The sequence below is a fragment of the Diceros bicornis genome, chromosome 1 (genome assembly GCF_020826845.1).
Source record: "Diceros bicornis minor isolate mBicDic1 chromosome 1, mDicBic1.mat.cur, whole genome shotgun sequence".
Lineage (NCBI taxonomy): Eukaryota > Metazoa > Chordata > Mammalia > Perissodactyla > Rhinocerotidae > Diceros > Diceros bicornis.
Genome location: NC_080740.1, coordinates 89,126,460 through 89,269,696, shown reverse-complemented (window position 1 = coordinate 89,269,696; position 143,237 = coordinate 89,126,460). Strand labels below are relative to the sequence as shown.

The window sequence follows — 143,237 nt, the reverse complement described above, 5'->3', positions numbered from 1 at the left end:
CAAGTGCCCTCTCCAAAAGGTCCGGCAGAGTTCAGAGAGCAGGTGGAGCTCTAGGCCCAGCTCATCCTCTCTGTCCTTCGGCAAACACTGACAGAGAGCCTTGAGGGTCTGGTCTGGCTCTTCCTAGCAGGGGTTGATGCCTCCTTCTGGAAGGTGAGCTTCTGAGCATCCTTGGGGAAGGAGTGTGGTGTGGGCAGGTGGGCCTGGTCCAATGACCTCTCCACTGCTTATTTCCTGGCTGGCCTCTGAAAATCGTCAGCCTCTCTGAGCTTCAGATCTCCAGCAAGCTGGGGATGGTAATGCCTCCCTTGCAGGGCTGTTGTAAAAATCAAATGAGAGAAGCCTTAAGGTGCTCCGGCAGAGACGTGTGGGAATGGAACTTCGCCTCCATGATGTTGGTGTCTGCACCGGCCTCTCCTGCGCTTTGCCTGACCTGGTGAGGTGAGGCCAGTTCCCCAGACTGGCTGTGGATTGCGGGCCAATCGTGGGGCGGGGAGATGATGTAGTGCGAGGGGCCCAATCAGGTGTCTGGGGGTGCATTCTGCCCCAGTGGCTGGCTTCCTCTCCCAGACCTCATTGTCCCCACCTGCCAGATGGGGAAGGCGTCCCCATGGCTGTGAATCAGTGTCTCTAGGAACAGAAAATGCCTCACACCTGTGGGTTTGCTGGGCTGCTTTGCTCAGGCACTGGGAGCTTCAGAATGTGCATAGGACAAAAATCGCCTGAGCGTGCAGAGGCAGGGTGAATACCTGAGGCGAGGGATTTAGAAGAGGAAGAAGCTACTGGGTTATCTAGGTCACTGAGGCTCAGAGTGGGGCAGGGCCTCACCCAAGGCCACACAGCAAGACAGTGACTGAGCTAGAACTGCAACCCATGGTTAAGGAATCTCCTAGTTGGAAGACACTGAGATCATTTGGTCCAACTTCCTATTCAAGAGTCCCTGCTTACACACTTCCAGGGATGAGGAGCTCACTACCTTACACGGCAGCTGATTCGTTTTGTAATAGCTCTGGTCCTTAGACATTTCTCTTTCATACTGAGCTAAAAATCCTTTTCCAATCACTCTACCCTCTGTCCTCAGGATCCACATGCATTGCATCCACAGGTAGACGCTTGACAGCAGAGAGCACAAGCCCTGAGTCCTCTCCACTTTTACAGTTCTCTGTTCTAACAAGACAGACCCTCACCCTCTTAGTTGGTGAAGGAACCAACACACCTTCCCAGCACTCAGATCCAGATTTCCAAAGAATAAATCATGAAAACACCAGAGGCTGGCTCAACGAGGATGTTCAATAACTGTAATAACAATTAGGTATTTTTATTAGTGAAGACAAAATTGACTCAGAAGTAAAGGGAATTTTAAAGGCTTTTTCAATTTGTGCTTTTCATATGAGGCAGTTAATCTAAAAGCAAATAAAAGCATCCAAGTGCCAGAAAAATTATGCTGTGAAATGTATTTTTTGGAGGGTAAGTCTGGCTCTACTAAATTATCAGAGAATTGTGCCTAAAATAGACTCTACTGACTGTGAACTCCTTGGGGCAGAGTCTGGGTCTTTCTATCACTCATGGCAGCCGGAGCTGACCAGGGCAACGGGAGGCCAATGGCGACAAGAATGAATAGTTTCAGTCAGTTGTTATTTTGAACGTGGGAAAGGTCAAGTGCATCTCCCTGCTCATTCATCTCTTGGACCTCAGAGATGTGTTGAGGAGGACTGGATATAAGACTATGATATAGATGCCAAATACTGGAAGGTATGGTGGCCACTCTGGATAGCCCCAGGCTGCTGTGGAAAGGAGATCAAGAGGATAACTGGTGGTTTTGCATTCCAAGCATCCATCTCCCTTTCTTTTAACAAACACCTCAATTTCCTTTGGGAGAACTGCTCCTCTCCCAATCTCCTTCCATATGGTTTAGGTGGGGCTGAGCCCCCAGCCTAGGGCTCCAGTAGAGGGCACATGACCAGGGTTTGACGAGTCAGTGCATTCCATTCCTCTGGCTACAGTGATCCGTTCAGGGATGGGAATGTGACCCAAGGAAGTCAATGAGACTTAGTACTGGAACTTTTGCTGGAGCTATTGGGAAGCCTCCATTTGTGGCAGGTTGCTGAGCTAGCGGGATCTAAGTCTGCAGGGACCACCCGGAGAAGAAAAACCAACATCAAGGAAAGCAGAGCAAGACATGGAGAGAAACTGAGACCTGCTCTCATCATTTGAGCTGCTGGATCCAGCTGTGGTGGAAACCAATCATCCCTTGAGCTTCTCATCACATACGCCAATAAATTCCTCCTTTTGCTAAAGTCACTATGTGTTGAGTTTCTTTCACTTGCAACTGAAGGTATGTTGACCAGCACGGTAGTGCAAGAAGTAAACTTCCTCTCCAGTTCTGAGGGAGATAGCTGATAGAGAGCCCTCCTTCTCCAAGCTTCCCTGGGGACCTGGGCTGGCCTGGACATTGGACGATACTCTCTCCCACCCTGGGCAGAGTAGAGGGGCATGGAGAGTCCAACAAGCAGGGTGCCATCCTGGGAGATTCCTTCCTCTCTCTCGTCCCCACATCCAGTCAGCCACCAAATTCAATCAACTCTCCATACAACCTCTCCAGCCCGGTCAGGGCCCCTCCGATTTTTGCACGGACTGTTACTCCTGCTTTGGAACGTTTGATTCCTGTTTTGTCCTTGTGAATCTTTTTTCTGCAGAGAGATCTCTCTTAAAAGCTAGTCTGACGACGGACACTCTTGTGCCATGGCTCACCATGGCCAATGCCTGGAGTCCATTCCCATTGGCAATGGCATTCCAGACCTTTCACCATCTGACCTAGACTAAACTTTCCTTTTGTCTATCCCCTTGCATTCAGACAACCTAGAGTCCTCCTTAAAATGCTCTCATGTGGTACTGTCTTTCCCTCTGTCGCACTATCTGAAATTGCCTTTTCTCAGCAGGCTCTGCATAAAGGTCCGTCTTCTGTGAGGCCTCTCCATGCTTCTCTCCCCACCCTGTTAGCCCCAGCCTCCCCTGGGCTCCTGCAGCACGCTGGCACATCCCTCTATTACAGTCCCCAAACTATCCAGTGTCCTAGTCTGTCTTCATGTCCGGATCTCCCTCAAGGCTAGGAGCTCCTTGAGGGCAGGGCCACGCCCCATCCCTGAGTCCTCAGCACCCAGCTCACGCCTGGCACAGGGAGGTGACTCACAAACCTCTGAAACATTGCATCATGCCCAAGGAATTGCTTAGTGCTCCAGCCCAGTTGCCAAATTCGTTGCACTTATTCATTTAAAACCACTTCCCAGGAGGGAGGGGTGGACCAGAGGGTCAGTTACTCAACCTCCACCTTGTCCAGCGGAGCAACTCTGGCAGGTCCAGGAGGGTCACCGTCTCTAGCTGCTGGGAGCTGAGATTTCTACTCCATCCTCATTAGGCTGCCTTGGGGAAATAAATGGGGTTTCCAGAAGGGTGGTGGGAATTTTCAACCCATCCTTGACCCAATGCCAACAAAACCAGACGTGGAAGCAGATGGCAATGACCAGGATAGCATTCACGCTGGACAGAGAGAGCCTAGGCCCACCCTTGGCTCTTGTCTCAGATTTACTGAACCAGAGGAAGACAGGGAGAGCAGGGCAATGCTTTCCTACTCCACAGCCTAGGAGATCCCCCAAAACACAAGCAATCAGATCTCTTACTCTGGCTTCTGCCAGCTTGGAGGATTTTTAACCAGGTAAGAGGAGAAGGGAGAGAGAGGATGCCATCTCCAAACACTGTGCCCAAGCTCTGTGCTGGGGGCTTGAACCTCACTATCTCTTCTCACCCTCCACAATCACTGAAGGAGTAAGATGCTGTCCCCATTCCCCAGGTGAGGGAATGGAGGCTCAGAGAGGGGAGATCATTAGCCAAATTCACACAGCTTGTAAGTGTTGAGCAGAACTTCAAATCTGATCTGACTGACCACCTCGCCTTCAGCCCAGCCAGGCCAGTGAGGTAGAAAGAGCCTGAGTTTCACGGTCGGTTGGTGAACCTGCTGAAATCTTGATCCTTCACTTTCCAGCCCAGCGGATTATGTAACCCACAGAGCCTCTTTGACACTCAATTTCCTCCTATGCACAAAGGGGTGATAAGCCCACCTCTCAGGGCCACCATGTGAGAACAAAGTGGGAGAATATATCTACTGAATCTGGCACATAGTAGGGGCACTATGAAGGTGCTGGCTGTGATGACTTTTCTTCCTGCCCTGGTCTTGACTTTTGGATGGCGTATCTCATTGCCAAGTTCTAAGTCAGTTGAAACTGGGGAAGTCAGGTCTCAGCCTTCAGATCCCACTGATCCTGTGACCTCAGGCAAGTCCATTCATCCTTCTGTATCTCAGTTTTCTCCTCTGTGAAATGAGAGTGCTGGACAAGATTCTTGTTCCCCTGTCTGGGGTTCTCGTATCTGTGGGGTTTTCCAAAGACAGTGATGGGTGGGAGATAGGGAGAGAGGGCGTCTTCTGGCAGCAAGCTGGGCCAGCTCACAATGTTGTCATATTTCTTAGTTTTGAGCTGGAGTGACATCACCTTGTGGCTTACCTCTTGCTGATCAAAGCTCTGACTGGCAGTTAAGTGTCTTTGATTAATAAAAAATGGGGGAAATGAATTAATCATGACTTAAATGCAGTGTGTTTGGGAAACTTAAAAACTCAAATCCACTGAGGCCAGGAGGGAAAAAAGATGTCCTTGAAGATGACAGGTTGAGGACCCCTGGAGTGGGTGTCCGTGGTACCCTCTAGCTGTGGACAGAGGATCTGTGTGGCCAGGGGCCTGTGGGTGCCACCGCTAGGGCCTGGAGGCTCGGGCCCTTTAAAGCTCCTCTCCCCCCTCACCAAGCCCCAGGCCTCTGCGGAGGAGGACATGCATTATTGAAAGCGCATTTCAATACCTATTCACTCTCCTCCTCCTCCTGTGGGTGGCAATCACAGTTTACATAATCTGTCTCTCTGTCCTCCCAGGCAGCTGCTCCCTTCTGGCTGAGTGGTTTGAGGAGGGGGAGGGCGGGGAGAAGGGAGAGACATTAACTCTGTGCTGCCACCTTAAGTAGTGGCCAGTCTGCCTTAGAATGAGGGAATGAGAGCAGACTTTGACATCACACAGCCCTCGGTTCAAGGGTCACTTATGTGATCTGTGACCTTGGGTGCACCACTTTGCCCCCTCCCTAGTGACCTTGATTCACTCCCATGGCTTCCTTTACAGTACCCATGCTAATAGCTCCCAAACCTGTTTCCAGTTCAGACCTCTCTCCTGAACTCCAGGTCCATCTGTCAACAGCTTGAGGGACAGCTCTGTTTGTCTGTTCACAGGCAGCCTAGGCTTAGCACAACCCATACTGATCTCACCAGTTTCTCCCATACCATCCAGCCATCCATCTAAACATCCATCCATCCATCCATCCAACTACTCATTCATTCATCCATCTATCATTCATCCATCTAACCATCCGATCATCCATCCATCATCCCTACATTCAACCACTCATCATCCATCCATCATCCATCCATCCACCCATCCTTCCATCCATCTATCCAACCATCCATCCATCCATCCATCCATCCATCCATCCATCCATCATTTACTAAGTGTCTAGCATTTGTCAACATTGGGGGTACAGCAATATGCAAGACAGGCACTGTGTTTGCCCTCCCAATGTATAGAGTGCTGTGAAGGAGACAGACGAGTAAATAGGAAGTTATAACAAATGTGATGAGCATGATGATAAGAGAAGTGTAAGGTGCTGTAGGAGAACAGAGTGGGGTGCCCAACACAGCCTTGGGGGATCAGAGAAGACTTTCTTGGAGGAGATGACAGCTAGGCTGAGAGATAAGAAGGAGTGAAACTTCTTTTCCTCTGTGGAAGTTCTTTTTCCACAGAGGAAAAGAAGGGATTGCCCTCCATTGCCCAAGGGGATTGACACCCAGCACCCATTCCCCCTTCTTCTTGTAACAGTATAACAGCACCTCTTTGGGAAGACCTGCTCCTTTCCCGCTCACGGTCCTCATGGATTGGGTGGGAAGATCACATCATCACCAGCTCCAGGGGTGAGCATGTGACCCAGGCCTGGCTATAGAGATAGGTTAGGGGTCGGGCCACTGAGATTCAACCCCATAACTTTGCTGGGACCATCGGGAATGGAGTATCCTATATCCATTAGAGCCTTTTAGCTGGTGGAAAGGTGGTTACTGTGTTGACCCTCTGGGGTGGGGAGCCTGCCTGAGAGTGGTGCCAATGTAGAGAAGAGCAGAATTGAGAGATGCAGAGTCTTGAGGTCATCATTTGAACCCCTGGATCCAGGCGTGCCTGACGCCAGCAATGTCAGACTTTTCTTTTTTACTTTAAGCCATTTTGAATTGAGTTTCTGTCACTTGTAGTCAAAAGAGCCCTCATTAACAGTGAAGAGTCTCATTAACAGGAGGAAAGCATTTTCACATCCTTTGTCTTATTTGATTTTCACAACAGCCCTAGGAGGCTGTTTACAGATGATGAAATGAAAGCCCAGATAGTGGAGGCAGTGGGACTCAGCCCCAGGTCTGTCAGGCACCCAAGTCTGTGCTTTATCCAGGATACCGTGGGGATTAAATAAGAAGGAAACTGGAGAGTAGGATTTAGATTTGAGAAGAGAAGGCACTGAGCAACTGGTCCACGGGAGAGGACCTTCCTCCCAACAGTCAGCCCACATTTTGTTGCATGACCATGTTTTAAGGTCTGACTAAAAAGTCACCTCCATCAGGAAGCCCCCAGGAATCCCCCTCCTTGATCCTCACCAGCCCCCATCAGTGTCTCCTTTATAACGTTGGTCGCTTTCAGCCTCCCCATCTCACTCATTTAAGTGCATGACTCATCTTCCTTCCAGGGAAGGCCAGGCTTTACTCATCTTTGATTTGACCCAAGCTCCTTGCCCCATGCCTGTCACCCAGTAGGGGCTCAATGCATTTTTTAAAAAAATAAGTATTTGAAGTAAATTAATGTCCAGATAAGAAGTACATTTAGGATGTGAATTCAAGTGACAGGGAGATAAAGAGGGGACAATTGCCATGAGACACAGACACAGAGACACACAGAGAAAGAGAGAATGAGTCAGTGAGGGTGAAAGACAGAGGGCAGGGGAGGCTGAGAAGGAGGGATGGAGAGAGTCCTGGGTGTGGAGGCCTGGGAGGGTCTGCCGGCCTTGACTGGGGTTGACCTTGCCCCTGGTGGTTGGTAGAGGAACCGTCTGGAAAGGACTCTGCTTGCTCAGAATCCAGTAGACCCTATGGGAGGGGTGGGGAGAAGCTGGTGGATCAAGGAAGAGTTCCTGTGGCTCGTCTCCCTGTGGCTAGGGGTAGAAGAGGCAAGACAATTGTAAGGAGCCAGTGGACCTGAAGGAGCTGGTAGGACTCAGCAATGAGGGAAGGGAGGGGACAAAATAGCTGGGGTTCAGCAGCAGCGAGGGCCTTCCGGTGCCACGTCCTGGGACCTCTCCCTAGTGGTGGCTGTGGTGTCACCCTTCCCTCTAGGAGCTGACTTTGGAGCCCAAGCCAGAGAAGGGCACACCCTTGCAGGCAGTGGGCCTGTGAGTTTCCCCACTCTGCTTTGGGACTAGGTGGTTGACCAGCTGCCCCTCTCCATCACAACTTTGCCCTTCACCATCTGCATGGCCCTGAGCACCATCTGAAGCAATCCTACGTATTGTATCCGTTTGCTTGTTTCTTACCCGTCTCTCCCCCTGCAGGGAAAACGCCACAAGGACAGGGACCTTGTGGGTCTCCCGGTGCCGAGCACGGTAGGTGCCTGGCGTGCTCACAGAACGCTGAGTGGATTAATGAATGGAAGGACAGGCAGGATGGCTGCGCCTGGCGTGTGTGTGCTGGGGGTGGGGGCGTTGCTTGGAGATGGCATTGACAGAGCACTTTACCAAGCAAGGCTCCCAAAATACAGGCGTCTGGGCTCTGAGATGAGAGCCCTTGAGTAGAGAAAGGCCCTTCTGGGGCTAATTGTTAGGCTGTCAGCCTGAGTGCGGGCAGCTGCAGGGACGGAGTGCCTGGGGGGAGGGGCACTCCTCCTGCTCCCACCACACGGCCTGCTCTCTGAGGATGAGGAAACCCCGCCAGGGGCCTGCCCTGGCTGCATGAGACAGAAGGATGCTGGCCTGCTACTCAGGGAAGAGGCAGCCCGAGGACCAGGCCCTGGGCAGGACGCGGAGCCCCACCAGGCCTAGAAGGGTCAGGGGAAAGAATGAACATGTGCCACTAAACTAGGGGCTATGTGGTGCCAGGCAACGTACTGGCTCACTGGCTCCTCTCCACAAGGCTCTGAGGAAGGCATCGTTGAAAAGGACGAAGAGCCGAAGGCCCAGGGATGTAATGTGACTGGGCTAGGGCCACACAGTGAGTGGTGGCAGGCCAGGATCTGACTCAGGTTCATAGTGTTGAGTTATAGTCGACATAACAAACACAACGTTGAGTGAAAGAAGTCAGACACTAAAGAGTACGACACTGCATGACGTCATTTCCGTGAAGTTCAAAAACAAGCCAGCTCCTCCCTTCATGTCACTGGCAGCCAACACAATATCAGGGTTGGCAGGCACTAGGCTTCCGATGGCTGGTCCCCTCTGCTAGGACTTCTGCTGAAATATGGGGAGAGGAGAGGGAAGAGGAGGGAGGAGAGAAAGGGAAGGAGAATTTCCTTTCGGGTAAACAGGGAGTGAGATAGATGTCCTTGTAGCTGTTCTTCACCTTTCCTTCTGTTCCTTTCTGTTCTATACCTTTCCCAGTCCTCTCGCTCTGGTCTGAGATTGTTGAGGAAATGAACCAGGGTCTGAGGCCCCCACTCTTGGTCTCCACTCCCAGCTCCAACTGTGAGGTCTTGGGCAAGTCATTCCCCCTCTCGAAGCCCAGTCCTCTCATCTGTGAGATGTCGATGACAATTTTGGCGTCTCGAGGAGGCTGTGAGGATTTAAAGAGGCAGACGAAGCAGACGAAGCCCAGCACCTAAGTGAGTTGCCATTAGCATTAGCCAGAGGTTCCAGAGAATCCACTTCTTCTGTCCCAGGCACGCCACTTGCCTGGCACCCCACTTGGTGCCCGAGATGATTTTCTAAAATGGGATGGAGACCCTGTCCCTCCTTTCAGGACATGAACAAACGCTTTAAGACAGAGGATGTCCAAATGACCAGTCAACATAGGAAAAGGAGTTCAACCTCACCAGTCGTCAGGAAATGCAAATTACAACTGGAATCACTACACGCGTGCCAGAATGGCTGAAACGGAAAAGACAGAAGATGCCAAATGTTGGTGAGGACATGGAGCTACTGGAACTTTCCTATAGTATGGTAGGGAGTGTAAATCAGGACTACCATTTTGGAAAAAACATTTGACAGTATCTGCTAAAGCTAAATCCGTATCCCCTATGACTCATCAATTCTACTCCTTGGCACAAACCCAACAAGAATGTGTATATATGTTCATCCAAAGACACGTTCAAGAATCTTCATGGCGGCACTTTTCATAAGAGCCCCAAGCTGAACACAACCCAAGTGTCCGTCAACACTAGAATGGATGAGTATAGAATGGATGAATACCATTTTGTATAGTCGCACAATGGATATAACAGCAATGAGAATGCACAATGTGAAAAAATGGAACAACATAATGCGACAACATGAAAGAATCACAAATGTAACGTTGAGTGAAAGAAGTCAGACACTAAAGAGTACGATACTGCGTGACGTCATTTACGTGAAGTTCAAAAACAAGCCAAAACTCATTGATGGTGTTAGAGGTTGGGATAGTGGTTCCTTTTGGGGGAAGTGGGGACGGGGAAGGGGAGCAAAGGGGGCTTTGTGTGACACTGATATGTTTCTGTTTCTTGATCTGCGGCTGGTTACATGGGTATGTTTACTTTGTGAAAATTCATTGAGTTGTAAACTTACGACGTGTAGGTTATATTTCAACACAACTTTTCTGCAAACCCCCCACCCTTCTATGGCTCCCTCCTACCTGGGACAGGGTCCCAGCTCTGTGGCTGTCTTTCAAGGCCCTCTGCTGCCTACTCTGGCCCTCCTGTCATCACTGCCTTCCTTAAACAACAGAGGACAGTGGGTAGGTCTTCCCACATGCCAGGCTGTTTCTCCCCGCTCTGCCTCTGCCCATGTTGCCCCTGGGCCTGGCACCCCTTTCCCATATCACTTTTGTCTGCCTCCTCATCCTTTCCTGAACACCCCATCCCCAGCTGGGCCAGGTATTGCTCCTCTGAGCTTCCACAGGCCCCGTCCCATGCTTCCTTTTATCTCAACAATCCCCACGTGGTTTTCACATGACCATTGTATGCTGTCCCACTCCCCCGAGATCAGGGTTCATGGCTGATTCATCTCTCTGTCTCCAGTGCTCAGCATGGGACCTGCCACTGTGGACAAACAGTGAATGTTTGTGGAATGAGTAAAGAAACGCTCATTCTTACTTTGGGCTCTTATTTACCCCTCTGTAGCTTCCCTCATTTCATCCCAGACTGGACCTCCATCATTGTGTTGTTACAGTCTTCCAGAGATTTCTCTTCTCTGGGATAAATGTCTCCAGTTCTGATCCTGTCTCCCATGTGATGAGTTTCTCTGTCTCCTCTCTGTGAACCGGGAATGGCCACACATTCCCCTACCTGAACCCCTTGCCTCCTTCATTCTAACCACACTCAGTTTCCCTAGACAGCTCCTGGGGGCCAAGGCAATGATCAGTCAGCCAGAGGGGATAGTCAGGCCAGGTACCTTTCTCTCCAACCCTAGTCCCTAGGGACATCAGATCCTCTCACCACAAACACCATGGGAGTGGTTCTAAAATGGAGCAGGATGCTTAGGGGGTGGATAGTGAGCTTCTTGTCACCAGAGGCATGCAAATGGGAGTTTGCTGACTGCAGTCAGGGGTGTCAGTCCCTCCAGCACAATGGCAAAGAAGAAGAGAAATTATGTCAACTCACGTCCTACTGTGCACCAGGCCCTTTAAATGTGTGACCTCATAGACTTTGCACAACTGTTCTGGGAGGAAGGTGCTATCATTGTCCCCATTTTAGAGACGATGAAACTGAGGCTCAGAGAAGTGAAGGGTCTTGTTAGGAAACTGACTTATTAGAGAAAAGCTGGAATTTGGACCCAGGTCTTTTTGGCTCCCAAGCTTTCCTTCTTTCTAGAGCATGCCTAAGATCCTGTGATTCTATTCCAAGGAAACTTCTGTTGCATCACACCCAGGCTGAGGAAGGCATGGCGACTGCCTTGGAGCCCCCTTGGGGGTACCCACTGACTTGCCATTGGCCAAGTTCCTGGCCAAGGCTGCCAGTGAGGGTCAGGATCCCTGAGTGCATTGGCAGTTGATCACACAAGAGAGGGCCTTCGAGTGGCTGCAATCACTCCCAGGTCACCGTGGACCTCAAATGAGATGCCAGGGGCCAGGCGGTGTTTGCACTCTAAATGATTTGCTCATCGGCATCTGACCTCTATTTTCCAGCAACTTGATTTTCGTTTCCTAATGTTTACTGAATGGAAAAATAAAGAAAGGTGGAAAGCTCAAGCTAACGAAATTCTCTCCCCCCTCCTTGCCCACTTTTCAGGACATCTTGAGTTAAACGTACGAATTCAAGGGTGCTTCCGTGCGCTCACCGTGAAGAGTCCCATTGCTACCTGTGGGCGATGGGCCCTGGCTGCTTGTGTCCCACCAGCAGCCCGAGTCCACCTGCTGGACCCTGGGGCTCCCTGGCACTGCCAGCTGCAGCTCAGGGTCTGTGCTGAAGAGAAGTGGACTCAGCGAGCCCCCATGAGCTCCACCCATATTTCCAGCCCCTTAGAGTGAGACAGGTCAGGGGACTACTTCTGGCTGATGGGCTGTACAGAGAGCCAACAAATGTGACTTCTAGGCTGAGGTATTTAAGAGTGGGTGTGAGTTCTCCACTCGCTCTCTTCCCCCACTGCCTAATGGTGGAGGTAGCCTGGATCCCTGAGTCACCCCCTGGAAGGAAGCTACCTGGAGAGCCGCCAGCCCCACAGCAGACTTCATATGAGGGAGAAACAAACCTCAGTTGTATTGAGCCAAAAAGATTTCAGGATTAATTTGCTACCACTGTAAACCTGGCCATCTTGACGAACGCAGTCCCTATAGCCCCCTTTCCTCGATGCCTTGGACATGTCAGGGCCCCAGGGGCAGAGACGTAATTACAGGCAGTGGATGCCCTGAGGAGGCACAAAGACAACAGATGAAAACAGATGAGCTTTTGTAATGCAGAGTGTCAGCCCTGTGACAGGAGGAAATACAGGCTGGTGGGAGTCCAAGGACAGGGAAATGAGGCAGAGGGAGGGGCAAGTCACAGCAGGCTTCCTGGAGGAAGTGACTCCTCAGCTGAATGAATAGAGGTCAGTCGAGCAGCCACAAACTGGTCAGCCACAATATTTAAAATATTTTCTGGTAGTTAACAATGTTTAAAAACAAGGAGTCTCATATAAAAATCTGGATGTGGGGCTTTGCTTAAAGAAAGCCGGGATATTGATCAACACTGGGGCCACGTGCCTATGTGGCAACAATTGGCTGGAGCTGGCAGTGGGTGTCCCTTTAGACAGGCGTGCATATTCCCGGTCACCACAGTTCCCTTCCCTGCCAGCCCAGCAGACGGATGGGTTTGTAACCCCTGCGTGGGTAATTCTCATTAGCCCTCCTCACCTCAGCAGATCCTTTTCAGCCATGGGGCCAAGGATGAGGCTTGTCCAGCCACCCCCCTCCCGAGCCCATCAGAGGGCTGAGGGGCCCCTGCTCGGCTGTAGCTGACTACTGGGCCCAGACTGGGGTGGAGACCCTGGTCCAGGGGGGTGGGAGAAAGGAAGCCCCAGGTACGGTCCCAGGGAGTCAGGCCCAGGGGACCACATTGCCTGGTGCCGCCATGGCTCCTCTTCCTTTTAGTAACATCCCCTTGACTTTCTTCACTGGAACAACCCCTTCCTCAGCGTTCAGGCTGGGAGGGAGTCTAATCAAGACTCCATGCTTTCTGCTGGCTAAGGGGACTCGGGACCCAAGCCAGGCCCACTGGCGTCCCTCCTGGGGCTGTGAATCATGAGCAGAAGGATGCGAGGAGGGAAAACAGTTGTGGCTGTTTTCCCAGAGGGTGACCTCGAAAAAAACTGGCCTCAAACCCTGCTCCCAGGCCCCTGGTCTGGTCCTTCTCCTTCGCTGAGCCTGGTCGCCAGCCTGCCCTTTGATTCTGGGTGCTATCTGATAACCTCTCAAATAACCCCACTTCTGTTTGAGTGGGGCAGATTTGGTTTCTGTTGCTTGCTACCAACACACCCTAATTCACACACAGCCCCTCTCACAGGCTGGTGTGAACTGTGGATTCACACAGATTCCCCTGCATGCCAAACTGGCACAGGCTGCAGAGTCAGGGCTTGCCTGTTCCTGCCCCTCAGCTCCTTCCTCCCCCTCTGCTGGAGGCCCCTCTACTGGGTCATCCTCTGCAGCTCACCCTCGCAAGAAACCAGAGGCCTGGTATCTCTTCCAGACCCACCCCCTGGGGGCAGCCCTGACCGGACTCACTGCAGCTGGCCTCTGTCCTGGTCCCTGGACTCCGGGCTCATTCCGGAGGCTCTGGGTCACCTGCCCAGCAAACTGGCTCCTTCTTAGGGTGGGGTCTCCTGTGCCCTCCCCAGGACAAGGCTTGCCCTGCAGCCTGTGGCTGAGCCTGCAGACGTCCCGCCTTTGGGCCCAGTGTGGGCTCTGCAGCCACAGACACCTTGCAGTGCCTCTGCCAGTCTGGCTTTTCCCTCAGTCAAGGACCACCTTTATCTTTTTCTGGTGTGTGGGTACCTCTCGCTTGTACTATTATTCACTTTATACTGAACAAAAGTAACATACTTGCTTTTTAACCTTTAATACATATATTTGAGAAGGGAACATGAGCTCATTCTCATAAACAGAAACCCTGTATCATGTTCTATAAATGGAAGGTAATGGTAAAAATAAATACATGGAAAATACAACATTGTTATTCAATTTCAGCTAGATACTGTCGCCAGCTGAAGGCTGGGCCTCATTGTTGAAAAGGAAGATCAACAAGTGCTAGAGAGATATTAAGGAGATGCTAACCTCCAACTGAGACTTTCTCCTGACGTAATTAACTGAAAAGGAAGGAACTCTCTCCCCATGGTATTTAACTTGCCTGAATAACTCTTACAATGATCTCATGGACAACTGATGGTTGGCACCCACTCTGTGGAAAATGCTGCGTCAGCAGTCTCTGCCTGCTTCAAGATCCTGTGGTCAGCTGCCCACCTGGACTTGACCACTGCTGCCCGCCTGCACTTGACCACTGTTGCCTGCCTGGACTTGACCACTGCTGCCTGCCCGGACTTGACCACTGCTGCCCGCCCAGACCTGACCACTGCTGCCCGCCGGGACCTGACCACTGCTGTTCACCCGGACCTGACCACTGCTGCCCGCCCGGACCTGACCACTGCTGCCCGCCTGGACTTGACCACTGCTGCGCCCCCCATGCCCACCATACACTGTATTGCAGACCCATCAGGCCTGGGCAGCTACTTTCCCCCACTGGATGAGCTTGGCTCTAGGTCCAGCCATCTCAGGAAGTTAAAATGGAGAGAAGGATACAAGAACTCACCTTCTGAGCCCTTCCTAAGTGACAGACACTATAATAGGTGTTTTACATAGATTATCTCAATTTTTCCCCATTTCAGTCATTCATGTACCACCTTGTTGATTTCTGCCATATTAGTACTATTCATTTACTTACTCTTTTTCTTTAAATTGATTTGCTTTTTAAAAAGGGCAGGATTTTACTTTAGAAGGAAATGCTATATTATTTTCATAAATCACAGAGTTTGGTGTGCCAGTTATAGTTTTCTAACATGCACCAATCGTGAGCTACTAAAATAATAAATGTTCATCCATATACCACCTAAAATCATTGTGCACACCATCAATCACACACATGCCAGCCTTTGGGAAATACTGTAGCATCTTAGTTAATGCTCACACATCCCTGGAAGGATGGTTTATAGATATGAACATGGAGACTCAAAGGGTTCCCTGCCCGAAGTCCCACAGGAGAAGGGCTTGGGGCTGAGATTTGGGTATCCAGACAGTCTAACTCCAAATGCCCAGGCTCTTTCAACACTAGTACTTTCCAAATGCGTTTTTTAAAATCCAAAGAATCCTTTAAAAATGAAAATGTGTGTGGAAATCCAATACACAACACAGATAAAATCAGAGCTTTCTAAATTTAAGTGAGGTTGTTGGGTCCAGAGCTTCTTTTTTTTGGGAACTTCCCTTGCCGAAATGCATCCTATAGCGGGCCTTGAGAATTCATCTCAGAAGCCAGAGACTCTGAGGTATATTATTTTAAACCCACATTGTGCCACCCTGTCTTTTGACTCCATTTAGTCTCATTTATCCTGTAAGCCAAACTCCTAAGGGGCAACTTCTGGGTCTATGTTATCCTTTCCGGTTGGGCACCTCCATCTTGGACCTTTGCCATCTTGAAATTTTCCATCTTGCCATCTTGAAATCTTCCACTGGGATTGAAAGCCTTACTCTGACCTAATTATTCATTCATTGAACACTGATGTCTAACCTATACCCAGACTTTTAGAGGGCACCAGAGGAGACTGAGAGGAACAGATGTAATGCATTTGATGGGTTCCCAAGCCAACATGGGAGACACATACACAAATGCAGCCAAATACAATAAGGGTTTGAGCAGCCACTGCTCCCTGAATCTCTCAGTCCCTGCCTCTCTCAGGTGCCTGGTTGAATCCTGTGATACACAGGCCTGACACAGGGTCAGCCAAGGGTTCCCGCTGGTGCTGGCTTTTGTCCATCTTGTGAGGCCAGATGTCTTGTCTGATTTCCCCTTCTTGTTCCTGGGTCACTGTTCCCTTCAGCAACCACTGCCTGGTAGAAGTCCGGAGTTAGAATTTTACCTCACTCAGAACCCCAAACCTTCACTCCAACAGGAGGACCAGTTTACAATTGTGCCAGCATCTGCAGTATGAAGTTCTGCCTGACTCCTGGCCTCAGCTCACCTTCTCCCTTCATGGTGGAGTCTACTTGACCCCTCAAATCTAGAGACCATCTTCCACCGAAATGAGTATTCCCAAAGGGCCCTTCTCTACCAGGAAGAGAAGAATCTGTTGCCCTAAAAATATGGAAAGGTCCTGGCAGAGTTCCAAGAAGTCTTAAAGATTCCTAAAGGACATGCCTAAAGCTTTGTGGTGCCCTCTGACCAAGCCGAGGCTGCTACCCTTTTCTCTCAGTCCTGGCTATGGCCCTGGTCCTCTCTGAGATGCCTCTATCTTTAGAAGGCACTGAATGTCTGCAGAGCATCACCCTTGGGGTCTCCCCTGTGCTGTGGGACCTTAGCTTGAGCCTAAGGTCAAGGTCCAGGAAGCTTCTCCCTTAGTAGGCCCTAGCGGTGGATCTATTACAAACTCCAAACAGCTCCAGTCGATTCGAGCCAAGTCAAGTCAAACTCAACTCAACTCAACACATACTTACTATGTATCTCTTTGCCAATTCCTTGTTACCCAGAGCCAGGCTCCGGTTGGGGGAAAGTGAGAATCCAACAGTTAACAAGCCACAATCTTTACTCTCAAGGAGTTTTCTGTTTTGCACCTAGATTCCAGACTCAAATATTTCCTTGAGCTGAGGGAATCCTTTGCACAAGGGGCTGGACAAACCACTTCCCTTTCTGACCTGAGACAGCCCAACCAGCAGCCTCATCCCTGGGGTCTGCTCCCCAAGACTTCTCAAACTAGCCTCCTGGGGTTGGATGACTCCAAGACTTCAGACTGCAGAGCCTGTTGATCCCTCACTCTTAAGGATCTGGTTCATATGGGTCCTGAGTCATTCATTCACTCATTCATTCACTCACAGATGTACGTTGAGCACTCACTATGTGCCAGACACCTTACAGACATTATCTCATTTAATTCTTACAGCAATCATTGTGGATGCAGAACCAGTGTGTGGACAGCTAGAATTTCATCCAGCCCTAATTCCAGCTAGAATTTCATCCAGGCCTAATTCCACATCCCATGCTCTTTCTGTCTCATCCCACTGTCTCTTAGAATAATTGAACAGAATCCATAATAAAGGAGAGAGACAGCTGAATGCTTAAACAAATACATTCTATGTGGAGGGAAAGAGTGGATTAGTGCATATTTTATGTAAGGCGAAATTCCACCCGACCAGTTTATTACAATTCTTTGAGGAGTGAACCACATAGGGAGATAAAGGGTGACTTTCATAAAAAGCCTTTGTCAAGTTTCTATCCCAAAGCCTATTAATAAAATTGATTCATTATAGAATTGGGCAGAGGTGGGTGGTGAGTGGGAGGGAGTCTATTTTTGCCTGGATAGAGAACTGGCTTAGAGACAAGAAAGAGAGAGTGGAGAGAAAGGGGTGCTTTTTCAAATGCAGGACTGGGGTTCCCCAGGAATTGGTACTGGGTTGGGTCTTATATAACACCCAGTGCACATGCATTGAGCGCCCAGCGTGTGCAGGGCCTGCGTTAAGCATGAGGGATACCCAAACAAGCCAGACTCAGCTCCTCTCCCGGAGGAGGCCAAGGAAGGAAGCACTCAGTGACATCTCCAAGTTTTCAGAGGACAGGAAGCTCCAGAGGGGCTGGAAGGCCAAGACCTTGGAGGTAAAACTGAAGACGTGGCTGGGGGAGGGGAAAGAGTCCCAGACAGCAATCAGAAGATTTGAGCTCTAGGGCCAGCTCTGTCACTGACTTGCTGTGTGACACTGGGCCAGTCCCTTCCCTCCGGGGAAGTTTTCTCTCCTATACACTGAAGGGATGGAACTAGATGATCCGTAAGGGTGTGGCGCTCTAGATGGAGAACAATGACTTGAAATAGGACCTAGTTATGAGAAAGTCTCCATTTCCTGTGGCCAAAATGTCCCCTTCTCTCCCTGCACTGTGATGGGGGACATCTCTCTCTCTCTCTCTTTTGTGAACAGCGAGGACCAGGCAGAGAGCCACGAGGTCTGTGATGCTGAGGCTCGGAGCCCAGCCTGGAATCCCTCAGTGGCATCCGCTGCGGGTGACTCAGCATCGTAAATAGCTCCCATCTGGATGAGCAATGATATCTATAGCGATCGAGCGATCTCTATGTTCACACACACTCTCTCTGTGCAAATATGTGGCTCACTGTATGCTAAATACGAGGTGGCCTGGAGACGTTCCTTCTCTTAAAAGACTATTTGGTATGAAACTCAAGACTATTTATTTAAAGAAACAAGTTTACAACTATGCATGTTGGATTACTGGAAGTGGGTGGTGGGGAAGAAGCGATGTGGATGAAGGGATGCTGGGTATGATCTGAGCTTGGGGGCCACCTGGAAGTGGGGCTGAGGCTGACTGCCCCCTTCATCCTTCTTTCTGCAGCAGGAGGGGGTGATGGACAACACATACACGAGATGCTTGAGATCCTGAGGTGGGAGAGCGCTTATCAGTGCAGAAAGCCACAGTTCAGGAGAAAGAGCATAGGAACTGTGACAGGAGAGCCAGGTTCCAGCCCTGCTCTGCCCTGCCGTTGACCTGGGGCAGTTCGTTAATTTACTCATTCATTCATCAAACATGTACCAAGCACCTCAATATGCCTAGGCCACTTGAGGATACAGACAAGAAAAAGCAGGTCAGAACTCGGGCTTAGCGACCTACCAGCCATTTGTTTTTGGGCAAGTCCATTCCCCTCTCTAAGCTGCAGTTTCCTCATCTGTGACCTGGGGATGATAATACCCACCTAGGGTTTTGGGGGATGAGCATGAGTGAATAAGATAACACACAAGAAAGTGCTTTTCTGTTGTCAATGGCTCTGCAAATGCAAGCTAACACCTTTCCACCACATTGACCAACTGATCCATCTCATTCCCACTTAGGAGCATCCTCAGCCATCACAGAGGGGAAAGGTCATCATGACCCCCTTCACCAGGAGGGGGGGATCTCTGAACAGCACCCATGGGTGTGACCCCGGGTGTAACCTTACCTTTGCTTCCTGGCTGAGCTGGAATGCAGGAGTCTTCAGTCAATGAGCAGAGAAGATGGCACGCCAGAGACGCACAGTCCTGGGGGAGGAGACAAGGTGTTGAGGGGTGAGAGGAGAGAGCTTCTGGGGGAGTTGGCGTCAGGAATGGGTGCCGAACCCCAGACATCACCGAGGGCTGAGGTCACCACTCCTCCTCTGGTTCCAGCAGGGGCCTTGCATCTGACCCAACTCCCAGCCCCACCTCACCTGCTCTCCTGACAGCAGCTGCCCGTCTTGGTCCCTGGTTCAGGCAATGCTCATACAGTACCACTGGCCACGCTGCTTTCTGGCTTAAATGGATTTCTGACCGGTGTCAATGGACAGGATTTACACTCAGTCAAATCTGGGTTTAAATTCCGGCTTTGGGGAAATCCATTACATCTCTCCAAACCTCAGTTTCTTCATGTACAAAACGGGGCTACTAATAGCACCAGCCTCACACATCAAGTGCCTTGTAAGTGCTTGTTATTATTACTGTTGGTGGTGTTAAATAAGATCATGTCTGTGAAGATATCTATTACATTGTAGCCCCTCAAATTTTAGTTACCTTCTCTAGTTTCTCCTAGGAGGCACCAAGGATTCCTTAAAAGGCAAAGGTTGGGTCTTACACGGCTGTTTCGGAGACTTGCACAAGGACTGACAGAAGGTGGGTACCCAGAAATATTTGTTGACTGAGCAATGCTTGACAAATTTGCCAGATTTGCTTTCATATAGTTAGGATTAGCGAAGTTGATGTGCCCCTCCTATTTTATTGATGAGGGCATGTACACAGAGGGGCTGTGAGCCGCTCAGTTTTCCACAGGGGGTGAGTGTGGAGCTGGATCAGACCCCACAATCCTCTACTGGCCCGCCCTGCTGCAGGCAGGGCATTTCTTGGCTGGACGCCAAGGCCTCAGCCACTGCAGGGGCTCAGCCACTGCAGGGGCCTGCAAAGTTTGGGGCCTGAGTACAACCTGTCACCTCCTCAACTGTTTCCTCTTCCTTCTACAACCATAGTCTTGCTCACAGTGCCTCAAGGAAGCAGAGACTATTGTCTCATTTACAGAGCTGGGGACTGAGGATTTGGCCCAGATCACAGAGACATTTCGGGGGAAGCAGGGATTCCAACAAATCAGCAGATTCAAGGTCCTTTAGGTTACCCATAGCCTTCTGGGACCACCCTGGGTAGCAACCTAACCCCTGGGTCTTAGCTCTCCATGGCACTCTTACCTCCTGACAGCATCTCCTCCCCTCCAGCCCCTCCACTGCAATAGCTCAGTGAGCAGGGCCTTCCTGATTCCCCAGATCCCGGCACTTAGCAGAACTTGACACATATCTGTTGAGTGAGCGAATGAACGAGTAAATAAGTGGCTGAGTGACTGTGCCAGGCCATGTTCTAAATGCTGGTGACACCGCAGTGAAAAGGGCAGGCAGGGTCCCTGTGCTCAGGGAGCTGACAATATTTGAATCTAAAACTAGCAACTGGATTGGAAGCAAGGCAGATGTTACTGCTTCCTGACTGGCTCGGTGGGGACGTGAGGGAGGCAGTGTATGCTGGTGGAGCCTGCTGACCCGCGGGGGAGCAGGCATCTCAGAGCAAATGGTGGCCTTCCTGGTGCGCTGGGCCACCCGTGCCCTGGGTTGGCAGGCTGACCTTTAAGAATGCAAGGAAAGAAAGGTGGGTGGTACAATGAAATGTTTCACGTCTACCTACTGCTGGGTCCCAACAGCCAGCGCATTGCCTGGCACATAGTAGGTACTTAATAGGTTTTGTTCAATGAATGCAGGGTGGGCAGAAAGCATGTCAGACTCAGGTCTAGGGGCTTGTGGGAGTCAAGAGTGTTAATATCAGAATAATGACAATGTACACTTGAATGGAGCTCACTCCACAGAGCCCTCTCACCACAGGTTATTCTCACCGTGCAGGGGAGGGACCATATTGGACACATGTATTAGGGAGCACTCTGGGCTGGGCACTAGTGGCATGGACATAAACAACAGGGCCACGGCAGCACTCTCAGTGTCTCTGGAGTGTGCTGAGCCCTTCACATCCACAGTCTCTAATACCCCATTAGCCTGGCAAGGCCAAGGTCATAGTCCTCACCACACAGAGGAGGCACGGAGGCTCAGAGAGGTCCTGATTTGGCACAATTGGAACCACGTCTTACTCTAGAAGTGAGATGTAAAAATCTCACAGCCTGATGGGGACACAAACGATGTGGAATCCATGTGAATGCAGCTTTGTCACAGGTGTCTCACCACCAGGAGGCAGCAGGGAGGGCTTCCCTGAGAAGGCGAGTCTCGGAGCTGAGGGTTAGAGGGCAGTGGAGCAGGAAGGGCTTTCCAGGCAGAAGGAACAGCATCTGTAAAGGCGGGGGGGGGGAGCACTTCTACTCAGGAACTTGGAGGAATTTGGCTTGGCTGGAGCCTTGGGGAGAAAGACGAGGCTGGGAGGTTGTCGGGGCCAGTTATGAGGGGCTTTAGCAGAGCGCGGGCTTCACCCCGAGAGTGATGGAGGCTGCTGCAGGGCTTGGCTTTGTGCCCTAGCGAGCTCCCTCTGAGGATGGGGTGGGGGAAGGGAGGAGTAGGTAACAGGAGTTGTGCTTGATGAGGTGTGAGGAGGAGAGTGAGCTGGCTTGGGTGGTGCGTGGGGGTGCCGGTTTTGTGAGAGTCATGCCTCCCATTGGCTGACCCCCCCGTGGAGTTGGATGCCCTCCCTCAGCCCCTAAGAAGATCACTGTGGCAGGTCCTGGTCTCTGCCCAGCCCCAGCCCCAGCCAAGGCCTCCTCTGCCACCTGACTGCTCCCAAACTGTGTCCTAGCAACCTCGCAGCCCTCACCTTGGCAACGCCAGCCTCTGCAATCTCCTCCTCTGATTGGGCTGCAAGGGAAGGTGCAGCTGGGGTGCCTCCTGTCCACTAAACGTGCCCAGAGACCCAGCCGGGGCCACCGGTGCCCCTGGGCTCATCGGGCGGAGGCTGGCCAACCAGGTGAGGGAGGTGGGTCTGGACACTGGACAAGACTTTGGACTGGAAGCCCTGTGAGCTGGGTCCTGACCTCAGCTAGGGTGAGGCTCTGTCTGAGTGACCTTGGACAAGTCTCTTCCCCTCCATGGGCCTCAGTTTTCCCTTCTGTAAAATATGGAGGTTGGACAATGCCCTCTCTACAGTCTAATACTGTCTTACTCCATTCTTGATCTTTTCCGTGGTGATTGGTTGGATGCTCTGTTACTGACACAGATTTTAGCGTCGGACTCCAGGGATTTTAATCCTGGTTTGCTTGGACAAGTCATTCCACCTCCCTGAGCATAGATTTTTCTCTCTGTAAAATGAACATATCTCGTGCTGTCTCACCCAAAGAGTTAACAAGAGTCAGGTGAAATGGTATAAACGAAAGTGCTTTATAAATGGCAGAGAGCTATACCAATGTTACCTATTTCATCAGGCGGACTGTGCTCACTGATGGTTTATTGACCCCCCTCCCACCCCACTAGCCGCCCCCCCAGCAACAACAGCCAGCATCTGAACATTCACTGTGCGCCAAGCATTGTGCTGAGAGGTTTACACATGTTATCTCATTTTAACTTCACAACCGCATCAGGCACGTGATTATTTCCATTTTCCAGATGAACACAATGGAGAGCCTGTATGGCTATGAACGGAAAAAGCTGAGCCAGGTGCCCTGATTTCAAACCTTGAGCATTCACCACGCAACGAGGTGGCCTCTCAGGCTCTCTTCTCTCCAGCTTGGGTTTTTCCTTTTGCCCAAAGTAGGGATCCAGCTCGGGGTTTTGCGGGCAGAGGGGAGCACGACAACTTATTGAGCATCTTCTATGTGCCAAGGGCTGACCAGCTTCTCAGACTCTCACGTGCACACCACCCCCCAGGGGGTCTTGTTAAAATGCAGATTCTGACCCAGTGGGTCTGGGATGCAGCTGAGAGTCTGCATTTCTAATAAGCTTCCAGGAGATGCTGATGTTGCTGGTCTGTGGACCACATTTTGAGTAGCCAGGTGCTAGAGGACTTCGAATATCATCTTATTGAATGCCGACAACTAGGTCTTATTAGCCCCAGGGTCACAGACAGGGAAACTGAGGCTTGAGAGGCAGTGCACCTTACTCAGGCTCCCACAGCATGCAAGAGGTGGGTTGAACCTAGGCCCGCTTGACACTACGCAGTGCCCTGGTTGCAGGCCAAGCATCCCCTCCTGGCTGCGTGGTCCCTGCTCAGCTTCTGCCTCCACAGCCGAAGCAGGAGTGGTCTCTGAGGCCCCTGCTAGAACCTGTATGCACTTTTAGTTCCTCGTGGGCAGACTGGATGCTGGCTCCCGAGGGAACAGGGCCCTGGCCCAGGAGGTGTCCCCGCCGTTGAGGGAACATCTCAGGGCCAGGATTAGGTCCTGCACGTGTCAGACACCCCATTTGCTTCACCCTCAATCTGGCTGTTTTGGAATCCTATCTTTATCTGAACATTTTGATATTTTATTCATCATGGATTTTTTTTGCATTACTTTCATTTTATAAAAAAATATTGCGTGAACTGTTATTTATCTTGATGGTTTTTAGTGCCCTCTTATATTTTGCACCTGAGGCAGGTGCCTCTCTTAGCCCCTCACCCTAGCCCTGGCCGGCCCTCCCCTTCCCACCTCATGGCACCAGGATGCCCACCCGGCAGCCAGCCAGCGGATGGATTTATTTCCCAGCAGGGGAACCCATCACTTTGCTTGCCCTTTGGCTGACCTGCTCTAGAGATGGCAGCAGGCACTACAGGCATGAAGGGGGGTCCAGGGGATCACTCTGACATGGGCTTTGCCCCATCAGGCTCCTTAGCGGTGGGGTGACAACAGTAAGTGACTCAACCACAGTGTAGATTATGCCACCCCTCTGCTTCACCCAGTCTTCAAGGTTCTGCCTGCTCTGGCCACCGTCAACCTCTCTGCCCTCCTCCCTACCACCTTTCTCCTCCTCACATACTTAGTTTCTGCCTTGTGACTTTGCCAGGCTTCTTCTCACCCCAGGACCTTTGCACTTTCTGCCTGGACACTTGCCCCATGGCCAGCTGCTTCTCCCCATCCAGATGTCAGCTTCAGTGCCTCTTCCTTCAAATCCCCCCTGTCTACCTTACATAAACAGCCCTTGCCCTCCTTAGTAACCCTCTCTTTTATTTCCTTCCTAGCGCTCATATAACTTGGTGGAATTATTTTATTTGTTGACTCGCTTGTTTTCTGTCTCCTCACTAGAACGTGAGCTCTGCGAGAACATGGACATGGTCTGTCTTATTCTTCATTGTCTCTGAAACAGTTACTGGCCCACCATAGGTGCTCAGTGAGTACTGAGGAAGCAATAAGCCATACCCTGGGCTTCAGTATCCACATTTGTGAAATGGGATGACATCCCTAACCCCACATTGCCAGAATTAAAAGCAAAATGACCCAGTGGGGCTGGTAGCATTATCCCCATTTTATGGATGATGACCTTGAGGCTAAGAGAAATGATGGGACTTGCCCAAGGTCACCCAGCCAGGAAGTGCCGGGTTGGGGTTCTCTCCAGTTTGGAAGAGCGCCTGGCCCCATGCCCTGCTCTGAGTAGGCATTAAGCAATGTGAGAGCCGGATCTGAGTTCCTCTTACCATCTGCTGCACGAACTACAAGCCCCTACTTGCCAGCCTAGCTGTCACAGCTCCCGGACAGTCAGAGACAGGGATTCCAAAGGCTGGTTTGCATGCAGCACAAAGCCCTGCTTCTTGTAAATGTGGATACGTTGTCCCCACCTGGGCAATTACCACGCTGTATGTCTGAGGAATGGTCTTCTTCTTCCAGGCATTTTACCAAGATTAATTTCTGAACCCCAAGCAGCACTGTTGTTGCAGCATGAGGGGGTGTCGGGGGAGTGTGGGCGTCAGTGTTTCTGTCACAGAAGAAGCTGAGGCTCAAAGGGTTTGAGGCCCCCAAGTCAACATCTCTAGGAGTTTGGTCGATTTTCCTGAGAGCAGATTCTCCACTGTCCAAAAGGCACTAACCTCAAGGATTCAAGATTTCTGACTTTTCCTGCCCTGTTTGGTCATTGATTCAGCAACGTACCCCACAAATATTTACTGAGAATGTCTTAGGCATTCTTCTAACCCTGAGGATGTGATGGGGGAACAACATATATCTTGCCCTTGTCCTCCTACAACATTGGATCAGGAGAGACGACAGATGACGGTGTCCTGCCAGGAACTAGCTGTGTGATTGTGGGTAGGTCCCTTTCCCTCTCTGGGCCTTTGGGTTTTAGCTTACTCTCCACCCCTAATCCTCCTGCTTAAAAGCCTTTGATGACCCCTCATTGCTTAAAGAGCATGATGGGCATCTCTGGCCTGATCGTCAAGGCCCTGCAGAGTTGGGCTCTAGTCCATCTTCTCAGCACATGCTCCCTGCTCTCCCACCCCCATTTTGCTCCATTTTTATTTAACCAACACTCATATGTCACTTTCTAAGTGCCAGGCCTTGTCTAAGTGCTTCACAAATTTTCACTTATTTAATCCTCACAAAAACCCCTTGAAATAAGCACTGTGATTCTTGTCATCTCTGTTTGAATGATGACACTGAGACACAGAGAAGGAAGTAACTTGCCTAAGTCCACACAGCTGCTACAGGGCACACCTGGCATTTGAACCCCGGCTGCCTGGCTCCCAGTCCATGCACGCCACTGCTGTGGTGTTGCCTCTCTGTCTGTCCTGGGCACTGGACCTACTACTTTCCTTTTCTAGGTACAGTTTAACAGCCACTGCCAACTTCCATGAAGCCCTCCCTGATGCCTCCCAGGCTGAATGAATTCTTGTCTCTGTGTTCCTACAATGCCTTGCACATCCCTCCCCATGGCAGCGTTTCCCACGGGTACTCTTGTTCTGGTTTGTGCATTGTCTCCTCTGCTGGATGCTGAGCACCTCGGGTTGGGGGGGCGGAGAGGCTGAGTCTTACCCTCTCTGCCTCCTCTGTGACCAGCCCAGCATCCCCATATCATCCATTCTCCATGCAGCAACCAGAGACATCTTTTAAAAACAAAACCAGTTTTTATTACTCTCCTTCTTAAAACCATCCAGTGACACTCCATTGCATTTAGAATAAAATCCAAAATCCTGACCATGGCCTAGAAGGCTCTGCCCCAACCCTGACCTCATCTGCTGCCACTCTCCCCCTCACTCACTCTGCTCCAGCCACACTGGCCTCCTGTCTGTTCCCAAACACTCCAGGCCCACATTAGGGCCTCTGCCAGAGCTATTTCCTCTGCCTGGAATGTTCTGCCTCACTTCCTCACGTGATTGACTTCTTGTTATTCAGGCCTCAGTTCCATGTCACCATTTCAGACAGACCTCCCCTATTGTTTGTTTGTATGCTTAAATGTTTTCATACTGACTTTTTAACTGTTATTAATGACTGTGTCTACTGCAAGTCTGTGAGCCCCATGGGAGCAGGGATCTGGGGTATCTTGTTCAGCACCTGGAACAGTGCCTGGCACAGAATAGCCACTCAATAAGTAAGTGCTGGAGGAAGAGTAGATGCTCACCAAGGTCCCTTGGGGATCCTACATGTTACAATTCAACTAGGCCCAGATAATATGATAGAATATATCTAAATCAGTCTCATCTCAGGCTAAAAGCTAGGATAATTTCACAAGTTGAAAATCACTATCTTTGTCACCTTTCTATGTCCTGCCTGCAATCATACTCCCGAAAGCGAGGACCACTCTCTGCTGACTCCCTTCACCAGGGATGCTTAGAACTCCCCATGTGTTTTCCTTCATCCATCTAAGACTGAGGGAAACTTGTGAGATACTTCCCTCCTCATTTTTCAGGCAGGGACACCCCTGAAAAGTGAAAATGCTGACTTGTGAGTGCCCAGAGCCTGATGGGAGCACATACACTGGTCACAGCCATTACGTTTCATCAGTAACAGCAGAGACTTCATGCTCCAGAAACGCACAAGAGCTAAGTCCTGCCAGGGCCTGGGCTGAACACTACTCGTTTAACACCTCAAGGAGTGGCGGTCTGTAGCCGAGAGGGATATGCAGCCAAATTCAGGGCAAATGGAAAAAGAGAGGTTTCATAGGCATCTGGTTAAGGCAAGCAGGACGGGCAAAAATGCACAGAAATGAGGTCAGGGTGTCCCACTGCAGAGCCTTTGCTAGAGAGAACCAAGGGGCTGGGTGGGAGATACGCGCAGCAGCTAGAATATAGGCACTACCATCACAGACTCTCTTCAAAAGGATATGGAAGGGAAATGTGTCCAAGCATCTCAAAGACCAACTGCCATACATTGTCATCTTCTTGAGAACCAGAAAGAATGTTTCTTGCCCCACTTCTCCCTCTTCCTTCCAGCTGCTTTGAGCTGGGGAAGCAAATGGCTTCCCAAGTTCGGGGGTTGAGGGCCTCTAAGGCCTAATCTTCCTGGCAACTTGGTGAACTGAAAAGGAGTCTGGATTATGAGTTCAAAGGTCTTGGCTCTGGGTTCAGCCTGTGGAACTTTGGGTACATTCCTCTCCATCTCTCATCCTTGTCTTCCTCAACCGTAAGATGTGCCTGTTGGGTTTGTTGATTTCCAAGTCAATGATTTTCATGACTTCAAGCCTTCTAACCTTATGAGCTTATGGTTCAGATTACTTTGAAAGAAAAGCTCTCACTTTTTTCCTTTTCTTTACCAGGTTCAATTTGTCTTTTGGTCAGCCTTGCAAATAGTCTCTGGCCTCTGGCCACAGTGTAGGTAGTGGAGATAAAAAATTCTGGCTTGGTGAAACCTATTGAGGGTTGATGTACCCCTTGTTTTTTCTGCAATAGTTTCTCTAATGCATGTGGCTCATCGGCATAGTGTGGCCTCTCTGAAACTTCCTGCTAAGAACACGAATGTTCAGAACAGACTGAGGAGGGAAAGTCATGATTGGAGTTAGTGACTCCCAAGGTGGAACAACATTCGAATGGCAGAAGTTGTTATTGATGTTAAAATCCTTCTGCACTAAATGATATGATGTCTTGGGTTTGCTTCAAAATAAATTTGTGTGTGTGTGTGAGATGAGAGTGGGTGTGGGTATAGATGAAACAAAATTGGCCAACTGTTGAAGCTGGATGATGAGTATGTGGGGGTTTATTATACTATTTTTTCTATTTTAAAAAATATGTTTGAAATATTTCATCACAAAAGGCCCTTTGGAGACTGGCTCCAGCCTTTCTCTCCGTCTCATTTCACAATCCCCATCTCAAGGACCCTCTGGCACAGTGACCTCACCCTGGTGGCTGTGATTTCACACGCCTAGGCCTTTACACACAGTTCCATCTGTCCAAGGTACTTTTCCTCTCCTCTCCCCACAGTTCATCACTTCCTGCCTCTGAGAACCCACAGCCTTGTGTACTCACCTTGATTATAGCACTTATCACATCATATTGCAGTTGTTTTCTTGTCTGCCTCCTCTGCTGGTCTGTGTCCTCCTCAGGACACTTCTCTGTCTCCCCAGGGCACAGCCTGTGCATATAAGCGGTCTTTAGCACATGTTTACAGAGGGAATGATAGCAGGAATGGTAGCTACCATTGTTTGAGCACTTACTAGGTGCCAGGCACTGCCCTAAGCTCATTGTACAGGTATTTCATTAAATACTCACCACCATGGGTACTACTAACCTGCCTTCTCAGAAGGTTGCTTGCCCAAGGCCACGTGCTAGTAAGTGGCAGAGCTGAGATCTGGACTCAGAATGGTGACCACTCTGCTCTTCTCCTTGCATCTGGGATTTTAAAAGACTTCTCTATGAATATTGTACAACAGGCCCAGCATTTTGGGAGCCTGGGCTTTTAGACCCAATCTGTTACTAAATTGCTGAGTGACCTTGGGCAAATCACCTGTGCCCCTAGGCCGGGTCTCCGGCTGAGAAGGTCAGCTAGGGAGAGGACCACGTGACACAAGGGCCCTCCCAGCTTCAGCTGGGAGAAAAGGTTTCCTCTTCCACATTTGGTTTCCTGCCGCTGAACTAGCTTCCCTGTTTGGGAACCTGTCAGCTTCTCATTCTCCTTCAACCTCTTTTCTTGCTAATTGCAACCTGCCAGAGCCAAGCCGGTTCACAACCTGCTGCCCAGGTCCCCCCCTTCCGCCTTCCTTCCTTGCGGGCTTCACTCCGGAGGTGGGGGCGGAACCCTGGGCAGGAGGAAGGGGGAGCATGGAGCTGCCCCGTTTGTGCGGCTTCCCCGCGGTTTCTCGGCCCCCGCCCCCAGGGAAACTCAGCCTCACACTTTCTAGGGATGTTCCGGGGACAGCCAGAGTCAATGATTGCAGCCACCAGCCTCGGGCATCCGTGTTAGGCTCTCCGAAGGAAGCCCGTGGTCCTGAGCTAGGGGCAAAGTGGGGTTCTGGAGGGAAGAGAGGGCGGCGCACTCCTTCCTCCTGGCCTGGGCCCAGGCCACCCGATTGGAGCCCGGGACCCTTCTGTGCCTGTCTCCCCTCCCATCCTCTTTCTGACTTCCAGCTGGGACCCGCCATTGCACAGCCAGGCCTTGGCGAACTGCAGACTCAAGCCAGAGACGCGCGATTGTGACTAGGCCCCCCTCCCCAGCTCTCCCCGACACTGCTCTGGGGGAAGCCGAAATCCCCTGATCGATGCAACCACGCACTCCCAAGGAACGCGGGAGGCCCCAGCCCCTCGTCTTTGTTCGCAGCTCGCCAGGAAGCGGGCAGCAGGCAAGAGCTGTCCGCCGCCGCGGTGCTGACGCGGGGAGCCGAGCCCGCGGGGGCGAGGGACGGTCCTCGGCGGCCGTGGTGCGGAACCCGGACCCAAGAGGAGAGGAGCCGGCGGGCGGCCGCTGTCCGCCTGTGCAGTGCTGACCGGGGAGAGGACCCCGCCGGCGCGGGAGCTGTCCCCGAGGTGGTGCTGAAGCGAGAAGGAGCCCCGTCGCCCTCCGCCGCGCCCCGGAAGAGCCGGCGGCGGCTGAGAGCTACCGGGAGAAGGAAGGAGGGAGGAAGCCGCCCTCAGGGAGCTCCGCAGCGCGGGGCCTACGGCTGGGGTCTCTCCGGCGAACCTGCTCCAGCGGGGGAGGTGGCGGCTCAGCAACAGAGAGCGAGCGCGCGTTCTACGAACCTGTTGGAGGCTGCAGCTCCTCCGCGGCGACCAGGGCGCCCGGGACCGAGATTCTGGCGCGCCTCTCCCTCCCGCTCTTCCTGGACTCCTCCGCGGAGGCGCTGCCTCCCGCCTGGGCTAGCACATGTGCACGCGGGGGGCGCCGAGCCCCTCTTAGGTCCGCCCCGAAGGTCAGCCGAGCCGCAGGGCACAGAGCCGAGAGGCCTCCCACAAGGGCAGACCCGCTCCCAGGGAGACCCAAGCTTCCTGAGAAAGAAGGCGGGGGCTGGCGACGGGGACGAGAGAGGGCGCCAGCAGAGGTGTCTCTGACACCAAGAGGGAAACATGGGGAAGTTCCCCATACAGTCAGTTCTGCTCTGAAGTTTGAGTCCTGTTTCTTAGGGGACAAAGGGCATCCTGCCTTGGAGATATTTCTCCCTCCCTCTCCATTTCTGTGACCAATAGCCAAATACAGGTCTTGTACCTGCTCTGTTGCAAACTCCACTCACTGGTCTAACTGCCTCTGGTACCTCATTCCAGTCCATCATCTACTATGCCCTAGAGAGAGCTTTCTAAACTTTCCATGTATACAGTACATCTATAATAAAATGCAAACTCTTTGGTGTGGCATTTAAGTTCCCTCACCAGAAAGACCCAAGGCCTCCTGTCAAGCTGTGTTCCCACTAGGACAGATGGCCACACACTCCGAACAGGTTCACCCCAGTGCCTTAGCACCTGCTGCTTTCTTTGCAGGGACATTCTTCTCCCTTAGTACTTATGCTTTTTCTGCAAGTTAAAGTGTCCTAATTCTCAATGAAAATTTCCCTGATCCCTAAGGCACAATCACTTCCTTGTCTAGGCTCCTTCAGTCTTTACATCCCTCTACTAGACTTCTTATCACATTGTATTATAATTATTTATGCATTTATATCCTCGGCTACCAGGCTCATAAAAATTGACTCCATATTTTATTTTTCTCTGTATCTCCATCTCCTAGCATGATGACTGACACACAAGAGACGTTGAACTATATCTGCTGAATGAATGTACATGTGAGAAGCAGAGGTCAAAGTAACTTCCTTTTCTTTGTGTGATTGTTCATTTGATATATATATATTTATCACAGCCTGCAAAGCCCCACACGGTGGCATTCCTGCCTAACCCATCACCACTAACTCTGTCCTGACTCAGTAATTCCATCCACAGTGACTTCCATTTTGTACCAAGCGGCTTTGTAAAAATTTAATTTTTTTCTGTTCTCTCTACTTGGGCCGTCACAACCTTGAGCTTCTCATGGCCGAGTCTTGTCCTTTGGATTTTAGCTCAAATGTCACCTCCTGAAGAGGCATTCTCTGGCCCCTGTCTGATGTTTGCTCCCCCATGACATTCCTACTTCATTTTTTTTAGTAATTATTGCTCTCTGAAATGAGTTTATTTATCTTTGGTTTTACCTCAACTAGAATGGAAACTCTTCTGAGACAGGGATCATGTCTGTCTTGCTCACTGCAGCACTCTTGGTGGTTAGCATTCTGAGAGGAAGCACCTTACATGCAATGCGTCCATGGTCATTTTGTTGCTGGAAAGGCTTGAGCTATTGTGCAGGTCATTGTGTAATCTTCCGTTAGGTATAAATCAACTAAGAAAGTTTAAAGAAAGAGGGTCACGCTGGTATTCCATGGGACAGGGAAGAAGAGGAAGTGGGGGGACCACAGATATGTGGCTGTGAGGTGACAGGCCCGAATCACAGCTCTTTTAACCCTGGATGGCAAAATCATAACAACAGCTCCTCCACACCATACACCTTCACATCCATGGTCTCATTTGATATTCATAACAACCTTATCTGGTAGGTATTATTCTCCCCACTATTGAAAACATCTGAGGCTGAAAGAGGCAAACTCGCTTGACAAAGGACACGTAGCTTGTAAGTGGTGATGCTGTTCCTGGAACTGTGCTACATGCTGGGGGTCTAGAACTAAGACATGGCTTCTGCCCTCCAGGATTTCACTTTAGTAAGAGAGACAGGCACAGAGACAATGGCTAATAATAAAATTTCATGAATACTCAGCAATGATTCTCACTCTGGAGATAGGTGGGGTGGGGAAGAAATGGACAGGCTGCCAGGGTCAGAATAAACTGAAATTCTTTTCAATAACAATTACAATTTGTTCAGCGCTCCCCAAGTGTCTGGTACTAAGTGTTTTACACACTTTGTCTCAACTAATCATTCCTGCCTCTTTCTATCCCCATTTTACAGGGTTAACAGAACTTTGGGGAGGTTAAGTAACTCCACCAAGGTCATGAGGGACTTAACCTGAGTTTGTGCAACTCAATACCTGAGCTCTTATCCGTTATGCATCCCAGATCTACTGAATCTGAATGTCTGGTGAGCAGGGATGGGCCTGGGATTTGAAGATGATTCTTAGGGCATTCTGTTATATCTTAACCCCTATTGAGAAACACTCAGGTAGAGAGTGCCGCGGAAGGAGAGGATGGAGAGAGTAACGCCATGCGTGGGGAGGAGTTACAGGAGGTTGAAACCAGATCTTGAAGGATTAAGTGGGAGTTTCTAGGCAGACAAAAGGTGGGGAGTATTTCAGTGAGAGGAAATGGAATATTCAAGGGCCCTGGGGTGTGGAAATGAAGGGACTGTTAGCGGTTTGGTGTGCATGGAGTGTCAGGCTGATGTAAGGCGTAGCGGATGGAAATGAGACTGGAGGTCAGTTTGGACTTGGCTGTATGCCTTTATTCTGCAGACATGGTGAGGCAGTGAGAGGCCAGAACTCTGCCTTAACAACTGCTGTCATCACCTTGACCATCCCGCAGCTCCCACAGTGGATTGGTACTTTAAAATTTGCAAAGTGCTTTCTAATAACAGAAATACCACTCTGGAGTGATGTGGACCTGAAGCTCCATGAAGGCATCGTGCCTATGGCTTGTTCTTTTTTTTCCCTAGTGCCTGGCAGAGAACCTGGAGCAATGTAGGTGCTCAGGAAGTATTTGTTGAAGAGGAAGAAATTGGAGGAATCTACTTTAGAGGCTGCTGCAATAATTCAAGTAAGAGAGAAGTGATGAGAAGCATCACTTAGTCCAAGAGTGCAGAATTCTTTAAACTACTGACTCTGGGAATTAAAAACCTATGGCTCCCTACCTCTGAGCACCTTGGGGAGGCTGGAATTTAGCTGTCCAAAATCATCGCTGAATAATTGTAACAATCTTCCTCTCCAACATACAGAAAAGCATATTGGCACCCAGGTGGCTTGGCTGGGATTTCCAGCCAAGCCAGGATTTCCTCTGTCATATGCACTTTATGTCTTTTGGCTCTTGGATTTTGGTCCTGATGGTCTCTATTATGTGGCAATAGCATTATACGCCATCGTCTCTTTTATTTCAGTGTTTTCAAGGGCAATCACCATGCTAATGAAACTCAGTCTTGGCTCGAGAAGCAGAACCTACCTTCTGTTTCTCCACCCCTATGGGAAGTCCACTTGGACCCTAGTAATTACAGGGGGCTGACTTGTATCAGGCCCCTTTAAAGCCCTTGACATATATTACCCCTATGAGGTAGGTATGACTCTTATCCCCACTTTACAGGTAAAGAAAGAAGTCAAGAGACTTGCCCACTGTTGGGCTCTGGCAGGGGCATGCTTCAAACCCTGGCTGTTTGACATGAGTCTGCTGGCTCCAGCTCTACGCCTGACTGCCTCCCAGGTAAAGTCTTTCCATTCTGTTTCCTTCCAGACCTGTGTAACCCTGTGCAAATCATTTCATCTCTGAGAGCCTCAGTTTCCTTTTCTATAAAGTGGGGATAAAAATAGCTTCCAAGGAAGGTTGCTGGGGGATAAATGAGGTAACATATGAAGGCATCTAAATGGTGCTGTTTCCTTTCCTGGTTTTCTTCATCTGGACCAGTGGCTCCACATCTGCCCAGCTGCTTGGGCCACAATTCCAGGGACCACTGTCTAATCCGTCCTTTCTCTCAGCATCCAATCCATCAGCAAGTCATTTAAGCTCTTCTACAAAAATGCGTCCAAAATTTGTCTACTTCTTTCCCTCTCCACCATATCCCCTCACATCCACACCATCATTCTCTCCTGCCTGGACTATTACAACAGCTTCTTAACCGTCTCTCTAGTTCTACTCTTGCTCCCTAAAGTGATTTTTAAAATATATATCCCATGTCGCAAAGGACACAAATCATGTGAAACAGCTCAATTGATAATCACAAAGTGAGCACAACTGTGTAACCAGCACTCAGATAGTGATGGGGCATCCTGACACCCTGGTTATTACCCCCTTACTCGTCCTCAAAGGTGACCACAATTCTGACTTCTGACACTAATGTTACTGATTTATGAAATCATGCAGTATGTACTCTTTTGTGTTTGACTTCTTTGGCTTGATGTTATGTTTGTGAGATTCATCCATGTTGTTGCTTGTGTCAGCAACATGCTACTTTTTATCACTGTGTAGTATTCCACCACCTGACTATATCTCTATTTGTTGATGGATTTTGGAGTTGTTTCCAAATTTTGTATAGATCTTTTGATACATATAGCAAGGGTTTTGGTTGGGTATATTCCCTGGAGTCAAATAAATGGATAAACTTTAGTAGATACTCCCAAACAGTTCTGCAAAGCAGAGATACCAATTTACACTCCTAGAAGCTGTGTTTGAGAGTTCTAGTTGCTCCATATCCTCACCAATACTTGGTATTGTCAATCTATTTTTACTTTTAGCCATTCTGTGTATGTAGTGAGTATGTAGTTGTTTTAATTTAAATTTACCTAATGACTAATGAAGTACTTTTCCATATGTTTAGTGACTATTTGGAAAACTTCTTTTGTGAAGTGCCTGTTCACGTCTTCTGTCAATTACCTGATTGTGAGGTCTGTCTTTTTCTTATTGATTTACAGAAATTCTTTATATATTCTGGATTGAAATGCTTTGAGGTTGTATGTATTGTAAATTTCTTCTCCCAGGCTGTGGCTTGCCCTTTCCCGCTGTTAATGGTGTCTTTTGATGAATAAAAGTTGCTAATTTTATTGTAGTTTAATTTATCAATCTTTTCCTTTACAGTTAGTACGTTTTGTGATCTATTTAAGAAATTTTTGTCTATCCAAAGTCATGAAAACATTCTCCTTGTTATCTTTCAGAATCTTTATTGTTTTACCTTTTATATTTAGATTTATAATCCAAATAGAATTGATTTTAGTGTATGGTGTGAAGTAGATTAAGATTAATATATTTTTTGATCATATGGCTGGCTACCCTACTGACACAGCACCATTTATTGAAAGAAAGACAACCTCCCCCCCCCTCCACACACTGTTCTGCATGCTCTCTTTGTCATAAATCAAGTTTCCATAGTTGGTTGGGTCCAACGTGGCTTATTAAAAGTATGAAACAGATCAAATTGTTAGCTTCCTGCTAAAAACCTTTAATGGCATCTTTCCTGTTGAACTCAGAGTAAACCCACACTCCCTATCACGGCCTTCAAGGGTTTGCAGGGTCTGGCCCCACTTATCTTTCTCATCCTATTATTCCACCACCGACCCTATTGCTCATTCCACACCAGCCACAGACTTTCTTTCCCTTCCTTGAACATGCACCTCTCATTCCCAGCTCGGGGCTTCAGCTCTTTCCTCGGCTATTTCTCAACATTCAGGCCTTTGTCCAAATGTCTTCTCAGAGAAGGCTCACCTGTCCACATCCTCGAAAACAGTCCCTTCTCATCCCAAGTCAGACTCTATCTGATTATCTTGTTTTATTTTTGATAACACTTGCTGCTGTTTGAAACACCTTATTTATTTCTTTGTTATTTTCTGTTTCTCTCACCAGAATGTCATCTCCCTGAGAACAAGGACTATGTCGGTTGTGTTTATTTCTGAACCCACAGTCCCAGGAAAAGTGGCTCAATGAGTGTTGAATCAGTAAGAGTGATACCTTCTCCACTCGATTTTCCATGTCTTCTAGTTCTAGTGTGGGTGCAATGCACAGCATCTCAAAAGTTGTAGCATTGTGTGACACACTAAGTAGGTAGGTAGGCAATTTCCAACATTCCCAATTTCACACCTGACTTATTTTCTATTTTTATTGATGTTCTTAAATCCCAATTGTCATTATTTCAGCACATCAACTTATACTAATTTTGGAGAGTAAAAGAAGGGAAACTGATGTTTCTTGAACATTTATTATATCTCACTCAATCCTCAAAACAGCCATTTGGAGGGAAGTGTTATCACCCCCAGTTTACAGATGAAGAAACAGGGACTCAGAGAGGCAAGCGCAGTAAATGCTTGTAAAAGCAGTTCAACCCGATTGCACAGAGATCGCTCTAATGGGGCCAGTTCAAATCCACATCAGAACATTCTACAGAAATCATGGCACATGCAGTTGAGCATTTAGCAGAGGGTTTAAATATTGGCTTTGGGGAATGGAACTTGGGTTCTAGGCCTGGCCTTACCCCTCAGCAACTTTGCGACATTGGACAAGCCACATGAAACCAAATTTCCTCATATGTAAAATGAGAATAAAATAGACTCTATTGTTAAGAATTATTGAGAGGATTAAATGGTAATATACCTGTAAAGTGCTCGCATATAAAAAGAGCTCAGTAAAAGTTGACTGCTGTTATTACTGTTGTTGTTGTTGTTTTATGTAGTAATTCAGTTTGCTCTTTCAAGATGTTGCTGAGAAGTTGCAACAGGAGATAAGATGCTTAGAGGTAATTAATGCAGAGCTTTACGGTTGTATGTGAAATCCTTCAAACCAGAACTTTGGAGAACGATCCTCTTCTGATGAGGAAGAGCATTCTTAGTATGTCTCCACTTCCTTGTACAGAGAAAGGTAACAGACTCAGAGAGGTGAAGTGACTTGTCCAAAGTTGCAGTGCTTGGATCCAAACCCAAACCCATTTGACTCTCAAGTTTTGGTACAGTTCAAGTCACAAAGGTGCTTGGTCTCCTCTCCTGGGTTCTGAAATCACAGCTCCTCCCCTCTCCGTTGTGTCTGCCACAAGGATATGGAAAATCCACAGATAATCCCTAAACCTCATTTGAGGCAAATAATCACATCCATTTATCTCCGCACCAAGCTGCTTATCGCAGCGGTGTACAAGAGGTCCAGCCGATCAGACTCAGCAGAATCTCTGGGCATTGCCTGGTTGCGGGGAGAGCATGTTCTAATGACTGGGTGGGAGGCAGAGTTCCGCAGAGAAAACAGTGGATGATCAGATCCTGACTCACTGTCTTGGAGTGGCATCCGGGGAGGTGAGGACAGCAATACCCATAACTCTCTGGGCCAAGAGAGACAAGTACTTTGTGAGCACTTATCCAGTCTCAGACCAGAGAGGAAGGACTCTCTGAGCCTCAGTTTCCCTATCTGCAAAATGGAGATAAAGACATCTGTGTTGCAGGGTCCTTGTGAATATTCAGTGATATGGTGTATGTGTAACAGGGTGTTTAAATGGACTGTTTCTATCACAGTGTCAGCTGAGGGCACAGAGGCCAGAAATAAAATATGGGTGCCAATCACCCTCAGGCAAAGTGAGGTGCCAGATCACCTATGAAGGGTATACTAACTGATTCTGAAGCAAGTTTGGCCAGCCTTGACTGCATAAAACGTTGAAGTCAGAGAAGGAGAGAGGGTTCTTTGGAGTCAGCGGCGTTCTGGGTGTTGCCCCACTCACCACTGTCATGGGGGAGGGAGAGGAGCACCTCGAGAGAGGGGGGTCTGAGGAGATTCCCCTGGAGCACGTCATCTGGGTCTCCTAACACTGGGGTGCACTGAGGCTGGTGTCACCCACCTCTGGAAAACCCTAAAGGCAAGAGAATATGGCTAGTTGGCTGTGCTGATGGCATTCATCATTTCAACAAATATGTCTTGAACACCCACTGTGTGGCAAGACCAGTTCCGGACACCTAGAACTCATCAGCGAACAAGAGATAGAGAGACCCTGGCCTTGAGGCGCCGTCTTGTAGGCAAGGAGCCACACAACAAACACATAAATGTGTACCACATTTGTTGTGATCACTGTTATGGAAAAAATTAACACAGAGTTGCGGCTGGGGATGTTGGCATTTTTTTCTGAAGGGTGAGAGGAGACCTCACTGATAAGGGGATGTTTAAGCAGAAACTTAAAGGAAGCGAGGGAGCAAGCCATGTGGGTAAGGAACAGAGTCTGCAAAGGCCTGAGGTGGGAGGGTGCCCAGCATATCTGAGGAGCTGGGAAGAGGCCAGTTGGCTGGGGTGAGTGAGCAAAGGGAAATGTCAGAGTGGTTGGAGGGGAGGTCAGAGAAACAGAGGTAGGGGGGCTTGATTTCTAAGGCGAAGACATGGGGTTTTAGCAGATATTTGAAAAACGTTGGATGAAGAAAGGCAAGAACAGAGGAGTCGCAGTCCAATGGAGCTGGTTTGGATACCAGGGAATCTGCCCAGTGGGAAACAGTAGTATGTCAGGGGCCTGCGGGTGGGCCATGTCATCCCCTAGACTCACAGATGGTGGAAGTCGGGGTTTCCAGAACCATGAACATCGTACAACAGGCTGTCCCGGTGGGCATATTTGTGTGCCGAGTGAAGGACCAGGAACGTGGTCCATGATCTGCCATTTGGGGGCAGCTTTGAGTTTAGTTTTCTAGAAACTCATCTCCTAGGAAGTCAGTGGCAGTGTCATGAAAAATTATAGAATTTAGGAGCTGAAGTCCCATCTCCGCCACTGACCAATTATATATTCTTGGCATGAACCTCGTTTGTTCATCTGGACATTGGGGTTACTAGTATCTACCTTTCAGACAAAGTGTGAGGCTCCAAGAAGGTCGTGGATGAAAAGGAACTTGATAAAATGTGAAAAGGTGTGTAGATGCACATTGTTATCACCATCTTGGGGACAGTTAAGTATCTTACATGCCCTCCATCCAGAAAGCATGTGGGACCTGTAGTCTGGAGTCAATTTCTAGCCTTCCAACAGCCGTTTCCTCCCTCCTAAGAGTACCTTGCATTTCTCATTCTTGAGGCTTGGTTGGGATTGACTCCACCCCCAGGGGATAGGCTTAATTAGCTTAAACCAACCAGTGTCTCTCATCTCCCTGGCCACAGAGATTACATGAGGATCAGCCTATTACATAATCCAAGTCAGCCAACCAGGGCCAATAAGACTCAGGTCTTTTTTTTTTTTTCTCATGTCCAGCAATCCCCAACCCCTGCTCCTCACTTTTAATTATTCCTGGATTACTTTAAAGCAAATCTCAGACATCTTATCATTTGACTTGTCAGCATGTACCTCTTAACCAATAAGGACTTTTTCTTCTTTTTCAATATAACCATAATTCCATTATCACAAGAAATAAAATTAACAATAATTTTATAAAGGTTTTTATTTTTATTTTTTTAGGGAAGCTTCATTTATTTATTTGGTGAGGAAGATTAGCCCTGAGTTAACGTCCGTTGCCAATCTTCCTCTTTTTGCTGAGGAAGATCGGCCCTGGACTAACATCTGTGCCCATCTTCCTCTACTGTATATGGGACGCTGCCACAGTATGGCTTGAGGAGCGGTGGGTAGGTCCATGCCCAGGAACTGAACCTGTGAACCCCAGGCTGCCAAAGTGGAGCGTGTGAACTTAACCACTATGCCACCAGGCCGGCCCCATAAAGGTTTTTTTTTGATAATAGCAAACTGAAACATTGGCTAGGGATTCCAAATAAAAACACTGGTGGTTAGGAAGTCTGCCAAGAAGTGCTGATAAAGGGGACAGGATTAGGTAGTTCACAGATGGTACCATTAAAAATTATATTGTAAAAAAATATTAATTAAGATGGGGAAAATTTCAAGATGAATGTATATAGTAAACATTTTAAATATAAACTATGTATAACATTTTCTTTATGTATAAACATATATACGTATAATCTCTCTCTCTCTGAATCGAGCATGTATAGATACAAACATAGATATCCCCCAAAAGGCTGAAAAAAACATATGTTAATATGTCCAGGATTATCTGAGGGGACAAGTGTTTATTTTTTGCTTTTCATCCCTTTATGCTTTTCAGGGTGTGTGTGTGTGTGTGTGTGTGTGTGGGCAGGAACAGTGCTGGGGGAAGGATTGCGGCCTCTCTGATGGGGCCGAATTACTATATTGATAAAGACTCATTTCTGAAACTTAGACTGACCTGTTGGTGAGTGGACCGTAGCAACCTATGGAGATACTGACAGATGTCCTGGGACCAAGAGAGGAGCCAGCTTTAGGATGAGGCCTTTAGAATGAGGGTACTGTTGAGAAGGCAAAGACGAGAGATGGAATGAAACTGGATTCTTGATGGCATCATTTGAGTGTCTGGACCAAGCCTTACCTGAAGCTAGGCCTACCTCTGCCCTTTTCAGTCATATGAGGCAACAAATTCCCTTTATTGCTTAAACCAGTTTGAGTTGGGTTTTCTGAAACTTTCAACCTAAAGAACTCTAACCACCATATCGTGGGTTTTGAGCCCCCAAAGTTTGCTGAAAAAAACGTTGGATTTGGAATTTCCTAACATGAAGTCCCATCCACAAGCTTCCTGCCCCAAGACCCAGCCCCACAGCAGTGCGAAGTGGGTCAGTCTCGGTCGTACTTGAGTATGCATGGTTCATTGCTGCTTGTTTATCATTGGGGCCACCTGGCAGAAAGGTCGGAATTGTGAGCTGGCTTTGGGGACTGGAGGGAATTGGTCTGGGGTATTTCCTGGAAAAGGCTGATGTAATCCACGTATGCAGCTGGAATGAAGAGGAGAGCCGAGGACAGCGCAGGCAAGAGGATGAAGCAAGACGAAGCACAAAGGAGGTGGAGACGGGTGGAGAAGCAGAGTGGAGGCAGGCCGAGGTGGTGCTGGTGTGGCGGGGCTTTGGAAAGAGGCAGCTGTCCTGAATGCCCCTTCTCAGTGGGTGCGAGGAGTGGCTGGGCATTTACCGGAGGATGGGCAGGCTGGGGGTGGGCGGAGATCCTGGAAGGTTGAAGAGCATCTTTTTCTTCTGGCCCCAAAGAAAAAGCAAGTCTGGCAACCATAGGACACAATAATAACATGTTATGGTCTGGACATATAGAAGAAGATCTTGGTTTCCCAAGAATAATTGGGGACCGGAAAAAAAAATCCCTTTCGATATGAACCACTTCAAGTAGGGACTAAAGCTTTGTAGTAAATACAGGTTAATAAATTTGATTTGGACTTTGTCAAGAGTTAAAATATGAAATAAGATTAACGATATCCTAAATTTAACAAAAGGTAGGTCATAATTGAAACTATGTGCTGATTTTGAGGACAAATAAGAACTAAATCAAGTATTGAATTTTTTGAGGGTATTTATTTTTTCAGCAAAATTGGACAGCTCATTATGACATTATTTTTCCTTTGACTTTTGTAGTACATTTATCAAGAGGCTCATTTTTGCACAAACATTTATGGATTTAAAAAATTTTCCCAGGGGTGTCTCTTAATACTTTAATACCAAAATCACTCTCTTTGGGATGCCTTTGCATCCATTTATTTGCATGCTGTTCCAGTTACTTTTGCTACACAATAAACCACTCCAAAACTTAGTGGCTTGAAAAAACAACAATCATCTGTTAAGTCTCAAATCTGCAACTTGGGCAGGGTGTGTGGGGAAGGCTGGTCTCTGCTTCGTGCAACAGCAGCTGGGGCTGCTGGACTGGGCTGGAGGCTTCATCCCGAGATTGCTCACTCACACGGCTGGGCAGCTGGTGCTGCCGGTCAGTGGGAGCTGAGCCGGGGTGGAGAACACAGGCTGCCTCAGCTCCTTTCCACGTGAGCGCCTCCTTCCTCTTGTCTGGACTGAAAAGCAAGCATCTCAAGAGAGAGGGCAGAAGCTGCAAGGCCTTTTCTAATCAAGCCTCAAAAGTCAAATAGTGCCCCTTTCACCAACGCTGTTGGGCGGCCATCACTAAGCCCGGCCATAATTCAAGAGGAATGGACACAGACTCAACCTCTGCATGGGAGGAATGTCAAAGAATTTTGGGGCCATGTTTTAAAACCCCGTGGTCCGCCCTCTGGTCAGAAAAATTTGTTTTTCCCTTATGCAAAATACACTTACTCCTACTAGAACTTCTTCCAAACCTTATCCATTATGTCGTCAGGTGCAGGCTCGAGGTTTAGGATCATGTTGTCTAAATCAGGCTCAGGTGTGGATGAGGCTCCTCAGCGGCAGCGTCTTGGCACAGTTCTGGGAGTGCCATCCCTCTGGATCTAAAGACCAGTGAACTAAACAGACAAGTTACATGCTGCCCCCACCCCACCTAAAGGATGAGGCAAACACAGGATAATTGCTGCAAACACTTCCATTGGAAAAGGGAGAAAACAAGTCAGTTCCTTCCATCACCTTGACAACCTGCATGCCATACTAAGCAGTGGGATAACTGAGACAAGAAATGTGATCCTGATAAAGTCACATTCCACTCCATTTGGGAGGTATTTATTTTCGAGGTCCTATGCCTTAATCTTTGTTTGGAAGGCTTTGATATTTTTTGTTACTTTATGCACTTCTAGCCAACCAAAGCTCAAAAGTTCCTTTCCAGACCAATGTTCCCAACATTTTGAACAAGTTGGTTAAATTCTCCCCTTTTTCATCATCCATGCAGCACAAATAAGGCAAATATCAAGATTACATGAATCTTGTCTATGGGGGCAAAGGCTGGGGATCATGCACGATAGATTATTTTTAATATTTTATTTGGAAATCATTTCAAGCTTACAGAAAAATAGCAAAAATAGTACAAAAAACCCCAAAATACTCTTTACCCAGAGTCAAGATGAAGAACTTCAACTAATCATCTCCCAATTCCAGAAGAGTTTAAGTGGAAAGAGGGCGGAACGTCTCTGAGAATATAGGTTCACCTCCTATACCCCTCGCATTGGGCTCACCTCCAGGTACAGTGTGAGCATGACTTTTAAATATTCAATAATGGACGTCTTTTGACTGCTGGCCAGGAAACTTCCCCCTTCCTCAACGGTAATAGGATCCCACAGTTTCCTGGGGAAACCATATCTCCCCCATTTTCAGACTTGTGGTTTGCTTGAGATTGATCCCATCATGATTCTCTTAAACCAACCAAGGATGGGCTTGGGACCTAAGCTGGTCCTATCAGAATACATCAGTTAGAATTATGCTAGGAATTCTGGGACAAAGAGCCATTCTTTCTTGCTGATCATAAAGTGGAAACATATAGCCGTGGGAGCTACCTGAATTTATTTTGGGAACACTAGGGAAATAGCCTTGGGACGAAGTCAACACTGTAGAAGACAGAACTAACAGAGGGAAAGAACCCAGATCCTTAGTGATGTCATTGAGCTGCTGGATCTAGCTTTGCCTGAAGCCTGACCTACTTCTGGATTTTTTTTTTATTCCCATCTGCCAATAAAGTTCTTTAATTTTTAAAAGTCATTTTGAGTGATGTTCTCTGTTATCTGCAACCAAAAGTTTGTTGATATGCTTATCCTATGCAGACAGCCAGATAAGGACTCAGGATATAGGGCCAAGGATACATTCCAGTGATGAAAACAGGTCCTAATGTCAGAAGCAGAAGTGTGATATTGTGTGTGATGTGCCTTAGAGAATGGGGCTGGAGTTCTTTCAAACTTCCTGCTTTTGTCCAGAACTGGAGTAGAATGCACAGAGTGGCGTTTAGGGGGCCTCAGCAATGATGACATGAGGAGCGTAAAGGCTGGGGTCTGATGCTGGGTGAGGGCAAAGACGATGTCTGGAGATGATCCATCTCAGAACACAGTGGAAGGATGAAGGCAGGGGTTGGACTAAGGGGCGGGCAAGCAGGAGAGCCTCAGGCCCTCAGAGCCCTGCCTGAGTGCTACCGAGTCCTCTTCTAGTGCAGAATGGTGTCGAAGAGGCCACACGGGGGCAGTGGCTCACAGGAACACACAGGTGCCATTCAGTACTCACCTGTGGGGATGATGGTGATGACAATGGGGTTGATGATGATGACAGTGATAATAATGATGAGGATGATGCTGATGAGATGATAGCATTTGTTGAAAATTAACCCTACACATGTCCAGCAATGTCTGTTGTTTTGACATGCCCAGTAGCATTCCCCCTTTTATCTATAATAGCACACTGATTGTCCCTCGGACACGTCCTTCTCCATAATCGGGCCTTGTTATCTGAGTGGAGTTGAGCCAACCTGGAATCCAGGGTTCCAAACATGGACACATGGCCCAAGCTTGGCCAATGGGAGTCTGGCATCTCCCTGGCCACAGTGACTGATTGAGGAGTGGACACTTAACCTGAAGGGGGCCAAGCAAAGCCCAGGAGGGCTGATCTTAAGACTACTGGCAGAGAAGCACTATCTTTCTGCTGGTGGAATATAAGCCTAGGGCTGCTTCTCGGGAATGTTCATCTGAAAAATAAAGCAATTCTGGAGGACAGTAGAACAGAGAGAGAGAGAGAGAGAGAGAGAGAGAGAGAGAGATTTCTGATGATATAGTTTGAGCACCAGGTTTCTGAAGTTAGATCTACTCTTAAACTTTTCAGTTACACTTGAACCAATAAATATGCCCTCATTTTTTTCATTAAGTTGGCGTTCAGTGAATGTCTGTCATTTCCAGTAAAAAGAGTCCTAATAGTTTATCTCCTACACAATCCTATAGTGACCCTATGGGGCAGACATTTATTATCCCTCTTTTACAGAGAAGGAAACTGAAGACCAGAGTGAAAAGTGCCAGCCTCAGCTCACACAGCTGGTGAGGGCCCAAAGCTCAGTGAAAATCAAGACTGTTTCTGGCTCCGGGTTGAGTGAGTTGCACATTCCGTGCCCTGGATGAGTTCCATGTTCCTTCCCAGCTCTCAGATTCTCTCTCTGTCCTCACTGCCTCAGAGTTGGACAGGTGCCGGGTCGGGGGCAGCAGGTAGTGGAGCAGCTGCTGCCTGGGTCAGGAGCCCAGCATGTTCTCAAGGACACAGATGGGCTGGCAGCCCTGTGCATGCGCAGGGAGGCTGAGGCGGGGGTGGACACTGGTTCCTGGAGAAAAAGCTCATTCAAGACTCACTGATGCCCAGCACTGTGCTGGAAGCCCCCAGGGTGCAGGTTTGGCGCGACTCTTCTCTATGTGCCCGGTGCCCAGTGTGGAATGTCTGTTTAACTCAGCTCTTGGGAGCTCCTACGCAACTAGGGGGAACCCCCCTTGGTGACTGTGATTGTCTGCTCGGAGGTGTGCGTGTGTGGCAGGGGGAGAAGCACGGCAAACTCTGGATGGTCCTTCCAGATTCCCAGCACCTACCCCAGGCCCGGGCACCCTGGAAGCCCAGCAAAGTCTGTTGAGCTGAGATGAATAAACATTTCTCAAATCCCTTTGAGTCGCTAGACCCTCCACTCCAGAATTATAATTCCTTGATTTCTGTGGGATTAATAAAATAGTAGATGGAGTTTTATAGATCACACATAAAATACCCTGCTGACCACTAGTCAGCACCACCTATTGAACACCTACTATGGGCTGGGCACTAGCGCGGTGCTCTACGTCCATCATCTCATTTGCTTCTCAGCACAGTCCATGAGGAATGTATTTTCATTTATTTCCACTTCATAGATGAAGAAATGGAGGCTCGGAGACATTAAATCACATTCCAAAGCCCCACAGAATGCACAGCAGCAGAGCTGGGAATTCCCACCCGGGTCGGCTGATGGGAAGGCCAGGGCTTTTTCCACTCCACCTGTCCTGCTGCCAGTCACCGAATGGAGCAAGAGCCATCGGACGTCCTCAAGGCAGAGGGGGGTTTCCCCTGATCAAGCAGCTGGAACAGCTCGCTCTCTAAGATGCCATCTCCTCAGTAGGTCGGAATGTCTCTGGAATTCTCCGTCTGGCTGCCTCTCAAGCAACACAAGCTTAAATGGCCAACACCGAAGCCTTCATCTTCCTGACCCCAAACCTGCTGCCACTCCTGTCTTCCCCACCTCACTGGGCGGGGCCAGTTGGTCAAGACAAAAACCTGGGCCTCCCCAGAGACTCTTCACCTTTCATTCTTCATGTCTAACCCATTGTTAGATCTGGTGCCCCCCACACCATTCCCCATAATAGTTTAAGCCTCATCACTCTTGCCCAGGTGACTGCGGCAGCCTCCTCGATGGCCCCTTGCCTCCGTTCTCCATGTCAACCACCTGAGTGACCTTTCTTCAGCACCGATACAACCTCATCCCTCCTCTGCCCGTGGGATAAAGTCCAGATGCCTTAGCCTGGTCTCCCAGGTCTTCATACCCTGACGCCTGCCCGCTGCCCAGCCTCACCTTCTGCCAGGTCCTTCTCCCTTGTCATCCCCTTGAGATATCCCCTGGAGTCAAGAGCCAAGAGCCCTTAAAGGGAGAGAAGAGAGAGATGGCTGTGACAACGAGCAGTCCCTTTCTGGCACAGTGACCCTGCCCACTAGTGAAAACAGTCTGTCCGGTGTTGTAGGATCTTGCTAGTTAGCTCATTCCCTCCTCTTGGGAGAATGAGAAGTGGGATGACGAGCAGGCCAGAGCATGGGCAGGTCCCCATCCCACATGGACACTGTGGAGGGGGCTCAGAAACGTAAAATGGTCTCTATCCGGCCTCCACTTAACTGTCTCAATAAATGACTCCTTCTCTAGTCCCTGGTGCTGATGGCAGGCTGAAAACCAAGGCCAGCAGGTTACTCTCCAGTCGAGTTGACCCACGTCTTTATTCTCTGCCGGTTGAATTGCAGTTCAGCAGGAATCAGCTGGATTTGTTCCTCTGTAATAACTCATTTTATGGAGTATTTCCAGAGCATTCAATTTAGCTTTCATTAGAGCAACCACCTTCTCTTTTTTGCACTCATATTTCGTCAGTTCACATCATGTTTAACTAAATAACATAATTACAATGGCAAGGTCAATACAAATAGAATATAGGAAAGAAAGTTCTATTTCTGTGAGAACTAAGTTGAATGCTTTGAAAACCCTCCATAAAGGTCAGTACTAAAAAAACTTCTGTCCAATCACATGTGGCCGAAACACCTGTAAAATGTTAGGAAAATAAGCAGAAAGATCCAGAAGGATTCTGTACGCAGGTTGCTTTTTCTTGTTTGGCTTTGAGGATGCCTGAAGCATCCATGTTAGACGTATTATGGCTGGTTTATGGAGAAAAGAGTGCAGAATTCCATCAATAGACCTATTCTTACAGGCCTCAGAGGCCTCTGTCTAAATAGTGTTCAGATACATGCGCATTTCTATGCTTTAAGTTAAGATATGATGATTAGGAGTGCTCTGGTCTGAATGTTTGTGTCCCCCCAAATCCATACGTTGAAATCCTAATGCCCACTGTGATGGTATTAGAAGGGGAGCATTTGGGCATGGATTAGGTCATCAGGGTGGAGCCCTCATAAATGAGATTAGTATTCTCATAAAAGAGACCCCAGAGACTCCTTTGCCCTTCTGCCATGTGAGGACACAGCAGGAAGGCGCTGGCTATGATCCAGGAAGAGGGCCTCCACCAGAACGTGGCCACGCTGGCACCCAGATCTCGGATTTCCAGGCTCTGGAACTGTGAGAAATAAATTTCTGTTGTTTATAAGCCACCCAGTCTGTGGTATTTTGTTATAGCAGCTTGAACGGACTAAGACAGGGAACACATGTTTCGATATTTAAATTATTCTCTGCTTTAACTGACTTTTTTGATTAACCAGTCAACTCCCAGCCCTAACCATGTGAATTCAATTACAGTCACTGTTCACAGTGTAGAGTGGGGCGATGGTTTTGTTCAGGGAGCCTGGGAGCTGGGAGACCAGATTATAGACACAGACATAGAGACAGAAACAGAGAAGCAGAACTAGAGACCGAGATGCAGATATAGACATACGTAATCACCATCCTTCCATGTCCAGCTCCTGGGAGTTCTCTGTGACGTTCTCCTGCCCCTTCCCTGGGCAAGGTCATTCACTCTGTCATCCGTGCTCTTTTATTTCACTTTCCACATTGCATGGTAACTATTTCTTTTATGTTTTGGACTTTTTCCTAAGAGAGATAAACTTGATGAAGGGGAAGGAGCCAAGTTTTGAGACCAGACAAGACTTGGGTTAGAATCTCAGCTCTATCCTCCACTGACTGTGTGACCTTGGGCAATACTCATGACCCCTCTGAACCTGAGCTATGACCTTCAACAGAAGCACAGAAAAAGCACTGAATAAATAAGTGGCAGCTGTTATAACGCTTGTTTATTACGGGCCATCCTATTGTTTTGTACATTTCTGTTGGTGCATCATTTTTCTCTGGAGATCCCCAAGGGCAGGACTGTGTCTTATTCAACTTCATAATCTCACTGCCCCATGCTCAGAGTACCAGCGCGCTGAGGGTTTGTAGAATGAAATCATCTTGTACTATCTTGATGTTAGCAATTTTTGGATCATCGTCAGGGGCCTTGGGGCTGCTTCCTTGACAGTTTCAGGGGAAAGGAGGGGAAGGAGAGAGAAAGAGTCAGAGTTGGGAGAAGAACGGGGAAGAGAAAGAGAGAAAGGCAGGACCTGGAGGGTCCGGGCTGGGCCCCCGCCCCCTCGTGGCCTCATTAGCTCTCAGCATCGCCCAGGTGGAAGGAGCTGCTGTGCAGGTGGCCGGGAGGCTGGGGAGGGCTGATGCAGACGAAGCTGCTCTGTCAGCCAGGATGTCAGGCCCCGTCAGTCACTCAGGTCCCCCTGGCTGGGAACGAAGCTGGTGCCAGGAGCCCCGGGGGGGGGCAACGACCGATGCACTGCTGGGGCAGGGGAGGGAATGATGGCATGTTCTGAGCACTCGCTGTGTTTCTGGCACAGTGCTGGGCACTTTTACACATTGACCCTGAGGAGTAGGGCAGTGATTACACTGCCAAGTTAAATATGAGAAACTGAAGCCCAGAGAGGCTAAACGTTCCAGCCAAGCTTGCACAGCTAGGAAGAGGGTTTGAAACCAGATTGGCCTGAAGCTGTGGACTAGGCTTTTTTCACAAGGTTCTTCCTGTCTGTTCTGTTAGGGCAGAACTGACCAAGACCGCAGGGTCCTGTTGAATGAACCACCTTAGGACTCTTGTAATGGAAAGGGTATGACTTAGAGTCAGGAGTCTCCCGCTGAGGGAGGTCTCCGCCCTGCCCTTTCCTGGCTGTGTGACCTAGTCAAGCCATTTCACCTTCCTGAGCCTCGCTTCCATCATCTGTAAAATGGGGCAATGGCACGTATCCTGACGATCGAGGAGGCATGTTGGGAAGATGGAGAATACTGGTAACAGCTATGGAGTGCCTGCTGTGTCAGGTTCTGTGGTAGCCTCTGCACGTATCATCCCGTTTAAACTTCACACAAACCTAGGGGCAGGGGGTATCCTTAGCCCATCTAAAAGATGTGGAAAACAAGGCTTTAAATGTTATATAACTTTCTCCCCAGTCTCACAGTGAGTCAGAGTTGGAGCTGGGCTGCATTGCGGCTGATGGCCTGCTCCAGAGCCTGAACGCTCCCTCTACCCTAAAGTGCGTGTAAAAGGGCTTTTTAGAAGAGATCTATTGCCTGTTACAGCTGTAATATTACAGGTCTTCTGCTTGTGGCTTCATCTGCATCATTCCACATACCCTCCAACTGCCCCGGGAACCAGGGCCCAGCACACTACGGCTCAGAGAGGTTAGTTTACCTGTCCAAGGTCACACAGCAGGGACTGGCAGAGCTGAATGTGAACCAGATGCGCCTGACCCCAAAACGTGAGGGATGATGCTCCTACTGCTGCTGATAACGATGATGGCGACTGGCCTCCTCCTGGGGTGACGGATCCAGAAGGAGGGCCCACCGTGGAGCAGTCCCTCCTGAGCGCCGGCGATGAGGTCACGCCCTCAGCAGCGCTCCTGTGCTTCCGCCTTGAGATGTCCCTGTCGAGGCTGTTGTTTTGTTTTCCTTTTAGTGTTTTCACTAATGCTTCAGCTCAGCTTTTCTGTCCCGAGGCGCTTTAATCACAAGGGCCCTGTTCCAAACGTGCCGTGCATAAATAACGAAGGAAAGCGAGAATGCTGCTGCTTCACGACACAGCCTGCGCGGGCTGGGCGCCCCGGGGGAAGTGGGTGCTGGGGAGTCGCAGAGATTTCCCGGGGTTTGAGCCCGGCTCTACCTCCGTCTGCTGTGTGACCTGCGACAAGCCTCTCAAGCTCTCTGTGCTTCAATTTCCCAGTTTGCCAAATGGGGAGAAAAGCTGTTTGGCAATGCCCCAGAGACGCCGCATCAAACAGTTCTGCAGACCTGTGGGAAGACGTGAGGGGGTGAGCAGGGCAGGCGAGGCAGCGACGGTGACGACGCGTGGAGCATAGTGATGGGACGTTGCATCCGCTCCTCGCCGTCATCCAGCGGGAAGCGCGAGGAGTCTGGGTTTGCGGAGACTCGAGGGGAGGCTCCCGGAGCGGGATCTCGGCCACACCTCGTGCCCCCAAAGCCGCGCTCTGAGCTCGCGGAGGCAACCGGGGAGAGCGGGTGCCGAGGCTGTTCTTCACAGGCCCGGGAGGAGGCTTTTCCTTTGAGCAGAAACCTGCAGACCAGCAGAGCTCCCGCCTGCTGAGACAAACGAGGGTTTGTGGATTTGGTGGGCGCCCCACACTGCAAACCAGACATCTTCAGAGACACTCGGGGCAGACAGGGGTGGGGTGGCCTCCAACGGAAGTGTGCTGAAGCCAGGCCCACTGTGAAAAGAGCAAGGGCCACCCAGGGCCTGGGGTGGGAGTGGGTGGAGGTCTGGGGTCATCTGGCCACATCCCCATGTTGTCAGGATTGCAGGCTCTGGAGGCCCCGGCTGCCCTGGGATTGAGTACTGGCCTTGTCATGTCCTAACTGTGACCTTGAGCAAGTGACATAACCCTCTGAGCTTCTTTTTCCTCCTGATAATACTCCTGCCTCACAGGCTGGTTGTGGAGGTGGGTGAATAGATATAACGGGCTTGGTGCTGGGCCGACGAGCAGTGAGCACTCAAGGAATTTCAGCTGTTACTAGTGTTTGCAAAAGGGGAATCTGTACGTCCACCCATGCATACACTCATCCATCTGTCCATCCGCCCATCTGGGGATGTCCGTCCTTCCATCCATCTGTAAGTCCGTCCACCCCTCGATTCTTCATTCATTCATCCATTTATTCAGTGAGCTTTCGCTGAATATGTTCTAGGTCTATGTTCTAGGTCTTATCAATGCCGACCGCTGGGGTTCTGAGATGAAAAACAAAACCAAAATTAAAACACACAGCTCTTGTGCTGAAGGAGCTCATATCTGAGCGGCGGGGACAGAGCTGTGTAGCAGATCAGGGCCCTGTCGGGAACCACTGAGGAAGGGCGGCTGCAGAGGGTTCCGCAAAGGGAGCACTGCCAAAGTGGGGAGCAGGTGAAGGCACTAACAAGAGGGGGAGCACCAGGGAAGCTGTTACCACCCTCAGGGGACACAGGACAAGCAGAAGGAGCAGTTCCTGAAGCCCCGCCAGATCTGGAGAGAGGCTGCCCACAGAAGCTGCGGCTTAGGAAGAGAAAATCACCGACAAAGGGGGCTGGTGGGGAGGAAGCCCGGGACCGACACCCACCTCGCTCTCCTTCCCCGCTCTGTCCTTTGCTGGTGCCTGACACTCACTGAGCCAACCAGATTGAGAGGGCAGAGGGGCCCAGCTGAGAGCGAGGTGGAGGGCGGTGGCTGAGGAGGTGTGGTAATGCAGGATACCCACCTCGCTCCGTAAACAGCCAGGCAGGGTGTGCGCGTGTCACACGGAGGGGCCTTTTTGTTGGTGGGAGGTGATGGGGGCTTCCTGGAGGACAGGACGTGGAGTCCAAGGCTGAGTGAGAGTTTTCCAGGCAGAGAAGAGGCAGACTGCGTTCTAACAGAGACGGTTTGGGCCTGAAGCATGAAGAATGGAGGGGATGGTGGAGAGTGCCAGTGTGGGGGTGTGTGTGCAAAAGGAGGGAGAACAACAGAGGCCTGCTGAGGGGGGCTTGCCGGTGGTCCTAGAGCAGGCAGGGGAAGGGCTGGGATTAGACCTGAGTCCCAGGGGCTGGCCAGGTCTCTTCCTCTCTCCAGGACTGCATTTCCCAGCTAGAGCAATTTTTGAAAAATTAATTTTTAATGGCACAAATAAGCCCTGAGTATATTCTTCTTGTAAAAAATGAAAGCACTTCGGATCCATCATTCCCGCTGCACGGGCTGCCCCACGGCTGGGGCTTGGTGTGTGACTTCCAGGCCTTTGTCTGGTAGTTCGCCACTGGGAGTGATTTTGCCTTCCAGGGACATTTGGCAATGTCTGGAGGCAATGTTGATTGTCACAGCTGGGCGTTGGTGCAGCTGGCATATAGTAGGTGGAGGCCAGGAGTGCTGCTCAACATCCTCCTCCGCACAGGATGGCCCCATAAGGAAGAATTGTCCAGCCCAAAATGTCAGCAGTACTGAGGTCGAGAAATTCTGGTCTAGGCTAGGAGTTCTTAACCTTTTTCCCCAATATTACCCACCCAAAGAGTCTTTTTAGACATTTTTTTCCTTAAACACACCTCCTCCCAAACAAAATATTTTAATACTGCAGATGTATTGTTTATCTGCTTATGCACTCTGGGTATATCTGTTCTTTATACACAAGAAGGGTAGGATTCCTCAGCCCCACAAGAATCAATTTTAGATCCCTTGGGGACAAGATCGCCACCACTGAGGATGCAGGGTGTGGGTGTTGACACAGGAACCACACTGTGTGTGCGTGCATTTTAATATAAACGGTACCAGGCTGTGTAAAGAGTTCAGCAGGATAGCTTTTCAGGTCAGAGATACCATTTTTCTTTTGGTTCTGCATCATATTCCATTTTATTAGGCTGACATTGTAGGCAACCATTCCCCTAAGTAGCCTGTTCCCAATTTTTCCTCCCTGAATACAAGCAATGCTGCAAACAATTATATTATGTTTTAATTAAACTATTTATTTTGAGATAATTGTAGATTCACATGTACTTGTAAGAAACAATACAAAGATGTTGCATGTCCCCTTTACCTAGTTTCCCTAATGGTAACATCTGGCGTAACTATAGTACCATATCAAAATCAGGATATTGACATTGATACAGTCAAGATCCAGAACATTCCATCACCACAGGGTCCCTCACGTGGTCCTTTTATAGCCACACCCGCTTCCTACCTACCCCCACCCTCCCATAGCCCTTGGCAATCACTAAACTGTTATCCACTTATAAAATTTTGTCATTCCTAAGATGTTACATAAGTGGGATCATACACTACGCAATCTTTGGAGATTGACTTTTGCACTCAGCAAAATTCTCTGGAGATTCATCCAGGTGGCTGTGTGTATCAATAGTTGGCTCCTTTTTATGGCTGAGAAGTTTCCATGGGATGGATGTACCACAATTTGTTTAACCATTCATCCACTGCAGGATATCTGCTTCTTTGCAGTTGTTGGCTATTATTAAGAAAGCTGCTATAAACATTCATCTACAGATTTTTGTGTAAACAAAAGTTTTAATTTTTCTGGTGTAAATGGGGTGTGATTGCTGGGTCATGTGGTAGTTGTATGCTTAGTTTTTTAAAAGAAATTGTCAAACTTTTCCAGAGTGGCTGTACCATTTTACATTGCCGCCGGCGATGAATGAGCGATGCAGTTTCTCTGCATCCTCATCAATGTTGCGCATTGTCACCGTTTTTATTTTAGCTGTTCTTATAGGTATGTAGTGACATCCTGTTGTGGGTTGAATTTGCATTCCCTGGTGGCTAATGACGTTGAACACTTTCATGTGCTTATTTGCCATCTGTAAGTCCTCTTCATGTCTTTTGCCAGTTTTCTAACTGGATTGTTTATTCTTTTACTGTTAAGTTCTGAGAAGTTTTTTATTCCAGTAAATCAGGGAAAGATGGAGATTTATTTAATTCATATGTTGTTGAATGTGAAAGAATTTTCCTTCATGTGATAGTAAAGTTGCACTATATAAAACCGTTTATTGATAATGGCACACTCTGTGATACTATTGAGAGGTTTTTTTCTGTTAGGTTTATTGAGGTAAAATTTACATATAATAAAATATACTCCTTTAAGGTGTACAGTTCTGGAATTTGACAAATGCATACAACCATATAGCCAGCACTCCACAATCAACATATGAAACACTTCCATCAATCCCAAATTCCCTCATGCCTCTTTTTAGTCAACCCCACTCCCAGACACCCCAGACACCACTGCTCTGTTTTCCACCTGTATAGTTTTGTCTCTTCCAGAAAGTCATATAAATGGAATCATACAGTATGCAATCTTTTAAGTCTGGCTTCTCTCACTTAGCATAATGAATTTGAGAAGTTCTGAGTATATATATTATATATGTGTGTACATAGTATCTAGTATATATTATACATATACATAATATCTATAAAGTATTTACTATATATGGTATCTAGAATATATCTATAATATATTTGTATGTACTCTCTCTGTATATAGGCTTCCCCCGCTATTCGGAAGTAGAGCATTCCTGTGAAACCTTTTGTAAGCCAAAATGGTGTAAGGTGAAGAAGCAATTACCATTAATTTATATGGGAAAAAGTTTTGACCATTCCCAGACCCCCAAAATAACCTACCAAAATAATTCAAGGTAAAGCACAGATGCTCACAGACACAGTTCACAGCTGCGGCAGCTTGATGCTGAGATGCTGAGTGTAGTTCGCGGGAAAGGCGCTTGGTGGCGCCACTCTTGCTGCTCGGGTTGCACGCTGCCTCTACAACGGCTCGCTGCAAAGCAAACACTGAATGGTGAACAGTATTTTCACTTTTTGTCTTTTAGTAAAGGTGAAAATCCTCCTCAGATTTCTTTTGGTTAGCAGAAACAGGTACTAATGTAGGTCCTTTGTAAGAGCAAAGTGGCATAAAGCGAACTTTCAGGTAGCAGGAAACCTGTATTTGAGAAGTTCTGAGAGTATATATATTGTTATGGTATACATAATGATATTATATGTGTAATATATATACTCTCAGAACTTCCAGATGCTAGTCCTTTGTGGGATACATGGTTTGCAATATTTTCTCCTAGTGTGTAGCTTGTCTTTTCATCCTATTAACAGGGTCTTTCACAGACAAAACCTTTCTAAATTTTAATGAGATCCATCCAATTTATCAATTTTTCTTTTTATGGATTTGACTTTTGACATTAAGTCTAAGAACTCTTTGCCTAGCTGTAGCCCCTGAAGATTTTCTCCTATTTTTTTTTTCAAAAAGTTTTACATTTTACATTTAAGTCCATGATCCATTTTGAGTTCATTTTTGTATAAAATGTGAGGTTTAGGTTCTTTTTTGCCTATGAATGTCCAATTGTGTCAGCACCGTGTGTTGAAATCCATTGAATTGCTTTTGCACCTTTGTCAAAAATCGACTGTGTGATTTGTGAATCTATTTCTGAGGTCTCTATTCTGCTTCCTTGACCTGTGTGTCTGTCCCTCCACCTGTACCACGCCGTCTTGATTCTTGTAGCTGTATAATAAGTCTTGAAATCAGGTAGGATGACTCCTCCCACTTCATTTTTCTTTTTAAAAATTGCATTAGCTATTCTACTTCCTTTGCTTTTCCACAAAATTTTAGAATAAACTAATCTATATCCATAAAAAACATTGCCTGGATTTTGATAGTAATTGTATTAGGCCTATATATTAATTTGGGGAAAAATTGACCTCTTTACTATGTTGAATCTTCCAATCCACAGAGTATGTCTTCCCATTTATTTAGATCTTTGATTCCTTTCATCAGTATTTTGTAGTTGTCAGCATGCAAGTCCCATATATGTTTTGTTAGATTTATACCTAAGTGTTTCTCTTTTTTGAGTGTTTTTAAATGGTATTGTATTTTTAATTTTGGCATCCACATATACATTGCTAGTATATAGAATTACTACTGATTTTTGTATGTTTATCTTGTATCCTGTGATCTTGCTGAACTCACCGATTAAGTCTAGGGTTTTTTTGTTTTTGTTTTTTTTGTAGATTCCTAGGAATTTTTTACATATACAATCATGTTATTTGCAAATACTGACAGTTTTATTTATTCCTTTCTGGTCTGTATGCCTTTTATTTCCTTTTCTTGCCTCATTGCACTGGCTAAGAACTTCCAGCTCTGTGTTGAATAAGGAGAGTGATGAAGTCAGACATCCTTGCCTTGTTCCTGATCTTAGGGGAAAACACGCAATGGCCTTTAACCATTAAGCATAATGTTAGCTGTCGATTTTGTGTAGAAGCTTTTATCAAGTTGAAGAAGTTCTCCCCATTCCTATTTTTCTGGGATTTTTTATCATGAGTGGGTGCTGAATTTTGTTAAATACCTTTTTTGCTTCAGTTGATGTGTCATGTGATTTTTCTTTTTTAGCCTGTTAATATGGGTTATATTAACTGTTTTTCAAATATCAATCAATATTTGGTTATGGTGTACAATATTTTCATATATTGCAAATTCTATTTGCTGGTATTTTGTTAAGGGTTTTCATGTCTATATTCATGAGGGATACTGGTCTGTAGTGTTTTTTTTTTAAATTGTCTTTAATTTTGGTATCAGGGTAATACTGGCTTTATAAAAGGAATTGAGAAGTCTTTCTTCTTTTTCTATTTTCTGGAAGAGATTGTGTAGAATTGGTGTTAATTCTTCTTTAAATATTTGGTAGAATTCTCCAGTGACACCAGCTGGGCCTAGAGATTTCTTTTCTGGAAGTTTTAAAATTGTGAATTCAGTCTCCTTAATAATTTTAGGGCTATTCAAATGACCTATTTAAAATTTAGTGTGTTGGGGGTAGTTTGTATTTTTCAAGGAATTGATCCATTTTATCTAAGTTGTCAAATTTATGTGTGTAGAGTTGTTGTAGTATTCTCTTATTATCCCTTTGATGTCTGTAGGGTCTGTAGTGCTATCCCTGGTTTCATTGTTCATTGTGCTATCCCTGGTTTCATTGTTTCATTACTACTGATATTAGTAATTTGTGTCTTCTCTCTTCTTTCCTTTGTTAGTCTTCCCAGAAGTTTGTCAATTTTATCGATCTTTTCAAGGAATCAGCTCTTTGTTTCATTGATTTTTCTCTATTGTTTTACTGTTTTCAATTTCATTCATTTCTTCTCTTATCTTTAATATTTCCTTTTCTCTGCTTGCTTTGGGTTTATTTTTCTCTTTTTTCTAACTTCTTGAGGTGGGAGCTTTGATTATTGATTTGAGACTTTTCTTCTTTCCTGATGTATGCATTTAGTGCTATAAATTTCTTTCTTAGCACTGCTTTAGTTGTGCCCCAAATTTTGATATATTTTGTTTCCATTTTCACTCAGCTCAATGTATTTTTTGATATCCTTTGAGACTACCTTTTTGACTCATGGATTATTTAGAAGTGCGTTGTTAATTTCCAAATGTTTAGAGATTTTTCTGTTATCTTTCTGTTATGATTTCTAGTTTTACTCCATTGTGTTTGGAGGGCATATGCTGTGATTTCAGTTGTTCTAAGTCTGTTGAAGTTGTTTTTTTGTTTATTTTTAATGGCTTAGGATGTGGTCTACTTTAGTATATGTTCTGTAGGCACTTGAAAAGGATGTGTGTTCTCCTGTTGTTGAGTGGAGTGTTCCATAAATGTTGATTAGATCCTGTTTGTTGGTGGTGGTGGTAAGTTCAGCTAATATCCTTGCTGATTTTCTGTCTCATTGTTCTATCAGTTATTGACATGATGTGTTAAAGTCTCTGAATATATATTTAGATTTGTCTTTTTCTCCTTTCAGTTCTATCAGGTTTTGCTTCATGTATTTTGCAGTTGTGTTTTTTGGTGCATACACATTTAAAACGGCTGTCTTCTTGATAGACTGACTCTTATCATTATATAGTGCCTTCTCTGTCTCTGGTAATTTTCTTTGTTCTGAAGTCACTTTATCTGATATTACTATTGCCACTCCTGCTTAATTTAGAAAACTCGAGAGGAGAAGGAAAATATATTGTATTTACCCATATTTTTGCTTACCTTGTTCTTCATTCTTGATATTTCAAGATTTCTTTTATTATTTCATATCTGTTTGAGAACTACCTTTAGACATTCTTTTAGGATAGTTTTGCTGGTGGCAATTTCTTAGTTTTCCTTTATCTGAGAATGTCTTGATTTCCCTTTCATTCTTGAAGAATATTTTCAATATATACAGTTCTTTTTTTCAGCACTTGAAAACTGTTGTGCCATTTCTTTCTGGCATTCATCGTTTCAATGAGAAATCTGCTGTCATTAAAATTGTTTTTCCTCCGTAGGTAAAGTGATTTCCCCAATTTCTCTCCTGTGTCTTGTATAGGATTTGGTCATCTTATTGAATCTGTAGGTTTAGGTCTCTTGCTAAGTTTGGGAAGCTTTCAGCCACTATTTCTTCTAGTACTTTTTCAGCCCTGGTCTCTTTTTCTTCTCTTCTTGGGACTCCAATGACCTGAATGTTGGATCTTTGTTATAGTCTCATATGCCCCTGAGGGTCCATTAATTATTTTTCAATCTGTTTTCTCTCTGTTGTTAAGATTGGGTAATTTTTATTGTTCTGTATTCTAGTTCTCTGACTCTGTCCTCTGTCCTTTACATTCTGTTGCTGAGCTCATTCACTGAGTTTTTGAAAAATTTGAGTTGTATTTTATAGTTCTAAAATTTCTGTTTGATTCTTCTTTTATACTTTTCTATGTCTTTGCTGTGGCTCTCTATTTTTTCGTTTGCTTCAAGTATGTTCTTGATTGCTTGTTGAAGCATTTTTGGGATGGTTGCTTTAAAATCCTTGTCTTGTAGTTCTAACATCTATCTCATTTTAGTGTTGGCATCTATTGATGCCTTTTCTCATTCAGTTTGAGGTCTTCCTGCTTCTTGGTATGACAACGATTTGATTGAAATCTGGACATTTTGGGTATTATGTTATGAGACTCTGCGTCTTATTTAAGCCTTCTATTTTATTGGGATTCTTCTGAAACATCTCTGGGAAGGGAAGATGGATGCTGCCTTGCTATTGCCAGATGGGGGTGGAAGTCCAGATGGCCCATTCAGCCTTCTTTGATACCTAAAGTAGAGGGAACTATTCATTACTTCTAGGTGGGTGTGGGAGTTTCAGCTCCCCATGTGGCATCCACTGACACCATGGGAAGAGGAGGGGCTCATTTCTGCTCCCTGATTGGCCTTCTTTGACACCAACTGGGTGATGCTGTGGGGGTCAGGGCACCTTCTTATAGTCTGGCAAGGATGGAGTTCTAGGATCCCCATTTGTTTTTACTGCTGTGGGTGAGGATGGGACTATGGTTTTTCTGGAGTAGAGTGGTAATTGTTTAAAAATTTTCTGTTTTTCTACATTACCCATTTTCTGGTCCTTTGGCTAGAGAAAGCAGGCTTTTGTTGGGCCTTCTTTTGTCTGTGACTGTTGGCATTTCTGGGTTGCCGGCTTCTTTAGCTCCAAGTCTGGGATGTATGAGGCAAAAAGAAAACCCAGGAACTCACCATTGTGTTGTTCCTTGCGTCCTAAGTTCCCTCACCAGTCTGCTTTATTCTCTCCACCTTTCAGAGTCTTTTAATGTTTGTTTTATATATAACATCCAGGAGTTTTAGTTGTATTCAGCAGGAAAGTACATTTACTCCATCTTCCTGAAAGAGCAAGTCCTCTTATATTGGTTTATTTCTTAACATCCCTCCTTGTGCAGACACAGGTACGTTTTTGTAAGGTAGATACTGAGAAGTGGAATTGCTTGGTCATAGGCTATGTGTGTTTTGAGTCACCCTCCAAGATGCTGTGTCCACTTACACTCCCACCAGCAGGGTATGAGTGTGCCCTTCCCCTCATACTCTTGAATACATACCACTGTCAAAGTTGTAACATTTTACCAACTTGGGTGGAAAAATAACATCTCATTGTTTTACTCTGCAATTTCTTTGATTACTAGTGTGGGTAAATATCCTTTCCATAGATTTATTGACTGATTACGGGGATTTTCCATTCTAATGAAAGAGAGAAAAAAAAAAGCAAAAAAAGTATTCAGATAATTTCAGAGAGTGAAACGTATTATGAAGAAAATAAAACAGGGTAATGAATAAGACACTGGGGGTTCACAGGATTCTGGGGTCATCAAGGAAGAAGATATGAGCACAAGAGGTAGAAACACACAAGCTTTATTGAGTGGTGCTTGCAGAGGGTTGCATGAAGGAGGATGTCCCTCATAGCAGGTGTCTGTCCAGAGGCTTCTGGAGAGGGAGCCACATCCAGAAGGGACTCCTGGGAGAGAAGGGGCAGAGACGAGGCTTACACGTCTGGCTGGTGTCACTCAGCTGCATGGTGGGGAGGCTCTGGGTCAGAGAACTCTGAAGAGCAGTAGCGGCTTAGGGTTCTTATAGCTACAGGCTCTGTCTCATCAATGGCCAGCAGAGGTTGGGTGTAGTTTTGTCAAGTAGGCAAAGCAGGCAGGCCCTAGGTGACTAAAAATCTGCTTTTTTGGGCTATTTTTAAAACAAGTAGATGTGTAAAATTTGAGTTTGGCACTGGCGGGCTTTTGCACCAATGGATCTCAGTCTGCTGTGAAGAAATGACCTAGGGGCCAAAATACAGGGGCTGTCTTTGGCTAATTTATATAACAAAGAGTTATGGTGAGGGGGGTGAGAGGACTAGTTTCCATGGGGCAGTCAGGGAGAGCTTCTCTGAAGAGCTGACATTTGAGCTGACACCTGAGGAATGAGGAGGGGCTGTGGGAAGATACAAAAGCCTTAGAAGTAGGAAAAAGCTTAGCATGTGTGTTCCAGAGACAGAAAGAGGCCAGAGGAGCTGGAGCTGAGTGAGCAAAGATGGGACCATGATCAATGGGATGAGGCGGGGGGGTGGGGGGTACAGGCAGGGGCTAGATGATGCTGGTATGCAAGGATAAGGAGTGGATTTCTATTCTAAGCCCAGTACAAAGCCATTGGAGGATTTTGATTAATATTTTAAGTAGTCCGGTTTATATTTGGAAAAACTCAGGCTGTCACGTGGAGGGAGGAGGAGGGGGGCAAAGGGAAGCAGGGAGCAATGAGGAAGCTCTAGATGATAGAAGATGGTGGCTTGAATTGGGGGAGGTGGGGTGGAAGCAGAGAGAAGTGGGCATATGGCGGGGGCAGGATGGAGCAGCAGCCTTGGTGATGGATGGGATAGGGAGATGTGGGGAATGGAGACAATCAAGAATGGTTCTGGGGGCCGGCCCGGTGGCGCAAGTGGTTAGGTGCGTGCGCTCCGCTGCGGTGGCCCGGGGTTTGCTGGTTCAGATCCCGGGCGCGCACCAACGCACCGCTTGTCAAGCGATGCTCTGGCGGCATCCCATATAAAGTGGAGGAAGATGGGCATGGATGTTAGCCCAGGGCCAATCTTCCTCAGCAAAAAAAAAGAGGAGGATTGGCAGATGTTAGCTCAGGGCTGATCTTCCTCACAAAAAAATAATAAAAATAAATAAATAAATAAATAAAAGAATGATTCACGCGGGGTGGAGTTCTGTTTCCTGAGATGGAGTAGACCAGGAGAGGAGTGAGTTTAGAGGAAACCAAGAGTTGTCCGTGCAAATTTCATCCTTTCTGCAGCACAGGGGCTGGAGAGCAAGATGGTCCAGAACTGGGCTGTCGGCGCTAGAGATGACCTATTCCTGTGTGTAGATCTAACTGGGGCCTCCTCACTGTGTGCAGAAGACTCCAGGGGACTCTGTGTAGCCAAGCAAGAAAATGAGAAACCAGACTTCAAACTGTCATTTAATCAAGGAGCAAAAATAAATTCTTAATTAGCCTTTGCTGACTGCATATCAATTACAGTTCCATTTAAACAGCTTTTGCCTAAATGCAGGGTGGTGGTGGTGGGGAATGGGGAGAGGGAAGGAAGAGGAGAGTGCCACGCACTGTGCAGAGCATTCCCCCGTCTTGCTCCTCCCAGGAGCCCTTCATGTAGGTTCTGTCATCATCGTATAGATGGGGAAGCTGTGTCTCAGGAGGTAAAGTGACTTGTCCAGGGTCCATAGCCTATAAGCAGCAGAACCCAGGTCAGAATCCTGTTCTTCAGACTCCAGAGCCTCTGCTTTATTTTGCTGTCCCTGTTGTGTGTCCGCCAGTGTATATTTCTTCATTTTCTTTCAACTGGCTTAAATTAAAATCCAAATCCCTTTCCCCTCGACAGATCGGAAGGTCAGTGTCAGCCATTACGGGAGCAGGCTACCCCCTGGTTTAAGGCAAAGGCCATGCATTCTTAGGCCTCACCAGGGCTCCGAGAGGTCCCTCTGTCACGGGGCATTGGCGGGGCCCACTGGTCACCATGGAGACGTTCTGGTCCTGGCTTCAGCAGAACTGATGATCCTGTGGTTTCCATGCTGCTCTCGGGACTCGAGCAGCTTCTGTCTTGGGGAAACCCCTCTCATCCTCTCCTGCCAACTTCGGTAAATTCTCCCTGCTCTTCACTGAAGACTCAAGCATCCTTGCCTTCCTGCCCTGCCTTAGCCTCCCTGCAAGTCAGGGAGCATGAAGTCGCCAACTTGTTTGAGATGCAGGAAGAGAAAAACACAGGAAGCACAAAGCTCAAACGATCATTTCCATCAATCATCCTGGAACACTTCTTTTCACCTCCCTCTGGCTGGGCCTGTCCCAGGTTCCGGGTGTAGCATGTTGAAACGTGTCAGAGCAGCCTACACTGAGAGCAGGCCAGAGGTCTTATTTTTTTTTTTTTAACATTCTATTTTGGAAATCTCAAACCTATACAGAAGTAGAGAAATAGTATAGCAAACCTTTGTGCGTGCATCACACCAGTTTCAACAGCTCCTGGCCAATCTTGTTTAATCTATACTTCCCACCCACCGTCTCTTCCATATGATTTTGAAACAAATCCCAGATAGCGTATCATTTCATCCATAAATATTTTAGTTTGTGTCTTTAAGAAGTAAGGAAAGATATATTTTTAAAGGCAGAAAAACTTCCCAGCTGAAAAACCTTTGCTTATTTGAAAATGGAAGACTCCACGGTGAGGGATGAGAGGTTCCAAGCTCTTCCTAACCCTTCTGCAGTGTATATCAATCGAGTCCTTCCCTTTGCTCACCAGCAAAATGCAAATGCGAGTCCCCACTTCACATATGAGGAAACTGAGGCCCAGAGAGGGAACAAGATTTGTCCAAGATTACCTGACTTTATAGACTTGGGCTAGCTGGAGACAAGTGGGCCACTTTGAGCAGGCTAATACGTCAGGTCCCTTCAAGTCAATATTTTTTAAGTACTTGGTCAACATTTATTTAGAGGTGAGGCTGGGTGCTGCAGGGGAAGGGTGGGGAAAGGGGACTCTGGTGCAAGCCTCTGCCTGTCCTCTACTCTAGCAATTCTAGTCCAGTTCCCACTTGCATAACCCACCCAGCAGACCAAACCCTGCGGTAGCCTTGCCACTCTCCTCTGATGGCGGTCTAGCAACCACCTGTTGTTATTCAATTTGCCTGGGAGTCTCATTCTTACCCCAAACACCTTCTTCAGTGATTCATCCCAATCCCACAGGGTTCTCTTGCTGAGATGAGTTGGGGTGAACCAACCAGGACTATTTCAGGTGCAAGTGACAGAAAACCCAACTCAATTATCTCAGCAAAAAGAGAAATTTATTGGTCCAAATAAGTCCAATAGATTCTCCTTCAGGATTGGTTGGATCCAGGGGAAATCTGTTCTTCTCCCCTTCCTGGTCTTGCTTTCCCCGATGGCTCCCTTCTCAGACAGGCTCTGTCCTCGTGGTGCAAGATGGTGGCCTAGTTCTGGCCTACATTATCTTCTTTTGTCAGCCCAGCAGAAGGGAGAGAGTCTCTTTCTGACTCTCATTGGCTCATTTTGGGTCATGTGCCTGAGGCTGAGCCAATCATCATGGCCCGGAGTTGAGATGTACTGGCTGGTTTAGATCTGGGTCATCTGGGGGTGGGTCAGCCTCTCCCCAACTGCAGTGGAGTGAGACTAGAGGTGTCTGGGTTCCCAAAGGAGGGTCAGTAGGCTGTTGCTGAAGAAGAGGGATGGATGCTGAGCAGGCCAGTAACGAATCTCCACTCTCCAGTTATATTTCCAGGGATATTCGAGTGTGCTAGTCGGGCCCTGGGCAGCTACCAGCTGCTCTGTCCCTCATTGCAGTATTGCTCGTGTCAGACCTGTGATTGGAACCCGGGAACCCCAGCCCTCAGCCCAGTGCTCTGCATGTCTTTTCCCTCCCACTTTGCAAACTTCCCCGTGTGTCACTGTGCAGGGCCACCTGGGGCAGGCCTGCCTCTCATCTTGGCCAAAGCAACTCCAGCCTCTTAGTCTGAGGATCAGGGAGCTGTTTCCTACTGGACCTGCTGTCCGGCTTGCTATGACTTTGAGCAGGCTCTTAAACGTCTCTGAGCCTCAGTTTTATATTTTGGAACATCTGTGAAATGGAGCTAATGGTGATGCTCACTTCCCAGGGCTGTGAGAAGCTAAAATGAGCTTGTGACTTGTAAATGGTTGTGAAAATGGAAAGAATAATACTAACCATTACTATTGCTACCTGCTTCTTCCCTCAGGAAATGTTTTTCTCTCCGCTCCCCCCCCCCATTCTCCCCAGGGGAGCAGTGACTTGCTCAGGGCTTTGATGGAGATGAGTTTTGATGGCTTGAAAGCTTTCAGAGCCGCCCACTCTTCCTCCTCCCACCCTGCTGAGCTGATAATTTTGCATGACATCAATTCCTCTGACAGCCGTGTAAACAGATGGTGGTCCCCGCTGCCTGGGGTGCTGGGGAGCGATACCATGGTAACCTGCTAAACCGTGACAGGCGCCAGGATGGTGGGAAATCCAGGACCTTCAGACACGCATGCATATGGCTCAGGTGGCAGGCCCTGGGTTGTGGGTTTCTCTCAGCCACAGAGGGCCAGGGCTGGCTGGTTGGCAGTAAAGCCATGGGCTTGAGTACAGACCCTGCCCCTTCCTAGCCATGTGACCATGGCTGAATTGCTTCCTCTCTCCAGGCCCATGGCAGGTAATTAGCCCCATCCCAAAGTAGCGAGGGTGTATGGACATGAAAGGGCATTAGCTCCGGGATGGGTACATTGCTGGTGCCCAGCAAACATTTGTTGAATGAATAAACTAACGGGTGAAGGGACCTAGAGGATCAACTCCCTGGAAGCTGACTGGAAATGGGGCCCTTTGCATGTCCTGGTTGGAAGAAGGCAAAGTGTGCAAATGGGATCTGAGGGTGCAGGAGGCTGAGACAGCAGCTTCCAAGGCCCACCCAGCTCCTTCTCTGAATAGTTGAGACCTAATGCTTTGCAAGTGGTGGGCTCTCCATTCCCAAGTCCCCCAGGCAGGGAGTGTAGATTAACATTCCCAACTGGGAAACTGGTGAGTGGGGCTGGAAGGGTCTGGGCTATGGAATCGTAGCTTTTTATAACTCTGCCTGATTGCCTCAGTTTCCCAAATTGTCCTTTCCTCCCTGCTGGGCTTGGAGCTCTGCTTTAAACCATGGACTATCCCAAGCTCAGAGAGGGGCAGTGACTTGACTAAGGCCACACAGCCAGCCATATAAACCACCTGAGCATGGGCAGCCTCCCACATTCTGCAGCCAGGCCCCTTTGCTGGGAGGGCTCCCCCAGCATCCCATCAGCCCTGTGAGCTCTGCTGTTTCACACGGCTGCCCCAGGCCATCCCCACCCCCTTCTCTTTCTCATTGTCCTCCTCTTTTCCGCATGCCAGGTTTGCTCCCTGTAAAGGAAGTATCATAAAGAAACGAAGCAGAACCCAAGCCCACAGTCAGGCTCACTCTGCCTCTGACTTGCTGTGGCCCTGGGCAAATGACCTCACCTTGGGAGGTCAGTTACTTCATACACCAAAGGAAAAAGATGACTTGTTTGGATTAAATTAGATAATATCTGCAAAGTGCATGGAAGAGTGCCTGGCAGGTAGTAAACTTTCAAAGAATAGCAGTGATTTTCAGCATTGTGGAGACAAGATCGCCCACCCTATGGAAAGATTCTTTCCCCAAATGAGATTGACTTCAAGCAGGAAGCAGAGTGGCAAAAGCACAGGTGTGGGGGACAGCTGGATGAAGGTCAGTCTGTGTGACCTTGGACAAGCCACTTACCTTCTCTGAGCATCTGTAAAATGGGGCTCATGATCCCCACCTGCAGAGTTGTTGGGATTGGATGGGCACCTGGAGCAGGACCTGGCAGAGCAGGTGCTGGCTACCTGCTAACATGATGCTGCTTGCCATAAGTGCTCCTGGAATGAGGGTTGTCTCGATGCCATCGAGTGCCGAGATGACCCAAGGCTGGGATTCTTCACACTGCATTCCTGGAAGGTGGGAGTTTAGCCTCTGTTTGCATGCCTCTAGGGGCAGGAAACTCACTCCTGTCTAGTTGGATAGCTCTGCTACAAGCTGATCTTCTATGGTGTTCAAACTTGCCTCTGTGTGGGCCTCCTCTCTGAGGTCTCTAGTTGTGCCCTCAGGGCCACCAGGACCAGATTTCCCTCCACTCTCTTGGGGCGTGACAGTCTGCTTCTCTGAGCCAATGAGAACCAGAATGGAGTAGGTAGCCCAACCTCCCTCCCCCTGCCCCTTGAAGAGCTTTCTGACCTTGTTGGCCAGGCTGGAAGGTTTGAGAGCTGGCAGGCAGCACGAGAGGTTATCCCTGGGCATGCTAAGTCTGTCTTGGCTGAACCAGGGCTGGATCCGCGGCGGAGGACCAGAACATGGCCGGGCCCAGTGTGGAGACCGGAGTGTGAGCTGTCCAGTCTCCCAGGCCCAGCTGTGGGTCCAGCTCCCCTGGTTACAGCTGGGTCTGGGGGCCTGACAGCAATTCCTGCCTCACAGGGTTCTTCTAAGATTTAAATGGACAGAGATATTTTAATGTCTAACATGGTTTTTGGAATCTGCTAATAATCATTTTTTGGGAACCCATAACCAGTGAATGGGTTAATCTGTTCTGGAGAGAAGCTTCAAACGAGCCAAGCTTTTAAACATTCATTACTCTTTCAGCTTCAAGGTTTTTTAAAAAAATTATTTTATGCTTCTTTTAAAATTCATCAGCTTAGGGCAAGCTGGCTGCCTTAATAACAGCACTAAGAAAATGTTGATAAGGTTCTGCCAATAACAGATACTCCTCCGGCAGGGAGGCAGCATCAGAACAGTATATGGAGACTTTCAGTCTTCCTTTTGGTCCTCAAGCGAGGTCAGACACCTCTAGACCCTCTTCCATGGCTTCCATATGTCCCGCCTTCCCTGCAGGGGAGGGCCATTGAAGGGAGGGCAAACACAGACCCCGAAGAAAGAAGGAAGTGGGCCATATTCCCATCCCACTGTGTTCCAGGTTTGGATAAAATTTGGGTTTACTTTTCCCACTTTTGTTCTCATTTCCATCATACATTACTATACTCACAGACATCATGGCAGCAGAGACAGAGGAATGCATAGACGGGAGAGGACAGAACCCCTAGTCTTTCCCTTTCATTCTGGTCCTGAACTAGTTATGGAATCCTGAACTTGGAAGAGACCTCAGAGATTGTCCAACTGAGCTGGCTGCCCAGGATAGGGATGCTATGGTTTAAATGTTTGTGTCTGCCACCCCCCCCACCCCTGCCCCGACCCAAATTCATATGTTGAAACCCTAGTCCCCAAGGTGGTAGTATCAGGAGGTGATTAGATCATGAGGATGGAGCCCTCGTGATTGGGATTAGTCCCCTTATAAAAAAGACACGGGGGTCCAGCCCAGTGGCGTAGCAGTTAAGTTCACATACTCTACTTCACCGGTTTGGATCCTGGGCGCGGACCTATGCACTGCTCATCAAGCCATGCTGAGGAGGCGTCCCAAATAGAGCAACTAGAAGGATGTACAGCTATGACATACAACTATCTACTGGGGCTTTGGGGAGGAAAAAAAGGAGGAAGATTGGCAATAGATGTTAGCTCAGGGCCAATCTTCCTCAAAAAAAAAAAAGCATCAGTTTAAAAAAAAAGACACAGGGAGCTCCCTCATCCTGTTCCACCATGTGAGGACACAACGAGAAGTCTGCGACCTGGGAGAGGGCCCTCCACCTGACCACGATGGCACTCTGATCTCAGACTTCCAGCCTCCAGTACTGTAAGAAATAAATTTCTGTTGTTTATAAGTCACTCCGTCTGTGGTATTTTGTTACAGCAGCTTGAATGGACTAAGAAAAGCGATCACTGCCAGAGGGGTCCCTGGAGGGGATGTGGTCATTCAAGTCCCCCGACAGACACTTCCTTGCTCGGGAGCTCATTACCTTGCAGAGGGCTCAGGAGTGGGGAAAGATCACTGAAGCAAGAAGAAATGTGAGTTCTAGTCTTGCCTGCACTGCTGAGTGGCTTTGTGACTTTGGACGAGGTGCTCCCCCTCTCTGCATCTCCATTTCCTCACGTGCCAAATCAGCGGGCTGGACCAGCTGATACTAATGATCTAGAAGGCATCATGGCTTGGGTGCTTCATATGCACTAGATTCTGAGTTAAGTGCATCACGTAAGTGATCCTTTTTACTCTCCCAACAACTCTAATTTTCTTTGGAAAATCCAAGTGTCAATAAAGATCATATTAAATCTGAGGTCTTTTGTGTATCTGAAAGTTATTCCAGCCACACTTTTACATATTTGCAGACATCAGCCTCTTGATAAAGAGCAGGAATTTCCAATTAGATACAATATCAGTCAGGATTAGGTGTTGCTATATGTAACAGAAATCCCAAAGCAACAAGGGCTTGAACACACAAGGGTTTACTTTATTACATAAAAGTAGTCAGGATGTCGGCGGGTGCGGTGGTGCAGGGCTGGTGTGGAAGCTCCAGGAATTCACCAAGGACCTGGGCTCCTCCCGTCTTTATGCTCTGCTACACAAAACTTCCATCCTCAGGGCCACCACATGATCCAAGAAGACTCCTAGAGCTCCAACCCTCACAGCTCCACTGGAGGCAGAAGGAAGAGGAAGAAAGGAAGCGCCGAAAGGAGTGTACTTCCACTGAGTCAGCTCCCTTTAGGCAGTCTTCCTGGAACGCCCACAACTCACTTCCATTTGTATATCCTTGGCCAGAGCTCAGTCATGTGGTCACATCTACCTGCAAGGGGAGGATGGGAAATGTAGTCTTTTAACTGGGCACGTTGCTACCCTGAATAAAATCTGGGTTCTGTTCATAAGGAAGAAGGGAAGGAACACTGGCTGGCAAATGGGAATCCCTATTACAGATGCCTATGTGCAAAAATCTGTATGTATAATCACAGACCAAGGAGACCATTGTGTAGATGTCTTAATGTAGCTATTGGAACCTGAAACACAAAATACCAATGGTTGTATCAGCTGGGATTCTTTTGGTTGCAAGTGACAGAAATCTCATCTCCAACTGGCTTAAACAATAAGGACATTTATAAGCCCATGTATTTCACTTTGTGAGGTAGGATTAGCTTCAGGGTTGGTTGACTCAGCAGCCCAACAATGTCATCAAGCCCGCAGTCCGTCCACCTATCTGTTTTCTCGTCTTGGTGTTGGCTTCGTCAGAGGCAGCTGGCTACACTGGTTCCAGGAATCACATCCCGATCTAATAATGTCCAGGCAAAGACAAGAGAACACTATTTCCAGGGACTCTCTCTTACGAGCTACAAAATGTTCTCAAAAGTCTCCCAGGGCTCAGTGGCCTGCACTGGATCATAATCTACTCCTGGACAAATCACCGGCCAGGGGCAAGGGCAACCGGACCATGTCTGGAGCTGGGATCAGTTCCCTGAAGCTCCTGGCCACCTAGGGCAGTAGGAGATACCTGAACAAAATTGGGGTTCTGTTAGGAGGGGCCAAAAGAGGAAGCATGCTGGAGGCAGCCAGTAGTGTTCACTACAGTCTGGAGGTGAGTGTTATCATCTCCATTTTGCCGCCAGGGGATTGAGGCTCAGAGAGGTGAAGTAACTTGTTTGAGGTTAGATGGCCAGTGAGCAGCAGAGACGGAACCTGAACCAGGGAGGGCCGTCCCAGCTCTGACGCGCTCAGCACCACGCCCTGCACCCAGAGAGGGCAGAGGTCTCCGGAGTTGCCTCTGTCAGTGCTTTCCAAACTTCAGCCATTTGTCCACCACGTTTGGGACTTTTCCCTCGCATTTAGTTATATCTGCCTGATGATTTACGCCGTGTTTTTATTTAAATAATATCACCTTTATAATTTTTGTTCAAATAAACTCACAATTTTTACATAAACAATTGCATTTAAAAAGGAAACAAAAACACTGACAGAAATGGAAACCTAGTACTGCTTGCCAGAAATAGGAGGTAAATCATAGAAAGAAATACAATGAAAACAAGCCCTCTTATTCATTCTAGAGAGAGATCGTTCCTGGATAGAGGTGCTGAGCTCCACGTCCGCTGTCTCTGTTAGGAAGAGTGACCAGGCATGACGAAGGCGTTCAAGACTTACCAGCAGCAGGCGGAGGCTTCCTCCTCTGTGAAATAAGGACTTAAGAGAAGAGAAAACAGCAGTGCTTCCTTCTGATGCAATTCCATATCACGTAGGGCTCCGCCACGCACCTCTGAAATCACCCCACAGGCCGCTCTTTGAGAAAACTTAACTTGGATTGAAGCCTGATCCGTTAGGGACTGCGCCTTACACACGACGGCCAGCTCTCGGGGGCGGGCAGCGATGAGCGATCGTTCTCGGGCATCTGCGGCGGAGCCGGGTGGGCTGGTCCGGGAGGGAATCGATTCAGGGACCCTTCTGTCTACTCGGGAACAGGGTTGGCAAGCTTTTTCTATAAAAAGTCAGAAAGTAAACACTGTAGGCTTTGCGGACCACACAGCCTCTGTCCCAATGACTCAGTGCTGCTGGCAGCACAGACACCGTGAATGGACACGCAGGGCTGTGTTTCAATAAAACTTTATTTGTGAACACTGTTTGCATTTCATGTGATTTTACATGAAATTCATCATGAAATAGTATTCTTCATGAAATAGTATTCTTCTTTTGATTTTTTTCAACCATTTGAAAATGTCAAAACATTCTTAGCTCTAGGGCCAAACAAAATTAGGTGAAGGACGGGATTTGACCTGAGGACGGTAGTTTGCTCGCCCCTGGTGTGATACAAAGGCCGTCACTGCCTCTGCCAGGGCTGGCTGCCTGGGTGTGTGGCCTGTTTAGTTGCACAGGGCCCTGCACATAGAAAGGCTCACACCTGGCTGAACACTGTGTCCTAGCCATCTTGAAATTATTAATTCTGTTTGAACGAAGGACTCGCATTTTCATTTTGCAGTGGGCCCTGCCGATTGTCTAGCCAGTCCTGGCCTCTGCTCACGAGATGTGTAGAGACCTAGAGAATTACCTCCCCACAACGGTCTCACTGGTGCGTGCTCTCCTCATGGTGATGGCAGAACTCAAGAAGCTAAGTGTTTCCACTTAGGTTTTCTTAAGGTCTAGGCCTGGAACAGGCCCGCTGTCACTTCTGTGCACCTTCTGTTGGCCACAGCAAGTCACATGGCCAAGCCCAAAGTCAAAGAAGGGGGAATATACCCATTTGTTTTTAATGAGAGGGACTCTAACATCACATGACAAAGGACTTGGATGAAGGGAGAGGTGAAGAATTGGGGCCAATAATGCCATCTACCACCAACCCTGTCAGGCTGTGTTAATCATTCTGGCTGTTTGCGCACCTCCAGTATCAAAGAACTCATTACTTCGTCCTCTCGTCCGTAAGCTTTATTAGTCCCCTGTTCCATCAGCCTAGGCAGAGGCAAGGACAAAAGACTCATGTGTGTGTGATTTCAGGGGCAGCCGTACCAAATAGACTGTCTTCCCCTCTATGGGAGCAGGGAGACAAACAGCACAGGACTGATTTCATTCTTGTAGAAGCCAGGGACTAGAAGTAGCTGGCATTTCTGATGTATGAGCCAGCATGCCAATCTCCTCCTACTAGATCCAGCCAGCTCCCTTTCCTGGAAGAGGCCTCTTGGGGATCTCAGTACCTTGGATAGCACCTTCGTGCTGCAAAACTGGAGAAGAAACATATCTGGCTCACATTCTACTTTGGGAATTCTTTCTAGGTTTCAAACACATTTGAATAAACAGAGTGAGTCCACAAACATATATCTGACTATACCACTTCCCTGCTTAAAGTCCTCTCCGGGCTCCCACAGCCCACGTTTGGCTTCATATCATGGCCCTCTGGGACCTGGCCACCACCTGCCTACACACTGCATTTCCTGCCACAGCCTGCTCACTGAGCATCTGGACACATCGGTCATCTTCCGCCTATAGGCTTTTGCACCCGCTGTCACAACTGTGGCGGTCACCAGTGTGATATGCCATCTCAAACACTTCTAAACAAAAAAGAAAAATTATTGGCTCATGTAATTGAACATGGTGGTGGAGGGAGCCGCAGGCATGCAGAGGTGCCTCTGAGGATATGCTTTCCTCTGGGTTGGCTCCACTCTCAGGCAGGCACTCCCCTCGTGGTGATCAGTAGCAGCTCCAGAGGAAAAAGACAGTGTCTTTTCTAGACATTCCAGCGAAGGTCCCAGGGCTGACTCTCATTGGCTGATTGGGGTCATGTGTCCACTATTAAACCAAGGGCCGCGGGAGCTGGAGTGTGCCGATGTCAGGCCTGAATCATAAACCCATTCCTGTATCTGGGAGGATGGGGTTAGTTAGCTTCACTTAAACCACAGGGATTGAGAGAGGAGATTCCCCAGAGGAAAGTAAGGGGGCGGTTACTAAATGAAGGGAAGAACAGAGCTGGGAAGCCAAGACGACAGACGTCCCCGCCCTCTGGTTACTCTCTCTGGAATGTTTCCCTGTCTCCTCTACCTGGCAAACTCCCACTCACCCCCCCAGCTCCACCTCTAGTTTCACCCCCTCCTCCAGACCCCTCACCACACCCTAGAGTGAGCCACTCCTTTCTCTGTGCGTCCAGCCCATCACATTACCTTATGCTGCCAGGTGTCTCGTGGGGCCACCTGCCTCTGGAAGATGTTGACAAACATGGCCAAACTCCCCAGTTTCAGAGCCTGTGCCAGTTCATGCCTCCCCTGATTTCTGCATGCCTCTGGCTTTCCTCCCATATGGTCCTCAGCTCCCACATCTGTGCGTGCCATCTCAGATTGGCTTCTGGTGTGCACACCTTGGTGCCCTCACCGTCTACACACACACACACACACAAAAACCTATCACACTTGTGATTTTATGAGTTTAATAGCCTGACTGAGGACCTGAGGGTGACAGAGGAGCACACGGCTTACAGCAGAGCCTTCTGCCATTAGGCTGGCTCCCCACTTGCCTCCTGCCCCCTTCCACCCTTCTCAGAGCAGCACCCCACTTAGCCTAGCCTAGGCTCCTCTTGCCCCCTGCAAAGCACAGACCTGCCAGCCCAGTCTGCACTTACCTACCATCCTCCCTCCTTCCTTGCTCCCCCTCCCTCCTAATTCTGGTGAATAATTTACATTGTGACAATTCTAACAGTCTGTTGAGTCTCTTTCCTCTCAGCAGGATCTGAGCTCCTTGAGGGCAGGGCTGAGTCCAGGTCACCTCTGCGTCTCCAGTGCCTAAGACGGGGCAGGGCACGGAGTAGGTGCTCAGTGGAGGCTGAATTCAAAAGCTAGTTTCCACAAAAGGCTGCATTTAAAAAAAATCAGCAAGAATTTCTTTGGCTTTGCAGGAAGCGCAGAGAGGGTGGGTGAGTGATGATTTCAGCAGAAATGCCACAGGACGCACGGATTCTCAATTATTTATGGGGCTAAGGAGATGTGTTCCCAGAGCGCTGCGATATATTCTGAGGATGTCAGGGCAGGGTGGGAGGGACTTTGCTCCTTAGAGTCCCTGCAATCCTACTCTGCAGGTACCAGGGAGGGGGCTTTTAGCTTCTTTTAGCAGCGATAAAGAAATGTCTGTTTTGGAGCTCAGTTCTGCTCCCGCCTGGTTACTGTTTCTCAATGTGCCGGCAAGGGTGGCGAGACGAGAGCAGGACAGCCTCCGGAGGCAGAGGGGTCTGGGTTCAAGTCCTGCTCTGTCCTGGGCCACTCTGTGCTCCCCCCTTTCTGGGCTGCCATTTTCTCATCCGTGCGATGAGACCGGCACTACTTCCCTGCCGGGGGACCGGGGGCACTCAGGGGAGCAGTAACCTGCATGGGCTCAGAGCCCGACACTGACACTGGGGGCACACAGCAGGTGCTCACTCGATGGCAGTCCCATGCTCTGCCTTGGCTAAGCTGGGTCCAGCTTGACCCCAGGAGGCTCTGAGTTCTTGGAATCTCCCATCAGGTGCAGAGTTTCTGGGTGGAATTTTAAAAAAGATTTATGGAAGATTTGTTTTTCATATGAACCAGTGGATAAAGGTTGTATAATTATCTGCAAGGGATTTCTTCTTGTTTGTGCAAGAAAGAGTCACAGGGTTTTCAGGCAAGAATGTCAGAGCTTTTCTCAAGAGCAGAGGATATGTCAGTCCCAAGGACAGGAGTTGTGCTGGTCCCAGGGCCAGAGGGTGTGCTGGTCCTATAGGACATGCGCAGACTCTACAGTCGGACAGTCCTGAACTTCCGCCTTCTGCTTGGAGACCCCAGAAGCGGGTGGGGATGGAGGCAGCCTCTGGAGCCTTGTCCCATTGGTGCTGGCCCTGATTTTCCCCACAGATTTCCACTTTGGGGTACATTCTATGATGTTCATACGATGACCACAGACTGTGATCACAGAGCCATCCTAGGGTCTGGTATTCTAGAGGTGCTTAATAAATGATTGTTGAATGAATTATTGATGAGGAAATAGCCTTGGACTTGAGGTGAGATGGAGCCCGACGCAGATTTTATGCATGCTTGGCTAAGTGTCTGTTCCCTCTGAACATCAATTTCTCCATTTGCGAAAGTGAGAATAAAGCCACTGACTGGGCTGCGTGTCTGAGGACGGAGCGCGATGGTGGTTGGAGAAGCGCCCAGCACATAGTTAGCACTCAATCTGTGATGGGTTCTCCTCTGAGTGCCCAGCTGCCTTCTTCAGAATATCAGAAGTCTCCATTTTCCCTTATTCTTCCCTGAATAAATAATTTTCTCCTTAAATACTGCCTTCTAGATAAATAAAACTCTCTTATTTAATTTGATTGTTTTCCTGTTTGTTTAATTACTACCATTAAAACGTTAATCCTTTCTTGTATTTTTCATGGCAAATGGGATATTTTAGCTCCACTTTGGGTTACTGTATTTGTCATGTTTCTCCTGTTGCAAGTATCAGAAACCTGATTCAAAGTGGCTTAAGGGAAAGGGGCATTTATTGGTTTCTGTGATTAAATATTCTAGGGGGCTGCTTTAGCCAAGATGGGCCGGGATGAGTGTGCGTTTCTTGGCTCTGCTCTCCCGTGCTGCCCTCACTCTCGGGCAGAGCAGCCTTTTCCTCCCATCCTCTCCTCTCAACAGCATCATTGAAAGACCTTTCCCTTCCTGTTAGAGACACCAAGAGTCCTGGGACTTAGGTCCAAACCCTGCAGCTGGGGGACTGGGACATGCTGGCCAGCCGTGCTGGGCTCCATGCATGCAGCTGGGGGTGGGGGCTCAGCCCCATCCAAACCCCGTGGACTGCGGGGGCGTGGGGTGGGTCCCCCAGGGAGCCAGGGCAGGGTTCTGCTATCGGAGGCGGGGGAACAGCAGTAAGGATTATTACCGTTTCTATTTTACAGGTGAAGAAGCAACGTGTGTCCACTACTGTTCCATTAGCACCTCCCTCGACCCCCTCTGATAAGCTTATTTCCTCTGAAAATGGGTCCTGGGAGTCAGGTAATCCACTCATAAGGTCCCTTGGGAACCAGGTTGCTTGTTCCGGCTTCTGGATCTGCCCAGGGCCACAGATGGGGCCTGGTGGCTGAGGTGCTAGCGCGGGAGCGCCAAAGAAGGTTGAGGGCGGCCTTTGTCCAGCCCCTTGTCAAGGGCCCCTTTGATGATCTTGAGCAGGTCCTGTCCCGGGTCTGCATTCCCTCCTCTGTGGAATGGAAACAAGCAACCTCATCCTCCCGGAGAGGTTTGGAGGCTCGCTGGAGTGGGCAGCACTTAGTAAGCGCTCGGTGACTGCAGAGCTGACTCTGAATCTGGGTGACCTTGGGCAAGTCCCATCAGCTATTTGAGCTATAAAACAAGATAACGACAGCCCTGCACCCAGGGTCCGGCATGCAGGAGGCGCTCAATAAGCGTTCGGAGCCTGAGAGGAGTAGGGACTTTGTAAACTATAAATATCTACCAGGTGCCAGGTCTTTTCATCAACACGATCTCACTGTTACTAAGTCCCTGCCATTTAGATGAAGAAACTGAGGCTCAGAGAGGCACACTTACTTTTCCAAGATCACACAGCTCAGGGGCAGAGCCAGGCCTCGAGCCCATGTCCTGACCACTGCTCCAGTTGCTTCCCAGGGAGCTGGGAGGCTGCTTCCACATGTAGCCCTCATCCCTCAGGGCCTGGCTCAGAGGTCACCTCTCATCAGGTCTCCCTGGGGCTCCCCAGCTGGGTTGGGACACTTCCTCGGTTTCCTCCCAGCTCCCTAGGCCCCCCATCCCAGCTCTCACGCCCTGGAGTTGTAAGTGTCCATGTGTCTGTTCTCTCCCACCGAACTGGAGGTCAGGCCTCATGCGCTCAGAGACCCTGGCCCCTGGGGTGCTGCTGGTGTGAAGACGGAGCTCGCTAAATGCAGACACAATGGTGTCACAGAGAGAGAGCTTCAGTGTCACCCCGGTCCTCCCTGTCGGACCTTGAGCAGGGCCCGGAAGCTCCTTGAGCCTCAGTTTTCTCCTCTGAAATGGGAATAGCAGTACTTTCTCAGCTGCATTGTCATCAGAAGTAGTGTAAGAATAGCAGCTAACAGTATTTGAGGGCTCACTCGTTCTACTGATTTCCTACAACAGTCTTTGAAGGCGGACACCAGAATCGCGCACATTTTATGGAGAAGCAGACAGAAGAGAACCGATCTGCCCGAATTACACAGCTGGAACCTCTGCCGTGCGTGCTCGGACTGGTGAGTGGTGTCCACAGTAATGATGAGTGTTCATGGGATAACGGAACGGGGTGCTCCACACGCTTCTCCTGCCGTGTGGGCCCCTTGGCCCTCCCTCGTTCAATACCACACTTGGCCAGAATGCGCACCAGGCAGGTTACTGGGCTGTGGCTGGCTGCGGAGGAGAGCCTGGCTCCAAACACTGGGCCTGGGGTAGCTTCTGGAAGGAGGGGATTTGGGGCAGAACAGAGGTCTTAGCTGCCAGCCCTGAGAAGTGAGTGGGCTCATCAGATCTGATGATCTGATCTGGAGAACTGGAGAAATCGCTGCCCACCTACATCCCACCCCCCGCCCCGTTTTCATTGCATCTTTCTGTTAGTAGAACCTCTTCCTTCTGTGGGCAGAGCTGCAGCAGCCGCCTGGGTTTCCTTCAGGAGCAGCCTCTGAAGTTGCGGGAACATTTATTGTGTGCTCCGTCGAGGAAGGCAGGGTTGAGGGAGGTGCAGCATGGGGTGGCCCAGGCATTGAACAGCCTGGGTTCAAATCCCCACTATGACATTCACTGGCTGTGAGACTTTGGCCGCATCACCTTCCCTCTCTGAAGATGGGAGCAATCAGCGGTCTCAAAAGGCCCTGGCACCCAGTGGGTGCTCAGAAATGCTTTTGCCTTCTTCCTCCCACTCCCCTTCCTTCCTGAGATGTCTGCTGGGAGCCTGCCAGGGCCCAGACGAGGCAGAGGGATCTCAGGTTCTCTGGCAGCCCTGTGGCATTTGCAGTCCGATACACGAGTCAGCGCTGATTCCAACATGAGGCCACCTCTCCCAGGCTTAGTGTCCTTGTCCCTCTGCCAGGAAACGCACTGTCATGACCTCCCTCAGCCTGGAGACTCCAGGTGAGAGACCCTCGGGAGAGGAGTGGGTGCCTGGCCTGACCGCATGCCCCACGTGCACCCCTCCACCTGCCTCCTCAGTCCCCTGGAGGAGGCCCTCTTAGGACTCGAGGGAAGCAGGAGGTCTGAGGGTGGGGACGCTTTGTTGATCTTCCTCCTCAGGCTTGGCCGAGGTCATGCACTTAGCCAGGGTGAGGTTGGAAACTGGGGTTCCGGAACCTTGTTTTCTGCCCTCAGAGCTGGATGACTATGTCAGGGACCCCTCAGGGAACAGCTGGAGACGTTTAGAGTAAGAGGGAGGGGCCTGTGGGAATACGGGTGGGGGCAGCAGTGGTGGGGGACTCAAGAGACTGTCCCACTGCACAACCAGAGAGTGTTGGGGCTGGGGCCAGCACTGGGGAGAGTGGGGGGCAGGGGAGAGGTGCTCAGTCAGCCTTTCCGAGAGGGCTAAAGGAAAAGTAAGTTTAGGAGGCAGACTTGGACTCACTGTCAGCAAGAGAACGATTTGCCAGAGAAGTGGTGAGCTCCCTATCTCTGGAGGCGTTCAACTAGATACTCATGACAATCAAGCAGAGACATGGAAGGGCTAGGGCACCAGGACCCTCAAGGACCCTTCCTGATTCTCTGTGTCTGGGGGATATGACAAATGATCCGACTGCTCCTCTATTGGGGGTGACCTTGGCCTTGCAGAGAAGACCCCATGGTAGGAAGCCCTGAGCTGGCTTTTGGGGCCCTGTCAAGGACAGGGCACTGCAATCCTTGGTGAGGAGTCAATAATGCTTCTCTTTCCCTGATCTCAAGGGTGGCAGCTGTTGACTCTCCCGCAGCTCAGCATCTGCTTCTGACAGATTCGTGGAAGGTCATGTTCCAGGAGCTGCCAGTGACCGGAGAGCAGACAGGCAGTTCATTACTTAAGGGTGAAAGGATGATGAAGATCAGGGGCCTGTGGGAAGGCAGCTGAGTGAGGTGGCCCCCTGGAGAGGTTGGGATCCTACGGGAAGCATTCCAGGCAGGACCGGGCGAGCTGGGAGTATGGAGCAGCAGGGGCGGCTTCCCCGGAAAGGTGGTGTGAAGCACAGTCCTGTAGGATGGGAAAGACTGGGGAGAAGTGGAGAGACATTGCAGGCAGCCCCTAAACCTGAGACCACTGCCAGAGGCTGGATTTGTCAACACTCACCTGGTTGCAGCTGCTACAAATGGGATGAAGCCTAAATGGGATTTTTTTTGTGTGTGTGAGGAAGATCGGCCCTGAGCTAACATCTGCCAATCCTCCTCTTTTTTTGCTGAGAAAGACTGGCCCTGGGCTAACATCCATGCCCATCTTCCTCCACTTTATATGGGATGCCGCCACAGCATGGCTTGACAAGTGGTGCGTCGGTGCGCGCCCGGGGTCTGAACCGGCGAACCATGGGCTGCCGCGGCGGAGTGCGGGCACTTAACCGCTTGTGCCACCAGGCCAGCCCCCGGGATTTTTTTTGTTGTTGTTCACATAATTGAGAAGTCCAGAGTTGGCTTCAGGCATAGCTAGATCCAGATTCTCAAATAATGTCCCTATCTCCTTCCATTACTCGTCTGCTTTCCCCATGCCTTGTCTCAAGGGGTTCTCCCAGCGATGGCCACCAGCAGCAATTTCTTCCCCAATAGCTCCAGAATAAGTATCAAGAATGGTCTCATTGTTCTGGCTGGGGCCATGCCCACCCCTGATACCCATTAGTATCTGATATCTCACCTTCTGATTATCTTGCTCCACACTAGCCTCCCTCCATCACCCAAAGATAGAACCATCTCCCTGGATGGCTCCCCTGGACCCTGTGGCATGGGTCTGAAGCAGAGGCTGGACTCCGACGCCGGCAGGATTCCCTATAAGCTAGTCTGCAACATCCAGAGAGAGACAAAAAGGGCTCTGTTTACCCCCAAATAAAAGGCCCTGGGCTGTTGCCACTGAAAACAAGAACCAGTTCCCGGGTCACCAAAGACAAAGGCAAAAGTAACAATTTGAAAAAAATATCTTGTATTTGCTTAGTTCTACAATTTACAAAGTTCTCCCACATCTGTTATCTCATTTGATGCTTCCACCAGACTTACTAGGAAGGTGTGATTCATATTTTTCAGATGAAAAAATTGAGGCTTAAAGATTAGTGACTTGCCCAGGGTCACACAGCTAACGAGTGCGGGAGCCAGCCGGAGGCCAGCTTCTTATCTCCAGAAACCTGCTGTTTAATGACTGAGATGTGGAGGGGCCTGCTGAGTGAGTGAGTGTGTGTGTGTGTGTGTGTGTGTGTGGTAGATGACAATGAAGTCCTTACATCTCTGTAGGCCTCAGTGACCCCATGTACTGGGATTCTGCTGGACAGAGAGACCACTGAGGGCAAGTATGCTTGCCTCCAAAAGTCTTTGCTGATGATACAATTGAGGCCCAGAGAAGCCAGGCGCCTGCCTGAGGTTGCAGCAAACGGCAGGCAAGCTGTGATGAACACCCAGGGCTTCTGTCTGCGCCGAGGACCTCTCTCTCTCTCTCTCACTCACTCAGCACTGTCCTCCACGGGCATTGCCTCCTCAGCTGGCTCTCACAGGCTCTGAAGGAGGGATCTCGGCTGCTTCCCCCACATCCTCACCTTTCCATGCTCCAGGCTGCAGAGCTGGGCCCAGGGACCCCGGGGGCTTATGGGGACTAGTCCCAGCCCAGACTTGCTGTATTGAATTGTGTCGTGGACCTTTGCTGGTCTTTGGCCACCCAGCCTCCCTGCCCTCTTCCTGCGCTGTAGGTGGGGTTGTCCCTGGGCCATTCGTCAATGTGCGTGGGTTCTCCAGGCCAGGCCAGCGATGTGGCCTTACTCCAGGGGTTTTGAATCACAGGGAGATTCTGCCAGAGGTCCTTCATCACAGTGGTGGCACCTGGTAGAGGGTAGAAGGGTTCGCTGCCGCTGGGCCCCCCGAGCTGCTCCAGCATCTGCTGAGCTCAGTCCGCCCGCTTTCCCTTCATTTTCGGGAGCTCCCGGACATCGTTCCAATAGATCAAGTTCCCTCAAGTCAGGGCTTAGGGCTCTCAGCCAAGGACTCTCGATGATGCGGACAGAAACCCAAGTAGTTAGTGGGAGAGACAGTATTTCCCAAAGCCTTCCCCAGAGCGACTCAGTGCACACTTGTTGAGCACCAACCGCGTGCTAGCCCCTAGGCACTGGGGCTCCAGAGAGGCATCATCCTCCTTGGCAGCCTGGAGGAGCTCACAGTCTGTGGGCGGGGGAAGGAGGCAGCAGAGGGCCAGGGACCAGTGTCAGCGCTGTGCCTGCGTCTCCCATGCAATAAACTCCCAACTGCTAATTCAATTGGCACCCATAAGGGTTTGCTCCTGCTTATTCTCATTTCCCTTAAAAAAATCAATAAACTGCTCATGATGTCTTTAATAGAGACTAAATCAGAGCTTTTTATAACCTTGTTATGGGGTTGGCATTTTCAACATTTTCCTCCTTAAAGCTAAAGTCGGGTTAATGTGGCGTCCTCTGGGAATCAGACGTGGACCGAGACGATTGATTAATGACAAATTAACCAATAATCAATCTGCATTTGGCAGTTTACCATTTCCAGAGCCTCCTGGGCGCCTCACAACAACCCTGCAGTTTAGATGACCGTGCTCAGAGATGGGAAGGAACTTGCCTAAACTCACACAGCCAGGGTAGAATTTGGTTTGATCTCAGATCTGCCTGACTCCTCAGCCCTGGTGTCTTCTGTTAAACAGTGCAGACGAGGAGCTAGAACTCTGGGAGCTGCAGGGCAATGGGGCTGGGAGGCGATGTTTGCTGCAGGGACACGGCCTAAAGATGGGCAGTTACTTGCAGGTGGATAAGCATCCATGTTCCCACACTGCCCCCTCGTGGCCTCCCCATGCCTGGCCTCGGGGTGTGTGAGCGTTGAGCTGGGAGTTTCAGGCTGGTGGCTGTGGGAAGGTTTGGGGAAAACTTCCTGGTGGGGCAGCCCCTGCTTTTGGACAGCTGAGTGTTAAAGCCTTCTAGAACAGATAATAGATGTCCATGTATTTGCTTGTTTGTGGGAAAAGTGTTCATCCATTAATTCATTCAACACGTCTCCAAAGAGCCCTGCACACCCCAGGCTGGAATGCTGATGACCCGGCACAGCCCTTGCCCTCAGGGAGCCTCCAGCCTCGTGGGAGGGTCAGACCCACAGGTAGACACCCACGATGCAGGGAGATGTGGGCACCGTGAAGCCACGCCCAGGGCATCCTGGGAGCCCTAACCCAGGTGGGAATGGGGAGTGAAGGGGGGGACAGGGAAAGGGTGGTGAAGGTGGTAACAGGTGGGGTGAGTGTTGGAGGGGAGCTGGGGTTGGATGGCACAGAGGGCAGAGCCAGGTCTGCTGTGAATCTCATGGTCCAAAGTCTCAGGGCCCTCACTTTCCTGGGCTCTGGACTTCTGGACCAGCCTGGTAATTAGACCGGAACACCATTTTGTGTTCTTCTTCAGGAGATCAGCCCCAAACTGTGTAAGCTTCAGGGCCTCCACCAAACCTGGCTCTGCCCCCCGACGAACAGGGAGCCACAGCGGGGTGCATGGGAATGTGGGGACGGCAGAGCCTGAGGGCAGGGCAGCATGGTGGGGGAGCAGCAGAGGATAAAATGATAGAGGCAGAGAGTGGCAGGTCGGCCCCCTAAGAAGTGTGGACTCTGTCCTGAGGGCAATGGGGTCCCATTAAAAGCTTTTGAGCAGAGCATTGGCCAGGCCACTTCTGAGTTGGAAAGTTTTCTACAGAACAAGGAGCTCTCCCAGGGCAACCCCCAGACCCAGGCAGAGGGACCCCTGTCACAGTTCCCACGCTTTGGAAGACCCTGCTCTGGCCCTCCAGCTGCACTGCTCTCCACGGGCGAGGAGTCCACGGGCCCAGGAGGATGTGCCCACCTGGAGCCCTCAGCCGACCCCTCTTCCAGGTCACACCCTGGGGAACCGGGACCCGAGCCCATGATCTGCACAGGCCTTGCCCCAGCTCCAGCCTCCAGAGCGTGGACCATGCTGACCTGACGGTGTGTGCATGGCTAAGCCCAAGGGTGGCTATTTTGGGGGTGTGGAGAGGGAGTTGGAGGAGCCTGATGGAGGGCAGCAGGCAGTTGTAGGTAGGGGAGGGCAGCCGCCTCTGCGGCCTCTCTTGGTGACCTTCCTTCTCTCCACAATGACCTATGAGCACCGTGTGCTGGGTTAGCCCAGGGCCAGGCCGGGCTGGGTCTCCTGGGCCAGCTGAGCTCTGCAGGCCTGGGTGCTGCTGGCAGGAAGTGTCAGGAATGGGTCCTGCAGGCGGGTGTGGAATCCAGAGGCTGGGGCTGCACACAGGCACGAGGGGTGTTCTGCGAGGAGCCAGGCTGAGGACAGACACCAGGCCAGACAGGGGAGACAGAGTCCCAGGGCTAACAGTGCCTGGTCTAGAGATAGGTGGTGGAGGGAAGGGCAAAGGAGGGGGCCAAGACCCCATGCCGGCATGAGGGGCCCACTGCTCATGTTTCTTGGTTCTTGGTGTGTAGCACAGGAGTAGGTCAAGTGGCTTAAGGGTCCAGGGCTGGGGCAGCAACACGAGAGGAGAAGCCACTCTCAGGGCTGGGAGCCTTATCTGGGGATGACAGTGTGGCCTATCTCTGGCAATCTGGTCTCTGGGACACAGGCCAGACCTCCTGTTCCCTCAAGAATGGGATTCCCAGCATGTCTGCAGCCCCCAGGAGGTAGCAGGAGGCTCCCCAAGGGCGGGGAGGAGGCGTTCCCCTGGCCCAGTGTGGTAATTAGACCCTTCAATTGCAATTACGTTTGCAATTAGCTCAGCTGGTAATTGGAACTGGAGGTGCTAATTTCTGTCCTTCACGGAAGCTCTCTCTGAATTGGCTTTGCTTATCCATCCAGGGTGCAGGGCAGTGCTCTGGGAGCACTGGGCTCTTGGGTGGGAGCGATGCTCACACAGCCCAGGGCTTGGTTCAAAGTGAAGCATTTGGTTCTCCTGGACCCCTGTGATGGGACATTCTGGGCACAGCAATGGGATGTTTTGCACTCTTCCCTTGAGCGTGGGCTGGCCTAGTGACTTGCTTCTAACCTATAGAATATGACAAAGGTGACCAGTGTCACTTCCATGATAGGTTACAAAAGCTTGTAACTCCTGGCTTGCTGGCAGACTCTCTTTATTGCCTCTGGCTTGCATGCTAGATGGCGTCAGCTGCCGTGTGAGGGAGGCCTGCTCAGCAAGGAACCGACCCACAGCCTGTGAGGAACAGAACACTGCCAGCGACCACGGAGTGAGCCCGGCAGCCAACCTTTCCCTAGGCGAGCCTTCAGATGAGACAGAGACCCTGGGCTGACACCTTGATTGCAGCCTCCTAGGAGATTGTGAAGCAGAAAATCCAGCTAAGCAGGTCCCGGATTCCTGACCCTAGAAACTAAAGATAATAAACTGAGATAATAAAAGTATGTTGTTTTCAGCTGCTGGTTTTGGGGTAATTCATTATATAGCAATAGGCAACCAGTACATAGACAAACTACTAAGTTAAATATGCTCTATCCTTTGACTTTGACAAAGTATACTTTAAAAACTACCTGGACGGTTAGGTTCAAATCTAGAATCTTTGAACTCCTTAGAGTTCTGCACCAGAACATAGTTGGTGGGGAGAGCTGGACCTTGGCATGGGGCTACCCTCCTTCTCTTCCCACCCTGACTCCATCCCACATCAGGTCTTGTACGTGCCCAAGGGTTAAAACTGCATACATACCCCTCCGCACATAGCCTCCCCAGGGCTGAGCCTCGTGCGTACCATCGGCGTGGTCTGCCCTCGTGAGGCGGGATCTGGGGAAAGGCCTGCACAGGTTCCGAGAACTGGGCTTTAGCACCATTTGGCCAAGGAAATCCAGGGTTCAAATTCCTCCAAGTGTGGTCTAGAAGAGAAGGATGGGCTCCTGGTGGGCACATCTTCTCGCTGCCACGGACTCCTCACCCTGTGAGATGCAGCCTAAGGTCCAGGGCAGGATTTTCCAAAGCTCAGGGACCACAGCAGGTGCCCCTTGTGCCTGAGTCTGAGGGTAGTCCTGGGAGGTCCCCTTGTTCCCACCTTCTCAGACAGGGCTGAGGCACCCCCAGGGATATTCGAGAACAAAAGCCACCCTAGACAGAGAGGGAGGAGAAAGGGGATTACATAATACCAGTCCAGGGGTCACTGGGGCCCACTCTGTGCCCAGCACTTGCCAGGCCCCAACCACCAATGATCTGGAGGACACAGCGCCTGCCTTCCCAGTTAGTAGGGGAAGATGTCACTCTAAGCAGACCCAGCCCTTCTCCCCAAGCATACGGGCTCTTGAAAAGCTGTACACAACAGAGGTTTTGGTTCACCAGTCCCTCGTGAGTTAGAATCCACCAAGTACCTATTACATGACAGGAGCTGGCTGTTAAGCAGGAAGGGATTTATTAGCACAGGGGCTATTAGGAAGCTCACAGATTTGTGACAGAACTGGCTGGCCGGAGCTGCTGCATCCCGCCCACCAGCCTGATGCACGGCTGCCTAAGCCCATGGCTTTCTGCACGGAGCTTATTTTTAAATCAAAGGTGCTCACTGCCTTTGATGGGGAAATTCTAAGTCACGCGTCTGTGCACGACGGGCGAAGGAGGCTGGGAAATGCAGCCGTTTGCATTCTACATTGGGCAGGAGGAATTCACAGTAGAGGAAACTGAAAAAGTGAGCGAGTGCTCACAGATTTGGGCAGCCATGATTGACAGTTGCCTGCCACGGCAAGAAGGACATGGAATAACAAGCTGAGCAGGAATAGATCCAGCAGTCTTAACTCAGCAATGTGCAGAAGGGAAGCATTTACATTTTCGTCTAATAACGTGTCACTTTTGTTTTCAGAGGCCACTGATTTGAGGAAGCAGGATGGATCTGATCCTGCCAAATAAAGGATTTTCAATCCTTCCAACTTTTTGCAAGTCACATTCTATTTCAATTTTGGGTAAATATTTAAACAACCCCACAAATGGATGCTCACTCTGGCAGTCGCTGCAGTTTATAACCTCCAGCTCAGGACTCCCTCCCCCTTCTTGCTGGTTTGTCACCCTCCCCCGTGTAGCTTTTGCCTGCATATTACCAAAAAAAAAAAAAGGATTCCGGAATATAAAAATAAGATTGCAAAATCAAAACCAATCAATGTTTATATTTAAACATATTCTGCAAGCAGTAAAATTATGCCAGCTGGTGAACTGCAATTGAAAAAAACACTAATAGAGTCATTTAAGGGGGGGTCTGAAAACATTGTACTCTATTGACAAGATGTGGAGTAAGTCCTCCCTGATTAGCGTACCTGTACAGAAAGGACCTTCATCAGACATAAAACTACAGGTGTTTTTTAAACTTGGAAACCTTTACCATCTTTGGTGACATGTAAAATAGTTATTTACTTTAGAATTTTGGAACTTTTAAAGCAAGTATTTACTAGGTACCACATGGGTTCTGGTACTTTGTATACGTGATCTCATCCAGCCCTGACTCAATCCTTACACCAATGGTCACTCCCGTTTTACAGATGGGGAAACTGAAGTACAAATGAATAAGTAACAGGCTCCAAAGTTCCCTTAGAACTTGAACTGGAGCCAGAATTCAGATCTTAGGGTTTTGAGGTCGAGAGAGGAGTGAGGGTCCTTCCTAGTAAAAACCTTGAGACCCGCAGTTTACATATGCGCTCTCTTCTTACCTTGGGTTGAAATAGAATTTGGCTTTGTCAGCAATGATATGGTGGGCCTGACCACACTTTCAGAGAAGTGAGGACAGGGGCCTTAATCCACACTCCACAGCCGTAAGAGTAATTTTGGTCTGGTTCAGAGTTTCTTGTGCTTGAAACAGGTATCGCAATTTGATACATCACTTGTGATCCATGGCGGACCAAAATTGATACTTCTAGATTATCAAAATCAAAATCAGAATCTTTAAAAAATAATTCATGGGCCAGACCCAGTGGCCTAGTGGTTAAATTTGGCATGCTCCACTTTGGCAGCCCGGGTTTGGTTCCCGGGCGTGGACCTACACCACTCGTCTGTCAGTGGCCATCCTGTGGTGGCAACCCACATACAAAAAGAGGAAGATCGGCAGCTGATGTTAGCTCAGGATGAATCTTCCTCAGCAAAAAAAATAAAAATAAAAAAAGTTCGTGACCTTGTGGATATGGAGATACGAAATCCCTGTTGAGACCTCTTCTTTGCCTCTATCAGTTACCGTAGATACCAATTGGTGAATGGATTACCCAGAAAACAGCTCACAACCAGAACATTCTTAGCATTTCTTAGTGCCAGGTCCTGCCTGCAACAAGGGTTTGATGAAGCCAAATCTGTGGAATGGCTGTTGTCACTGGGCAGAAGGAGACTCCTACCGGTATGCTTTCCCAAGAAGTTTGGTGGGCTGTGCAGAAGGGGAGGTGGGTCTCTTGTTGCCCAGTTGGACAGCTGGCTAGCATCAAGACCTGGCCCACCTCTGCGGCCTGAAGCATGGCACGGGGCCACAGAGAGACGGCATAGTGTCTTGGTGATACGGGAACTCAGGCAGGGCATGAGAATGTGCCCGCCCCCTCCCAGCACATCCCATGGAGCCCAGGTGGGCTTGGCAAGTGTATTTGTAACCTAGAATCAATCTCATCTCAGAAACAGGGTGGGTGGGACCGGCTGCCCCTCTGAGAGACTAGCTATTTTTATTTCCATTGTACGTTTGGTGAAACTGACAGGCAGAACATCCTTCCCCATTTGTCTTGAGAGATTGCCGACATCAGGATTTGTGACCACTGAGAATATCCCAAATTAAAAGTAGTTTTTATGGAATCGTGAGTTGAGCTGAGCTATGGTTGACAAGTTATACTTGGTAGACATTTAAGATATTGTATTTTGTAGATATTTAACTAAGCATTTATTCATTTTTTTTAATTTACATTTTTCTTTTCATATTTTGGAGGCTCTGAATTTTTTTTTTTCAGGTCCCAAATGTCTTTGCAGGTCTTGTGCTTATAGTGACTAATAGAAGGAACGGCCCTGCCAGCAGGGGGCATTCCTGCCTACTGGCTGTGGTTAGAAACTCAAGATTTTGTCAAAGTGTAATTTTCAAAAGATTAAAAACACGACTTGTACAAATGTGTGGTCAACATGTGCCGGAGATTAATTTAACCCATTAGTGAGTGAACAAGCAGGATGGCAGAGCTGGCTCAAAGAAGTATCTGAGGGATGGCTGTATATCTGGAAAGGAGGAATTTTGAAATAAGATTGATAAACTAGACACAAAACTGGTCAGTGTCCTACAGGACAATAAACCATAACCTTTGGTGTTATCTTTTCTACTGGATGGAAATCATTTGCATTTCTATTGGGCCAAAAGAAAATCATGTGCAACTTATCAATCTTCCACAAGTTAACATGTAACTTTGCAGCGTCTGGTCCCCAATCAATAGCAAATAGTAAATCTACAGAGAGACTTTCCCCTAGAGATTCAGATAATCCTGGTTGGGCCTGCTAGCTACACTCCCACATGACACTCAGAGGACATGCTGTCACCCTTTAGCCCGATTTCCAAGTTTTGGATAAATTTTCTTAACAAGAGAAAAGGGGTTTTGTGGGGCAAGTCCTTGCCGGGGTCAGGGCTGGCCCCAGGGCGAGGGTGCCAGGCAGGTAAATGGCTTGGCAGCCCTTCAGATCTATGCCTCACGAGCTCAGGTCAACATTTATTTAGCAGGGTCAGGGGAGAACTGATTTTTCTGTTAATAAAAACTGTATACAGAAAGAAAGTCATTACTCCTTCACATCCGTGGTCCCAGTGGAGTCAGTTCTGAAAATATTCAGCAAAACATTTCCCAATTTTTTGTAGTTATAGTTCTTTTCTTAGGCTGCCTTTGGGCAGTGTCCAAATCAAATAACCTAGTTGGAGGCATAATAAAGAGTTTTAATTTTAGATAATACATGTTTTTCTGGTAACCAGCATGATTTTTATCAACAAGTAGCAGGAACGACTGGGTTTCTGGATTTCAGCAGATGTTACTGTGGACTCCAAGCTTGCTCTGGCTGCACATGTCTGTGGTAAAGTGACCAGAATAGGTGAACCCATGGAGACAGAAAGGAGACCGTGGCTGTCAGGGGCTGGGAGAGTGACTGCCAGTGTGTGTGAGGTTTCTTTTTGGGACGATGAAAGTGTTTTGGAATTAGACAGTGGTGATGGTTGCACAACTTTGTGAATATACTAAAAAGTACTGAAGTGTATACTTTAAAAGTGTGGATGTTATGGTATGTGAACTATATCTCATAAAAAACAAACAAACCCACAGAACGGTCAGCGCAGCAAGGGATTTTAAAAACATTCCATAAGAGGGTGCCATTTACTTTGTTGCAAGTGTAGGGCTCAATGCCTGTTTTGCCAGCCAAGAGAGAAGAAGGGCTCTGGAAACCTGAGTTAACATACTCGTGGTTTATTTCCATGTTATTTCAGGGCTCCCTACCCTGCCTGGCTGGCTCAAACCATAATTCAGCTTGGGCTGGGCCTATCTGTAGAAACATGTTTCAGTGGAGACAGGTTCCAAGAACTGAGAGGACCCTCCTATCTCCTCTTCTCATGTGTAATATGAGTCTAAACTGTTTCAAACTGTTTGAAACACCTGCTTAGAACCACCAATGCTTTAGCATTTTATGCTATGTGAGAGCTGATCTTCAAATTGGCGATTTCTATCACGTTGTGTCTGGCATTGTGAGGTAGCCACTTTCTGGAGGATGTAACCATGAGGAAAATCCACATCAAATAATCATGTCTTTATGTATCCATCAGATGCTTCTATTCATCAGTTAACTTTCACAGCAACCTACAAGGTATATTTTATGAACCCTGTGTAACCAAAATGACATCTGAGGCCTCCTGATCTCTTGAGATCTGGACAAGGTTGGTTTGATCCCATCCATTCTCTACCCTCTGGGTAGTCCACAGCCTTCCCCAAGACTCTGGTGACTTCCCAAAGGGCTCAGATTCTCATATTCTCATGGTCTCCTCTGCCTCAGCGCTCCTCTCTCCTCTCAGGCACTTTCTAGTGTCTTCTATGTGGATACATATATGAAACTCCACCCCCTTCCCAGATTCCCCCCAAAAGCCACTCATAGAAAACATGCATGAGTGCAGTGAACTCTCCTGGAGATGTTTTTGATGGAGGAGAGGTGGAGAAGGTTTTAGTGGTGATAGTGCACACAACTATAAAATGAACTTCCCTTTTCCTCAAAGTGTCATTTTGGGAATTTGCATGGTTAACTTCACCCTGTCCTCATCTTAGTGGCTCTTGTCTCTTTCCTCTTTTCCCATCCCTCCTCCTCACCATCTGCCACCTGAGACTGTGCCTCAGGAGCTCCAAATTCTTCTCCCACCATTATTCAGATAAATGCATTTTCAAATTCATCCAGGTGCTCAACAGAACAAAGAGGACCCAGTTACAAGTAAAGGGTCTTTCTCTTGAAAAGGCTGTTTAGGTTATAAATAGCATTAAGAAAAATGTCCCCAGTACCACCATTTCATGGATGAGAAAACGACAGTCAGAGAGGACTGTGTCTGTCACTTCCATTGTCCTGTCTGGCTCAGGCCCCTAGATCAGATGCACACTGGGTCCCTGGAAGAAAAGCCTGGAGTAGACTCAGAATGAGCTCTGTCTCTAAATCTCTATGAGACGCTGGTTGTGCAGGGCAGACCTGACTTGGTCTCACATCCTGGACTGAGTTTTGAGGGTGGTGGGGGATTTCCCCAGCTTTGGGAAAGGGGTCGCCTGCCAGGTGTCGGCATTTGGAACGCTCAGAAGTGACAAAACAAGAATGCACAGCCATTCAGAGCATGGTGTGTACATCTCATGGCTGGAACCTATGTCCACATGAGAGCTCAGGGCAGGGGGATGACGTGGCCCGGGTCAGGCAGGGCTGGGAAGGCCAGGCCGGGGAACCTGGTCTGTACTCACAGGTGATGGGAGCCACATGGGTGTTTAAGCAGAAGAAGGCTTAGGATGACTTGCATTTTAGCTATAGCAATGGTTGATGTTGCTGAGCGTGTACCAGGGCCCAAGCTCTTTTATTGCGTGTTCCAAGCACCTTGCAGGCATGGTCTCACGGAATCCTCCAACAACTCTGTGAGACACTGTCATTATCTCCATTTTCTGGATGAGGAAACCAGAGTGCAGGAGGTAAAGTAACTTGTTCACACAGCCAGTCAGATGCCATGACCCGCTCACTCTGGGCTGCCTTTGGGGGCGCACTGAGGTGGCCGGACATATCAGAGGAGGAGAGAACAGGGACTGGAAAGCTAGTTAGGAGCTCAAGAAAGCCACAGCAAGGCCTGACCCACAGCTGGCCATGGAGGTGGGAGGAGGGGGCACACTGAAGACCGTTTCTGAGGACCGGGAGGCTCGTCAGATCATCCTTGAGCACTGCAGAGAAACCTTGGTCGAGACAGAAGAATTCACATTCTCTCTGTGGTTCTCCTCTGCTCTCTCCCCACCATCCCCACCTCACCCAGAGGATGAGGGAAGCCCGGAGGGAGGGCTGGGAGTGGGGAGAGGGGGGTCCTCAGAGGCATCTGCTCTGGGTGCAGGCCACATGCCACACCCCCTCATCCAAGGGGCGCCCTGGAAGCAGGGCAGTTACCCTGTATCTGAGGCCAAGAACTGGCAGCCTTCCGGGCAAACGTGGCCTGTGAAAAGGCTTGGCCTGGTCTGTACAGTATTTTTAAAGAATTTTGTCAACTTTTCAAAGATCTATCCATCTATCATCTATCTATCTATTATCTATCATCTATCTGTCATCTGCCTATCATCTATATCTATCTATCAATTCATCCATTTATTTTAACACTTTCACAGCATTTACTATGTGGCTGGCACTTTTCTGAGAACTTTACCAGTATTAATTCATCGAATGTTACTAAAGGAAATCCAGATTTACGGCTTCTCCTAAAAAACAGAATCTGAACCACATCCCCATGACGCAACATCCCTGTGCAGCAGAGTTGCTGCCGCCCCTTTGGCCGCCCCTCTCGGCCCAGCGATCCTTGGCATACGTGTAACAGTGCGGCAAGGGTGCAGACCAACAGCAGGGACGTTGGTTATGAACCACAGGAGCCTCTTTCTGTTGTCTTTGCCAGTGAACTTTGGCTGCCCCTGCAGCGTCCGCGTCTGGGAACCCCTGGGATGCGTGAGATGTGTCCTGTGACAAAGGCAAGCACCAGGAGGAGTGGTGGGCTACTCTAGGAAGCGGGGCAGGGGCAGTTTTGAAATGGAGGTGATGTCCAAGCTGGGATTTGAAGGATGACTGAGGAAGCCAGGTTGGGAAGCAAATTCTGCTGGGGACACAGCCAGAGAGTGAGAGTGTGTAGTGTGTGAGAGAGATTGGGCACGGTGGGGAGGAGGGGGCAAAGGGAGAGGGGTGTGAGATGAGCCATGATCATTAGGCGGAGGCAGACCACAGGGCAGCCCTGAGTGCCCTGCTCGAGTGATTATAATTTAAGGGGGCAATGCAAATCGTGGTGGGGGCCTCTGGAAGGGCCTTCAGCTAGGCAGTGCCAAGGCCCAGATTTGTGTCTTAAAACTATTGCTTAGGCCAGGGTGGAGAATGAACATAGGGTGTGCAGGAGACTGGAAGCAAGTGTAATATTGGGGAGGGGAGAGACTTAGAGAGCCCCAGGGAACTTCCAATCACTCGGGAGACCCAAGTCTCCTCCACCCCGAGGGCCTTGCCTCTGCAGAGCTCTGGAGTTGAGCAGATTTCAGTTCCTCTCCTGATCCCGCCCTGTGGTGGATTAGACGGTCATCTAGGCACATTCCCTCCCACCCCACCTCAATGCCACGGGTGGGGGAGATTTACTCGCTCCACCCACGGCTCAGCCATGGGATTTGCTGTGGCTGATAGTGTGTTTGTAGGCAAGATGCTCAGGAACTTGAAGTGCGTTTGTGCTGCTGGGCTTGCTCTAATGTGTCCCTGCCCTTTCCACAAGAAGAACACGTCTGGGCGGGATGAGAGACTCGTGGAGCAAAGCTGAACCACTCCAGCAGAGCCCATCCTAGATTAGCCGACCTACAGCTCCATGAGCCAAATAAATGTTTATTGTCATATGCTGAGAGATCCTTGTGGACGTTTGTTATGCAGCACAACTGTGGCTGTCATTAGCTGATACAGCCTCTCACCAGCTGCATGATGTGGGTGGGCAGGGTTGGTGTCCTCCACAGAGATCCCAAGGACAAGGCAGGGCCTGGTAGAGCTCATGGGAAAGCCCGGGGTGAGCCCAAGGAGGGCTCCGAGAATTCCTTCTACCTACCTGTCCTGTCCCACACTCACTGGAGGTAGGACATCTCTAGGAGGAGTATTCTGACTTCTAAGGGATGAAAGAAGCCACAGGCCATGGTAGAAAAGACACAGGAGGGATGGAGAGGCTGTGGGAGCCAGCCCCCTCAGTATTGTTGGTGGGAGCTTGATTGAGCTGCAACCCTGAGGAGGGTTATTGGACAGAGTGTTACTCCATATCCAGAGGCACACTTGCAAGTATGCTAAACACATGTGCGTGCACACACACACCACCAACAAAACCCACGTGCACATGTGCACAAGGAAACTGTCAGACGATCAGTATACTGTTTAAACAGCTAAAAGTTAGTAACGACTCAAATACTCATGGGTGGAGGGATAGCTGAAGAACTGTGGGGTACCCACACTGTGGGACACCCTCTGGTGGTTACAAAGAGTGAAGGAGGCCTTTATGTGCTAATGTGGTTGAACCTTGAAGACAAACGATTGAGTTCAGTTCCTTACATGCAGTATAACTTTTACGTTGAAAACAAAACAAAACTGAACAGAACATTGTACAGCAAACTGGGTACAGTGGTTGCCTCGGGGGAAATTTCTAGGGGGAAAGATGAGGAGAGGTGGCCAAGGGAACTTGGGCTTTCTCTGTAACATCAGAATTTTGAAAAGAGGCCATATCTGTATGTTGCTTAATCCTTAAGAATCAACTTTACTGTATGAATGACGAGAACAGACCTGGACTTGGGAGATGAGCAGTTCTGGGTTGAACCCCAGCTATGTCACATACTGGGGTTTTCAGGGTTCTCAGCTTTGGGTGTGTCGTGTCGCTCTTTAGGCCCCAGTGGGGATGCAGGGCCACCCAGGGGAAGAAGTGAGCCGGTGCCTGTGGAGGGGCCGACATAACATCTGGGCACACGAAGGGGCTCGCAAATGTCAGTTGAAAGTGAAGGACAGGTTTATTTGGTGTCACACAGCCTGGCTGGCATGTCCCTCTGGGGCCCTATTTTCTTGGGAACCCAGCCAGGCCCACTGGGCACGTGAGAGCCTTGGCAATGCCAAGTGCGGACCATGGTGCAGCCAGGCAGAGCCCTGGCTGGCACGGTGCATCTCGGGGCGTGAGAAGCATGTTGTGCTGTGTGACCCTGAATGGAGAGGTCGGAGACATGGTGCTGACATCTGCAATGACCTCCAAAATAGCAAGTTATGAGCCCCTCAGGGCTGCCAGCAGGGCAAAGGAGGCCTTTTCCCCATCACCCTGCAAGCTATTAGTGACTGTTGAGAGCTCCTGAATTATCACTGGAATGCTTGGAATTCTGGTAGGGTTTGGGAATTCTGGTGAGTGATGCGTGTCCTTGGATATCATTTCCTTCTTGGGTGACCTGGAAAAAGCCCCCTCAAATGGACAATGAGGATGATAAACTCTCCCCCAAAGCTCCAGATGGAGTCGAGTCAGCGAAGTGTGAACAGCCAGCGTCTTGACTGAGCTAGGATTCCAATAGGATTCCCTCAATCCAGCCTACTGAGCACTCCCGACCACCCACCACGCTTCTAACCTGACTTTAAACACAGCCCAGTCTAGTGTGCCCCAACCGAGTCCAGTGTGCGCCAAGTCCAGTATGCCCTGGGTCCAGCAGCAGGTCTGGCGTGCACTGGATCGGCGTGCGCCGGGGCCAGTGTGCGCCAGGTCCAGCGTGCACCAAGAACGTTTCCCTTTAGAACCTGGAGGCTGCCGGGGCCCCCATCCTCCCACACTCCACACACTGCACCTTCCTCCTGGCCTTGGCGACCCGAGCACCTGTTCCCGTGTCCCATCCCTTGCCTGATTCCCTGGTAATATTTAGTTACAAGCCTGTCTCTGTGGAGGGCAGGGAGGGGCTGATCCCTTTGGGTTCCCTGCACGCAGCCCAAGGTCTGCAGCGGAGTCTGGGGTGGACCCTCCCGACAGCGGGGCTGCTCATGCTCACTCTGCCTCTGCCCTGCTCGCCCAATTCATTTTCCAAACTGGAGTCTGAATGATCCTTTCATAACACAGACCTCATCATTTTAGCCCCCTCAGGATGAAGACCTTCCGAAGCCTTCCCATTCATCACAGGTTGAGACAATGTTCCTAACGCAGCTCCCTCTGGGCCCGCTCTGCTCAGGACTCCCTGCCGCAGCCTCTTCCAGTCTCCCTGCCTCCTTCCCCTTCTCCCAGCCTCCCCGCTTGGCCTACTTAGCAATAGTGGTTTTGCTTCTCTTCTGCCTCCTATTGGTGGAATCTAAACCTGTTGGAACAGGATTCTGGAATTGTGGTTCCTAGGCTTCCAGCCCTGGCTGGTTGCCGATAAAGTGCCCTGATATTCATCACACCCACAGTTATAGCTCAGGGGACACTTCTGTCATTTCTTTCCATCTACACAGAACTGCTAAATATCACCTATTGACTCAGTCTTCTACTTCCATCTTTCCCAAGTCTCCCTTAACACAGCTTTGTCTTTTCTGCCCTGAAATATATTAAACCCACTTCCGGCAGATAAGCTCCTGTAAGCTTTGCTTGTGATGACTTACAGTCTCTTCTCTGCCTTCTGTGGAAATTCGTCACAGTGTGTTTTTATGGGTTCTGCTGTGAGGCCTGAAGTTCAAAATTCCACAGTCGCCTACAGCCTCCTCCCTCCATCCCAGGGGACATATTGTGGTTATCAAAAGCGGTCCTTGACTCTGGCCAGCTCCCGCCCTTCATTTTCCAAACCCTTTCATTGGTGTGCCTTTGGGATCATTCCATGCACAGAATCCACGAATTGTCTTCTTGACCTGGTTTCTTACTTTCACCTAACCCACTTACTTTCTACTGTGGAATTCCTTGATTGACAAGTTTTCCATTTAAAGATGTCTTTTTCTCCCACTTAACAAAGGCATCTCTGAATCTGACAATTTCAGAAACATTCCATTCCGCAAACACTCACTGAGCATCTGCCATGTACCTGGCTCCCTAGGTGAGCAGGACGATGGCCTGGTCCTTCTGATCAGCCCATCACTCATGTCTAATATGGCGTTTTAAGATGAAACCTAGTTTCCTGAAAACTCCTTTACTTTTTAAGGCAATTTCCAAGTTGGCCTTTACCCCAGCATTTTGTCATAATTCTTTCTCTAAATCAAGACACACTGTATAATGAAGTTTGGGGAGTATTTCCTCACTAGAAAGTTAAAAAATAAAACCACAAGGCAGCATCTGTTTCGGTAGCTTTATTGGAACATGATGGTAACATGGAACGTGGATTTGGGGGCCCACTGCTCCTCCTCCAGGCAGCATGCGCCCCACTTCTGCAGCCAGCAGAGGCTCTAGGAGGCCTCCTGAAGGGTGGGGGCAACTCAGAGACAGAGTTGAAGGAGCCTCGTGCAGTGGCAAGTGGTGAGTGTGCACCTTGACCTCAGCCCTGACCAGCTGAGTCTGTGATCAGCCAGACCAGTCTTATGGCTCCATGACTCAGAGGCCCATCTGCCTCAGACTCCTGGGAATACTTCTGAAGAGGGGATTCCGGGGCTTCCAGAAGGAAGCCAGCCAAGAGTGAGCATCTCTGGGGGCCATCAGGGCAAATCATGCCTTCAGGTGTAGTGGCAGATAAACTGCTTAAAGCTCCTACTACGTGTCAAACACTCGTCTAGGGGCTAGACACATAATGGTCAACAGAAGCAAGACCCACTACCTCCTGAGTAGGGGAGACAGACAGGGCTCAGGGAGTTGCACACACGGCTGTAAATTACAACCACGCCAATGGCTTCCAAGGTCAGTTCTGGGATGAGTGTCGGGGGCCTGATCTACTAGCGAGGGTCAAGGAAGACGTCCTCAAGTAAGTGCTATTTGAGCTGAAATCTTGTGGCCGAAAGGGCGGGACGAGCATTTCAAGTCATGGAAACAGCTCTGTGCGCGGCCCGGTAGCTGGAAGGAGCAGTGAGATAAACAAACCAAAAGGAGAGGGCCAGTAGGGTTGGGGTGAAGAGATGGAGGGGCGTGTGGGGCAGGAGGAGGCTGGAGGGACATGTCGGGTGAAAGGTGGTTTCCTCCACGTGTGTGACATGATTGGTCTTGCATGCTGCACAGCCCACTGTGGCTGTGGGGTGGAGAGCGGACTGGAGCGGGGGGAGTGGGGAATGCAGAGAGCTGTCAGGAACCTGTTTCAATTGTCCTGACAGTGGGGATGGCAGTGGGATCGAGTGATGACAGGACAGGTGGAGAGAATCAAGGGGACAGTGGATACATGTGGGAGGACTCGAGAGGAATGACCACAAGGAGCCAGGAGAAGGGAGGTACCAAGATTGGCCCCCAGCCTTTGAGGCCAATGAGAAGGCCTCCGTCTGAGAAGGGGAACCCTGGGAGAGGAGCAGGTGCAGGAAAGGTCAGGGGTATAGTTGTGGACACGCTAAAGGTCAGGTGCCTTCAACACACCCAGGTGGAGGTGTCACATAGGCAGCGGTGGGTGGAAAGCTCCCAGAAGGAGCCTGGGCTGTAGGTACAAATCCGAGAGTGATCTCCTCAGAGATAAATTCCATGGTGACTTCAGTTACGAGAGTGTAGATGAGGCCATGGAGGGAGAGAAACCGCAGTGAGAAGAGAAGGCTCAGGACTGAGCCTTGGGGAATGACCACATCTGACGGCCAGGGAGAGGATGGTGAGCCGCCGGGGGACTGAAAAGGCATGGGTGGGCAAGGAGGGGACACCATGGGGGGGTCTTGGAACCAAGGGAAGAGTGGGCTCAGGGAGGGGTAGTGGTCAGTGAGGACTGCCTATGGACACCCTCATCACTCTGGGGCTGTCACTACCCCTGCTCCTCGGGTCTCTTCAACAACTCTGTCAACAGGAAAGGGGAGCTTACCCCTTTGGACAGAGAAGTAAAGTGCTGCTCAGAGGGGTTCCCGGACTTGCCCCAGGTCACACATCCAGCAGAGGGTGCTGTGGGGCCAACTCCCCCACTCAAGTCTGTTGTGTCTCCCAACTTCCACCTCTCCTTCCCTGATGCCAGGCACTTTCCCCGGTAAGTCCATGCCATGCCACCTGCTGCTGACGAAGAGCACCAGAGGGTCGGGACTGCAGTATGAAGGGCCCCCAGGCTCCGGTCTGAGCCTCACTAGGAGGAGGGTAGGCTGAGTCAAGGAAGTATCTTGACCTCTCTCCTGAGAGGCAGTGTAGTGTCCTGTCAAGAGCATGGGCTGGCGGCCTGGGTCCTCACTCATCCTCTCACCCGCTCATTCATTCATTCAACAGCTATTTTTTGAGCATCTCCTATGAGCCTGGCACACTTTCTAGCTGAGTGGCCTTGGGCAGGCCCGTACTTCTCTCACCCTCAGTTTCCCCCTCTGTAAAGCTGGGACAGTGATCTTTACTGCAAACGTTGTTGTAAGGGTTACGGGGGCTTATGCAGGTGAAGACCTTGTGCACAATAGGTGTTCATTAAAGGCTCATTTCCTTCCTTCCCTTCCTTTCTCTCTCCTTTCTGCTGTCCTGCAGAACCCACGGGGCAGTAAGAGGCTAACACTTTATTGGCAACATCCTCTACTCAGAAGACAGCGTGCTCCTGCACGTACACATCTGTGCACACACGTGCACACATCCCCAAACGTCCCGCTGCCCCTGCTCATGACTCAGGGCCAGCACCAACGTGAGCTTTGAACCCATGGGATTCAACGGACCTGGACCCAGGGGGGTCCTGAACATCTGTCTGGGACCGCTGAGTACAGAAGGCTGCTCCATCTTAGGCCCGAGGACCCCAGCACCCCCCTGTGTGCTCTGGGAGTCCGCAGACTCAGGCTAGGATGTCCTTGGGGGGCTTTGGGGGGCTTCTGGGTCCTTAGTGGCTCCAAGAGTCAAATCTTGGTGGCCAGGAGCAGTATCTTCAGTGTCCCGGGGCCGGGTCTAGACGGCCTCGGAGGGCAGTGTCCTCACCGCTTCCTGGGGCGGTGTCCTCAGCGGCTCCTCAAACAGTGGCTCCCCCGGCTGCCCCTCCGAGGGGCCTCCCACATGTCTCTGGAGGAGCCTAAGCCCCCACAGGCTCTTGCAGCAGCTCAGAAGGTTGCTGGAGCACACGGCGCAGGACAGCACTGGCTTCCTGAGGAGACACAAGCACAGGTCAGGGGACCACTGAGCAAGGCCCGTGGGGCCAGAGCCCAGCCACTGGCTGTTGCTTCTTCTAAGCCAGGCCCTGAAAAGGGTGGGGTGGGATGGGGCAGGAGACTTCCCATGTGCAACAGAGACTTCTTCCCTCAACCCACGAGGGAGCATCCCAGAGAGTTGCTCTCAAATCTCAAGTCAACTTCTAACATGCTGTGTGCCCTTGGTCAAGTTACTTAACTCCTCTGAACCTCAAATGGTGGTAAAAATAACCACATTTCCAATTCTTGAAAGGATTAAGTGCTATAAAATATGTCTAAAAGTGTCCCACACATTGCCTGGCTCTTAGCAGGAGCCCGATTCATGTTTGCTATTTCTGAGTCTTAATGAAATGATTCCTGAGCATCTACAGCACGCCTTGCATGAGCTGGGGGAAGGTTGGGAGAAGAAGACACAGAGAGTTACTCAGCCTTGCATTAAAATAAGTTGTGAACACATCTATCTCTCCACTAGGATGTGTGCTCCTTGAAGGCAAGGTGCTTGCCTTTCAAACCCCTGCAACTGTGGCTGCACACAGTACGTCCTCAGTTAGTGTCTGTTGAGTCCATCTGATTGAAGGTGACCGGAGGTGAGTGAGCCTAATGCTTGGTAGGAAAGTTTTTAACAAAGTATTTGACACACATTTTCAGCAAGAAGAGGACGTCCCTCACTCGTGGGCATACGAATTTCCTCTCCCTGCTGCCTGCTAAGATGTGGATGCAGCCCTGCTTTCTCCTTCAGCTCTGTCAGGGAGTAGGAATGCCTTTATGATTTTTATTTCAAGCCTCATGAGGTCAACGGAGAAGGCTCAGCCTGGTGCTCCTGGTTTTCAGCACCTCACACCTGCACATCTCCCCTTATAGCAAAGAGCAGAGAGTGGGCTCGCAGCTTTGACCAGGCAACCGGATCTGTCCTGTGTCATTGTGTCTAGCTCACGAGTACTTTGCATTTTCCACAAGAGATGCTGCATTTCCATTTATGGTGATGATGTAAAGTTTTCTTATAAATGTATTTCGGTGAAAACAGTGAGTTGCTGTAGAGAAGTAACTGCACATAATGCAAGTGGGAGAGGACTGTGGGCTGGATGAGGAAGGGATTTGCAAGCGACTGTGGCTGAGGGAGTCCCAGCTCACACTTGGCCCAAACACAGGGAAGCCAGGCACTGACTGCCTGGTGTCCTAGAGACTGTCTGGTGGATCCATAGCCCCAGGGCAGGACAATCTGGCTTCAGCAATTTCTGAGGCCACAAAGGCTACCTACTTTCTTGCTTCCCTGCTTAGGCTCGAATGGTAGCTTTCCTCATCCAGTTTGAACCTGGGAGCCACCCACAGCTTGTCCTGAGAGCCATCGCAGTTCCTCTGGATGTCCCATGAAGCTCCCGTCCGGCCTCAGCTCTAGCCATCACCTGTTAAGGTCATCTGGCCACGAGGGGAATCTGGCTCACTGCTCCTTCCCCCTTCCACATAGGGAGAGGGAAGAGAGTTGTGCTTCCCTTTAGAATCTATCAGACGGGAGCTGTGGATTCAGCCGCCTGACTTTGTGAGGCTTTGTGAGTAAGGAACAGCCAACAGCCACAGCTTCCCTCAGTGCGCGGTATGGTCCAGCTTAGCCATTGCTGGGGGCCCCGCGTAGCCCAAGCTCTCCTTGTAGGCTTGGCCAGCCCCTCCTCCCCAGAACACCTGCCCTCACCTGGACCTCAAGGTCACACCCTTCAGAGGCACTTCAGAGGCTCCGGTCCTTCTCCATACCAGCAGTGTACATATTTGGCCAAGCAGGCAGATATCTACCATGGATTAACATTCCAGACGCAGCCTGTGGCTCCAATCAAGTGACTTTCACTGAAGTTATCAAAGAAAAGCTAGCTCTAGGCTAGGAAATAACTATCTCTCTTCTTCTAAATGGCTTAAAGATCACTTAATATTATTCTGAAAAGATCACATGTTCATAGTAAAAAATTCAGAACATAGAGATTAACAAAATGAAGAAAATAAACATCCTAAATAACTCCTCTACTCAGACATATCTCTTTATACATGTCTATTCCATCACTAAATATTTTAAAATCAAATACGTCATATATCCAAAGAGACTATGTAAAAAACATATACACATGGTTTAAAGAATATTAAAAAGGACACCAATGTAATCAACTCTCAGGTGAAGAAACAGAACTTTCCCAGCACCTGACTTATTTCAGCAAATATTTTTGTATCCCTAAACGATATATTGTGTTGTTTTGCCTGCATTCTACTTTTAAATGGAATCATGTTTTATGATTTTTTTCTGTAGCTACCTTTTTTTGTTGTTGTTTAACATTATATTTTTGAGATTAAACTGTGTTGATCGCATACCTGTAGTTCATTTTCATTGTTGTAAAGTATTCCATTATGTGAATCGCTCCAATTTTTGTATCCGTTCACCTGTTAATGGACATTTGAGTTGTCTCTCATTTTTTATCATTTCCCTTCTCATGCCGGTTTTGAATCTACACCAAAGTGGCCTCATCAAATGCATAGGAGAGTGTCCCTTTTTCTCTCCTGTGATAGAGTTTGTGCAGGACTGGAGTGATCTTTTCCTTGAGGGTTTGGTAGAACTCCTTTGCAAAACCAAGTACTACTGGTGTTTCATTCATCTTATTTATTATTATTATTCATTTATTATTCATCTTATTTATTATTAATGATTATAGGATCATTCAGATTTTCTATTTCTTCCCAAGTCAGTTTTGGCAAGTCCTGTTTTGCTGGGAATTCGTTCACTGCATCTGAGTTTTCCCTTGTTTGAGGCGTTCAATTGATCACAATGTCTTCATTAACTTGCTTAATCTCTGCAACGTCTATAATATGGTCTAACTTTCATTCTTAATATTGTTTATTTATGATGTTAATGATTAATTTCTCTTTGTAGTTCTGTCAATTTTACTTGACATATTTTTGAAGCTAGTTTATTTGTTACATACAAGTTTAGAATTATCATTCTGGTGAATTGAACCTTTTTTCAGAATACGGTGACCATCTTTATCTTTAGCCCTACTTTTTGCTTAAAGTTCACCTTGTCTGATATCAGTGTAGCTGCTCAGATTCCCTTGGTTAGTATTTGCCTAGTATATCTTATTTTTCCTTCCTTATGCTTTCTACATCTTTGTTTCCTTAAGTCTATCTCTTGTAAAAACATTTGTTTGGATATAAAAAATCAAATCTGACAATCTTCATTTTTTTTCATTGGCCAGTTTGTTCCATTTACATGGACAGAGATTACTGATATATTTGACTAATCTCTTCAATGTGATTTTGTGTTTTATTTTTGCCCCACCTTTTCTAAAATTCCCTTTGTCTTTTCTTGCTTTGTTTTAAACGTCCCTTTTTTCTCATTCTCTTTCTTCCTCCCCACATGGAATTTCTACCTTCTTATAAAAATGTTACCCTGCACGTTTAACTTAATAATGTCCAGGGGCATGCAGCCCTCCTGTACTTTGTTGCCTTCCACGCCAAATGTAAGTTGGGATGAGACACAAAGCTGGGTTCCCACGCTGTGGAGACTCCATTACATTACACACGTCTAGAGATACCGGCAGGTTTCACATCCTTGATCCCCGTTGTGGCCCCACGGCCCGCGTCTGCCCGAGCCCTGACATGGGGAGGGAGGGATGTTAACGGGGTTCCAGGAGAGCACATGATGCGGTGTCTGTCCTCGTGGGGAACACCTGCCCTTCCACCTCCCCGTGTCCAGTTCCCCTTCTCTCGGTACCAGCACCTTGGCTCTTCTTTGGGGTCCAGGCTTCCTCCTCTTTGCCCGTGTGGGTGAGGTGGGATGACCGCTTACTCTTTGCCGTGGCTCCAGGTCCGGGTACAGAGGCAGACGCACCACCCGATCCAGCCAAGGAAACTTCGTGTTGGACAGCAGGAAAGGGACCTCTGTTCCACTGGGCTGCTAGCGTGAGGTGTCAGCTTGGAGCTGCTGGGGCACATGGGAGCCTCTGACTGAGACTGAGGTCAACACTGTGTGAGACTGAGCTGAACGCTGGAGAAAGATTTCTGACGACATTTGAGCATTTGGATCCAGGCATGCTTGAAGCTACTCTTGGTCTCTTCAGTTCTATGATCCAACTCCTTGCCGCCAGCAACCCCAGTCTCTTTTAACTGAGTTTCTGCTACGGGCAGTTAACAGTGTCCTGATTAATAATATTCCTAACTAAATGTTCTTTGAATCTGAATCTCATCTTTTCACATTGAAGGTGTTATACTACGTTCAGTCACCAGGGGTCAGGACCCAGTTTCAGTGCTACTCTGTATGAGAAGCCTCGCTCAGGTCCTCTCTGAACTTCAGTTTTCTCATCTGTGAAATAAGTTAATAATAACAACCTCACAGGACTACGGTAAGGACTACAGATAATGAATGTCAGTGCCCTTTTCCATTATTCTAGACTGCTTATAGTGCACATCATCACTTGGAACAGCCACATGCACACGTTACTCTGCTGTTTCTTGTATCCATGCCTTTGCACATATTGTTTCCATTGCTTGAAAGTCCTTTATTTTCCTCTTTGCTGTTCAACTTCTACTTCTGTTTCAAGATTCTGTGCAGGCATCACCTCCTCTGGGAAGCTGTCTCTGAGGTCACCCAGGATTACTGATTCCACTTGGCTCCTACGGCTCCTCTGCTGAGAGACTTACCTCCTTGGGTTCACCGTCAGTTTGTCCATCTCCCAGGCCAAAGGCAGCCAGCCCTTGGGTTTTTCATCTTCCACGCCACTGTCCAAGCTTACAGTAGGTGTTCAATCACATGTGTGAACTGATGAATGAAAACCCCAACAGATCTCAGTTCAGATAGTGATTCTCCCGTCTTCTGACTTCCCCAATTCACAGATCGACAGAAGCAGAAGCTTCCCGTGGCTCCTTGGCAGCCCTTGACTCTATGTGCTGTGTCTCATGGCGGCTTCATGTCTATATCTACCTTCCCGCTGCTGCTAGCCTGGAAGAGCCTTGTGGGCAGGGACCTGGGAGAGACAGGGAGGGATGTTTACCATTTCTGGGCACCAGCACCTTCTGGGCACCAGCCATGTGCTGGGACGATTGGGAGAAAGTATGAGATTTGGAATCAGGAGTCCTGAGTCCAGCTTGAGCCTTCCTCACTCCCCTGCTGTCGGGTCTCAGGCAACTTCATCTCCTTTCTCAAGTCGCTCTCCATCGTAAAATGGACACAATCCCAGTGAAGGGCTGTTGAAGCCGTGAGATGAGATGGGAGAAGTGAAATGTTTTGAAATTCCAAGAAATTCTCCTCTTCCTCCTCCTCTTTTGTTTCCTGCAATGGGTACAGCATTAGCTGCTTTGCCCCTGAGGGTCACCGAGAACTGGTGGTTGGAGGACTGTGTGTTGAGGGTCTGGGCTGATCCCTGAACCCAGGCCCTTGCTCTCCTGTACCCAACAACACGAGAGAACGGCCACCCCCAGAGGGTCAGTATCACCTACATCCTGGTGATTCCTCTCCTTTATGAGGAAACAGAAGTGGAGGACATCAGAAAGAGGAAGTGGAGGACATCAGAAAGGGGAAGTGGCTCTCTCATGTCCTGGAAGCTGGCCACAACAAATCAGAGCTCTTTCCCCTGGCCTTGAGCTTTTGCCGAAATCAGGGGTGACCCTGATTTTCTTTTCCAGGCCAGATTAATTTCTGGTTGTCCTAAAATCAGCTATGAGGTGGACGCTTCAGGACACCAAGTAACCCAGAGCCAATCAGAGCATTTTCTCCAGACACCTTGCTTTCCTACCACAAACCAACCCAATATGCTGAAATGACCAAACTTCAGGCCACTGTTGTGAAAGAAATTATTTTTTCACAGCCTTCTCGTAATCTTCTGGAAGCAAACATGAGAGTTTGCTGCGCCAGCATCCGTTTTGAAGGGCAGAGGCCAGGGCAGGACAACGGGCAGGGACATCGTGCCATCGCAAGCCCATGGGCGGAGGCCTCTTTCTGCCCTTTAGGAGCAGCGTCCAGAGCACGCTGGGCAGAGACTTCCTGTAGGAGGCTTGCAAACACACTGTGTTCATTTTCATGCCAAATAAGGAGAAATTTATCCAGGAAAGGCACCCCCAGAGCTCCCTGGGACTTAGTTGAGATCAATAGGTTATACTCACAAACTGTTAATCCCTTTTTATTTTTCCCCCCATGACGAGGGAAATAGATGGTGAGGGTTAGGGAACTTCAGGCTGCTAAAAACGGTCTTGATGAGGGACCTCCCAGGGCACACACCCCTGAACGCTGGTGGGTCACAGCCTGTGACCAGCCTGGGAGCTCACTGAGGGAGGGGATGGCTGTGACTCTAGCAGTCCTGTGGGGGCCGGCATGGAGCCGGCATCTGTGAATGAATAAATGATTGACAAGAGCTAGCATTTACTGAGCGCTCACATGCTAGGTCTTGACAGGGTGTTTTGCATCCTTTTTCTAGTTAACCCTCCCAGTGGCTATAAGGCAAGTACAGGTGTTCCCATTTCACAGACCAGGAAATCGAGGCTCTGGGCTGGTAAGTGATGCCCCAGGGTCACTCAGTAGCAAAACTCAAATTGGAACCCGCAGCTGTCGACTTGCAAGTGTGCTCCCTTCCCACTGTGGTACGTGCCTTCCTGAGGACCAGACTAAATGAAGACAGCAGAACAGGACCCAGAGCTAATACGAAAGACGTCAATGATTAGGGCAGGGTCACAGGGCTCAGGTAACTCCTGGGTGTGAGTGGGTGTGTGCATGTGTACATGTGTGCGAACACACACATATGTGTGGGTCTGTGCGCACATAAGAGCGTGAGTGTGTGCCAGTGCCTGAGTGTGTGTGGGTGTGTGTGGGCAGGACTGCGTGGCACAGAAGCCATTTCTGGCCCTGGGGAACAGGGGAGGCTCCGCGGAGCAGGTGGCATTTGAGTTGGGTCTGGGGCGATGAGTGGAAATTGAACTGAGGTGTTGGGGTGGGGCAAGTTTCTTCAGGCCCAGGGGGCAGCGTGAGCTGTGGGTTGTGCTCTGAGAACAGGGAACGATCTAGTTCAGCAGGAGAAGAAGGTGCCCGGGGATGCAGTGGGAGAGGAGGGCAGAACGGGATTCAGCAGCTGGCACAGTTGGGTCTTGGTGGAGGAGCCTGCATGTGACCTGGCAGGCACTGGAGTGCTGCTGAAGGCTTGGAGCAGAGGAGAGTCAGGAAGTGACCAAGGCACAGTCTCAGCTGGTGGCCTGGACTGTCCCTTCTCTAAGAGCTTACAACGACATGGCTCAGGGCGAGTCCCTGCCCCTGCAGTGAGAGCGCCCAGGGTGGGGGGTGGCGCGTGAGGAGCATGCGCTGCCACTGGGAGACCCCAGGCTGCAGGGTGCGGGTCTGGGCGGTTTTCATGAGTGTCCTTTTTTGGGCTCTTGGCCAACAATCACGTCAAACACTCACTGTGCGCTTGGCCTGCCAGGTGGGCACCACCACCCTTGTCTTTATAGATGAGGGGCACAGCCCTCCATGGGGTTAAGTGACCTGACCAGGGTCACATAGTCAGTGGGTAGAGGAACTGGGCTCCATGCCACATCTGCTAGGTCCAACGCTTGTGCCCCAAGCCCTGAGAGCAACCACAGGACAGGCACAGTCCCCTGAGCTCCTCCTCTATGCCAGGCCCGACTCAGAGCATTGGGTCAGCATCAGCTCAGTTAATCCACACACCAACCCGCGGGGTAGGTACTGTTATTGTCCCCCTCTGATGGAGGAGAAAACTAAGGCACAGAGAGGTTAGGAAACTTGCCCAAGGTCACACAGCCAGTAAGGGGAGCTGGGTATATTACAACACTCTGGGCTTGTGGCTTAAGGAGAAGTGAAGGCGTGGGGAGCCCCACTTCCACTCAACTCCTCCCCTGTCTCCCTGTCATCCACTTCCTGCTGCTGAACTAGGGCTGCAGAATAATAAAATGATGAGCACGCTCAAGGGCCGGGCACTAAACACTGAACTTTCACAACATGCATTATGGGTGGATACATAAGAAATGGATTACAGTCTCATTTCTAACAGATGAGGAGGTCTAGGCCAAAAGAGCTTCAGTCACTTGCCCAAGAACTCACAGCAAATAAGTGCAGAGCTGCAGAGCCTGGAGGGAGCCCAGAGTGGCCCCACTGCACAGCTGGGGCCGCCGCCCCGCTCCCCGCCCAGTACATGTGGAGCTGGGGTCGCACTCAGATCTCCCCAGGCCCAGCCTTGTGTTCCCTGCCCCACTGCTCGAACCCTCCAGGAAGCCCCATGTGAGACTGGCTGGAGCTCAATCCTCTCCTTGAAACTGTGGAATGTTTGTTAAAACTGAAGGAACCCCAAAGCCTCTGCCCACTCATGGCAGCAGGGGCTCAAGGGAAGAACCCGCGGGCCCCAAGAAGTGCTGGAAGTCATTTCCTGTCATTCACTCCAACCCACCCCTCAGAGGCAGGCGAAGTGTCACGCCCATTTCACGGACGGGACTGAGGCTCAGGGAGGCCCCCCATTTGCCCCACGTCATCCACGCCGTGGAGCGCTGCACCCTGGCCTCGGCTCCCTGCCTCACCAGGCTGGTCTCTTCAATTAGACTCCCTTGCTGTCTAGTCTCTGAAGGGCTCAGGCCTTGGAGGCAGACAGGGTCTCCCCTTCTGATGGTTCCTCCTCAGTCCCTTCATAGTCCCTTCTCCCCTCCTCCCTGGCCCTCGGCCCATCCTTAAATGCAGGTGACCCTTCTCCTTGCCATCTACACCCCCTGCCCTCGTCAACCCCCTCACGACACTTCCAGGACCCTCCCCGTATGCGGCTTGGAGGAAGTGATACCTCAGATGTGGCTGGTGGCAGTGAAGCCCGTGCAGTCTGGCTAGAAAACAATTAGGCAAAGTATTACAAAAGGCCCAAAATACCCTCCCCTTTGACCAGTAATTATTTCCAGAAATTCAGCTTCTAGGGAAATAATCTGAAAGAAACAAGATGTTCTCTGCATGGAGATGTTCATCACAGGGTTGCTTATAATAGCAAAAAATGTGGAGACAACAACAAAGGGCAATAATCAGGACAGATTTCAGTCAGTCACGAGGCTCCTCACGCACCCGCTTCCCGCCAGTGACTTGCTGTGGGCTGGAGTGCAGCGGGCCCCCCGTGCCAGATGCTGATCTCGGGCCTCCATAGTGATTCTTTCCTGGAATCCTTACTCAACCTTTGGAGGTGGGTGCTAGTAACACACCACTTTGCAGAGGAAGAAACCGTGGCATGGTGAGGCCAGGTGATGTGCCCAAGGTCCTCCAGCTCCCAGGCGGCACCTGAGCTCCCGTCGCGGGCACTCCCAGAGCAGTGGTCAGCTACCCTCACCAGGGAATGGCTGTTGAATGCCGGCCAAGGTGCCAGGCGTGTAGTACATCTCGGGGGGGAGGGATAGGACACTGTTTTAGATGTCAAGGGGTTGCCGTGGCCTCTCACTCCTGCTTGTCCCATCGCCAGTGCCGCCCCCACCGTTCAGGCAGCAACTGCAGGTGAGGGCAGAGACCACATCTTAAGCCCCAAACAGACACAGTGGTGAGAAAGGCCAAGGGCCTTTGGTTTTCCAGAGCCTGTGAGAGCAGCTCCCCACCACCCAGAGAGGAAGCGGAACGGCCACGGGCTGGGGCAGGAGGCTGAGGGATAGGTGCCCCGCCCCACCCCCTTCCTTTGGGGTCAAAACCCTGATTGGAGGGGAGGTGGGGGCCACTGGAGGGTTATCGTGGGGCCTGAAGCACAGGGCCTCGTGCCCTACTTCCCAGCTGGGAGCCGGAACAAGGGAGGGACCCCCGCCGACTTCGCAGTGAGAAGCCTCCATGTAGCTGCTGCACCCCAATTCCTCTGCTCCCACAGAGGGTTCAGGAGGTCCCTAAAACCTCCCTGCACCTACAGTGAACCCAGCATGTGGCTGGGCCTTGGGGCTTGCCTGCTGGAGGTGTCCCAGAGGGGCTGGGGGCCTGCAGCAGAGCCAAGGCCCAGAGGAGGATGTGGCTGGTCCTCGGCAGGGCCAGGGAGGGCCTAGGAGCAGGCCAGCTATGTCCCCTGGGCCCAGCATGGCACGGGCGCCTTGGATGGGGAAGCTGGCCCAACAGGTCTGGAGTGATCCAGAGGATGCCAGACAGTCTCTGGGAACTTAGCTTGTCCTGGAGGGAAAGAGGTGGGGAGGGGAGAGGATCTTGTATTGACTGCGTTCAACTTCCAAAGTCCCCATGTTTATAGCTGGAAGTGATTGAGCTCCCCTGATCTGGAACGTTTTTCCAGCATCATTGGAATGGTGGCCCGTGGGTGCCCCGAGCAGAATGAAACAAAGACTCTTACACCTGGGTGGACTCAGGGCTCTGCTCTAAGCTTCTGTCCCAGGCACAGGCATTAATGCCCTCGGTCCTTTCCCCAGCTCTGGGAGGGAGGTGCTGTAATGACCAGCCCCACTTTTCAGATGGGGACAAAGAGTTTTAGAGAAGGAGAGACTTGCCCAAGGTCCCCTTGGCCAGCAACACGGGGAGGTCAGCCTTCAGAGCTCTCTCAACAGACCACCGCACTAACTGGCTTCCCACTGCCTATGAGCGCCCCCTGCCCACCCCAGCCTCCTCACACGCTGCTCCTTTGCCTGGAATGGCGCCTTGAACCTCTGCCCCTCAGCTTAGAAAATTCCTGTTGTCCTTCAGGAGTCAGCCGAGATCTCACCCCTTCCAGGAGGCTTTCCCTGAAGCCCAGGCGGGGCCCCAGGTCCGAGCTCCAAGCTCGCCTCACACGTGTTTGTACCCCTCCCTGCTCGTCTGGCGCCTCCGTTATGAACCCCGTCCCGCCACAAACACCTCGCCAGGAATGGGTGCTAAGGGTGAGGGAACGAACGAATCAGCACGACTCGGCAGCCCTAAAAAGGGAGACACGTGGCTGGCAGAGGAACGCAAGTGTGGTGCCTCCTGTTGCCGTGACGTTAAGGCCACACCCGCTCGTGACAGACGGGAAGGGAGCACAGAGCCGTGATTTCTGGGATTGCGCAAGACGGCAGGAGGAATGGGCTTTCTCTCTGACTTTCAATTTTAATGTTCCATTTCAACAAAATGTAAGTATTCACCAATATTCTATGTCTCCCAAGTCAGTGTGGAAAGGGGAAGTTCCCTGAATCCTCCGGGCACCTGGGACTGCCCTGCCACCCACTCTGAATGTCTTCCCTGGGTGACAGTGGCACATGCTCAGTTCTGGAATCAGGAAGGCCTGAGTCTCGTCCACAGGCCCTCCCTGCACGCTGCAACCTTCTGCAGAGTCAGACATGGAGAAGCAGATCCACCGAGGCTTTGTAGAGCCACCTGCCACTTTTTGGCAGTTGGGACAACTGCAGTTGGTTCCAGTCCATCTCTGGGCTGGAAGGGAGTGGTCCTCATGCCCCAGAAGAGCCTCAGGGGCTGTGGACACCCTGCAATGCCCAGCAGGTCTCAGACACACCCCATCCCTGTCCCCTGACACTGCCACAAACAGGTCTTATGGGTTTAATAAACACCAGTGTCACCCCAGGGCAGAGAGCCCTGTGACTCACTGTCATTTCTTCAGGAGCAGTGGCAGCCACCAGAAGGCTTAGCTGTCTTTGACAGATGAGAAAACTGGGGCTCAGAGAAGGACGTGATCTTCTCAAGGCCACACAGCCAGTCAGTGGCAGAGGCAGAGAGAAACCCAGGTCCCCCGCCAGCAAGGCCAGGGCTCTCTTGGCATTCCCGTCTTGCACCCAGCCTGCACCCCTACCTGCCCCTGGACCCTATACTCGAAGCTCAGGTTGTGACAAGGACACATTTTATCAAACTTGCCTCCACACTCAGAGCGACTCATTAGTATGAAAATCATGCTCCTCACCGTCCTTGCCAGAAGATTCTTGACACAAACTAAGTTGGGGGTCTGGCATAATTCCTTTCCCGTGTTAAGTATTTATGTGTACTTAGTGCTGGAATCGCCCCTTGAGACTGCTCCATGGCGCCCACTTTCAGATGAGGCGAGGCTCAGGGTCAGGGCCCGACGTGAGCAATTCAGTGGCACAGCGGCAACACGAGGCCACAAGGCCCTCCCTGAGCTCTTCAGCTGCTCTTTTGCAGAGGGGCCATGAGGAGAAAAAAAAAAGAAAAGGAAAACTACCACTTACAAGCATCTACTCTGTGCCAGGCGCTTTGCATCAATTGGTGCTAAGCCTCATCGTCATCCTCACAGGGAGGCATTTTTATCCACATTTTTCAGATGAGCTAGCTGAGGTTCAGAAAGGGCAAGCCACCTACCCAAAGTGATGGAAGACTATAGCCTGTGGACCAAATCCAGCCCCAAACCTGTTTTTGTTGAAATAGTTGGAAAAATAATAACCAGAAGAATAACATTTTGTGACTGGTGAAAATGATATGGAATTCACATTTTGGTGTCCATAAATAAAGTTTTACTGGAACACAGCCACCCCCATCTGTTTACGTATGTCTATGGCTGCTTTTGGGCTGTAACAGCAGGACTGAGTAGTTGCAACAGAGAATGCATGGTGGGCTGCAAAGCCTAAAATATTTACCATCTGGCCCTTTGCAGAAAAGGTTTGCGGACTCTGCCCTACACCATGCCCTCTCCTATGGGGTCTGGGAGGTCTTCAGGGCCTCCCTGTGGGCACGCAAGCTGTTCCCTGCAGAAGGGCCTCAGGGCTGACATCCAGACCTCCTTCTGCTTGCCGTGCCCTGGGGCCAGGTCCCCAGAGAAGGGGCCATCTCCTACGTTGTTCACCCAGAGCCCACTTCTTCTGGGCACAAAGCTACCAGCAGTGGCCCTGAAGGCATAGCTCCCCTCCCCTCCCCATCACAGCTCCTGCGGAGGCAGCCTCATGGCGGCCCCGTCAGGTGTGCATCAGAAGGAGCCGGAAGCGAAGGCGGGGAAACAGCAGGGCAGGAGACTGTGAGGAGCCAGAGGGAAGGAGGGGTGCTGGGCACATGCGGGGCCTCCAGCCGGCTTCAAGGCCCAACCACCGGGGGGGGGGAATGAGAGTTCTCTACCTTTCAGGTGACTCCTGGGGGGCGACGATTTAGTCTCCTTGACTTTTGAGGCTGTAAAAGGCTTCCCACCTCCTCTCCCTCTGCTCTCTTTCCCCCGACTTCCTCGCCGGGGGTGGGAGGGGCTCTCACTCCCCAAACTCTCTGAAGAGACAGAAGATGAAAAGGATTGACTCCTGCTGTAGCCCCTCTGCTCTGCAGTTGGCTGTGCGGAAGTGCAGGCAGGAGGCGGGAGTGGCACCGGTGGTCCAGGACACAGCTCAGGCCTGCAGCTCCCCACCCAGGGCTACAAACAGCCAAGAGCTGCCGGAAAGCCCAAGGGCTTGGCGAAGGAGAAATGGGATCACGGGTGGAAGGAGATGGGGAGGAGAAACAGAGGGAGAGAAAGAAAACAAAACAGAATGGAAGAAAGAAAGAGAGAAGAGGCAGAAAAGAAAGAACCTTGAAAACATTACACTAAGTGAAACAGCCAGGCACAAAAGACTACATACTACGCGAAAGGTCCAGAATAGGCAAATCTACAGAGCTAGAAAGTGGATTCAGTGGCTGCCTGGTTGCTGGCGGAAATCAGGGATTGGAGGTGATGGCTAAAGGCTACAGGGTTTCTTCTGAGGGTGATGAAAATGTTCTAAAATTGGTCGTGGTGATGGCTGCACAATTCTGTGGATACGCTAAAACCAGGGAATTATACACTTGAAATGAGTGAATCGTATAGTACGTGAAGTATATCTCAAAAAAACTGTTACATAAAAGAAAGATAGAAAACAAAAGAAAAGAGACGAAATGAGAAGAAAGAAAGAGAGAAAGAGATGATGGTGAAGAACAAAAATTTGCGGCTGTTATGGTACCTGCCACGTGCCAGGAATGGTGCTGAGTCCCTGTATCCCCCACCCCCTTCTGTTCTTACAAGTCCGCAAGTGACAGATAATTATCAGAGACTGTCCATGACCTGCCTAACATCGCCCGCTCCCTGACCAGGGGTGGGGCCGGGACTCACACTCGGGCTCCCCAGTCTCCACGCCCGAGGTGAGAGAACACCCCAACGGCCTCGTGGTGTGACCGCCAGGCAGAGGGCAGAGGGGACAGCAGGATTGCAACGTGCAGGGGACAGCCGGCCCCTTAGTGGGGGCGAGCTGCTCTGGGCGCCTCCACAAAGAGCCCTCAGAAAGGCTGGAATCAATGTCCCAAAAGGTTAGACTATTTTAGAACTCCAACTGATACAAGTAAGCGAGTTTGGGCTCAAGAGGGTTATGCAAATCTTCTTTTTTGAGCAGCATCTCCTTCTTGAGAAGTGTGAGCGCATTAGTCACGTAGCTCTCTCACTCCGGACTGCAAGCAGACGACCGATACAGCAGCGCCCTCCCCTGCGCCCGCAGCCTCTGGCCAAATCAGGCCACACTGTGGAGATACACTGGACAGCTCCAGCTCATAGGGAACTCTGGACTGCAACCCCAACTCAGAAGCTCGCTTCCTGTGCTGCTGGCACAAGTCGCCTCATCTTTCTGGGCTCGGCTGTAACATAGCGGGAGGGGGTGGGGCTGGTACTGCTCAGGCCTTCTTTCCACCCCGAGACTGTGATTCAGAGCTGGTGGTGGATTCAGCTGTGAGGCCTGCCCCGATGCCATTTAGAGGGAAGCCCATTGTGACACCCAATTTAGAAAAGGGAACCAGGAATTTCTGAGTCCCCACTGGGTTCCTGGAACTTTCCTCTTTGAGATTTGGTTTCCTGATCTATGAAGTGGGGGCAGTATTTTTCACTTCTCAGGGCTCTTGGGGACCTAGAACGAAGTATGTATTCATTCATTCATTCATTCATTCATTCAACAAATATTACGAGGCCTGTCCTGAGCCAGGCACAGTGGTAGGTGTTAGGGAGACAGCAGTGAACAGCAGAGACACAGGCCTGTCCTCGGGGGGCTTATGGTGTGGGGGAGCAGACATTAAACAGAACGCAGCAAGAAGGGTCAGAAGATACCCGGGGAGGGGAGGGCACATGGGGCGCAGGGCCTTGGCGGTCAGGGTAAGAACTCTGCATTGTATCTCAAGAGCACCAGGAGGGACGGTGCATAATCTCGTTTCTGTTTGGAAATGCTCTCTCTGGCTGCCAAGGGAGGGAGAGCAGACAGAGGGCCCGGGCGGAGGGGAGAGAGGAGCTGGCCCCAGGGGTGGGGGCATCCTGTGGTATCCTTTTGCACCTCGCATCCCTTTGCACCTCTTCTCCAGGGGTCTTTCTCCAGCTCTGACTCCAACCTCCAGCCGCCCGAGAGTATTGTGCCGCAGGCACGGGGGCTCTGCAGGAATGAGGAATGCCCACCAGGGGAGACCGTTGACACACCAGTTGCTTATGAATATTCTTTCTCTGCCTTGGGAGATTGCCCAGAGCAAGAGTGTGTGTGGGAAAAGGACCCAAGAGCCCCAGGCAGCGGTCCAGAGGTACAGGTCTACTCTCAGCCCCAGATAGGTCACTTACCTCCCTGTGCCTTAGTTTCCCCACCTGCTATCTATGGGACTAGCCCGGAGTCTGGGCTAAATTCAAGTCCAGGCAGCATTTCATCATGAAAGGAGCCAGGGCTGTGGGGTCAGATGGGCTTGAGCTGGAACCCTAGCTCTGCCACAGATGAGGCCGTGTGGCCTGACGCAGGCTGCTTTGCTTCTGGGAGCCTGCTGCTGGCTGGGGGCCCACACTTGGAGAAGCACTACCCCAGAATAACACCCCTGGGGGAGCACGGCCTCTGCTTTGCTCAGTGCTGTGCCCTGAGCAGTGCTGGACCATAGCAAATCCTTGGTGAGTGCCTGTGGATGAACGGACTCTGAGTGGTTTGTCTGAAAGGGGCAGAAGTGGGTGGAGGGTTGGTGTGGGCCTGGGGAGGGTGGCAGGAGGTGGTCAGGGACCAAATCACGAAGAGCCTCTAGTGCCAGGCTAAGGAGCTGGGACTTGTGTAGCTTAACATGGCCTCCAGAGATGTCCACACCCCCTCGCTGGAACCTGAGAATGTGACCTTACATGGCAAAAAGGACTATTTAGATGTGATTAAGTTAAGGAATTTGGGATGGGGAGGTTATCCTGGATTATCCTGGTGGGCTTTAAATGTAATCACAAGTGCCCTTATAAGAGGGAGGCAGAGGGAGATTTGGCTACAGTAGAGGAGAAGATGTGACCATAGAGGCAAGAGGTTGGAGTGATGTGAGAAAGGGGCCATGAGCCAAGGAGTATGGGTGGCCCCCGGAAGCTGGAAAAGACAAGGAAACGATTCTCCTTTGAAGCCCCTAGAAGGAACCAGCCCTGCCACCACCTTGATCTCAGACTCCTGACCTCCAGAACTGTAAGAGAATACGCTTGTGTTGTTTTCAGCCACTAAGTTCGTGGTCATTTGTTACAGCAGCCCTGGGAAACTAACACAGGCCTACATCCATGAGGAGCAGCAGAGGTTACTGAGCAGGGTGGTGGAGCAGATGGGGTGTCCAGGGGAGAGGTGAAGAGGGGCAGGGTGAGGGCAGCCAGTCGGGGTCGGGAAGGGGCAGATGGAGCATGCTGCTGGGGAGGTGGCTGCTGGTTGGTGGCAGGGAAGGGAGGACTGGCCAGCTCAGCTCTCTCTCTCCTGGATTGCCCCATCGGCTGACTGTAGCCCCCCACGCCCCACCAAGGGCTGGCCCAGATCAGTCCCTTGGAATTCTCAGGTCAGGCAGACACCCCTGCCCCCTTGGCAACGATAAGGGCTCTCAATCAGGTCAACACTGCATTTTGTCCCCACACAGAGAGCAGGAAGGACATGCTATCGGTCATCAGAGAAGCTGGGAGCTGACCTTATGGAGGGCCACACGAGGCTCTGATCGCCCTGGCAGCCTCAGCAGGAAAATCACCTTCTGGCTGTTCTTGGTCTTCAGCACCCCCGTGTCCCCACCACGGTCTGAAGCCATCTGACTGGTTCCCCATCCTCCTCTGCCCTCTGCCCATGCCCCCGGGGGCTGGAGGACAGAGCATGGCCATGGACGTGAGGAACATGTGCTCCGGGGCTGCTGTGTGTGACCCAGGCAGGCCTGGCCTCTCAGCTGGGCTCGGCCTCTCCATAGCCCCCCACCCAGGGTGGCGGTGAGGATCAGAAGAGAAGGTGGGCACTCATACCCCACAATGTGCCAGGCGCCCAGAGGACATCAGTAAGGGGGGCTGCTGTTTCTGCGGATGCTCAGATCTTGGCTTTGGCTGACTCACCAGCTTGTGTCACTCGGGCGATTTACTTAACTTCTCTGAGCCTCAGTGTTTCCATAGCTCAAGTGGAAACCAAACAACCACGTACTTCACAGGGTCGTGTGGAGAACGAGATGAGGCCACGAGTCGGGAGGGTCTAGCACCACCCAGGATGAAAGGATCTTTCCTGTCTGCATTTAAGGCTCAGCTCAGAGGTCTGCTCCCAGGGCGTGCTCCCTGGGCCGTGCTCGCCTCATGCGGGTGCCCTGGGTTTCAATCTTTGTCACGTGCTGCACTGAACTGTTGCAGTCTGCTCCTCAGCTAGATGGTGAGCAATTACAGGTGGCGGGGGGCAGGGGGCTTGCTTCATCTCCCTTTGCACCCTTAGCACCTGGCACAGGGGTGGGGATAGGATGCCCTTGCAGAGGATTAATACAGAGAAACAATGGCGAACATGTAAAACTGGCACCTAGTGTGTGCTCTGTAAGTGTTAGCTATCGTTGTTAGTGTTGACTCAATATGCTTTCCCAAGAGTTAGGGGTAAAAGCAGCCCATTAACCCAGGGGTCGCACAGGTAGGAAGCAGTACGGATGGCTAGACTGAACCGTGTCAACTGTCTTCTGTCCAGTCCACACCCCATGCTTTGTTCTTTGTTTGCTTTGTGAACTAAATTAGCTTTGCACTCAAGGCTGCTGCCTGAACGAGGGAGTGTGGAAGGACGTGGTCAGATGGGCCTCTTATCCATCAGGGCCAGATATGGAAGTCTCTAGATCTGCATTTTGGAGAGACACCTCTGGGTGGCTTGGAGGATGGTTTTGAGAGGGAGAGTCTAGAGGCAGAGAGGCCAGGAGGAGGCTGGACGCAGGAGCATTGAGGCTTGTTCCAGAAGGATAGCAGTGGAGTGGTGGAGAGCCTGGGGCCCAAGTCTATGGGGGGACACTCCACACCTGGCACTGCAAGGACCAGAGGGGACATGAAGCCCAGGGGTCTATTTAGACAGCTTTGCCTCCACAGTGCTCCACAAAGGGCAAAACCCAGAGTGTGTGGGTCTGCAGTGTCTGTCCAAGCTTTTCTCGAGGCTGATGTTCAATGCTCGAGAGTGGACGAGTATCCCATCAGGGGTCATAGAGCCTGTTCACATCCCTTGGCTCACATGTGCTTCAGGCAACTCTAGGAGGTGAGCAGGGCAGGCTGCATGAGGACAGACCCCACACTCTATGAGGTGAGGAAACCGAGGCCCGAGAGGGGGAGGGACTTGCTCAAGCCACAGAGTGAGTGAGGGCAGAGCTGAGACAGGGGCTATGCAGTCGACTTTCCATACCAGTTCACCACAACAAAGGCCAAAAATGCATTTCTACATCCCTAGTGCTCAGCACAATTCCCAGCATGTGGTGGGAGGTTGATGAACGTTTGCAAATGAATGAATGAATGAATGAATGGGTCAGTCACATAGACCAGCATTGTGGGAGGCCAAGGCACAGTTTGTGGGAAGAGAAAGGGGACTGGCATTTACTGAGCCCTTCTACGTGCTCCTTTCATTCACTCCTCGACAGCTCGCGCTCATGAGGCTGTGACTTCCTCTCCGTGCAGTGAGCTTCCTCAGCGCCACTCCAGTCTGGTGCGGTTTCCTGTAACACCCTGCACCGGAGCCGTCACCAGTGAGTTTACCTAAACCTCATCCTGGTCCTGTTTGTCTTGTCAGCCTGGACACCTCTTGGGGGTGGAATGCCGGGGCATGTTCTCTCTTGCATCTCCTGCATCCTGAACACCCAGTGGTCTCCACACCTAGTTTTTATGCCACCTCAGTTTTGCTCTATTCTCTTCCCTTCTCTCATGGATCAGGGCCACATCCTCCTTCACTGATGTCCTCGTCCCATGTTTCTGGTTCACGTCTTAGGGGTGACCCAGAGCCCTCTTCCCAAAGCACAGATCTGCCTGGGTTATCCTCACCCCTGCTTCTAATCCTTCCATCCTCCCCTAAGACCTCCAGGATAATGTCCAAGCCCTCAGCCTGGCCTTCAAGACCCTGCCTTCCCCACTCTGCCAGTCCTCTTTCTCGAGTCCTCTTTCTCCTCCAACTTGAGTGCCCCCCGGGAAGGAGCTGATGCATAGTAGGCACTCAAGGAGTGCAGACCGAGCTGGTTTCCATTAACCCCCAGGTGGCAGCTTTAATGCATGGCCATCTGAGGGCTGTCTTGGATGGTTCAGGTGAACACTTATGACCACTAAGTGGTTGAGCTGGGCCTTAAACTTAGGACTCTTGATGGTAAGGACAACATAGCTGGAAAAAAGGGCCCACAAGCTCTGGAGTTGGGGGACCTCTGTCCAGGTGCCAGCCCCGTGGCCCTGGCCAAGTTCTCTGAGATTTAATATGGTCCTTTTAAAATGCAGGTGAAAAGTTCTACCTCAGGGGGCCGTTGAGAAGATGCCACAACGTGAGGTTTGCCAAGTGCTCATGAAGAGCACCAGCGCCTTGTGAGCAGCCGCCACCTTAATAGTTACCGTTAGTGGGACCCCCTCCCCGTGCCCCTGACCTGCATGCACACGGCCAGGGCAGTTACCTGTCTGTGGCTCCCCAGGGGGCCGTGACCTCTGTCCCACTCCACACCTGGAGCTTCAGGGCCTTCTCTTCCTGCCGCCTGGGTTCTGGGCTTTGGTTCCTGGAGAGCTGGGAGCTGTTGGACCTCAGAGAAATTTTACGGGCATTGCGGCGGGCCAGCCTGCAGTGGAAGACCTGCTGGTATGCCATGCGGAAGTCTCTGTTCAGTGCAGCGTACAGGATGGGGTTCAGGGCCGAGTTGGCGTAGCCCAGCCACAGAACGATGGCTTCAAACACCTCGTTGACGGCATCATCCCCTCTCAGCCCGCGGTAGACAAACACGGTGAAGTAGGGAAACCAGCAGATGATGAAGGCTCCCATCACAGCGGCCAGCGTCACCGTGGCTTTGTGCTCCTTGATGGTGGCTGCCCTCCAGGAGCTGACTTGATGGATCCTCCGGGCCTGATCCCGGGCGATCTTGAAGATGCGGTAGTAGGTGACGCACATGACGAGCAGGGGCAGGTAGAAGGTGACCAGCCCGTCCACCAAGCCGTATACCAAGTTGACCTGGACTTTGCACTTCAAGGCAGTGTGATTGACCTTGCTGATGTCGCTCATGCTGGTCTCATTCCTGCTGTTCCACCCCAGGTGGATAGACAGGAAGGACAGGGTGATGGAGATAACCCAAATTAAGACCAGGGAGATGGTGACCCGGGCAGGGGTGACTAGCACGGGGTAGCGCAGGGGGTCCGTGACAGCACAGTATCGGTCAAGGCTGATCATGAAGAGGTTGAGGATGGAGGCCGTGCAGAGCATCACATCGAGGCTGGTATAGATATCGCAGAAGACCTCGCCAAAGCTCCACGTGTTGTACAGCTGGTAGAAGGCCGAGAAGGGCAGCACCAGGAGGCCGAGGAGCAGGTCAGTGATGGCCAAGGACACAATGAAGCAGTTGGTCAGACTGCGGAGCCGGCGGTTCAAGCCCACAGCCAGGCAGACCACCACATTGCCAGCAATGGTGATGAGGATGAGGACAACGAGGATCATGCCGACAGTGATCTTACACGCGGCAGAGTCCAGACAACAAGAAGAGGCTGTGCCATTGGGCTCCATCCTGGGACGCTATGGCTCCTTCCTTTGCCCACTGCCCCTGGCTGCTTCTCGTCCAGCTCCCCAATGCGTCAGTTACGTCAACCACTGGGCTCTGGGCTGCACAACAGAGCCAAAAGAGTGTCCAGATGTGGGGAGGCTACAATGACCTAGTGCTGTTTTTTCCAGAAATAAATAAAGCAGTCTCCTAGAAAGTATTGGGCAGGAGTATGAATGAAGAAGAGGGAAAGAAGACAGAAATTTGTGGTTCAAACTCCAGTCCTCAAATTGCCCCCTGCAGAGCTGGTTTCCTCCTGGGCCTGGAGCAGGCCTCCACTCTCCAGGTTTTGCACAGAGACTGAGGCACTGGGGCATGTGTCCAGAGGTGGCTTTGGCTTTATGTGGGAAGGATCATGTGGAGATGTGGCCATATTCTTCTCCGTAGCTGGCAGTTGCTCCCATCCACGTGACAGGGGTCAAGGACTACTGTGTCTCCCTCTCAGGACCACTGGAGAGCAGGAGCTGAAAATGCAAAGGTCAAGTGTAGAGCATTTTGAAACCAGAGGAAAAGTCTGACCTGATTCAAGATCGGTCCTTCTAGACCTTGACCTCCCTGTGAGACACCAGGGGACATGGGGTCAGTCTGGGTACCTCTACCTAGGAGATACTGAGGCAATCAGGATACATAGTGGGATGAGGAAGGGAGGCAGGATGCAAGGGGCTGGACCACCATGTCACCATGCAAGATATGGATGGAGAGGTTAGGACTGTTTATACTGGAGCAAGAAAGATCTAGATACAGATTCCTAGCTCTGTGAGAACAGAGGCAGCATCTGCCTGCTCACTGCTGGTTCCCAGTGCCTGGCCCCATAGGAAAGCATTAAGCATCTGATGAATACATGATAAAATGAATGAATAAATAAGCAAATGTAATGAATTTTCTCTTAGAAACTGCTGAGAACAGCGTCTGACACTGTTGTTTTACAAAATGTCATTATACTCTAAACCAGGAGCTGAAAAACTTTTTCAGGAAAGGGCCAGGTAGTAGATACTTTCTGCTTTACATCCCGCATGATCTCTGTTGCAACTGCTCAACTCTGTTCTTGCAGGAAAGCACCTCCACAGACAGTGTGCAAATCAATGAGTGTGCTCCGATGAGATTTTACTTATGGACATGGAAATTTGAATTTCACATAATTTTCGCCTGTTGCAAAATATTCTTCTTCTTTTGATTTTCTCCCACTCTTTAAAACTATTTCCAAACTATCAAAAAATGCAAAAGCCATTCTTAGCTCATGGGCTGCACAAAACCAGGTAGAGGGCCAGATTTTAGCCTGCTGTCATAGCTTGCCAATCGCATCCCTGCCCCAAGCCTGATCTAAACATCTCTCTAAATCTTACTTTTCTTATTTAGCAGCACATGTGGTTCCGCATCCAGGTCAGCTGGTACAGAACTCACTCAATCTTTCTAACGGCTGCATAACAGCCCACGGGGTGGCTGGCCAAGGTTTATTCCATCATCCCCCTATCATGGGTATTTGGGTGGTGTCTAGTCCGTTTGTTTGTTCCTTCCTCCCTCCCTTCCACCCTCCCTTCCTCTCTCCCTTCACCTCTTCCCTCCCTCCTGTCCCTCTGCAAAGATCACTTCAACAGAATGGCTGCACACACAATGCTTCTTGGTTAAATCTCAGATTCCCTCCTAGTGGAATCATAATATTCTAGGATTCCAATTGATGCAAAACAAGCTAAGGCCCTGCTGATTCCTGGGCCCTTTCATGCAAGCTGGTCCTGGTTTCCCAGAGAGCAGCCAGCAGGCAATCTCCTGGGATCTGGGAGTGTGCAGAAATCAAGGCGACAGCAGAAGCCCTCTCAGAAGCAAGTTAATCTCCATGTGACATAAATTAAGCCTCTTCTAGTCTCTCGCCTGGAGCGGTTTTGCATCCTGAATATGAGAAGCATCACTTAATCATAACCACTGTGCTGGTTCAGGGATCGCGGCTCCTGGTCACCTTCTGCTGCTCCAGCTGGCGCAGCCACCCTGCCCTGCGGGCTGGGCCTCTGCGTATTATTTTTAGAAGATCTTTTCATTACATAAATAGCCCAAACAGCATGGCTCTCACCACCACACTTAATTAACTTTGTAGGGGGTAGCAGCCAGGGTATCTTCTTTGAGGATCTCTATTTCTGATCAAAATTTTCTCTGAGTTTCCTTAATAGCCAGGTAAAGGCATTTTGACATTGGACCGACGTTTTAGTTAATGTTTAGGTGTTTTCAAATCTGAACGAACCAGCCTCTCATATAATTAGAAATTAATTCCTCCCTCCCTCCTTCTCTTCCTTCCTCCGTCCTTCCTGCCTTCTTTCTCGTCCCTCCGTCCTATGGAGCAAATATTTCTTTCAGAACTCACAGTGTGCCCAATGCTGCTCCAGGTGCTGAGGGCACAACCATGAACGGAACAGCAGTGGTTCCTTTTTTCACAGAGTTCCAAAGAAGAACCACTTCTGCTGTGTTTCTATGTTATAGCCCAGGTCCCAGAAGTTTCTGGACCTTTTGTGAAGACAGGGGCTGTCGCGTGGAGCTCAATCTATCCCGTACCCTTTGGGTAGAACGACTGCCCTAGGGGGCCGTGGCACCCCAAGATTATAGCCATCATTGTCACCATCGTTGTCATCACAGTTAACATAAAAAACACTTCCTTGAAATTTCCTTTCAAACTTCCGAAGCAATGACACGCTTATCGCACTAAACCAAGTATCCTGAGGTATACAGGAAGGGCCAACTATTTGGGCTGTCACATACCCAAGCCCTCACTCCCAGAAGGTGACTGTTGCTGACCGTTTGGAATGATGGGGCCTTCCATTCTTTCTCTGGGCCCCTAGGCGAACAGAGGCACACGCCGGACACTGTTTCATACACACTCCCCACGTTACTCAGCAACTCCCTTTCCTTAATTTCTCTTAAAATTCCCATTATATAATGGACGCCCCTCTAGGTCACTTACATCTAACCCATTCTTTTGGGAACCTAGGCTGTGGCAATACAACCACTATTGTGCAAAGATGTATGTCTGTGTCAGCAGGTTTGCAAGTAGCAACAAGTGAGAAACAACCTGAGTGTCCATCGGCAGGGGGATGGTTCACCAAATGATGGCGCATCTGTGCTGTAGGACAGTCCTGCGCACGGTGGCATCACGCACAGTGAATGAAGTGTCACTTCCTCCTCACCACACCCCGTGAGAGAGGGGAATCATGGCTCCACCGAACAGCTGAGGAGACTGAGGGTCAGGGAGGTAAAGTGACGTCACACCTGTGTAAATGGCCGGAGAGTCTGATTCACACGCAGCTCCCACTCCTTTAGCCTGCCTTCACGCCCATTCCTGGGTCAGACTTCAGCCTGGCCTTCCAGGTGGATCTCACCAAACACCCCTGTATTTGTCCCCTAACTTCGCCATTCAGGTAGCCGCCCTCTCACTCCTGCCTTTGCCCCGCTGTCTCCTTCACCGCAAGTCCCGCTCCCTGTGTTCACCGCAGCTGCTCTCCTTTCGGGCCTGGCTCAAACACCACAGTCCCCTCAAGGCTCCCTGAGTGCCCGGAGGCAGGAGCTCCCTGCCCTGCACTTTGTACCCAGTTATACTGTTGGCACGGACAGCCTTGTGCTGTTAACATGGCTCCTGCATTGTCCCCCACAGGGCCTGGATCTTGCCCACATCTCTCCACCTCCAATCTGCCCGTCCATCTGTCTGTCCTTCCATCCATCCAGCCAGCCAGCCAGCCAGCCAGCAGACATTTCCTGTTGTCTATACAAGGGAGAGATATGGGGCACAGGGAGCGTGTGTGTGCACACAGGCACGTGTGTGTGGTTTCCTCACCTTGGAAATCTGAGAGTGCTCACCTTGGGATTCAATGGGTCTCGTTAGTATGTCTGAATGGATATGTGAGAAAGAGCCTATTTTTCCCAACATTTTATAGTGAAATTTTTCAAACACACACAAAAAGTTGAAAAAACAGTACAATGTACATTAGATCTTATCCAACGGTCCATGCAGATTAAACAATTGTCTGTTCTCCCTCTCATTCTCTCTCTCTCTCTCTCTCTCTCTCTGTCTGTGTGTGTGTGAAAATGATATGAAATTCATTAAAACAGGCTTCAGGCCCCCCAATCCTGCGGGCTGACCACAGACATGCAGCTGCCGATGTCACACTGCTTCCTCTTACATCTGCTCGTCTTTGCCTTCACAGCCTTTGAAAGGCACTTTCTGGAGAATCTTCTCACAGGTTGTGGGCCCCGACTCTCCCCTAGCAAGGCTTCTGACCTCTACTTACAGTCATCACTGAGCAAATGCAGCCGCAACAAAAAGCGGAGGCCAGCACGGAGCCCGCCTCACCACACACCTCCCAGAGGCCACGCTAGCCAGCCAGCCCTCAAGAGCAGCCAGCGTGTTAAATGCACTTGATGAGGTTGTAGATGTGTGCTAAACCCACCATGCTGGGTTCTGTGCTAGCACGTGCTCGGGTCACTTCCCGTTACTGGCCTTGGTTGTCTCTAAGTCTAGATCCTTGGTGTGGCATTCCAGGTTCTTCGTGACCTGCTTCTGTCTGCCCTCTTTAGTCTCAGCTTCTGCCTGCCAAGTGTCCTTTAGCGTTCCAGGACAACACTTTGAGAAACACAGCTCTGGCGGCATTTAATTCCTCCTGGTTTTGAAAAGTGCCGGGCCCATTCTGACTCTGAGCCTTTGCACATGCTGTTCCCACTGCCTGGAATGCCTTTCTTCCCATCCATGCCTGGCGAGCCCTCACTCTTCCTTCAAACCCTGGCCTCCTCCATCACCTCCTCCAGGAAGTCTTCCAGAAATAGTTGCTCTATCCTCTCTCACTTCCTCCTCCCACTTGTGCCCACCTCTTCCAGAGGCTTGTGCTTTCTCAGGGGCACAGGAAGGAGGGGTTCTTTAACCTCACTGGGTAGAATTCTGAGTTTTCAGGGCCCCAGGAAAACTCTCCCCCTAGTAGGGTCCATGGTGATTCACTATCAAAATGTGTCTCTCCAGGAACTGAGTCGTGGTGGGGTCCAGAATACCATTTCTCTCCTCAATCCTCCCATGCGGCAGCAAAGAAAATGGGGGCTCAGAGGGTCACTCCCCGGCAGGGGTGTAGCCCAGAGGGAAACACAGGTCTACCTGATGCCCCAGCTTCCCTCTCCCGGCTCCCGACCCACAAAATCCCAGAAGAAATGCTGCTGGTGGTACATTCTGTTAGCCAACTAGAAGGGCAAGGCCATCTAGAAAAGCACCAGTCTGGGCGCTGGGGTCTCCTCCCCTTCAAATCTTATCAAACCAGGTCCAACACTTTCTTTTCCCTTTTCACTGGGCAGTGAAATGAAGTTTCCCTTTTTTGGTTTAAGCATCTAAACCTCAGGTGCAGCCCCTGGGGAGCTGGCAATCGCACAGGCAGTCAGCAATTTAGGGGAATCCCTTAAGTCTCCTTTGGGTTTCTCCCTCGGCCTGAAAGATGAATCTGATTTTCCCGTAATAATTTACAACAGGAACAGAAAACGGTCATCATCAAGTAACCACTGTGGGCTGGGCAATGGTGACTGAGGCCCAGAGAGTAGGAACAGAAGTAGCCTCTGCCCTCCCCAGGAAGCTTTTCTTCCCACTTACAGACGCTGGACCTGGGCGCAGCTCCGCTGAAGAAATGCTGACAGCGCCCAATGCCAGGAGCTTCGGGGCTCCTGCTCACCTCCACTCCGGAGCCCAAGGCAAGCTGTGGGGACAAGGGGCGGGGGCCAGCCCACTGCAGTCAGACACAGCCAAGGGATGGGGAATCGGGGCCGCAGTGGGGCACTGAGGGGCTGGGGGCACTCAGAGGAACGAAATTTGATTCTGCCGGTGGTGGCGGGCGACAGGTGGGGGTGTGGGGGTGTAGGAGTGTGTGTGTGTGTGTGTGTGTGCACACATGCAAAAGGCAGCATTTTATTGGGCCTGGAAAACCCCATGAAGGTTAAAAACACTCAGACTACTGACCCAGCAGTTGCACTTCTAGGAACTCGTCCTGTGATTCACTACAGTGCTGAGCGTTAGCAAGAGCTGGAAACGGTGTAGAGGTGCCCACGCCACATGTGGTGCGGCCGTCCACAAGGCTGATGCAGGCTGTCCGGGCTGATGTGGGATGGTGTGCGAACATGCACCGAGTGTGACATGGAAAGGGGGAATATGTGTGTGTGCACATGCATGGACACGTGTTGACGCTGGCGGATGAGAAAGGCTGTGAAATGGGTATCAATGGCTGTCTCCTGGGACATCTGGGGCTGGGCCAAGGGTGGGAGAAAACTTGTACCACATGCCCTCTGGGACCTTTTGAAACCTTTCACCTCGGGTCGTATCACCTGTTCAAAACCTAACAGCCACGGAGTTTGACAGGCGGAGGAGGGAAAGAAAGGGATGCCGGGCAGACGAACACGCAAAGGAATGGAAGCTTCATGATCAGGTCAGGCTTAGCGGCGGGACCAGCCATGTGGTGGGTCAGGGCTCCAGGCCAGGGCTGCTACTTGCTCTGTTCTGGCCAGGAGCCCTTTCTTTTTTTTCTTTTTCTTTTTTTTTTTTTTTGGTGAGGAAGATCAGCCCTGAGCTAACATCTGTGGCCATCTTCCTCTATTTTTTTGTATCTGGGATGCTACCACAGCATGGCTTGACAAGCAGCGAGTTATGCCTGCACCCGGGATTTGAACCTGTGAACCCCAGGCTGCCAAAGCAGAGCACACAAACTTAATCACTGTGCCACTGGGTCGGTCCCCAGGAGGCCCTTATAAGAAGCCCTCTGTGCCCTGCTCGTCGCCTTCAGGGACGACTCCTCTCCCCGACTCATCGCACAGCTTCCAGAATCAGACTGTGCTGTCTCTGGTCTTGCCATGCCTCTGAAATGCTTCCCCTGTGGCTGGCACAAAGTGACAACGCCTGCCATGCCCTGCTGATCTAGCCTCTGCCAGCCATTCCAGCGGATTCTCAGGGGAAAAGCGTAGCTTGGGATGGAGTGCTAAGGAGTTTGGACTTAGATCTGAAGGCAATAGGGAGCCACTGAGCGTTCAAGCAACAGCCCAAGATTGCCCAGGGAACTGGCAGCAGATCTGGGAACCTGGGTGTCTGGATCACAGCCAGCCGACAGGCAGTGAGGATTCTATTACTAATTAGCATATATAAAATGCTGACTTCACGACAGGCCCGGGGCACCCTGCACATCTCATTTACCCTTCACCACAGAATCCTGAGGCAAGGGACTTTTATTTCCCCCATTTTATGATGCAGAGACGAGGCTCAGAAAATGTTAGGAACATGCCCAATGTCTCAACGCCACTAAGCGGAAAAGTCAGGATTTGAGCCCAGGTCCGTTTGACCCGAGTCCCTGTTCTCCACCGCCATGTATTTAGCTTCCCCTGTGGAGAAAAAAAAGAAACAAAACGCTTTGGGCTTTTCAAAGAGATGGAACCACTGCCTATGCTTCTGCAGCGCCGAGCCCCTCCTCCTTCGCAGCACCACTCCCATGAGCCTTTCATCTGCGTCCTGGCAGCCTTCTAACCCCTTCCCTGCAGGGCACTAGGTGTTTGGTAAATGCCTGTTTAAGGCCCAAAAAGCCTTCTGGGTGAGGCCGTTCATTAGAAAGAAAGGCCTGGCCTCCGAGGATCTCCGCCACCCGGGGCCCACAGCCAGGGATGGTTCCCACACACCCTTAACATGTATCCACCAGCCCAGAGCAGGATGGTGGGACCAAAGCAGACATTTTATTGTGATGAATGTCATCAGCTTGGCATCACAGTGAGGGCGAAGGGACCTGGACGAGGAGCCAGGACACTGACCACTTCCATTTGCTGAGCAATACAGATAATTTAATATCTCTGTGAGGCAGAGATTATTATTATTCCCATTTGACAGATGGTGAAACTCACGTTCAGAGAGGTTAAGTCACTTGTCCAAGAGCACACAGCTGGTAAAGAGGCAGGTATGGCTTTGAACCAGGCCTGGTTCCATAGTCTCTGAGAGTCCATAGGCACCTCCTACTCCAACCCAAGACACCCATCAGGTCCAGATCATTCTCTGATTGCTTGTGTGACCAGTTCTTGCTGGGGCATTTTCTTATCCGTGAGAGACCTTGCGCTGTTTGCCTGGCCTCTGCCCACGACTAATTTGGGAACCTGAGGCCACATCGGGTGACCACAAATTCCCTTAGTTATTGTTTGTCTGTGAAAGTCTTTATTTCACCTTCATTTTTTTTTCAGTTAAGGTAAAAGTTACATAACATAAAATTAACCATTTTAAAGTGTACAATTCAGTAGCATTCAGTGCATTCACAATGTTGTGTGGCTACCACCTCTATCTGGTTCCCAAACATTTTCATCACCCCAAAAGGAAACTGCACCCATTAAGCAGGCACCCCCATTGCCCCCTCCCCCCACCCCGGTCCCTGGCAATCGCCAGCCTGCTCTCTGGCTCTCTGGATTGGCCTATTCTGGATATTGTGGGCACAAGGTGTACATAAATTGGGAAGCGTGGGACTCGGGGAGGACCCTGTTCTCTTTTCCACCCTCTGCCTCCCCTTCATCCACCTGGGGCTCAGGCTAACCACTTAGGCATCATGTGGACTCCTGTCTTTCCTTCATCCTGGACAGCCAACCACGAGCAAGCTCAGGGGATGTCACCTCTGAAATACAGACATCTTGGGTGTGTCCACTCTGCTTGGTGGCTGCCATCATGCTGATCCTACCCACAAGGCAGCACCATCTCTTGCCCGGACTGTCGTGACGGCTCCAGTGACGGCTCTCAACTGGCCTCACTGCCGCTCCCTTTCACCACCAACACCACACCCACTTCTGTCCCACTCGTGCTGTCCCGTTATACCCTCCACTCGGCTCACAAGACCCCAGGGATCTGCGCCCCACCTCTCTGATCTCCTACCTTACCCCCAGGCCTCAGTGGGCACCCGGCAGTACTGACCTTGCTCCAGTGTCCCGGACGTGCCGCTCACTCCTCCTTGGAGCTCTGCCTGGGATCTGCGCTGAGCTGGACATTCACGTTGTGGTACAAATATCAGCTCTGCAGAGGGGACCTCCTTGACCCCCTGAAGCTGCTCCCTTCACCCTCTGTCCTCTCCCTCTTCATTTGGCTTCTGCAGAGCACGCTTTTTCCTGGCATTTTTCTTGCTTCCCTATTTGCTTATTATTTCTCTCTCCCCACTGGGATGCGAGCGCTGTGAGGGCCAGGATCCCTGCTGTCTTGTTCCCCAACAGGCACGTAAGGGAGCTCAATTAATACTTATTGGATTGACTAAATGCATCTTGAAAACAACTATCATAACAATATAATATCCCATTTATTGAGCACTTGGAAAGCGCCAGGCAATGCTCTAAATACTTTACATACTTTAACTCATTTGATCTCTGCCACAATCCTCTACCGTTACTCATCTCGGTTTTATAGATGAGGAAATTAAGGATTATGGTGTTTTGTGAATTGGCTAAAGTCCACTGCCAGCAGTGGGCTGGCAAACGTGGGGAAGGTGTGGGGAGGGCGTTTTCAGGGCAGGAGTTGGACTGGGCCAAACGAAATCTGCCTCAGTCCTTCAGGGGGAAACGAGATTGCCAATGTCGCAGGGAGGCCCAAATCTCTGCCACCCAGAGGCAAAGCTGCCCAGGGGGCAGGGCAGGTGTGGAGAGGGCACTGGGCTGGGAATTTGGACCCTGAGTGTGAGTCCCTGGGGTTAGTCTGACTTGCTGTGTTACCTCCAACAAGTTTCACACCCCGCCCCCCGTTTCCTCAGCAGAAAGGTGGGCAGATGGGCTTAGAATCGCAAGGGTTTCTTCAGCAACTTTTGTGTGTGTGTGTGGAGGGCGTGGGAGGCAAGGAATCAGAGCCCCCCAGATAATAACATAGGATGGCTTTGTGTAGAAACAAAACACAGGGGTCACCTGGTGTTCAGGAGCTCCTTCTACAGCATCAGGGAGGCAGTTGTCACCAATCGCCTTGCATACCTCCAACAATGGGGGGCTTACTAACTTACAAATTATTTGCCAATAGGCCATAGCCATTTAGAGATATTTATAGAGCCCTACACATTCTTTTGGAGGCCATACCCTGCGGCATAACAAATACATTGCAATATATGCACATTCCAAAGAAAATATAATTTGCATATAGCTACCTAATATAAACCATGCCGGACTAGCTGGCATAGTGTTATATTTGCAGATATCCAATTAAACATTTATTACTTGCAATTTTGTGGTTTTCCTTTTGTATTTTAAATCTGGTACTTGTGTATGTGTGTCCATGTGCGTGAGTTTGCAGACACTTTGTAGGTTCCTGAAAAGCTCTAAGGCCCCGGAGAACAAGTCTAAGTCTGTCTTTTCCAGGCAGCCCTACAGCGGTCCATGATCTCTAAGTTTTTTCTTCTCCATGATAAAACAGCCCTCAGGCCCTCCAACTGGACCCATTGCCACCATCATCACAGCCGTCCACAGCTGCGACCGCCCTCGCCATAATGACTGCCATCATAAGCCTCCCACCACCACCATCCTGTTCACCATCACCTCCACCAGCAGCAGCTGCAGCCGCTGCCCCATGAGCTGGGCACCAGAACCGCCCCCGCCAACACCGCGTTTCCTTCCTCTCTGTTCTGCTTTCAGCCTCACTCCAGGAAGGTTTTGCCCCTCCAGCAAGGTACAGCTGGCTGTCACAGGCCCAAGTCCTGCAGGCAGCTGGGTCACCTTAGCCATGCCAGCAGCCCACAGCTAACACGCGCCAGGAACGTTTGCATACACTGGTTATCTTATGCAATCCTCTCGGCCTCCCCCACTTGCCACCGCCCTCCGCATGCCCAGGAGCTCAGTTTGGGTCGTGCAGGAGAGCTCTGTGGAGCAGCCAGGGCAGACACTGTTACCCCATTTTGCAGATGTGGCACAGAGAGGCTGAATGCCTAGGCCGAGGCCACACACCTGGTTAGAGCCGGGAAGAGCCCTCTCAGCTTCTAACTCCGGACAGCTCACCCTGTCCCATACCTCCTGTGTTTCTCAACCCTCATCTGTTCATGTTCCACCTCCCTGATTTTTGAGAAACCCGTAAAATACCAGTTCCATCTTTTACTTAACATTTTTCTTTAAAGTGATGGCATTTATTACAAACGGAATTGTTTCATCATTGTAAGAACCACCAAGATCACTTTCCCTCAAATAAGTCACCGTGAAAATAAACGCAGTGGAGATACAGCCGATGGTGTTACACTCTGTATAGCTACTGCCGTGCCAGCCCGAACCGTCCTGGGAGAAGGGCAGCCTGGCCGCGTGGGGTGGGGGGAGCGTGGGGGGGGGCGACGGGACGGGGACAACAGCCACGGGCCTCGCTGACGCCTCCTCTGGGACGTGAGAGCGAGGTCTGAAGGAGCACGAAAAGGGCATCTTCTTGCTAATGATGGCAGGTCAGTTGCTCTCTAGGCCAAGACCCCCCAAGTCCCCCCCGGGCCGCCTGCCCCACACTGAGGAAGCGTTTTGCTCATCCCAAAAAGGCAATCCTGTGGGGTGGAAAGGAGCCAGGCGCCTCTCGGAGGCTCGGTTTTCCCATCTGTAAATGGGCATAACACCACAGCGCGAGGTGCTGGGAAGAGGAAGTGTGAGGTCAAGAGACGGGCCAGAAGCTTCGCGGCTCCTCCACAAACGCCCTCCTCTCCCCGGCCATCTTCTGGCCTTCTCTAGGGACGCTGGGCTTCGAGTCCCGCCCTTCCTGCGAGAGAAGGTGCCCAAGCTCGCCAGATGGGAGAAGACAGGAGCCCCGGGGGCAAACACGGGTCTGCATTTGGGGGCGTCCGCGTGCAGGCGGCTGGGGCGAGCCCTGGGCGGTCCGCAGGCCAGAGGGGCTGTGTGGGTTCGAAGGCTGCCCCTCACCTCCCTCATCGCAGCCTCCAGGCCCCTGGTGAAAAATAGTGCCTTCACAGCAGCACAGCGGGTTCTAATCCCAGCTCTGCCACTTCCCAGTGAGGCAGGGATAGGTGGGCGGTTTTTCTTAAAGCCCCAGTTCCCCTTCTCTGAAATGGGAGTAATAATCCCAACCAATGCAAATCAAAACCATAACGATACCCCTTCATATCCACTAGGCTAGAATCCAAATTCAGATAATAAGCATTGGTGAGGATGTGGAGAACCTCGAACCCTCGTGCACTGCTGGTGAGAATGCAATATGATGCAGATGCTGTGGAAGACACTTGGGCAGCTCCTCAAAAGGTTAAACATGGGATTATCACCTGACCTAGTAATCCTACTCCTAGGTGTATACTCAAAAGAAATGAAAAGACATGTCCTCATGTCCAAAAACCTGTACACAAATGTTCATAGCAGCATTATTCATAACAGCCCAAAAGGGAAACAACCCAAATGCCCATCAATTGATGAATGGATAAACAAAATGTGGTATATCCATAAAATGGAATATTACTTTGGCCATAAAAAGGAATTGAGTACTAACACATGCTACAACATGGATGAACCTTGAAAACATTATGCTAAGTGAAATAAGGCAGTCACAAAAGGCCATATATTATTCCACATAATCAAATATTATATGATTCCATTGATATGACACGTCTAGGATAGGCACATCTATAGACACAGAAAATAGATTAGTGGTTGCCTAGTCTTGAGTGGGAGTGGGGGGTGGATAGAGAGTGACAGTTTTGTGTACAAAGTTTCTCTTTGGGGACATGAAAATGTTCTGGAATTAGATAGGGGTGGTGGTTGCATAACTGTGAATATACTAAAAACCATTGACTTGTACAGTTTAAATGGGTGAATTTTATGGGATATGAATTATATCTTTATAAAGCTTTAATGTTTGTTGTTTTTTGAAGACCAGACTGCTTGCTGGTGGGGGCACAGGGGCAGCAGGGAGGCCAGGCGGCCAGCAGTGCAATCACAGGCTCCGAGGGTCCAGCACACTTAGTAAGTACCTGCGGACGCCTTGTATGGGCTGATCCCTGTTCAGGAACGCCCTTCTCTTCTAAACCAGGGTTCCTCCACTCAGCACTGTGGACACCCTGCACAGGACAGTTCTCTTGTTGCGGGGCTGTCCTGTGCATGGTGGGATAGTGAGCAGCATCCCTGCCCTCTACCCACTATACGTCAGCATCCACCCACCCCAGCTGTGATGATCAAAACTATCTCCAGACATCGACAAATGTCCCCTGGGGGACCAAACTGTTCCCAGCTGAGAAGCCCTGCTCTAACCTCCCTTGCTCATCTGGTGAATTCTTGCATATCCTTCCAGAACTATTTCAGATATCTTCTTTTCTGGGGAACCTTCACTCTTCCTCCTCTGAAATCCCACAGTTCCCTAAACACCCCCCAACCCAACCAACCCAAGCCCTGAGGACGCTGTTTATACACCACTCTCGCCCAACCCCTCTGCAGAGATGGTGTACCTTCGGGTCCCGGCGTCTGGCACAAAGTCTGGCACTTTGGAGGTCCCTGCTGAGCCATCTCTTCACCTGTAAAGTGTAGAGATGCATTGCTTGCCCCAGGGTCTCTGTGACAGGTGCTTAAATGCTGGCCAGTGGAATCTGTCGCCCCCCCGACTCTGGTTAGGAATATAGGCTCTGGACTTATATGGCCTAGGTTTGAAACCCATGTGACGCTGGGCGAGTGACTGAATGATCTGACTCTTGGTTTCTTCTCTGTAAAATGGGGATATTGATAGGACCTACCTCATAGGGTTCTTGTGAGCACACAGTAAGAACACAACAAATGTCAGATATTATTGGTATTAGTAATTTAGTATTCGTTCTTTCTTCTATGGAGCCTGCCAGGTGGCCCTATGATTGACAAGCATCCACGTGCCAGCCCTGTCCTGGGTGCTGGCCAGGAGGAGGTGAGGTTGGGTGGATTATCTTGTCACTAGAAGCTAGACAATTCTGTGTCCACTAATTATTACAGTATATGCTAATTGCATAAAATCTAGAATGTAGAAATTATAAAGAGGGAACAAATCTCCCATAATGTCACCTCCCACTGGCAAACACTGTTAACACTCTTTGGCTTATTTCTTTCCAGTCTTTTTTCTAAGCACTTGCCACAAATTTGTGACCATGCCATAATATGCATATGCATAAGTATGCCCCTACTTATTAAAAACTGTCCGTTTTTAGTAGCCACATAGCTGTCCTATAATTTACATAATTGATCCCCTATTGTTGGACATTTAGGTGCTCTCTGATTGTTGATGAATATCTTTGCATTGGAAAGTGCCTTTGTTCATATTCCCATCATTCGTTTGGATGTCCTCCTCTTCTTTTAAAACATTTTTGGCAAAGGAACCTGTCTAGCCTGCTGGGACGTCCATTTTCCAATCATCAGGGATTTCCTCCCCAAGGCTGAGCTAAATCCTCGGAACTGGGACTTAATCCTATTTCCCCTTCTCTGGGGAGTTGGTGGAGATGGACCACAGCTGGCCTTGTTTTCCCCTCGGGCACACCAGCTGGAAGGGTCAGTTCAGTTAGTCATCAGCGGAGGATGGAGAACTGAAGGTGCCTGTGAAGGCAGGACAGGCAGCCTAGGCCAAGGTTAACGGAGGTGACGTTACCCGGGACAAGGTGGCGGAGGAAGGAAGAGAAGCTGGCAGGCTGGGGTGAGTCAGCCTGATAGCTGCTTCCTATGTGGTGCTGGGGAGTGACCTTCCTTCCTTCCAGACCCCAAGAGAAACCACTTGGCAGAGGTCTCCAACTGCACCTCCAGCCTGCAGACTCTCTTTCTCCAACACTGGTTGGGCCCCTACCAGGTGCCAGGTCCCATGCCAGGCACCTGTCACACTCCTGTTTTGGGGCCGGGGTGGTACTGGCAGACGCGCTCTGGAGTCAGACTGACCTGGGGCCAATCCCAGGGCAGGTGCCTCCTACCAGTGTGCCCTGTGGGATCTCTGACCCCTGTGAGCCTTGGTTTTCTCATCTGTAAGTTGGAGTTTAATGACACCGGCTTCCCATGATTATTGTGATGACTATAGCCAATACTGTAGACATAACACACCGAGGACCTTGCCTGCACAGGGCAGGTGCCGGAGAAATGTTCTTTTCTCTTTCTATTCAATTCTCGTCATATCTCAGGGTCAGAGATGTCAATAAAAGTAATCTACCTAGTTGCCTTTCATAACCTCCAGCAACAGGGACCTCATTAGTAGGCAGGAGTTCATAACTTCCTATTACAAATAAGGATACTGAGGCTCTGAGAGACTCAGCCTGGAGTCTTCACAGGACATAAACTGTCCTCTCACAGATTTCATGTCTTAAAGAGAATCATCAGGATGTGTGTCTGGGTTGGGGGTGGGGCTCCTGGGCCCCCCAAATTCCCTGGGCCCTGCCTCAGGCCCAGCCGGGTCACTGACCATCTCTGGCAAAGGAGACCAGAGAGGACCTGGCACGTACAAATGAGTTCCCAGGAGGCCACCAGCGCCAGGACTCTGGCCACCCGAGTTAGGGTGTGACAGCTGCCATTGGGGACACCACACCGCGCAGGTGTAGGTACTTTCCTGCCCACCTCCTTATCCTCACAACCACCTCAAAGGGGGCATTAGCATGCCCCTCTCCACGAGGAGGTAACAGAGGCTGGCATGCTCAAGGTCAACCGCATCACTGAAGCGGCAGAACTGGGTTTCGGAGCCCAGGGCACTTGCCAGGCTCATCCCTTCATCCCGGAGGCGAATGGCTCTCCAGACGCGGCCGCAGGACTCCCTCCCGGCGAGCGCTGCCCTGTCCTGGCTCCCGGGCGTCGGGGCAGCAGCCCGGGAGGACGACGGCTCCCGAGGAGCTAGGAGCCCCCTCCCCGCCCGCCCCGGCCCTCTGCGCGCTCTCCTTAAGCAAAATCCCCCACGCTCCGACAGACATATCGCCCTGAGAAAATGCCACCGCCCAGACCCGGGGACACACCAAGGGCTGTTTCGGCGCAAGAGCACTTGCTAAATCCACCCCCACGCGGGCAGAGGGGACGTACCTGACCCCGCGCCCGGAGCCCTGCCACTGACCTGGGCTGCGTCCCGTGCTCGCAACGCCCCTCGGTGGGGGCACGACCCCGCGGGTCACAGAGAAGGAAACTGAGGCTCGCGGGTGAAGGGACTTGCCCAAGGTCAGGCAGAGCCAGCGAGCGGCGGGGCTGGGGTTCAACCCCGGGGTCAGGGTCACGACGGCAGCGGGGAACCGGGAGCAGCCGCCCGGGGAGGTCCCGCCAGCGCCCGCGGGGGCATCCCACCCCGAGCCGAGGCCCTGCGGGGAGGCGGCGGCCGTCTTACCTGGAGCTGCAGCCGCCGAGCGTGGCTCCGCTCCGGGCTCGCCTGGGTCTTGCGCCCGCGCCGCCTGCGCTCCGGGCAGGGATGGAGCGGGCGGCGCGCCCCGCACCCACTTCCTCGTCTCCGCCCCCGACTCGCTCCTCCTCGCTCTCAAACGCTCCTTCCCTTCCTTCCCTCTCCAAGTCTCTCTCTCTCCCCCTCTCTCTCTCCCCTCTTCTTCCCCCTCACTCCGTGCCCAGCGCGCGCACACATTTTCTCTTCATTGGCTTTCTCTCTGCGCAGCGCCTCTCCCACACTCTCACCGGCTTTCTCTTTTCCTCTCTCCTGGACCCTCTTTCCTTCTCTGGCTCTGACACTTCCCCCTTCCTCTTTCTGTCACACTGCCCCCTCTTTCTCTCATTTTTTCCCCTGGCTTCTCCTGCCCACTCCCCCCACAGCCTGACCTGGGACCCAGCATCCGTCCACCTGTTCCATAACTGGCTGAGAGGAAGGGGACTCCCCACTGTGGCCCAGCTGGGGATCAGGTGGCACCTCTCACCTTGGTGCCCAGCACCCAGCTACTTTGAATCAGGCTAGAAGTGAGAGAAAGAACTAGTTTGCAAGGAAAAGTCTGGCTAATTCTGGGATCCATGGAACTTCAGAAAACCCCAGAGTGGATTTGTTCCAATTGAAGGAAGGGATGGCGAGAGAGAAGAGGTAGGGAGGGAAGGTCTTGGGAAAAGGAACTTTTTTGGGTACGGAAAATAACACCCACCTTCCAGACAAGAAAATGGAGGCTCAGATGGGAAAACCTGTCTCTTAAATATCAAGATGTCAAGGCTGCCGTGCTAACCATGCAGACCTCTGTGGAGGGAGCCTGGGTGGGCAGGATGGCTAAGGGCATCATGCCAGCCTGGGGTGGTCAGCCAAGTGTAGGACAGGCAGGTGGTCAGACGGGCTGCCCTGCTTGCTTGGGGAACCTGATACGTGGAGGAGGGGTGTTTCTGCAGAAGCTTGGCAAAGGAGAGCGAAAGGATACTGGTTCAGCTGAACATAAATTTCGGACATGTGCTAATGATGATTGACACCCCACCCTAAGCCATTCTGTCACTATGGGCCTGGCCCTGTGCTACGTGCTGAGATGCAAAGACCACAGTCCCCTCGAGCTCTGCAGTCACAGCTTCTGGGGAAGGCTGTTGTAGGCCATGCATCGAAGTCACCACTGTCTTGGAATGACAGCAAGAGCCTCCAAGCAGGTTTCGTGGACTCCGCTCTTGCTCACCTGCAGTTCACAAAGTAATGTAGGTAATCTCTAAAAAGTGTAAATCAGATCACACCTCTCTACTCCCCTGCTGAAAACCCTCCAGTGACTTCCTGTCGTTTTAGAATAAAATCCAAGCTCCTTACCACCTTAAACGTGATCTGGCCACGGCCCTCTCTCTGATCTTATTTCTCACCACTGTCCACCTCCCTCCCTGTGCCTCAGCCGTAGCAGCTTCCTCCTTGTGCCCAGAAAGAGCCGAGCTGTATCATACCACAGACCCTTTGCACTGGCTGTTCCCTCTGCCACGCATGCTCTTCCTCCACATCTTCCCATGGCTGCTCAAAGTCAGAGAGGCCGTGAAGCCTGATCATCTCACCTAAAGCAGTCACCTCCTTGCTACAGTGTTTTTCATATCATCCCTTTCTGTTATAATGAAAACATTTATGACTATCTAAAATTATTTTGTTCATTCGTGTGTTTATATGCCTATTGTCTGCTTTACCTCACCAGAATGTACCAGAAGGAGCAGGAACCTCACTTGTATTACTCCCTGTGTCTCCACAGAGCCTGGAACAGAACTTGGCACTTAGTGATAAATGCTCCATAAATGGTGGTTGAATGAATGAATGAATAGATGCTGTAATGAAGAGGTTTAGAAAAAGGAAAAGCTGACTGGCCCTGCCAAGGGAGAAAAGATTGTCTTCATAGAGGAGTGGTTTTAGAGCCCGATCTTAAAAGGAAAGCAACATTTCACAGAGTGGAGAAAAGCAGAAGGGCTGTAGAGGCAGAGGAAAAGATGTGGAGACAGGTGCAGAGCATGAACAGCGTGAGGCATTGGGGAATGAGGGCTGGTGGCAGGCCGGCAGGACTCAGATCGTGAGGTGCTTTACGGACACCACTCGGATGGGAGTTTGGACTTGATATTGTGAGCCATGCAGGGCTACAGCAGGTTTTCTGGCTGGGAGGCTGGAAGGGCTGGGATGTGTATCCTGGGGAAGAGAAGGCTGCAGCGACCTTTGTCTGTTTGAAGGGCTCTCTGCGCAGAGGGAGCAGATGCAAGAGGGGCACTTGGACCATTGGCAGAAATGGAATGAGGCAGAGTTTGGCTCTGTAAAGAATGTTTTCTTAAAGGATCTGAAGAGGAAAATGGGTTCGTGTGGATGGGATTACTGTCCACTCACATTCAGTGCCCCTCCCAGAGAGAGGATGATATGTCTGTGACTTGTTTGACCACTGATGTGTGGTGGAGGTGATGTGTGTCACTTCTCTGCAGAGGCTCTGGGCCAGCCAATGACTGCCATGTCCCTTACCTCACCTTGGGTCCCAGAGTGAAGTCCCAGAACCCCAGCCAGCCCCCAGTGGACATTAACGAGAGTGAGAGAGAAATCTGTTGTAGGCATTCGGATTTCTGGAGTCATTTGATATTGCCAGATAATCACGGTCCCTTGGTTTTCTTTACTGAGTCAGAGGTTCGGGCAGGCTGGTTCCAGCACCTACTAGCTGTGATAGATTTTCAGAGATGGCCACAACAATTTGGCCCAAGATCCTTTGCAAAGTGACAGCACCTCCCATCTATGTCCCTTCTCCTAGTCTGGATCTGCCTTGTGACTTGCTTTAACTGATGGAACCCACTGGAAATGATGCTGTGCCACTTCCCAGGCTAGGCCTTAAGAGGCCTTGGAGCTTCAGCTTTGCCTCTCTTGGAATAATCTCTGAGACCGCCAGGCTGTGAAGATGCCTGGAATGAAAGGCCACATGGAGGGAGATAACCAGCTGTCCCAGCTCTCACAGCCACGTGGGTGAGCATCAGGCAAGACCAGCAGAAGAACCACCCAGCCAACCCACATAACTGAGAGAAATGAGGCATCCTTGTTGTTTTAAGCCAGTAATTTTGGGGGTGGTTTGTTAAGCAATGGATAACTAGATAAGGGGCCTTCGGAGGAATCAGTTCCCATCTCTGAGCCCATTTCCTTGACTATTAAATAAGCATAACACTGATGTCTGCCTCAAAGAGTTTGGATGAGGCTCAGATGAAAAGGGAAATGGATATTAAATTCATTCATTCGTTCAACACCTGTCTATTGGACCTACTACGTGTCAGACACTGGGTTACCCTGGGATACAGCAATGAACAAGATAGACAAGGATCTGACATGCTAGAGGGAGGAGAAAGACGATGAACAAGCCAGATAATTTCAGCTAAAAAGAATTGCTATGAGGAAAGCAAAGCAGGGTGGTATAATTGAAAGTGACTGGGGGTGGTAGTTTAAGATAGTTGGAGAAGGTTTTTCTGAGCCTGTGACATTTGAGCTGAGCCAGGCACATGAAGATGGGGGAACAGCGCCCCACGTGGAAGGAGCAGTAAAGTGCGAATGCCCCAAGGTAGGGACCAGCTTGGCCTTGGCAAGGAACCTGGAGAAGGTCATTGTGAGTGTATGAGGGAGGCAGGAATAGGTGGGGATGGTGTTGGTGCAAGGCCATGGTGAGGCATGTGCATTTTATCCTAAATACAGTGGAGCCACTGGAGGGTTTTAATAGGGAAGTGACACCCTTCATATACTGTAAAGTGAGTTATTATTGGAAGAGATTTGTAGTTGGCCACCCAAGAGATTGAGATGACATTTGCAATCCCTTCCAGCTCTAGAAGTTTCCAGTTCTGTGCTAGATCTGAAAACCTTTGGAAACTGCCTTAGCAGTTTAATCATATAAGAAGTCATCATTATCACTAATAGGCTCCCTGCCCTGCAAGAGGGCTTTGAGATGTGGTGGTCGCAAATCCCTCCTTGCTCTGAATATGTAGTAAGAACTGTCTTTCAAAGGAAGCCGGAAGAAACTTCTTATTCTGAGGAAACCCAAACCACTCTTTGACCAAAATAGCAAAAAAATGTGCTTTCTTTACATGAGTGATCTCTGCTGTGTGTAACAACTTAAAATTGGAAAAAAAAATTGCAACGATTAAGATAATGAATGACATGGCATAGTGATAACATTTACTGAAGTGGTCTGCGGAAAATTTCAGCAAAACCCACTGGTGTTTGTCGTCAGTTATTTCTTTTCTCCGTCCTGGGGTGACTGGGTTTGTGGTCGGGCACCTGAGCCTGTGGTTGGGATGTGTAGGGTGCAGAATTTCCTGGCCACCATGCGCTCTGGGTCTTGAGAGACGCATTGGAAAGGTCTCAGGGCTGGGAGTCACGGCCGATGCAGCTGGTTCCCGCCCCACTGGGGCTACTCCAGAGGGGCCAGCTGTTTTCCCGATGTCTCTATGACCACGTGATGCCCCAGTTCTGGCTCACAAGAGAGGGAGGGACACAGTCTGCTGAATATCTACCAACTTCTGTATACTGTGCTGGCTTCTTTGAACACATCATCTCAAATAATTCTCACCACCCCCCTGTAAGGCAAATACTATTATCCTCCCAGGTTACAGATGAGGAAACTCAGGTTCAGAAAGTCAGAGTGTTCCCCAGCACTCCATAGATAGCTGGGAGATTCATTTGACCAGCTTCAAAGCCCCTGCTTTTAACCATCCTGCTCTCCTGGCTCCCTCTACTAGCGAAATAGATTGTTCTGTGGGAACCCAGAGTCAGCGATCATGCGTTCAGCCTGAGTCTCCAGCCAGCAAGCCCACCCTGCAGATTTTGGACTTGTCAGCTTCCATAATGGCATGAGCCAATTCCTCAAAATAAATCTCTTTCTTTCTATGTCCACATCCTATTGGCTCTGTTTCTCTGGAGAGCTCTGACTAATACACAGAGCAGGAACTATTAGCTGTGTCCTAAAGCAAGGATGGGAGAGAAGATTCTGAGCAGCTGGGGGACGTGTTAGCTGACACAGGCCAAAACTCGGGCTCAAGTAGGAGAACCATAGCCCAGAATAAAAGGAAAGCCAGGTCTGGGAATCATGGGAGGCTGACCCCCTGGGAGCCTGGCTGGGTCATTAATCAGAGTCCCCGGAGGCAAGGAGTCTGGAGGTGGGGGTCAGGAGGTGAGCCTGGGGCCCAGCCAAAGAAGACAAGGGCAGCTTGTCCCCAGACCAGGTGGGGACTGTTGTCTACCCCAGTGATTTCCAACCCTCCCCCGCTTTGTTCTTGCCTTTTACCCCCTGTAAAGACTGGAAATCCAGATACTTGCTTTCCCAGCCTCCATCATAGATAGAGATTGTCGTGTGACGCAGTTTAACCAATGAGACGAAGGGGAAGTCTTTGGGGTTGTGGAAAATTCCCTCCTATAGTAGGAGAGCGGCACACGAGAAGGCACTCTCCTGTGCTCTGCCTGTTTGTTCCACTACTTCCTTCTTTTGATCCTGCAGCTGAGGCAGCCATGTTGTGACCAAGAGGGAAAAATCATAAGAACTGCAAAGAAACTCAGAATCCAGATATTGTAGGGCTTCTGGACAGGCTCTGGAAACACCAACTTCTCAGCTTTTTCACTTCTGAGATAATGAACTGTGAAAAATGATTTACAGCTGGCACGTCCTGATTCAAGGAGAAAATATACAAATGTGCAGAAAATATGACCCATGCCCAGTTTGCTGCACCTTGAGAATATGGTGACCCACTTTTCCTCTGGTGGGACATTCTTCTTCTCTAGTCTCCACCTGATCCCCTACCAAGCTGAGATATTACCTCCTCTGGAAGTTCAACTTTAAGTTCCTAGGCTGGGTCACATGCCCCTCCTGGGAGCCTTCTTAGCCTGATGCACCTTCACTTTCATAGCACAGGTCATATGGTCTTGTAGCCGCTTCTTTCCGACAAGATAGGCGCTCTGTGAGGGCAGGAAGAAAGGGGGAAGGGAGGCAGCCAGTGATATTCATCTCTCAGCGGACTTCCCCTTACTTCTCATTTGCCCAGACCTACCCTATGGCCATGCCCAGCTACAAGGGAGGCTTGCAAAGTGACAATGTCACCCTTCCAGCCTCCATAGTGGGAAACAGGCAAAGGAGAAGAGGACTGGGAATGAAAGTGCTGGGTTGGCCACGAAGCAGCATCTGCCACAAATGACAAAATATTTTATTAAGCTCTTTGATGTTTTAACCGTAATTTTTAAAAATTTTTTTCTAAATGAAAGACTTTTATTATTTTTTACTGACTCTAAAAGTAAAAAAGCTTGTTGTAAAAATTCAAACCATATAGGTTAAGTGAGTTTCTTGAAACCTTATTTCCCTAGAGAAAAGTTTATGAATAATTTGATCTACATCTCATCCCAGATTTTTATCTATGCATAAAAATATTTTTAGGCATTTATTTGTAAAAATGGGATCATAGCACACATAGTATTCTACCATCTACTTTTTTTTAAACATACGAGTAGCACGAACATTTCCCCATATTTATACAAACAGATGTAACTTATCCCTCCTGAACAGGGACATAGTTCTGTATCAGTGATCTATTTCTGCAAAACTAATTGCCACAAACTTAGTGGCTCAAAACAACACACATCTGTTACCTCACCATTTCTGTGAGTCAGAAATCTGGGCACAGCCTGGCTGGATCCTCTGCTCAGGATCTCTTAGTAGACAGCAGTCAAGTTGTCGGCAGGGCTG

General features: G+C 49.9%; 1 protein-coding gene across 2 annotated transcripts; it reads right to left on the bottom strand.

The window, feature by feature from the left end:
• Positions 1-96,464: 96,464 nt before the first annotated feature.
• HRH2 (histamine receptor H2) lies at positions 96,465-136,527 on the bottom strand. 2 transcript variants are annotated; one of them, XR_009220849.1, is made up of 4 exons: positions 136,454-136,527; positions 119,086-120,674; positions 112,342-112,482; positions 99,219-99,301 (listed from the first exon to the last, which is right to left on the bottom strand). XR_009220849.1 is itself a non-coding variant. In XM_058546270.1 (3 exons), exons 2-3 carry the CDS (start codon positions 120,174-120,176, stop codon positions 99,109-99,111), a joined length of 1,284 nt encoding a protein of 427 aa, XP_058402253.1. In that variant the 5' UTR covers positions 120,177-120,674; positions 136,454-136,527; the 3' UTR covers positions 96,465-99,108. The 2 variants fall into 2 exon arrangements, 1 of the variants encoding a protein (XP_058402253.1); XM_058546270.1 differs by lacking the exon at positions 112,342-112,482 and having other exon boundaries at positions 96,465-99,301.
• Positions 136,528-143,237: the final 6,710 nt, after the last annotated feature.

Bases quoted from the DNA above. Each gene is read 5' to 3' on its own strand.
- HRH2 (XM_058546270.1), bottom strand. From the start codon at position 120,176: ATGGAGCCCAATGGCACAGCCTCTTCTTGTTGTCTGGACTCTGCCGCG. The intron at 99,302-119,085 runs GTAACTGCCCTG...GTGTCTCCTCAG, and splicing joins CCCTGGGGAGCCACAGACAG to GAAGCCAGTGCTGTCCTGCG.